At 45.8% G+C, this 122,091-nt stretch overlaps 4 protein-coding genes across 11 annotated transcripts; 2 read left to right on the top strand and 2 right to left on the bottom strand.

Moving 5' to 3' along the window:
- Positions 1 to 21,501: 21,501 nt before the first annotated feature.
- COMMD4 (COMM domain containing 4) lies at positions 21,502 to 31,417 on the top strand. Of its 3 annotated transcripts, none has more exons than XM_080809798.1 (8): positions 21,502 to 21,554; positions 24,979 to 25,050; positions 25,258 to 25,323; positions 25,493 to 25,532; positions 25,821 to 25,940; positions 26,111 to 26,191; positions 26,523 to 26,699; positions 31,211 to 31,417. In XM_080809798.1, the coding sequence occupies exons 1-8, from the start codon at positions 21,552 to 21,554 to the stop codon at positions 31,309 to 31,311; spliced, it is 660 nt and encodes a 219-aa protein (XP_080665924.1). In that variant the 5' UTR covers positions 21,502 to 21,551; the 3' UTR covers positions 31,312 to 31,417. The 3 variants fall into 3 exon arrangements, with proteins under 3 accessions (XP_080665924.1, XP_080665925.1, XP_080665926.1); XM_080809799.1 differs by lacking the exon at positions 31,211 to 31,417 and adding an exon at positions 26,787 to 27,794; XM_080809800.1 differs by lacking the exons at positions 25,258 to 25,323; positions 31,211 to 31,417 and adding an exon at positions 26,787 to 27,062 and having other exon boundaries at positions 21,505 to 21,554.
- NEIL1 (nei like DNA glycosylase 1) lies at positions 31,211 to 38,776 on the top strand. Of its 3 annotated transcripts, XM_080809796.1 has the most exons (11): positions 31,211 to 31,351; positions 31,923 to 32,177; positions 33,633 to 34,088; positions 36,306 to 36,425; positions 36,517 to 36,580; positions 36,814 to 36,913; positions 37,296 to 37,423; positions 37,814 to 37,841; positions 38,025 to 38,086; positions 38,226 to 38,391; positions 38,509 to 38,776. In XM_080809796.1, exons 3-11 carry the CDS (start codon positions 33,655 to 33,657, stop codon positions 38,577 to 38,579), a joined length of 1,173 nt encoding a protein of 390 aa, XP_080665922.1. In that variant the 5' UTR covers positions 31,211 to 31,351; positions 31,923 to 32,177; positions 33,633 to 33,654; the 3' UTR covers positions 38,580 to 38,776. The 3 variants fall into 3 exon arrangements, with proteins under 3 accessions (XP_080665922.1, XP_080665923.1, XP_080665921.1); XM_080809797.1 differs by lacking the exons at positions 31,211 to 31,351; positions 31,923 to 32,177 and adding an exon at positions 32,423 to 32,606; XM_080809795.1 differs by lacking the exons at positions 31,211 to 31,351; positions 31,923 to 32,177 and adding an exon at positions 32,575 to 32,909.
- Positions 38,777 to 39,275: 499 nt separating this feature from the next.
- On the bottom strand, positions 39,276 to 50,338 carry MAN2C1 (mannosidase alpha class 2C member 1). 2 transcript variants are annotated; one of them, XM_080809294.1, is made up of 26 exons: positions 50,206 to 50,338; positions 49,805 to 49,930; positions 49,267 to 49,390; positions 48,177 to 48,247; positions 46,925 to 47,102; positions 46,432 to 46,621; positions 45,012 to 45,118; positions 44,709 to 44,819; positions 44,256 to 44,348; positions 44,030 to 44,146; positions 43,749 to 43,844; positions 43,493 to 43,638; positions 43,002 to 43,125; positions 42,553 to 42,674; positions 42,364 to 42,449; positions 42,082 to 42,237; positions 41,811 to 41,908; positions 41,550 to 41,644; positions 41,205 to 41,309; positions 40,966 to 41,122; positions 40,714 to 40,857; positions 40,242 to 40,351; positions 40,053 to 40,132; positions 39,795 to 39,943; positions 39,593 to 39,702; positions 39,276 to 39,519 (listed from the first exon to the last, which is right to left on the bottom strand). In XM_080809294.1, the coding sequence occupies exons 1-26, from the start codon at positions 50,304 to 50,306 to the stop codon at positions 39,393 to 39,395; spliced, it is 3,123 nt and encodes a 1,040-aa protein (XP_080665420.1). In that variant the 5' UTR covers positions 50,307 to 50,338; the 3' UTR covers positions 39,276 to 39,392. The 2 variants fall into 2 exon arrangements, with proteins under 2 accessions (XP_080665420.1, XP_080665421.1); XM_080809295.1 differs by having other exon boundaries at positions 41,550 to 41,682; positions 41,811 to 41,921; positions 50,206 to 50,329.
- Positions 50,339 to 52,207: 1,869 nt separating this feature from the next.
- Positions 52,208 to 120,096, bottom strand: SIN3A (SIN3 transcription regulator family member A). 3 transcript variants are annotated; one of them, XM_080808735.1, is made up of 21 exons: positions 119,973 to 120,096; positions 102,772 to 102,993; positions 98,858 to 99,034; positions 92,311 to 92,417; positions 91,307 to 91,589; positions 90,007 to 90,258; positions 89,167 to 89,319; positions 88,868 to 89,026; positions 86,808 to 86,897; positions 83,959 to 84,077; positions 83,192 to 83,402; positions 82,770 to 82,886; positions 80,215 to 80,453; positions 78,220 to 78,403; positions 76,686 to 77,259; positions 74,185 to 74,354; positions 69,528 to 69,701; positions 64,119 to 64,211; positions 63,123 to 63,217; positions 55,899 to 56,106; positions 52,208 to 53,734 (listed from the first exon to the last, which is right to left on the bottom strand). In XM_080808735.1, the coding sequence occupies exons 2-21, from the start codon at positions 102,958 to 102,960 to the stop codon at positions 53,504 to 53,506; spliced, it is 3,825 nt and encodes a 1,274-aa protein (XP_080664861.1). In that variant the 5' UTR covers positions 102,961 to 102,993; positions 119,973 to 120,096; the 3' UTR covers positions 52,208 to 53,503. The 3 variants fall into 3 exon arrangements, with proteins under 3 accessions (XP_080664861.1, XP_080664863.1, XP_080664862.1); XM_080808737.1 differs by having other exon boundaries at positions 86,808 to 86,894; XM_080808736.1 differs by lacking the exon at positions 119,973 to 120,096 and adding an exon at positions 113,583 to 113,595.
- Positions 120,097 to 122,091: the final 1,995 nt, after the last annotated feature.

The following is a 122,091-nucleotide window of genomic DNA, read 5'->3' as shown; positions in this document are numbered from 1 at the left end:
GCAAGGGAAACAAAGGCAAAAATAAACAACTGGGACTAAAAAAGATTGCACAGTGAAGAAAACCATTAACAAAATAAAAAGGAAACCTACAGAATGGGAGGATGTATTTGTGAATGATATATCTAAAAAGAGTTAATATCTAAAATATATAAGGAACTTCTACAAATCAAATCAAAACAAAACAAAACCAGTTCAATTTAAAAATGGGCAGAGGAACCAAATAGACATTTTTCCAAAGAAGACATACAGATAGCAACAGGCATGTGAAAAAATATTCAACGTCTCTAATCATTAGCGAAGTGCAAATCAAACCCACAACGAGATGTCACCTCACACCAGTTAGAATGGCTAGTACCAAAAAAAAAACACAAACAAACAAACAAACCAACAAGAAATATCAAGTGTCGGTGAGGATATGGAAAAAAAGGAACCCTCGTGCACTGTTGGTGGGAATGCAAACTGGAGCAGCCTCTGTGGAAAACAGTATGGCGGTTCCTCAAAAATTTAAAACTAAAATTATCGGGACACCTGGGTGGCTCAGTGGGTTAAGCCTCTGCCTTTGGCTCCTGTCATGGTATCAGGGTCCTGGGACCTAGCCCTGCATTGGGCTCTGCTTCCCCCTCTTTCTCTGCCTGCCTCTCTGTGTACTTGTGATCTCTCTCTCTCTCTGTCAAATAAATAAATGAAATCTTAAAAAAAAAGAAATATCATATGATCCCATAATTCCACTACTGGGTATTTACCCAAAGAAAATGAAAACATGGGTACCTGGGTGGCTCAGTCGGTTAAGTATCTGTCTTCAGCCCAGGTCATGATCCCAGGGTCCTGGGATCAAGTCCCGAGTTGAGCTCCCTGATCAGCCCGGAGTCTAGTCCTCCCTCTCCCTCTACCCCTCCCCCCTACTCATGCTCTCTCTCACACACACACACATTCTCTCTCAAATCTTTTAAAAAAGACAATGAAAACCCTAATTTGAAAAGATACACGCTCCCCTATGTTTATTGCAACACTATTTACAATAGCCAAGTTTTGGAAGCAGCCTGAGTGTCCACTGGTAAGTGAATGGATAAAGATGTGGTATATATAGGACACAATGGAATATTACTCAACCATGAAAAGAATAAGATCGTGCCATTTGCAACAATATTGATGAGACTAGAGGGCATTATACTAAGCAAAATAAGTCAGAGAAAGAAAAAACCAGGCCAGTGAAATCTAAAAAACAGAGAAAGCAGAAACAGACTCATAAATACAGAGAACAAACTGGTAATTGCCAGATGGGTTGGGGGGGAATAGCCAAAATTGATGCAGGAGAGGGGAGATACAGGCTTCCAGTGGTGGGATATGTAAGTCATAGGGGTGAAAGGTGCAGCATAACAAATAGAGCCAGTGATACTGTAACAGTGTATGGTGACAGATGGTAGCTAAATTTGCTATGGGAATAGAACAACACCGTGGTTGAATCACTATGTCATACACCTGAATCTAATGTAATATTGTGTGTCAACTCCCATTTTTTTTGAAAAATTTTTTCATTTATTTGACAGAGAGAGACAAAGCAGGAGAAGAGACACAAGCAGGGGGAGTGGGAGAGAGAGAAGCAGGCTTCCCATTGAGCTGGGAGTCCGATGCGAGGCTCGATCCCAGGACCCTGGGATCATGACCTGAGCGGAAGGCAGACGCTTAATGACTGAGGCTCCCAGGCCCCCTCAACTGTCTTTCTTTTCTTTTAAAGGTTCTATGAATGTGGTCGCTCTGTCTCTCAAAATATCATATTATATTTTACTCACCCTTCTTGTGAAGATGTGAGATGATAAAATGCCTATATAATGACATGAAATGAGGTGAACGTCTTGGACACTGTGAGGTAGCATTAAGCTACTAGTGACTGACATATGGTATGATCATCTGCTTCCAGTTTATGCTTGACTACAGGTCAAACCACAGAAAGTGAAAGACACACACATACACACACACAATGAAACTGCAGATGGTGAGGGAGAACTGTATGCAGCACATACGTACCCATCTAAATGAGTATTTATACTTTTTTAACTTTTCTTTTTATGGAAATGTTCTATCTATACAGAGATAGAGAAAATAATGATACCATCACTCATTTTCAATCATTACCAAATACAAATAATCTTGCTCCCTCTATACTCTCCATACACAGCTTCTACTGAATTATCTGAAGCAAATCCCAAGCTTCATATAACATTGTCTATAAATTCTTCAGTATGTGTATCTTCAAGATAATGATTATTTATTTTTTTAAGATTTTATTTATTTGTTTGACAGAGAGAGAGCACAAGCAGGGGGAGCAGCAGGCAGAGGGAGGGAAGAAGCAGGCTCCCCACTGAGCAGAGAGCCCGATGCAGGACTTGATCCCAGGACCCTGAGATCATGACCTGAGCCAAAGGCAGATGCTTAACCAACTGAGATGATCAGGTGCCCCGGTAATGATTCTTTTTAAACAAAATAAACAAAAGTATATGACTATTATTAGACCTAAAAGGTGAAATTAACAATTCCTTAAAATTATCAAATGTCCAGTAAGTCTATCATGCGAAGTTCCTAATTTTTGTCTCTTTTTACCCCAGATGAATATTCAAATCAAGATTCTTTTTTTTTTTAAGATTTTATTTATTTATTTGACAGGCAGGGATCACAAGTAGGCAGAGAAGCAGGCAGAGAGAGGAGGAAGCAGGCTCTCTGCTGAGCAGAGAGCCCGATGTGGGGCTCAATTCCAGGACCCTGAGATCATGACCTGAGCCAAAGGCAGAGGCTTTAACCCACTGAGCCACCCAGGCACCCCTCAAATCAAGATTCTTAAAATATCCTTTTATTATATAAATATATACAGTGGAATATTACTCAGCCTATCCTTTTATTGTATAAAAGGATATTTTAAGAATCTTGATTTGCAACTGTACTTTTTGTTTTCTACCCACTTTGAGAGACTCTTACATTTACGAAAAAAAAGATGCAATTGTTAGTGTAAAAGCTAGTATGCTATAACTTTGGGTGGCTGACTGAGCCACCCAAGGTCCACTAAACAATACACTTTTAAACAACCAATAGATCAAGGACAAAATCATAATGGAAATTAGAAGATACTTAGAAGTGAATGAAACTGAATACCCAAACTTACTGGATGAGGCAGAAGTGGAGCTAAAGGGGAATTTGTAGCTATAAATACTTACACTAAACAACAAGAAAGATCTCAAATCAACAACCTAATAACAAACAAATGATCTAAGCCCACAACTAGTACAAGGGAGAAAGAATGAAGACTAGAGCTAAGAAAAATGAAACAGAGACTGGAAAACAGAAAAATTAATGAAACCAAAAGGTGGTTCTTCATAAAAATCAAGAAAGTTGAGGGACTCCTGGGTTGCACAGTTGGTTATGCATCCAACTCTTGATTTTGGCTCAGGTTGTGATATCAGGGTTGCAAGATCAAGTCCTGCATTTGGCTCCATGCTCAGCAGCGAGTCTGCTTCTCTCCCTCTCCACCCACCACTCACATGCGTGTGCATGCTCTCTTTCTCAAATAAATAAATAGATCTCTTTTAAAAAGTTGACAAACTTTGGGGCACCTGCGTGGCTCAGTCAGTTAAGTGGCTGCCTTCGGCTCAGGTCATGATTCCAGGCTCCTAGGATCGAGCCCCGAATCAGGATCCCTGCTTGGAGGAGAGCCTGCTTCTCCCTCTCCCTCTGCCTGCTGCTCTGCCTACTTGTGCGCTCGCTCTCTCTCTCTCTCTCTCTCTGTCAAATAAATAAATAAAATCTTTAAAAAAAAAAGACACTTCTCTTTAAAAAAAAAAAGTTGACAAACTTTAACTAGATGGACTAAGAAAAAAAGAAATAAGACTCAAATTTCCTTTTTTTTATTTTTTATTTTTTTAAATATTTATTTATTTTAGTAAACATATAATGTATTTTTATCCCCAGGATTACAGGTCTGTGAATCGCCAGGTTTACACATTTCACAGCACTCATCATAGCACATACCCTCCCCAATGTCCGTATCCCCACCACCCTCTCCCATCCCCCCACCCCCCAGCAACCCTCAGTCTGTTTCCTGAGATTGAGTCTTTTATGGTTTGTCTCCCTCCCCATCCCATCTTCTTTCATTTTTTTTCTTTTCTTACCCCCCCCAACCCCCCCCAACATCACATATCCACTTCCTCATATCAGGGAGATCATATGATAGTTGTCTTTCTCCGATTGACTTATTTCTCTAAGCATAATACCCTCCAGGTCCATCCACATCGTCGCAAATGGCAAGATTTCATTTCTTTTGATGGCTGCATAGTATTCCATTGTGTATATATACCACATCTTCTTTATCCATTCATCTGTTAATGGACATCTAGGTTCTTTCCATAGTTTGGCTATTGTGGACATTGCTGCTATAAACATTCGAGTGCACGTGCCCCTTCGGAGCACCACGTTTGTATCTTTAGGATATATACCCAGTAGTGCAATCGCTGGGTCATAGGGTAGCTCTATTTTCAGTTTTTTGAGGAACCTCCACACTGTTTTCCAGAGTGGTTGCACCAGCTTGCATTCCCACCAGCAGTGTAGGAGGGTTCCCCTCTCTCCGCATCCTCACCAGCATCTGTCATTTCTTGACTTGTTAATTTTAGCCATTCTGACTGGTGTGAGGTGATATCTCATTGTGGTTTTGATTTGTATTTCCCTGATGCCGAGTGATGTGGAGCACTTTTTCATGTGTCTGTTGGCCATCTGGATGTCTTCTTTGCAGAAATGTCTGTTCATGTCCTCTGCCCATTTCTTGATTGGATTATTTGTTCTTTGGGTGTTGAGATTGCTAAGCTCTCTATGGATTTTGGATACTAGCCCTTTATCTGATATGTCGTTTGCAAATATCTTCTCCCATTCTGTCAGTTGTCTTTTGGTTTTGTTAACTGTTTCCTTTGCTGTGCAAAAGCTTTTGATCTTGATGAAATCCCAATAGTTCATTTTTGCCCTTGCTTCTGTTGTCTTTGGCGATGTTCCTAGGAAGAAGTTGCTGTGGTTGAGGTCAAAGAGGTTGCTGCCTGTGTTCTCCTCAAGGATTTTGGTGGATTCCTTTCTCACATTGAGGTCCTTCATCCATTTTGAGTCTATTTTCATGTGTGGTGTAAGGAAATAATCCAATTTCATTTTTCTGCATGTGGCTGTCCAATTTTCCCAGCACCATTTGCTGAAGAGGCTGTCTTTTTTCCATTGGACATTCCTTCCTGCTTTGTCAAAGATTAGTTGACCATAGAGTTGAGGGTCTATTTCTGGGCTCTCTATTCTGTTCCATGGATCTATGTGTCTGTTTTTGTGCCAGTACCATACTGTCTTGATGATGACAGCTTTGTAATAGAGCTTGAAGTCCGGAATTGTGATGCCACCAGCTTTGGCTTTCTTTTTCAACATTCCTTTGGCTATTCGAGGTCTTTTCTGGTTCCATATAAATTTTAGGATTATTTGTTCTATTTCTTTGAAAAAAATGGGTGGTATTTTGATAGGGATTGCATTAAATGTGTAGATTGCTTTAGGTAGCATAGACATTTTCACAATATTTGTTCTTCCAATCCATGAGCATGGAACATTTTTCCATTTCTTTGTGTCTTCCTCAATTTCTTTCATGAGTACTTTATAGTTTTCTGAGTACAGATTCTTTGCCTCTTTGGTTAGGTTTATTCCTAGGTATCTTATGGTTTTGGGTGCAATTGTAAATGGGATTGACTCCTTAATTTCTCTTTCTTCTGTCTTGTTGTTAGTGTAAAGAAATGTAACTGATTTCTGTGCATTGACTTTATATCCTGACACTTTACTGAATACCTGTACAAGTTCTAGCAGATTTGGAGTGGAGCCTTTTGGGTTTTCCACATATAGTATCATATCATCTGCAAAGAGTGATAGTTTGACTTCTTCTTTGCCAATTTGGATGCCTTTAATTTCTTTTTGTTGTCTGATTGCTGAGGCTAGGACTTCTAGTACTATGTTGAACAGCAGTGGTGATCACGGACATCCTTGCCGTGTTCCTGACCTTAGCAGAAAAGCTTTCAGTTTTTCTCCATTGAGAATGATATTTGCAGTGGGTTTTTCATAAATGGCTTTGATAATATTGAGGTATGTGCCCTCTATCCCTACACTTTGAAGAGTTTTAATCAGGAAGGGATGCTGCACTTGGTCAAATGCTTTTTCAGCATCTATTGAGAGTATCATATGGTTCTTATTCTTTCTTTTGTTAATGTATTGTATCACATTGATTGATTTGCGGATGTTGAACCAGCCTTGCAGTCCTGGAATAAATCCCACTTGGTCGTGGTGAATAATCCTTTTAATGTATGTTGGATCCTATTGGCCAGTATTTTAGTGAGAATTGTTGCATCTGTGTTCAAGGATATTGGTCTGTAATTCTCTTTTTTGATGGGATCCTCGTCTGGTTTTGGGATCAAGGTGATGCTGGCCTCATAAAATGAGTTTGGAAGTTTTCCTTCCATTTCTATTTTTTGGAAGAGTTTCAGGAGAATAGGAATTAATTCTGCTTTAAATGTTTGGTAGAATTCCCCTGGGAAGCCGTCTGGTCCTGGACTTTTGTTTGTTTGGAGATTTTTTGATGACTGTTTCAATCTCCTTACTGGTTATGGGTCTGTTCAGGCTTCTATGTCTTCCTAGTTCAGTTGTGGTAGTTTATATGTCTCTAGGAATGCATCCATTTCTTCCAGATTGTCAAGTTTGCTGGCGTATAGTTGCTCATAATATGTTCTTGTAATTGTTTGTATTTCTTTGGTGTTGGTTGTGATCTCTCCTCTTTCATTCATGATTTTATTTATTTGGGTCCTTTCTCTTTTCTTTTTGATAAGTCTGGCCAGGGGTTTGTCAATCTTATTAATTCTTTCAAAGAACCAGCTCCTAGTTTCGTTGATTTGTTCTATTGTTTTTTTAGTTTCTATTTCATTGATTTCTGCTCTGATCTTTATGATTCCTCTTCTCCTGCTGGGTTTAGGCTTTCTTTGTTATTCTTTCTCCAGCTCCTTTAGGAGTAGGGTTAGGTTATGTATTTGAGACCTTTCTTATTTTTTGAGAAAGGCTTGTATTGCTATATATTTTCCTCTCAGGACTGCCTTTGTTGTGTCCGACAGATTTTGAACCATTGTGTTTTCATTATCATTTGTTTCCATGAATTTTTTAAATTCTTCTTTAATTTCCTTGTTGACCCATTCATTTTTTAGAAGGGTGCTGTTTAGTCTCCATGTATTTGGGTTCTTTCCGAATTTCCTCTTATGATTGAGTTCTAGCTTCAGAGCATTGTGGTCTGAAAATATGCAGGGAATGATCCCAATCTTTTGATACCGGTTGAGACCTGATTTATGACCCAGGATGTGGTCTCTTCTGGAGAATGTTCCATGTGCACTAGAGAAGAATGTATATTCTGTTGCTTTGGGATGGAATATTCTGAAGATATCTGTGATGTCCATCTGGTCCAGTGTGTCATTTAAGGCCTTTATTTCCTTATTGATCTTTTGCTTAGATGATCTGTCCATTTCAGTGAGGGGAGTGTTAAAGTCCCCTACTATTATTGTATTACTGTCGATGTATTTCTTTGATTTTGTTATTAATTGGTTTATATAGTTGGCTGCTCCCATGTTAGGGGCATAGATATTTAAAATTGTTAGGTCTTCTTGTTGGACAGACCCTTTGAGTATGATATAGTGTCCTTCCTCATCTCTTATTATAGTCTTTGGCTTAAAATCTAATTGATCTGATATAAGGATTGCCACCCCAGCTTTCTTCTGATGTCCATTAGCATGGTACATTGTTTTCCACCCCCTCACTTTAAATCTGGAGGTGTCTTTGGGTCTAAAATGAGTTTCTTGTAGGCAGCATATTGATGGGTTTTTTTTTTTATCCATTCTGTTACCCTGTGTCTTTTGATTGGGGCATTTAGCCCATTAACATTCAGGGTAACTATTGAGAGATATGAATTTAGCGCCATTGTATTGCCTGTAAGGTGACTGTTACTGTATATTGTCTCTGTTTCTTTCTGATCTACTACTTTTAGGGTCTCTTTTTGCTTAGAGGACCCCTTTCAATATTTCCTGTAGAGCTGGTTTGGTGTTTGCAAATTCTTTCAGCTTTTGTTTGTCCTGGAAGCTTTTTATCTCTCCTTCTATTTTCAATGATAGCCTAGCTGGATATAGTATTCTTGGCTGCATGTTTTTCTCGTTTAGTGCTCTGAATATATCCTGCCAGTCCTTTCTGGCCTGCCAGGTCTCTGTGGATAGGTCTGCTGCCAATCAAATGTTTTTACCCTTGTATGTTTCAGACTTCTTTTCCCGGGCTGCTTTCAGGATTTTCTCTTTGTCGCTAAGACTTGTAAATTTTACTATTAGGTGATGGGGTGTGGACCTATTGATTTTGAGGGGGGTTCTCTGTATCTCCTGGATTTTGATGCTTGTTCCCTTTGCCATATTAGGGAAATTCTCTCCAATAATTCTCTCCAATATGCCTTCTGCTCCCCTCTCTCTTTCTTCTTCTTCTGGAGTCCCAGTTATTCTAATGTTGTTTTGTCTTATGCTGTCACTTATCTCTCGAATTCTCTCCTTGTGGTCCAGTATTTGTTTGTCTCTCTTTTGCTCAGCTTCTTTATTCTCCATCATTTGGTCTTCTATATCATTAATTCTCTCTTCTGTCTCATTTATCCTAGCAGTAAGAGCCTCCATTTTTGATTGCACCTCATTAATAGCTTTTTTGATTTCAACTTGGTTAGATTTTAGTTCTTTTATTTCTCTAGAAAGGGCTTTTATCTCTCCGGAGAGGGTTTCTCTAATATCTTCTATGCCTTTTTCGAGCCTGGCTAGAACCTTGAGAATCGTCATTCTGAACTCTAGATCTGTCATATTACCAATGTCCATATTGATTAGGTCCCCAGCCTTCGGTACTGCCTCTTGTTCTTTTTTTTGTGGTGAGTTTTTCCGCCTTGTCATTTTGTCCAGATAAGATTTGCTTTCTCCTGCTGTGGAATTCCGCTGTTCTTGGTGAGTAAAGTTGGTTTTGGATGGGTTTCTTGTTGATCTTCTGGGGGAGGGTCCTGTTGTAGTGATTCTCAAGTGTCTTTGCTGCAGGCGGAATTGCACTGCCCTTGCCAGGGGCCGGGCTAAGTAATCTGCTCGGGTTTGCTTTCGGGAGCTTTTGTTCCCTGAGCGCTTTCCGTAGAGTTCCGGAGGACAGGAATGAAGATGGCGGCCTCCCAATCTCCGGCCCGGAGGAGCTGGGAGCTCGGGTCCCGCTCCTCAGTGCTCCCTCAGAGAAAGGCGCCCAACCGCCCCCATCTCCCTGGCCTCTGGTTGTGCTTGGAGGAAAGAGCTCATTCGCTCGCACTTGGAGAAAAGCGCCCAGTCGCTTCCATATCCGTCGTCTCTGGCCACACTCCAAGCTCACCCAGCCTGCGACCGGTTCAAGGTAACCCCGGGCTGAGAGCTCACTCCTCAGCTCTGTCTCTGTAGCCAGCTTCCCCGCTCTAATACCTGCGAACTCTGCGACACTCAGACACCTCTGGTCCTTCTGTGACCCTGTGGGACCTGGGGTTATGCTGACCCCGGGTGGGCTTCCCCCTGGTTTAGCCTCCGGAGCGATGTCCCTCCATGGAGCAGACTTTTAAAAGTCCTCAAGACTCAAATTTCTAAAATCAGAAATGTAAATGGTGAGGGGAATGCCTGGGTGGCTCAGTCTGTTAAGCATCTGCCTTTGGCTCTGGTCATGATCTCAAGGTCCTGGGATCCAGCCCCATGGATCCAATTTGGATGCCTTTTAGTTCTTTTTCTTGGCTGATTGCTGTGGCTAGGACTTTCCAGTAATATATCGGGTAGAAGTGGTGAAAGTGGAAATACACATCTTGTTCCTGATCTTAGAGGAAAAGCTGTTTGTCTCTCACCATTGAGTATTATATTTGTTGTGTGTTTTTAATATGTTGCTTTTATTATATAGAGGTAATTTCCTTTCATTCCTATTTTGTTGAGTGTTTTTTATAATGAAAAGGTGTTGAATTTTCTCAAATGCTTTTTCTGAATCAATTGAAATAATCAAATGTTTCCCCCTTCATTTTGTTGATGTGGTATATTGATCAGTTTTCATGTATTGAACCATCCTTGCATCCAGGAATAAATCCCACTTGGTCTTGGGGATATATCCTTTTAATACGCTTGCTGACTTCTGCTTGTTAGCATTTTGCTGAAGATTTTTGGATCAATGTTTGTGAGGGATTTTGGTCTGTGGTTTTATTACAGTGTCTTTTTCTGGCTTTAGTGCCAAGGTATGCTGGCTTCAGAGAATGTGTTAGGAAGCGTCTCTCTTGTTCCATTTTTTGGGAAATGTTTGAAGTATTGATATTAGTTCTTATTTAAGGTTTTGGTTGAATTCAGCAGTGAAGCCGTCAAGTCTGGGACTTTTCTTTGATGAGAGATTTTTGACTCCTGATTCAGTGTCTTTACTATTTATAGGCCTATTCAGATTTTCTATTTCTTCATTAATTAGTCTTGGTAGGTTTTGTGTTTCTAGGAATTCTTCCATTTCATCAAGGTTGTCCAATTTGTTAACATACAATTATTCACCATACTCTTACAAACCTCTTTATTTCTGTAGAATTGGTAGTAATGTCCCTATTTACATTTCTTTTTTTAAGTTTATTTATCTATTTATTTATTTATTTGAGAGAGAGAAAGTGAGAGAGAGCATGAGCAGGAAGAGGAACAAGGGGAGAGGGAGAAGCAGACTTCCTGCTGAGCAGGGAGCCCGACATGGATAGACAAACTGGATTCATGAAAATTAAGAGATTTTATGCTTCGAAAGACTACTATCCACAGAGTAAAAATTCAACCCACAGAATGGAGAAAAGATTTGCAAATCATACATCTGACAAGGATTAATATCTAAAATACACATTCTAAACTCCTAAAAGTTTAGGAACTCCTAAAACTCAACAAAAAAACAACCTGATTCAGAAGTGGGCAAATGACCTGAATAGACATTTCTCCAAAGAAAACATACAAGTGGCCTATAAATACATGAAAAGATACCCAATATCACTTACCATTAGGGAAAATGCAACTCTAATCTACAATGAGGTATCACTTCATACTTATTAGGATGGCTACTATAGAAAAACAACCAACCAACCAGAAAACAAGCGTTAGCAAAGATGTGAAGAAATTAGAGCCCTTGTGAACTGTTGGTGGGAATGTAAAGTGGTACCACTGGTGTGGAAACAGTATGAAGATTCTCAAAAAATTGAAAAGAGAATTGCTATATGATCCAGCAGTTCCACTTCTGGGTATATATTCAAAAGAATTCAAAGCAGGATCTTGAAGAGATATTTGTACTCCCATGTTACAAACAAGTAGCATTATGCCCAATTGCTAAAACGTGGAAGCAACTCAAGTGTCCGTAGACAGATGAATGGGTAAGCAAAATGCAGTATATACATACAATGGAATACACAGCCTTAAAAAGGAATGAAATTCTGCAATATACTATACCATGTGCGGACCTTAAGGGCATGATTCTAAGTGACATTAAGTGACATTAAACCAATCATAAACAGTAAATATTGTATAATTCCACTTCTGTAAGGTACTTATAGTAATCAAAATCATAAAGACAGAAAGCAGAATGGCAGCTGCCAGGGGTGGGGAGAGGGGAGAATGGGGAGTTATTGTTTAATGGGTACAGACTTTCAGTTTTACAAGACAGAAAGTTGTGGAAATGGTGGTGATGGCTGCAGAACAGTGTGAATATATTTAATACCACTCAACTGTACATATAAAAATGGGTAGGTTGGTAAATTTTATGTGTATTTCATCACAATAAAAAAGAAATAATTTTCCCTCATCCACTCTCCTATTTGGTAATGCTAAAGTATAATTTATATGAGAGGCAGGAAAAAAATACTTGATTCTTTCCATTTTGTTTACCAGTTTTTACAATAAAAGTTGGTACACTAGAATACCCCAAAGTCAACCAACTCACTTTTTTCTAAATAAATAGAATGGCAGACTTAGTTAACTATCAATTCAGAGCAGTCATAGATTCTTGACATATTTTATGTGTTTCAATTCATTGAAGTTATTTTTAATGCTTGAAATAGTTTTTCTTTTAGGACGCCTGGGTGGCTCAGTCAGTTAAGTGTCTGCCTTCAGCTCAGGTCATGATCCCAGGGTCCTGGGATTGAGTCCTGCATCAGGCTCCTTGCTTGGTGGGGAGATTGCATCTCCCTCTGCCTGCTGATCCCCCTGCTTGTGGTCCCTCTCTCTCTTTCTCTGACAAATAAGTAAGTAAATAAATAAATAAAAGAAATATTCTCTCTTTTGCTAGTGAGAGGCCATTCATAGCCAAAGACAGGATTTATTCATTATTTTTTTAAGACTTTACCTATTTATTTGAGAGAGAGAGAGAGAGGAAGCCAAGGGAGAGTGACACCGAGATGCAGACTCTCTGGTGAGCAGGGAGCCCCACACAGGGCTCAATCCCAGAACCCTGAGATCACCACCTGAGCCAAAGGCATACACTTAACTGACTGAGCCACCCAGGTGCCCCCTAAGACAGGATTTAAAGAAACTCTCTTCTCCTGCCCCTGGAGAGTAGAATGGGCAGGAAATTAGGCACAGAAATGAATCATAAGTATGGCAGAACTGCAACAGAAACTGAATGATCAACTGTAATGGGTCTCCTATCCTTAATTCATTTTGGATACCTTCTATTTAAGTTCACTGCCTTCAGGTTCACTGATCTTTTTTTCCTGCAATGACTAATCTGTTAATCCCACACATTTGTTCACCTTTTCTTGTCTCTAGAAATGCCTTTTTAAAATATCTTCTATTTCTCTCTTCTCATCATGTTCAGATTTTTCCCCACCTTCTTGAACACATGGAACACATTTATAACCACTGTTTTTAAATGTCCCTATCTGCTAATTACATCACCTCTATCATTTCAGGCTCTATTTCCTCGGATTGATTTTTCCCCTTGTTATGGCTCCTATTATCTTCCTTCTTTGCATTCCTGGTAATTTTTGACTAGGTGGTAGACACTGTGATTCTGATTTTGTGGAAACTGAATTTAGTCATTTTCTTTCAAATAGTTTTGAACTTTGTTCCCACATCATTTAAGTTACTTTAAAAAAATTAGATCTATTCAAGGCTTGATTTCAAGCTTTGTTAGGACAGTTTCAGACCAGCCTTTATCCCACTGCTATTTGAGCACCCCTGTTAAGACAAAACTTTTTTAAGGATTCTGTTCAATGTCCTGTTTGTTAGGAGGTGTTCCTATTCTGGCTAGAGAAAATAGGAATTATTTCTAGTCTCTTGTAAGTTCTGGGAATTGTTTGGTCTTCTGCTTTCCAGTTTTCCCCTCCATAATTGTTTTCTTTCACATGTGTATATGTCAGTACTGAGCCAAATACTTCAGGCATCTTCTGTATTTTTCCAGAATGTGCTCACTTGTGCTCTCTCTCTCTGAAGTGTCCTCCTCTCTGGTATTCTGCCTCAGATTCTATCTGCCTTGATCTTCCTAAACTCCAGTCTCCCATCCCAACTCAGCAAGAGAGCTGGGCTTTATTTGGATTCCCCTTCCCTGGGTTGCAGGCTGTTAGTTGCTTATAGCAGTAAAATGAAGAAGCTGTAAGTTTCACCTTCTTTTAGAAATCATAATTCTGCTCTATCTACTTTCTAATGTCTGAGAGCTGTTGTTTTATGTATTTTGTCCAGTTTTTCTAGTTGTTCAAGGGGAGATGTAAATCTAGTCCCTATTACTCCATAATGGCCATAAGTAGAAGTTTCTCCATTTAGTCTTTTTTTTAAAAGATTTTATTTATTTATTTGACAGACAGAGATCACAAGTGAACTTTTATATGTCTCTCCCATTTTCCTTAGAATTGTTGGTCTTTATTTTCTTTTTTAAAATGGAATGAATAACAGCACTTCTGACTGTGACCATGATAGAATATTGATTATAGCCTCCCATGATAAGACTAAAAAGCTGAACAACATGTATAAAGACGTGCTCTTCGGGCATTGGGCAATAGACAGTGCAAGGTTACAATCTCTGAGAGAAGGTAATAATATGAAGTAGGTTTCACATCTTTCTGCCTGGAAGACATTTTCAAGCCCCAAATGATGGCATAAGAAGGTGGAGTTCAGGTAGACAGCATCAGTCCTGCTTGGTAGAAGAAATAGAGATATTTCTGGAGTTCAGGGCTGCCAAAATGTGTATGGTAGAGTGCCAGAAAGGAGTTACAAAGAAGGAGCCCCAGAAATCTTACAGGGATTCTCCTCAGCTCCTTGGTCAAATTCTAAGCAGTGAATATGTGAATTGAGACTCTGTGAGGCTTAGCAGAAAACAGTTCCCAGGGAGCTGAGAGTGAAACAGGATCCCGTTCACAGAGAGTGAAACAGGATCCTGGGGAGACACTGGAATTCTGACCCAGCTGGAGTGGAGAGGTCTTGGTGAACATCCCAGACATTCACATGAGGGTCTAGAAGGCTATGCTTTTGGAGTAAGGAAGATTCCCTAGGAATAAGGGCAAAATGGAAAAAGACACACTCTAACAAACCTAAAACCAAGCCTTGATATACATGATCAAGTTAATCCATCAGTAATTTAATTGCCTTCCAAAACAAAATTCAACACTATTTAGAGTAAGATAACATAATCTAAATTTCTACAATGTATAGTCACAATGTTCAACATATTAAGAAATATTTACTAGACATGTGAAGAAGAAAATGTATCCAAAAATTAAGAGAAAAACTAGTCAACACAAGCAGACCCATAAAATAGCTGAGTGTCCTACCATTAATTAAATTCTGACACTGTATACCGAGTTAGCATCAGAACCCATAGGTTAAGGTCTCAGTCCCAAAGACTGCCCCCACTTCAGACAGCAGTTGAAGTAGTGGGTTCCTTGGTTACCTGCATTCCTGTCTGGTTGGCTACAAATCAAGGTTTCCACAATCCCCTCAAGTGAATTTGCCACAACAGATGACAGACATTAGGGCAAACATGCTCACCGGTTTGCTATATAATAAAGGGTGTAAGTTAACAGCCCCATGAAGAGATACACAGGGCAAGATCTGGAAGGGTCCCAAAAGCAGGAACTTCTGTCTCCATTGAGTTGAGATAAGCTACCACCCAGCACCTGGAAGCTCTCTGTGGTTCAGATATTTTTATGGAAGCTTTGTCATGAAGGCACTACCAATCATTAACTCAGTCTCTAGCCCCTTTTCAAGCTTCTCATTATGGTTTGGTATTCGTGACTAGTCCCCATCACAAAACTATCCAGGAACCCACTAAGAATCACCTCATTAGAACAAAAGAGGCTCCTATTACCTAGGAAACTTCAAGGGATTTAGTTGTTCTCTGTCAGGAACTGAGAGCAGAGACCAAATATATATTTCTTATTATGTCATAGTTGCATGTGCATGGGGGAAAAAAACCAGAAAGTGTTGTTAGAGCAGGTATTTGGGGAGAGAAGAAGTTTACTAATTTTTTGTTTGTTTATTTAACTTTTCTATATTTTGTGACTTCTTAAAAAGATTTTATTTATTTCCAGAGAGAGACAGAGTGAGAGAAGGAACACAAGCAGGAGAAATGGGAGAGGGAGAAGCAGGCTTCCTGCCAAGCAGGGAGCCCAGTGTGGGACTTGATCCCAGGTCCCTGGGATCATGACCTGAACCAAAGGCAGCCATTTAAGGACTGAGCCACCCAGGCACCCCTATTTTGTGATTTTTAATGACTTTTTATTTCAAAATGAAAAATTTCTTAGGTTTTTATTTTATTTATTTATTTTTTAAAATTTATTTATTTATTTATTTATTTGACACAGAGAGAGAGAGAGAGAGATCACAAGTAGGCAGAGAGAGAGAGGGAAGCAGGCTCCCTGCTGAGCAGAGAGCCCAATTCGGGGCTCAATCCCAGGACCCTGAGATCATGACCTGAGCTGAAGGCAGAGGCTTAACCCACTGAGCCACCCAGGCGCCCCTAGGTTTTTATTTTAGTCACCCACTGCTCATCACAACAAATGCACTCCTTAATCCCCATTACCTTTTTTACCCAGACCCCAACTTCCCCTCTGGTAACTATCATTTGTTCTCTATAGTTAAGAGTCTGTTTCTTGATTTGTCTCTCTTTTTCTCCCTTTGCTTACTTGTTTTGTTTCTTAAATTCCACGTATGAATGAAATCATATGGTATTTTTCTTCCTCTGACTAACTTATTGCACTTAACATTATACTCTCTAGCTCTGTCTGTGTCATTGCAAATAGCAAGATTCATTCTTTTTTTATTGCTAAGTAATATTCCATTATATATTATATATTCCATTATATATATATATATATATACACATCTTTTTTTAAGATTTTATTTTTAAGTAATCTCTACATCCAAAGTGGAGCTTGAACTCATAACCCAAGATCAAGAGTCATTCTTCACTGACTGAGCCAGCCAGGCACCCCTCCTCATCTTCTTTATCCATTCATTAATTGATGGACGTCTTATCAATTTGGCTATTATAAATAATGCTGCTATAAACATAGGGGTGCATATATCTCTTTGAATTAGTGCTTTTGTATTCTTTGCATAAATACCCAGTAGTGCAATTACTGGATCATAGGATAGTTTCATTTTTTTTTTCTTGAAGATTTTATTTATTTATCTGACAGAGAGACAGCGAGAGAGGGAACACAAGCAGGGGGAGAGGGAGAGGGAGACGCAAGCTTCCTGCTGAGCAGGAAGCCCGACACGGGGCTGGATCCCAGGACACGGGGATCATGACTTGAGTGGAAGGCAGAAGCTTAATGACTGAGCCACCTCGGTGCCCTGATAATTCTATTTTTAACTTTTAAAAAAACCTCCACACTGTTTACACCATGATTGCACCAGTTTGCATTCCCACCAACAGTGCAAGAGGGATGCTTTTTCCATCTTCACCAACACTTGATTTTCTGGTGTTTTTTATTTTAACCATTCTGACAGGTATAAGGTGATATCTCACTGTGCTTTTGATTTGCATTTCCCTGATGATGAGTATGAGATGATGATCTGTATGCCTTCAATGGAGAAATGTCTGTTTATGTCTTCTACCCATTTTATTTATTTATTTATTTATTTATTTATTTATTTTTAAAGATTTTATTTATTTATTTGACAGAGAGACAGGGATCACAAGTAGGCAGAGAGGCCAGCAAAGGGAGAGGAAGGGAAGCAGGCTCTTTGCTGAGCAGAGAGCCCGATGTGGGGCTTGATCCCAGGACCCTGGGATCATGACCTGAGCCAAAGGCAGAGGCTTTAACCCACTGAGCCACCCAGGCGCCCCTTCTACCCATTTTTAATTGGATTATTTGTTTTTTGGGTGTTGAGTTGTGTAAGTGCTTTACATATTTTTGATACTAAGCCTCTGCTGGTTATGTCATTTGCAGATATCTTCTCCCATACTCTGGGTTGCCTTTTAGTTGTATTTTGTGATTTTTATTATGATATTCATGTTTAGTTATATAATTTTATTTTTATTTCATTTTAAATATTTTATTTTTAAGTAATCTCTACACCCAATGTGGGGCTTGAACTCCCAACCCCGAAACTGAGTCACATGCTCTACTAAGCCAGCCAGGCACCCCTAGATATGTAATTCTAATGTAGTAAATATCATTTTTAAGAAACGTGAAGCCTTTCCTTGTGATCTAGCCAAGACTGACTATAGTTGGCAGAATCAGGAAGTCTTCCACACACAAGCTGGGCTCTCTGCCTGGACACCCTCACCCTAAGTTTGCTCCCACTACCCCTTCCACATTCACACACACCATCATCACCTCCTATGAGTGAGGCCCCCCCACTTTCCCCCAGCCCTGGGTGCCCACCGGAAGACATCATGGTCGCAGAGAGGGGAACTCCTCAGGACAGAGGCTCTGGTTGACCTATCACCCCAGAGCCTGGCATTGAGAAGTGATCAGTGTGTATGTGGTGAGTGAGTGAGTGAGTGAAGGAAGGAAGGAAGGGCTAATCCTGAAGGAGGTGACTTCCTATGACCTTTCCCCAACAGATGGAACCAGTTCCCCTTTCAGCAGCCCCCTGGGGAGGGAACCCAGGGTAAGAGTTGGAGTGGATACAAAGTTCAGTGTTTTCTGCAGTGGGTCTGGGGGTGGTCCTGCTGCTGTGCGTGCCACAGGGAGGTGGAAGTCTCAGGAAGTGCTCATCCCTGAAATCCCCCCAGGACCCCCCAGGACCCTAGAGTACCCTTGCCCCCAGGCATGGCTCTGTGGTCCAGGAGGGCCCAGCTGATGGTGAAGGTGCACTGGGGCTTGTTTGTGACTGGCCATCTGGTCCAGCCCAAGGAGCTGACCTGGCGCCTGTGCTCCCAGTCCCCCGGAGCTAAGGGAGACACTCACCATTGATGTGGGGGTGCTTAACTGTGGAAGCCAGCTGAGATAAAAGGGGAAGGTAAGGTGGGCTTGGAATTAGAAGCCAAAAACTCATCCTGGCCAGAGGCTGGAATGGCTTCCGACTGCCATCTGTGAACCAAATGAATAGGGTCTTCAGCTAGTCGCAGGGTTCCTGGGTTCCGGTTGGAGTTCTCCCCTCATGGGCTCACTGGTTTGGACTGACCCTGCCCCTCCTCCAGCCTCACCTCCATAGGAGAAACCAGGACTGGGCCAGGGCTCTCAAGACCTTAGAGTTGGACCTCTGGCTTTCTCGCAGGCTGATAGGAAGTCAGACAGATGTGGCCTGGGCTCCCCTGCTTGCCTCTAGCTCTCCACCTGTGAGGTGGATGGGGGTAGGACAAGTGAGTGTTTACCTGTGGGTTTCTGACTCTTCTCTGCCCCAGGTAGGCCTGGAGAGCCTCACACAATGCTCCACCTCACACTGCCCCCCCCTGCCCCCTATCCTCCCCCCGCCCCCACCACCCCTGCCATCCCAACTCCCCCCACCCCGGGCAACTGGCATTCTGTGACTTCTAGTTTTTCTTCAGGTGCTTCTTTTGATTTTTCAGATAGACTGTCATCTGCAAATATGAGTTTTTTTCTTTTCCAACATTTATGCTAGTGGTTTTCCCATGTTTTATTTATCTAGAATAGAGTTTCTTAACACCAGCACTATTGACATTTTTGGCTAGATAATTCTTCATTATGGGGGACTGTCCTGAGCCGTGTAGAATGTTTAGGAGGATCTCTGGCCTCTGTCTTCTGGATCCCAGCAGCACTCCCTAGTGGTAACAACGAAAAATATCGCCAGACATTACCAAATACCCCTGAGAGGCAAAATCACCCCCAGCTGAGAACCACTGGCCTAAGCATCTAGAATAATGTTGGATCACAGTCATGCCGGCACATGACTGCTCCAGACTTTAATGGGTCTCGTCTAGTATTGAAGTATACGAGTATTTCCTGTTCAGAGCTAGTAAACTTTCTCAAAGTTTAATCTGCAAAAAGTAAAAAGCATGACTGTCATACAAATAATGAAAGAATGAGAGTTGAATATTTAATCAATGAAGGACTCAGGGGGGAACCTGGGTGGCTCAGTGGGTTAAGCCTCTGCCTTCAGCTCAGGTCATGGTCTCAGGGTCCTGGGATGGAGCCCCGCATCAAACTCTGTTCAGCAGGGAGCCTGCTTCCCCCACCCTCCTGCCTGCGTCTCTGCCTGCTTGTGATCTCTCTCTGTCAAATAAATAAATAAAAATCTTTAAATAATTTAAAAAAAAAGGACTCAGTAAGATGGTAAAGCAAGTGCAAGTAACATTTTGAGAAGCATTTCTAGTGTGCCCAATTAGAAAATTTGTTGATATCTTACAGGGCGATAAAACTGTACTCTTTGGGATTATCTTTTCTCCTAGACAAAAATTTATAAATTATCACATAACTTTTCAGGTACGTTTTCTTACTTTAGTGGTTTTCAAAGTATAGTCCTCAAAGTGGAAGCATCAGCATCATGTGGGAACTTGTGGAAATCACACGTTTTCGTTTCCTATCCCAGGCTTATTTAATTAGAAACGTTGAGGGTGGGACACACCTCGGTCCCCCCAAGCCCTGCGGGTGATTCTGATACACTGAAAAGTCTGAGAACCACTGCTCTAAGTAGTCAATCTCTATTTGTGAAACAACTCTGTGAGACAATGTTTCAGTATGACATTAAAAGGACACCCTTTTGCCTGGTTTCCAGATTTAAATACTTTGATGTTAAGTCTCATGTTTGCTGTTTCATTTTTCAAATAGTCTATCAACTTAAGGCAGTTTCCACCTATTCCCAATTTTTCTTTTTACTCCTTTTGAATCAAAACTGGTTTTCCAAGTCTTATCAACTGTGTTCTTCTTTAACCTATTAGTATAATGAAACAGAAGTTGAGCCGGTCTTATAATTCTTAAGATGAAGTTTTTCTTTGACATAGTGTAGTATTTTAACACATTGTTGACTTCAACATGCTGACATTTATGATTTTTAAAAAGCTCTTTATAAATGAGATGATTTTAGCATGAATTGGGAAGCTTTCCATCTTTTTTCTATTTATGGAGCAGTTTAATTGCGATGGGTTCTGTCCTTTGAAAGCTTGAAAGGCTGCAACAATAAAACCATCTGGGTCTGGCTTATGGGGGGGTGGGATGTGTAATCGAAAAGAGATCTCAAATTGTTCAATTTCTTCTTTGGTTCTTTAGTCTATTCTCTAGGGTATTTTTGGTGCTGTTGCTTTTTTTTTTTTTTTTTTAACCTCTTTAAGTGAATATTGGAAACTTAGTTTTCCTAGTCCATCTTCTGTTCAAACTCACCAGTAAGCAGGCGAATGCAACTTAAAACAACCTATTTTTCTCCTATTCCATTGAGAAAAACTAAGATAAAGATCTAATGTTGGTGAAGCCACAGGGAGAGTTCTGGGCATGTCAATTGTTACAGCCAACTGTAACTAAGGCAACTAAGGGGAATTCATCAAAATGAAATAAAATACTCAGGCACTCGAAGGAGCTATGCGGCTTACTGGCAATGTTTCCTTATATGGGGGCTGGAGATGTGGACTGTACAGTTTATGAAAATTCATTTAAGCTTTATACTTACAATACGTCCAATTTTCTGTATGTGTATCATATTTCAGGAAAATTTTTAAAACGCCTTTTGCCACAGCCCATAGGTATGGATAAGGGCACGGCTTAGGGGCGGGGAACAGGGACCGACCTGAATCCCCCTTCACAAGGGAATCATTCCAAGTGCTCCGCGGTCCGGACTCCTGCTCCCTTAAGTCGAACCCATTCAATGACTCCCACGCCCTCTTTTCTAACTAAACCGGGTCGGGGAAGGGGATTGACGCCGGTCACCGCCGGGAAGCGGTTCTGGGGAGACAGTGAGCTCATCAGCCTTCCCGGGAAGCTCCAGCCGCGGCCACCCGCGCTCGCCCCGGCCCCGCCCCCGGACCGGCTCGCCCCCAGCCCGAAGGCCCCGCCCACACCACGTGACCGCCGCGTCGGCTGTGCGCGCGCGTCGGAGAAGAGCGCCGGTCGGCTTGCTGGCGCGATGGTGAGGGCCGTGGGGTGACGGACGGCGGGGAGGCGGGGCGCCGGGGCGGGCTGGGAGGGCCCCGACTCTCGCCTTTGCTGCCACGGGAGACTGAGCGCCGGGACGGGGAGGTGGAGGCAGTCCCGGCCCCTCGGCAGACACCTGGGTGCGGTCGTTGAGGGCCGAGCTTCCGGCTGGCAGGACGGGCGGGCTGGGGGGCCGCGGGCTTGGAGTCCCGGTGCTTCCTCGGCGGGAAGGAAGGGCCCGCACCCCCCAGGGCTGGAAGTGGATGCTGCCTGAAATGGGAGAGCTTCCAGGCCTTCCTCGCCCCCGGACGACCTCCCAGAGGTGCCTTCTTCCCGGCCCTCCTGTGCGACCTGGAGAACAACTTGCATAGAATTAGGCTCAGTCTTACGCCCTGTTCGGAAGTCTTTCCATCTTTCCCAGAGCCAGAAAGGAGTAGACGTGGGGTTGGGACTTCTCAACAGCTCCATCCATTTATTCCTTCAACAGACTTTGAGTGCCTACTCTGCACCATCCAGCGTGCCAGGCACTGGGGCTTAAGCTGCAGAAAGCTTGACTTGGCAGGCATAATTAAGACTTGAGGGGAGGGGACCTAACTGTGCCTTGTGTGTAGCGTTAGGAAGGCTTCCTGAGGGTGACAGCAACCGGAGGGCGTGGGGGCAGGGAAGAAAACTGGCCGGCTGCAGTGCAGTTTGTGTACCAGGGGTTAGGAGGCTTGGGGAGGGGGCCTCTATCTACAGAGAACAGCATTCAGGTGAGAGAGAGCATGGCTCGCTAGGATGCACGTAACCTAGCTGGAACGGTATCACCTGGAGGTTAGTGAAACATGAGGCTCAACAGGTAACAAAGACCAAATCCTGCTGGGTCTTGAGAACACTGAAAGGAGTTTAGACTTTAAGAAGAGGGCCCTGGGAAGCTAGGAAAATCCTCTTGGCTGACTTGTGGAGGGAGCAGGAGGGGAGCAGACCTCCAGGGGATGGTGGTTACCTGAGTTAGGGCGGAGAGAGTGAAGATAGAAATGGAGAAACGCATGAGGGAAAAGGGAGAGCGGGGTGACTGGGGTTGGCTCCTGGGTGGTGGTGCTCAGTGGGGTGGGAAACATAGGAAGGGGAGCAGGTTTCAGTGCGAAGACCAAAAATTAACTTTGATGGGCGGCGCTGTGTGAGGTTTCTGCTAGCCATCAGGTGCAGCTGGCTAGAAGACAGTCTAGGGTCTAAGGCTCAGAAGAGAAGCTACAATGCAGTTATAAATTGGGGAGTCAGCACAAAGATGATCCTTTATAAGCCTAAAAACATGTGACATCTCAGTGGTGTGAATTGGGAACAGAGGACCTAGCGCAGAACCTAGAGAAATGCCAGCATTTTAAGAAATTACACAAGGAACACATTCTTGTAAAAAATGTAAATAATGCAGAGATGGTAGATGACTTCTGTGAGTAGAAGTCGGGGCCCATGAACTTAGGAAAAATCTCACATCTTAATTTTCACTAACTTCAAACTGAAATTTAGCATTTCCTTCCATTATGAATGTTGGCAGCCAACCCCAGTTATTCATAGCACTTCTGACTTTGTCACCAATAGAAATTAGTTATTTTCATATCATATTACAGCTGGTGACATTTTTCACATATTTATGCAGATCGTTTTTAAGTTACGGGTATTAGACTTGAAACATCACATCACCAATTTGACTGTCTTGATAACTTAGTTTCGTAGTGCAATCCTATGTATTTTATGCATTTAAAAATATGGTTTTGAGAAAGGCCTATAGGCTCCACCAGATGCCAGATGAGGCTATGGTAGAAAAAGGTGAAAAACTCCTGAAATAGAGACAGAAGTGCAAGACTATCCTTAATGCCCTGTCACCTCATCAGTTGTCCCAGGCCCCTGTCCCAGAGAAATGATGCAGGCAGTGTGCGGAGATCACCATTTGAGGGCTGGGGGAAGGAGGGTGAGCCAGCAAATGAGACCAAGGCCAGGACAGGGAACAATACTCTCCTATATGTTGCTTCACCAGGGAGGACAGGTTCATGTGGGATGCTGCTGAGGAGTTGGGAAGAGGAAGGCCAGATTTAGTGACAGTCATTTGGGACCACAGCTAGAGGACTTCATGGGAAGCCCACATAGAAGCACCAGTGCTGGGGGTTCAGGCGAAAAACTGCAAGAGAGTTGGTGGTTGAAGGATCGTCGAGCAGGTCTGACGTGACCGAGAAGGTGACTGGTTGGGGAAAGTAGGGGACATGGTGTTGCCAGGCTGCACTGAGGGCCCAGCAGAACCAGGAGAATGTGGGTATGAGGTGTTCTTGGTTTGCGGGGTTTTGTTCCCAGCATCTGTAAGCAGCCCGCATGTAAGAGATGTGGAAAGGTGGCCATGTATGTGGCTGTGCTCTGGAGCTTTGCCGGGCAGACAGGCCGAAGGACAGTTGATCCAGGGAATGGAGAATATTGGCAAGATGTGGCCAACAGGATGGGTTTGCATTCTAACAGGAGACAGATCTTGAGGAAATAATAAATGTGATGTCTTCTGTGGAGATCAAGAAAGAAGGTTAGGGACTAGAGCATGATGGAGAAGACCTATTTTATTTTTGAACAGCTTTACTGAGATAAAATCGATAATAACACACATATATAAATGTACAGTTCAATAAGTTCTGAAATGTATATGTTCCCACGATCAAGATAATGAACATACCCACTGGCCTCTGAAACTCCTTTGTACAAGGGGCTGTTTCAGAAAGTATGGGCAGGGGTGCTTGGTGGCTCGGTTGGTTAAGGGTCCAACTCTTGGTTTCAGCTGAGGTCATGATCTTCAGGGTCCTGGGACCGAGCCCTGGGTCAGGCTCTGCGCTCAGTGCGGAGTCCACTTGAGATTCTCTCTCCCTCTCCTCTGCCCCTCCTATTCGTGTTCTCGTGCTGTCTCAAATAAATAAGTAAATCTTAAGAAAAGAATGAAAAGAAGGAAGGTTAGAGAAAGCCCATTTGAGCGGAGACCAGAAGGAGGTGAGAGAGCAGGGCGTGCAGAAGGGCAGCAAGAACAGGGTGGGAGTGCCTGGTGTAGCAGGAATAGCAGGGAGGCCAGTGTGGCTGGAGCTGGGCGGGGAGGTGGTAGGTCATTGACGTCATGACAAGGACATTGTTCAGTTCTGTACTCCCAGTGCTTAGAGTGGGGTCTGCCACAGAGAAGTTTGCCACAGTCAGTGTTTCCTGAGCACATGAATGCCTAGGATAGGCAACAGAGCAAGGTTTGATGGCAGGGGGGTCCATGAGGGGGTTCTCTAAACAGCCTGGTAATAGGAGAGAACAAATGGCCAGAGGGCATCCATCTTGGACAGGAAGCAGGGATCCCTGAAGAGCAGTAATGTGGGAGACCCCTGGCCACACTTGAGCCCTGAATCCTGACTGCCTGCCTCACTCCTGTGCAGAGGTTCCGGTTCTGTGGTGATCTGGACTGTCCTGACTGGGTCCTGGCGGAGATCAGCACGCTGGCCAAGATTGTTGAGTGCACAGGGTCTTCTAGGGTGGGAGGCGGGGATTGAGGGTAGGGGCTTTGGGGAGGGAGGGTGGTGAGGTCCCTCTGAGGTTGGGGCCTCAGTGCCCTCAGCTTGTCCTAGCCTGCTGTGTGACTCTAATCATGTGGCCAGCCCCCCAGCATGGAGGGGTGGGGTGGGCCAGTTTGGCTCATGCAAGGCCTTCCCCTCCAGTCCTCCGTGAAGCTGAGGTTGCTGTGTAGCCAGGTGCTGAAGGAGCTTCTGGGACAGGGGATTGACGTGAGTGCAGGGCCCAGCACCCCACTGTCCCATGATCCTCTGATCCCTACTGCCCTGAAAGTGCACCAGAACTGGGGGCGGGGGGGGGTGGCAATCAGGATGCAGACTGGGGTGCAGGCGGCTGGTGAGCAGGGGCCTGGCACCCCCTGAAGGCCTCCTTTCCCCATAGTACGAGAAGATCCTGAAGCTCACCGCTGATGCCAGGTTTGGTGAGTACCCGCTCAGTCCGCAGACCTTTGGGCCGCAGTGGATGCTCAGCGGGGCTTAGCACAGAGGCCCCTCCTCCCAGCAGCCTGTCCTGCCACACTTGCCTCAGCAGAGGAGCCCCAGGGAAGGAGCTGTGTTGCCAGTCCTGCCCTCTGCCTGTTCCTGGGGAGGCGGTAGCTCTGCTCGTGGCTCAAGGAGGCCCGGGCGCTGGGAGCTGAAGATAGTGGGGCAACAAGAAGGTGGCCAAGGCCACAGTGACACCTTCCTACCCCACCCACGGGTCCCCCCAGAGTCGGGCGATGTCAAGGCCACGGTGGCAGTGCTGAGTTTCATCCTCTCCAGTGCGGCCAAGCATAGCGTGGATGGCGAGTCCTTGTCTAGTGAACTGCAGCAGCTGGGGCTCCCCAAAGGTACGAGTATGCAGGCAGGCGGGCGGGGGACCTGTGTGCCTGGGGTGCTGGGCTGCAGGCCAGGCCGAGTGGCTTTGAGATGTGCCCTGCCCTCCGGGAGCCTGACACCCGCCCTGTGAGCAGTCTGAGCCCCCACCGGCTACATCAAGGGGCCTCCATTCTGTCCCCAGAGCATGCAGCCAGCCTGTGTCGCTGTTATGAGGAGAAGCAAAGCCCCCTACAGGAGCATCTGCGGGCCTGCAGCCTGCGTGGTGAGTGTGGCAGGGGCCGGGGTGGAGTTTGGGCTCCGTTCTAGAAGATGCATGCTGCGTGGGAGGTGCTGGTCCCCAGAAAGGAGACTTAACCCTGGTCACATGTCAGGCAGTCACGGAGCCAGGCTTCCTGACTCCAGCCCAGATTTCTTTCCTCTGAGACCTGCTGTGGATAATCTCGCTACTGATTATTGAGTCCCTTCCCTGCGTTAGAGGGAGGAGAGGTTCTCAAAGGCCACAAGGCCTTGAAGGGTTGAGAGCAGAGCCGGGTGTGGGCTGAGGGCTGTGTGGCTCAGCAGCCTGTGATCCTGACAGCCACCCCGTTTCACAGTGAACAGGCTGGCAGGTGTGGGCTGGCGGGTGGACTACACCCTGAGCTCCAGCTTGCTTCGGGCTGTGGCAGAGCCCATGGTGCACCTGAAGCTGGAGGTGGCAGCTGCCTCGGGCGCCGCAGCCCAGCCTGTGGCCATGTCCCTCTCAGCTGACAAGTTCCAGGTCCTCCTTGCAGGTGAGACTCAGCTGTCCCTGGAAGGGGAAGGGGCCCTCTCAGATCCCACCGGACTGCCACCCACCTGCTCACCTCTTCCCTCTGCAGAACTGAAGCAGGCTCAGACCCTGATGAGCTCCCTGGGCTGAGGAGAGGGGTGTTTGGGGCCCGTGTTGCGTCGCTGCCCTCCACACTCCTCTTCGTGGGTGGCCGCAACTCCAGGACCCTGGAGGCCTGGCCTCCCAGATCTCTGGCTTGCTAGGTTCCCACATGAGAATTCAGCATAAGGATTCTGAGGACTTCTCGAGCATTGCCTTCCCTGCCCCGCGAAGGGCACTTGTCAGCAGTTCTGACGAGCAGGAAGAATAAACTGAAGTGTAAAGGAGTGCGTGCGCAGGTTTCTTTTTGGCTCAGATGAAAGGTTTTTGTGAGAGGAACCAAATGACATCCAGACCGCCCTGGCCCATGACTCGCCTTCTCTTTTCAGCTGCTGGTTGAGGCAGGTCAGGGGTGAGGCAGAACGAGGACTGAAATGAAACAGCTTGTCTGAAGATCGGAAAATCAGGGTTCTAGCTCCCAGTCCTGCAGTGTCTGTGGCTCTGCCTCCTGTGCTGGCCGTGTCTGCAGGCTGGGAGCAAGCTCACGGCCCCAGTGCCAGATGCCCCGAGTAGAGTAGGAGAGAGCCTCGCTCTTCGCCATCTTCGTTTGGAAGAGAGGAGGGCCTGTGCCTGAACCACTCATTGGCAAGAAGAGTGGGGTTAGGGGCTGCATGTGTGTGTCCACCCCTATTCCTTGTTGAAGCCCTAACCCTTCAGTGAGATGGTTTTAGGAGATGGGGTTTGGGACAGTAATTAGTTTTAACCCACTGAGCCACCCAGGTGCCCCGGACAGTAATTAGTTTTAGATGAAGTCATGAGAGTGGGACCTTCATGAAGGGATTAGTGCCCTTAGAAGAAGAGAAAGGCTCTCTCCACAATTGTGTACCAAGAAAAGGCCACATGAGAACAGCAAAGCAGGAGAAGGCCCTCACTGAGAACCAAATCTGCCAGCTCCTTGATCTTGGACTTCCCAGCCTCTGGAACTATGAGAAATAAATGTCTGCTGTTTAAGCCACCCAATCTGTGGGGTTTTGTGACAGTACCCTGAGCTAAGACAAGTGGCCTGAGAATATCTTGGGATGCAGGGAAGCTACCAAACAACATTGAAAGCCGTCAGGAGGAGCCAGCTCGTTCCACTGGCCAAAGATGTGACAGTTTTAAGCATCAAAAAGCTAAGAACTGACTCCAGTCCTGACCTCTGCTTCTGGAAAAATGGGGCAGATGCTCTTTCCCCTATTCCTCCCACTAAGTACAGCTGAAAACCTTGGACAGAAGACTCTACAAGGTGAAGAGAAGGCAGATTCTCTGAGATCCTCGGGAACCGGAGAACAGCAGAGCAGAGCCGTCCTTAGGTTTTCTTTTTGCTCCATGTGTCCTGGGCTGGGTGCTAGAGACTGGCAACCCAAGAAACCCCAGCACACCGAAAGCCCCAACCACAGCGTGCACCCTTGCGCCAGGGGATCAGGAAAGGGGCCATCTGATGAGATGGCAGCTGCTGTCCTCCATTCACACCACAGAGAAACTGCTGCCCCTCTTCCACCCCCCCTGGCATGCATGCATATATATTATATATATGTATATACATATACAAAATATAAAATACGTATATAATTTTTTGCATGCAAGCAGGGGAGGGGAAGAGAGAGAGAATCTTAAGCAGATATGAGCACGATCTCACGACCCTGAGATCATGACCTGGGTTGAAATGAAGACTCGGATGTTTAACCAATTGAACCCCCCAAGTGCTCCAAGAAGATTTAAGTAAGATACAGAGTCTCAATACCCCAAATGTCCAGGATTCAAAAAAACAAACAAACCGAGAACTAAGATCTCAACTTGAATGAGAAAACAACAGATGCCAACACTAAGATAACTCCCGACTTGTATGACAGGGATTTTAAAGTAGCCGTCAAAAAAATGCCTCAGGTCTTAACAAGGAAATAGAAGATACAAAGAATGAGAAGTTTTAGAAAAATCTGCAATCAAAGTAAAAAAAGCTGGACTGAACAACAGAAGAAAGAATCCATAAATTTGAAGATAATCATAGAAATTACCCAATCCTGGGACACCTGAGTGGCTCAGTGGGTTGAAGCCTCTGCCTTTGGCTCAGGTCGTGATCCCAGGGTCCTGGGATCGAGTCCCGCATCGGGCTCTCTGCTCAGTGGGGAGCCTGCTTCCTCCTTTCTCTCTGCCTGCCTCTCTGCTTACTTGTGATCTCTGCCTGTCAAATAAATAAATAAATCTTAAAAAAAAAAAAAAGAAATTACCCAATCCGAACAACAGAAATCAGTCTGGGAAATAAACACACAAAACAATCAAACAGAGCCTCGGAGCCTGCAGGCTGTAACATCAGATCTAATACTCACGTCATCAGAGTCCCAGAAGGTGAGGAGAAAGAGGGCAGAACAGAAAAAGCATGCACAGAAATCATGGCTGCAAATTTCCCCCATATGGCAGAAGACCCAAGCCTACAGAATCAAGAAGCTGAATGAATCCCATACGGGATAAACCCAAAGAAATCCATGCCGAGGTACAACATTACAATGAACTTCTGAAAACTAAAGAAAGCAATCTTGAAAGCAGCAAGAGCGAAATGACATGTTACCTTATGGGGGGAAAACACATGAGTGGATTTCTTGCCAGAAACCATAGAGGCCAAAAGGGAGAAGCACATTTTTCAGGTCTGAAAGAAAAGTGTCAGCTGAAAATTCTGTATTCCACAAAAACTACCTCAAGAGTAAAAGGGGAAAATCAGGATATTCTCAGATAAAGGATAACTAATATGATTTGTCACCAGCAGACCTAACCTAAAAATAAAAAGGCAAAAGGAGGATTTCTGAACAGAAAGGAAATGATAAGGAATCTGGGAACATCAGGAAGGAGGAACGATGGAAGGTATGAAGCTGTGGATACAGTTAGACTTTCCTTGAGCATTTCAAGTTATGTTCAGCAGCTGGAGCAAAACATAAAACATTGTTGGATGTGGTTCTCAAGGTATGTAGAGGAAACATGCAAGGTTATTATAAACAGGAAAGGGGGAAAGGGGGTGAGATTCCTACATTTAGAATGTCAACACCAGTGAACTGTGGCAAGTATGTGTGTACAATATCTAGAACAGCTACTTCAAAGGCCGTGCAGTGTATTGCACTCGAAACCCATACTGATAAGTCAAACTGGAGTTCTAAAAATTCAGGTCACCCACAGGAGGGCAGGAGGAAGACCAAAGAGAAGTGGAATAAACAAAAAGCAGCAGGCGGAAGTCACAGGAAATTCTGTTTCCTCAACTGTTTCACATTTGTTTGATTTTCCCAGGTTGCATTCCCTCTTCTGTGCTGTCACAGAATCCCACAGGTGCATCTCTCACTGCTGTTGTAATACGGCATTGTCATTTTGTATTTACTCATTTGCCTCTTTCACCCTTCTGAATTTCTTAAGGATGGGAATTATGTTCCTGTGTGTGTATAGTTCTGGTGCCTGATAAGTACTCCATTAAATGGGGGAGAAGATAAAGATGGCAATGGATTTACTTGTGTTGAATGTGAAAAAAAAAATTCCGTGAACCTCGATAATAGGAAAGAGTCTATAAAAGACAAAGTCCCCCACCACCACCACCAAAAAACCCCAAATGAGTCCTAATTTGTCACCATTGGATGTTAGTGCACCAGATTCTTAGTCTGAAAATTGATCATTAAAGGGAAGGAATGCAGAATTTATCCTGTCTTTCTAACATTTCAGGACAAGCAAATGGCCTTAGTCAAAGAGGTAAAGCTCTTCTTTACAGAAGATTTCCCACTAAGGTACAAGGAGTGAGAGAAAACCACCATTTTGTAATTCCTGCTTGAGGCAGGGATCCTTGGGGATGATAGAGCCATTAGGTGAAAAGTTTATGTGATGTGAAACGGTATTTGCGGGGTGCTAAGGAATGCTTTCACGTAGTCCAGCACCCCTCAGCTGGAAACTGGATAAACACCGGATAAACACGGAATACTACTCCAAAGTGGAAAGAAAACGGCTAATGAGCATAACATGGATGGTCTCAACGCATCATGCTGAGAAGCCAGACTCAGAAGGCTACGTACTGACGATTCCATTCATGTGGTAGCATGGAGAAGGCCAAAACCATAGGGACAGAAAGCAGATCAGGGGTTGGCAGCAGGTGGGGTGGAAGTGGTGGCTGCAGGGTGCGTGGGCAAACTGCCAGGTTGGCGGGGGGTGAGGGGAATGTATTCTTTTGATTGTGGCCATAGTTATGTGAGTGTATATATTTGTCAAAACTCACTCTACACACGGTGAATTTTACCTTAATTTAAACAAAACAACAAAATACCAACCAGCAGAGAAATCGCCCCATTGATTACTTAGTAGTCACGAGGTGTGAAACATCTTTACAAAGCGGAGATGGGCTGTCACAACCTCACCCGTGATTGGTTTCAGCCTCACTGATGTGGGACAGCCAGATGTTGGGTGTCTCCTACCGCGATGCAGCTTGGAGTGCAGTACATCTGAGTAAACATTCAGACAAATCCAGAGTGTGAGGGGGCCTCTCAGAAAAGAACTGGGTTGGACTCCAGAAAGGTCAGTATCATGAAGACCAAAAAGGAGGGGTGGGGTGAGTGGGAGATGGACAGGGTGGTTCCATCTAAATAAAAAAAAAAAAAAATGATTGAAGAGACCTGTAACCCTTGGCTGAACTCTGAACAGACCAGCCATAAAAGACATTTTGGGGACAATTAAGGAAATTTGAATGTGGACTAGGTATTAGATGGTATTAATTTTATTTGGTATGATAAATGTGACTTCGTAGGATACCGCTTTTTAGAGATGCATGTTGAAGTATTAGGGATGAAATGTGGTAGTTTGTTGTAGTTTGCCTAGTTTACTTCAGAATACTTCGGCCGCAAGAAATGAGGAAGCATAAGTAGTATGAAGGGGCAGATCCGAGCTATGGGTCAGGCAGGCACCTGTGTCGACCGCACTTAGGACGGAATGCAAGCTCCTTACAGAGGCCCCTTTAGACCAGAACTGACCATCTGAAGTCTGTTCTGCTTCTCCGCCCACTTTTTGTTGCTTGGCTGCACTTGCCACCCTGCAGGTGGTGATGGTGCTTCTGTGTATGTGTTACGACTGACTGTGCCTGGATGTTTAGGGGCCACCACCAGGTCCCCAGGGCCTGCGTTTTTCACGCACCTGCGCGTCCTGCGCACAGGTGCAGGCGCCTAGGCGTCTGGACCTTGCCGCTGTTTCCTGCTGGGAGTGCCGACCCTGTCTGGGACTAGGCTGGTGACACCCCCCACACAACCGCGCCACCGAGACAGCTGCAACCCCGGGACCTCAGACCTGACCCCAATCCCGGTGGCGCCGAGCAGCAGGAAGCCAGGTTCCTCCGCCACCTCCCGGACAGGTGATTGCCCCCAAAGCCTTTTCCACACCTGGGGCCCTCAGCCCATCCTAGCCAAGCACGGCCACCTGCCCCAGAAACTACACTTCCCGGCAGGCGCCAGAGCAGCGACCTCCACTCCCAGCATGCTCTTAGGCACAGCCCGGCCCCCACGTTAACCCCTCAGTGGCTGTAGGCTGGCGGGGAGCTGCGTGGGGAGCAGGTTATTGGAGGGGAGAAATCGGCAGAGCTGAGGAGAGGATGGGGTTCGGGGACCTTGGGGAGGAAGGGACCTGGGATTAGCCAAGGATGGGCAGCAGGGCAGGGTGGTGAAGGGGAGGAGAGCAATGGGGTGCCCGCCCTGCGGAAGTTAAGAATCTGGACTTTCACTCTTTACCGGAAAACAAACTCTTTTGTTGCCAGGCCCCAGACGGCGCTGAAGAGGGGGACGGGGTAAGGGAGTCTGCCCTCCCTGGCTAAATGCCCCCCTCTGCCCCACACAAAACCTGGCCTTGATCTGGGCAGGTCCCGGAGGAGAGTAGAAACTCCTCCCCGGCCAGGTGTCGGGGGTGGAGTTTGATTCCCACGGCCTGGCGCCTGGCGCTGATGCGGGCATTTCCTTTACCCCCCTGGACCTTGGCCTGGAGCTCGGGAGCCCTTCCTGTCACCCCTGTCCTCCTCCCTCAAGAGTCGTGGGCACCTGGTTCCAGCGAATATGCACCTGGAGACACCTGCCTTCCCTCCCCCTTGTCCCAGGTCTGGTCCTGAGCAGTGGGTGGTGACAGGCTGGTCCTTGCTTCGGGCAGAGTCTCTGGCAGAGTAGCATGGTTCCCCGAGTTCTCATTCCCCAGGTGGGGTCAGGGTCGCTCCATCAGTTGTTCCGGACCAGGTGCAGGCGGGGTCCTAAGAAGTGGAGTCATGAGCAAGCAGAGCTTGCCCTCTGGGGTGGGAGTGGAGGTAGAGGCAGACAACAAACAAGAGGATTTCAGATTCTGGGGATGCCATGAAGAAAACTCAGTGGTGGTGGGGGGATGCTGCCTCAGAGAGGGTGGTCAGGGAAGGCCTCTCTCCAGTGTCACAGACTGAAGGGACAGCAGGGACAAAGATGTGGGGATGGGGAGACTGTGCTTGGAGCCAGTGAGTGAGGGGGAGTGTGGGAGGAAATGAGAGGACCCTGTGGGCCCAGGAGGGATCTGGGCTTCATTCTGAAAGCAGTAGGGGCTCCTGAAAGCCCCGTGGAGGGTGTTAAATAAGGCAGAGTCTTGCTTCCCCACCTGAGCCCCATAGCGCCCTGGGCTTTCTGAGCACCGTCAGCTGGGGACCAGGGCCTGTGGCCAGGCCGGCTGACTTGTCCGCCCATTGCAGCTAGTAGTGGCCCCCTGCAACCCTCAGGGTTCTTCTTTATAAAATGGGGTGATAATTCTACGTCACAAGGTGACGCTTGGCCCCACCTGCTGTCATCCTGCCCCCCCCCCACAGGCCCAGCTGCCCCTTGCCCAGGATGCCTGAGGGCCCCGAGCTGCATCTGGCCAGTCTCTATGTGAACGAGGCGTGCAGGGGGCTGGTGTTTGCCGGGTGCGTGGAGAAGTCACCCGTCAGCCGCAACCCCGAGGTGCCGTTTGAGAGCAGCGCGTATCGCATCTCCTCCTTGGCCCGTGGCAAGGAGCTGCGCCTGACTCTGAGCCCCCTGCCTGGGGCCCAGCCCCCACAGGAGCCACTGGCCCTGGTCTTCCGCTTTGGCATGTCTGGCTCCTTCCAGCTGGCCCCTCGGGACGCACTGCCGGCCCACGCCCACCTGCGTTTTTACACAGCTCCCCCTGGCCCCCCACTCGCCCTCTGCTTCGTGGACATCCGCCGCTTCGGCCACTGGGACCTCGGGGGCGAGTGGCAGCCCGGCCGCGGGCCTTGTGTCTTGCTGGAGTACGAGCAGTTCAGGTAGGCCCGGTACCAGGCGTGATGAGCACAGTCTTGGGCTCCCCTCCTGGCTCTGTTAGTGCCTCGTTAGCCAGTGAGGAGCAAGTCTAGTCCCCTCTGGTCTTCAGTCCCTTCATGTGTTAACAAAAAGTGTCCTTTCCCGGGGAGCTAATGGATGTGGAGCCCCAAAACAACTGATGTGGGGGGGCAAGAGGAGGATGGGCAGGCCTGCCCCGAGGACACATGGCCAGCTCGTGTCAGAGCTGGGGATCAGCATTCCACTGTGCTTCTCGGAGGCTAAGAAAGGTGACAGGGCTTTAACAACCTGGCAAGCAGCGTTCCCGCTCAGAGGAATTGCTTCGAGGTGGTGGGCTGCCTCATGCCATAGTTTCTGAAACGAGTTTGCAGTCTCCCACTTTCTGCCTGCCCACTGGTCTGTGACCATCTGTCTCATGTCTCCGCCGGAGGGGTCACCGCCCCACCTGGGATGTGATGTGTGTCGCGGATGATGGCATGGTGCCAGCCACTTCCCTTCCCGGAAAGATGAAACGTGTGTGGGTTTCTTTTTCGTGCCAAGCCCTCTTCCAGGTGTTGGGCGGGTACTGCAGTGAGCAAGATGGATGTGGTCCCTCTCCCACAGGCTGAAGTTCAGGTAGGGCAGGGGGAACAAGGAAACAAAGTAGGTGACTTCAAATAGAAGAAAAATCCAAGAAGTAGATGACTCTTGGCTGGGGGACTGGGGGTGGGGGATTAGGAAAAGACCACTCCAGGTGATTTGAGCCAAGGCCCACGTGATAAAAAGGACCCAGCCTTTGCAAAGCCCTAGAGGGAAAGCACTGTAGGGACAGAATCACAGACTCAAGGCCTGCAGTGGACTTGGCGAGTCGTCCTTTGGGGCTGGCATGCTTTCCATTGGGCCTTAGACTCGGTGGCCCGTCAGGGTTGGTCAGGGTGTCTTGAGCATGACAGAAGCCACTTGATTCCTGGCCTTCCCAGGCACAACTCTGAGTTCATCCCAGGGTCCTGGATTCCTCCCACCTTAACCTTCCTGGGAAGTCATTACATGTCAGCTGGCTCTGAAGTTTCTCTCACGTGAAAAGCTTGACTGTTTTTTTGGTCCCACTGCTGGGGAGAATGCAGGGGTCTACCCCCTAGTGCTCTGACCACCTAGGCTAATGTTCCCCACTTGGCCCCAAACTGTGTCTTCCGGCCCCTACTTCATATGCTCCTTGTGCCTGTTACTGAGTCAGTCTCTCCAGGATCCTTTCCCACAAAGAAACAAGGTGCATTTCCTCTTCATGGGGGTGAAGAGGGATCTGGGACCCTGGAGGTGGTGTGGGGGCTGCTGGGACACTCTCTAACCACGACTTGTCAGCACACATCTGCTGCACAGAGCCAGCTCCGGCTTCCTTGAAGATCTTCAGGGTCTTCAGAAAAGTTGATCCCACCAGTGTCAGACCCGCATTCTAACCCATCAGAAGTTCCAGACAGGGCGCTTGGGTTCTTGGGACACCACGTGAGCTCTTGGGATCACCTTGTTCTCCAAAAGGTCTTGAAGTCTTGAATCTGAGGGTCTTTGGTGATAGACACACAATGTCTGTGGACTCGTGTGTTTCCTTGAACACATTGCCTTTTTAAAAAGATTTTGAGAGACAGTGAGCACAGCAGTGGGAGGGGCAAAGGGAGAGGGAGAAGCACGCTCCCTGCTGAGCAGGGAGCCCGACCACTCAGGGCTCAATCCCAGGACCCCAGGATCATGACCTGAGCCAAAGACAAAGAAACCCAGGTGCCCCGAACACATTGCTTTTGATTGGTATCTTTCACCATTCATAATGAATTCAAATCCCATATTGGTGTTCCCAATTAACAGGAAAATGGAGGGGCCCCTGAGGAGCTCAGATGGTTAAGCATCTGCCTTTGGCTTAGGTCATGGTCCTGGGGTCCTGGGATGGAGCCCCACACCTGGCTCCCAGCTCAGCGGGGAGTCTGCTTCTCCCTCTGCCTCTCCTCTGTCTCTCTGAAATGAATGAGCAAAATATTGGAAAAAAAAGGAAAATGGAGGTTTTCACTGCCAATATAGCACCGAGGCTGGGAAATGGGAACAGGGACTCCCACATTCCTTCCCCTTGCATCCAGGTACAGGTACCGCTAGCCCCTCTCCCCTATCGTGTGTCAAGCCTTCAGGAGTGGGGGCAGAGAAGGGGGTCTCACGTGCCGGGGCTGGCTGTGTTCCTCCAGGGAGAACGTGTTACGAAACCTAGCAGACAAAGTCTTTGACCAGCCCATCTGCGAGGCCCTCTTGGACCAGAGGTTCTTCAATGGCATTGGCAACTATCTGCGGGCAGAGATCCTGTACCGGTCAGCAGGCGGACCGGGAGGACTAGGAAGGGCTGGGTGTGCCCACATTCTCCACTGCTTAGCATCGCTCCCTCTCTCCACCCCACTGCAGGCTGAGGATACCCCCTTTTGAGAAGGCCCGTAAGGTTCTGGAGGAGCTGCAGCAGCGCAGGCCGGTGAGGGTGCAGGGAGCATTGCGGACAGACAGCAGGCCAACAACTAGGGCTGGGTTAGGTGTCTCTAGCTTTGGGCCCATTTCCCTTTCTCTGCAGTGTCCGGGTTGGGGGCAGATGGATTGTCTCTCGAGTCCTGCTAAGCTCTTGGGGTTCTGCACCCCGGGGACTCAGCTGCCTTCTGAGTGGCCCTGCCACATGCTGCCAGCCAGTTCCTGCCTCTGCCCCTTCTCCAGAGCCCGGAGCTGACCCTGAGCCAGAAGATCAGGGCTAAGCTGCAGAACCCAGACCTGCTGGAACTGTGTCACTCCGTGCCCAAGGAAGTGGTCCAGCTGGGTAAGCCCTGGGAGCCAAAGACGGCTCTGCCTCTGCTGTGGAACCCCAGGGCTGTTCCTGCCCTGCTTGGGGTGTGGATGTCTATAGACTTAGTTGTTGCTACCTGGATCAAGCCTCCTCACTTGTTAGGTATCTATGTCCTCTGTGCGGCCCAGGAGGCAGGCAGGACAAGGGTTAATCACCCCACCCCAAGATGGGAAAGCCATGGCCCAGAGCCAGGGAGCCCCCAGCCTGAGGGCACACAGCTGGGGGAGGGAGAGCCTTGGCCCCCTGACGCAGCCCCTCAGCTGTGTGGCTGAGGTCCGGGCCAGGTCGACCAGGCTCCCCCTCCTCATAGCCCGAGTCTGCCTTCTGACTCTGGCCCGGTTCCTCTGTCCCATAGGAGGCAAAGGCTATGGGCCGGAGCACGGGGAGGAGGACTTTGCTGCCTTCCGAGCATGGCTGCAGTGCTATGGTGTGCCTGGCATGAGCTCCCTGCGGGACCGGCGTGGCCGGACCATCTGGTTCCAGGTTTGAGCCCAAACCTCACGTAGGCAAATGGAAATCCTGAGGAAGCTAGTGGGGTGGAATAGACCTGGGCTCACAGTAGGGCAGGAGCTGGGGTCTCCTAGGAGCAGATGTCGAGGGCCTGTGGACACCCTCCGGGGTCACACTGTTTCCAATGGTCTAGGCCTTCCCCATGCTTTACTCCTCCTCTCCTCAGCCCCAGGGTCCCAGCCAGTGGAGCAGCCCAAGGCAGGGTGGCCCTGATGTGGGCTCCCTGGGGAGAATGGGGCTATCCGAGAGACCTCTTAGGGGAGAAGCCCCACTGATTTGGAAGGATAGTTGTGAACTCTGCTTCTCCAAGGAAACTACCCCTGCTCTAGCCAGGTTGACTCCTGAGTTCTCATTCCATTTTAGGGGGATCCTGGACCCCTGGCACCGAAAGGTAAGCCACTCTCAATGTAATAAGCTAGGAGAGCAGGAAGGACTAAGGTGCTTGCAAGAGCTACATCGCCCTTCTCCATCCCAGTCCCCACTCCACCCCTGGGAGTCACCCCAGAGCGGGAGTCTGCGGGAAGGGGGCTGAGGGCACAGGATCCTCCCCCCACCCAATGTCAGTGTCCTGCAGGAGGCAAGTCCCGCAAGAAGAAAGCCAAAGGAGCACAGCAGGGGCCTGAGCACAGAATGGAGGTATGTCTCCTCCCTTCATTCTCTCCTGCTCCAGCCGCACCCCCCAGGAGCCCTCCCTTGACAATGGGGGGCAACGATGGGTCCTCACCAACCTCTGAACTGCTCACAGAGCCCCTTGGGGACTATCTCCTCTACTCAGGACCCTCTTGTTCCAAGCACAGCCCCTTCCAGGACACGTGGGACACGCAGAGGCCCTCCTGGTCAAAGTACAGCCCAGCAGCCAGAGGGGACCAGCCTCCAGCAGGACCCAGAGGTCCCGCCAATCCCTGGGAAGGGAAAAAGGAGGAGGCGACCAGCAACCTCAGGTGGGCCTTGCTAGAAGGCTCTGTAGGAGGAAGCGGTAGTGCGGGCGGGAAGGCTGCGGACAGAGGTGGAGGGGAGGCCATCAGGGCAGTCCTGAGCCTCACCTGTCCTCCTCCCAGGCCACCGCAGACCCCGAAGGATCAAAGCTGACACCCCATCCTTGGATAATGAGGGGACGGCAGCCTCTTAGCAGGAGGGCCTCCTTGCTCTGCCGAGCCCTGCGGGGCCTGGGTGGCTCAGCTGAAGCAGGCTGGAGCTGCTGGGGGCCGGGTGCCCCTGGCTCTGTGGCTATTCCCTACACAACTATGATGTTTTAATTGTACCCCATTCCCCATTTTTTAAACCCACATGAAAAATGCTATCATTTCTAATAAACGAACACACTTGAATTTCTTGGCACTTCTTGGGCTGGCTGCAGAAGGCCTGGGAAGCCCAAGTTGGGAGAAGCTGTTGCCTGACCTTGGAAACAGGAGAGCCACCCAGGCAAGGCTGACTGAGCCCCTCCAGCCGTCTTCCAGGCCCTGGCTCTCAGAGGACTGCCTGCCTCTGCAGGTACAGCCGCTCCGCTCGAGGTGGTGTAGAGAGCCAGGCCCCAGGCCCCAGGGGGCCCCCACAGTTCCTCCAGTCCAGAATTCCCAGCACTGCCACTCCTGCCACTCGCCCGTGCTTCCTCTTGCTCCTCTTCTAGAGGGCAGCCAGCTGGAATCCACCCTCCTGGCTTCCTCTCCATGGGAGGAGCTTCTTATGCCCTGTCTCTTAGCCAGGTTGTGGTCCCTGATATCCCAAATCCCAGGGGGCGCAGCAACCCAGCCCCTGCACAAATGCCTGGGGAAAAGTCTTCCTCCTTGAGGCTAGGCCCCGAGGGGAGTGAGCAGGGACTACTGCTAGCAGGGTTCCTGAGTTGAGGGTTTATTGTTCAATAGGTGAGGGACTCTTGCTTCAGGCTGGGGAGGCAGAAGTGAGGAGGGAAGCCTTCCACACAGAAAGCCCCACCATCAGGGGCTCAGTTGGGAGGGGGCTGCAGCACCAGCAACAGGGACCGAACTTGGAAGGGGGAAAAGGTGAGCTTCAGGCGGGAGTCCTGAAGGGGCAGGTGGCCGGCAGGGTCGCGCTGCTCCAGGAGGTTGCAGCTGGAGAACAGGGGGGGTCATGAGGGCCCTGTGAGGGCAGGACTCCCGCCCCCCCTCTATGCCCCCCACTCACAGGACGGCCTCCTGAATCGGCAGCGACGTGTGCAGCCAGCAGTCGACGTGGCTGCCGTGGGCCTCGTACAACCGGAGCACCAGCGTGCGGCCCTGGAGGCTGGCCTCTGCCTGCGGAGGGAGGCGGGTGGTGGGCGGGGCAGGGGCGGGGGCCATCTGAGGCCCCGCCCCCGCCCCGCCCCCGCCCCGCCCCCGCCCCTTGCCTGCTTGACGGTCTCCAACACAACTGCGGGCGAGGACACGGAGAAGGCGCTCCAGGACGCCGCGGGCGCTGGGCCCGGGGCAGGCAGTGCCAACAGGGGGAAGTTGAGGCTGTAGGCAGCGCGGATAACGCCAGCTTCCTGGAAGGAGCCTGGAAATGGGGGTGGGAGCGTGGGCGCGCTGGCGTTTTCCCCGTCGGCCACTGGGAGAAACTGAGGCTCAGAGCAGGGCAGAGAGGCGTGCCGGGCCGCCGCACTCACCCTTGTGCGGCATCAGCGCGTAGGTGAACTCGTGGCGACCCATGTCAGCAGTGGCGTCGGGGGCCTTCGGTGCCCGCAAGCTGGGGTGGGAAGGGCGGGAATGGGCCGGACTGGAACTGCGGGGGCTCCGGCCCGGGAGATCGTGCGCCCCCATGCCAGCCCTCGCGGCCTGGCGGGCCCTCCACTCACAGAGAGAGGCTGAGGACGTTGCCGCGGACCGACGCGCCGTACTTGCAGTCGTTGAGCACAGCCAGCCCAAAGCCATGCTCTGACAGGTCCATCCAGCGGTGGGCCCACACCTGGAGGGCGGATGCCAGACCCGCTTGGTGGCCCCGCCCCCTCCCCGCCCCGGAGCTCCCGCCACTACTGGGAGGCCCTGCTCTGGGACTACGGGATGGAGCTCCAGCTCTCACCACAGGAGGCGCTGGGTAAACCATCCAACCTGTCTAGGCCTCAGCTCCTCATCTGTGAAATGGGGACAACAGAATTCACCCCACCAAACGGGCATGCGGGTCAAAGTAAACACAGCATTTAGCTCAAGGTCCAGCCCACACGTCCATCATGGTGATCATAGTGATCACCATCCTCCTCCTGACCCCACACCACATGGGTCTCTTCCCGGCCCTGCAGGCTGCAAACCCCACCCCACCCCATGTCAGACCTCAAATCGAGCCCAGTCCCAAGAGGTGTTGTGGTGCGTGGGCCGCTGCACATGTCCGAACTGGACCTCGTAGGTGGCTTGGGGGCTCCGCACACGGGTGGGGAACTCCACCTTCAGGAACTTGTGGGCCTCATGCCAGTGCACCTACGATGGAAGGACACACACACACACACACACACACACACACAGGCCTGGGCGCTCCTTCCTCCCCAGCCGCCCAGGGAGGATGCCCACCACCCTGCTGCCTGCTACCTCAGTGTGGAAGCGGACATAGGGGCAGCCAACATCCAGCACCACCTCCTGGCTGAGCCGACTATTGGGGCTGATCTGCAGCAGGAACCAGGCGCTGCCCCGCATGCCGCCTTCAGTGCCCACTGCCAAGGTTCCTGCCTGGCCCAGCACTGGCTTCCTGTGGGGTGGGGTGGCCGACCTGAGCCAGGGAAAGCTGACAGAGGGGGCCCACCACCATCCTGGGCCTGTCCACACTGTACCGTGTCTCCAAATGGTAGTCCATGACATCCCATGCATCCCAATACAGAGGAATATCATCGAACAACACAAACTGGTTCCCCACCATGCCCTCAGCAATGGCCTCCCTAGAAGGATTAGAACTTTATGACCTTGGTCTCTCCAGCTGCCTGAGGTGGCGTGGGGGCCAGGAGAACAGGCCCACGGGACAAGGGGACTCCTTCCTAGCCCAGCCTGCCCTGCCTGCCCTGTGTGGGTCCAGAGCCCCTGATGGGCTGCCATGGGCAGTGCTGGGGCCAGGGGACAGAGGGAATGGGCTCTGGGAGCCACCTGCCAGGCAATGGAAGAGGGCAATGAGGAGTTGGCACCTGCCAGAGGCCACGAGCACCAGGGACGTCAGGCAGCCAGTTGGGTCCAGCCTCACCCGGATGATGCCATTGTCCAGAGTCACAGAACCGTCGGTCTTGGTGGGAAGTATCCTTGAAGCTGAGTCTGCAGGGACTTCCCACCACCAATGGCACCCCCAGCCCAGCCCCCCACCACTTGCTCCAGCTGGACAGCTTAGAATCCCCACATTGTTAGGGATGGCCCAGGAGAGGCCCCGCACACCCGCTTGTGCCAACACTCACCTCTTGCACCACAAACACAGGCTGCTGGGTCTGCAGGGGCTGCAGTGAGGTGGGGGTGGGGGCAGGAGCATAGCCCATGCTGGGCACGGTCACCAGGGCTGGGGATGAGGCCTGGGCATCAGTGTGGCCTCCCTGACCTTCCGGGAGCCTCACCCGAGGGTTGGGTGGCTGCTTCTACTGCCCCCCAGCTGGGGGTACCCCAGGGCAGCACCCACTCCCCCGGGGCAATGTCCCTCCCACTGCAGTAGCAGCCTCTCCCTGCAGCTCCTACCGAGGCTGTGGGCCCCACCAGGCCTGGGCAGAGCCAACACTTCAGTTCGTTTCCACGGCAGCGTGTTGACAATGAGGAGGCCCTCGGGGCCCGGTTCCCCGGCACACAGAGCGGCCACCGCAGCACTCAGAAGTGTGTTGCCATGGGAACGGATGTCTGAGAAGAGACGGGCTGGTCATGGGTGGGCGGTGGGTTTGGGAGGACCCCTGAGTAGCCCACAGGCCACTCTCCGGGCTCCGCCCTGGGCGTCGGGGACAGCAGCAGGCAGGCCATCCAGCTCACCTTCATAGTGGCACATGGCCTCTTCCGCCACCAGCTGGATACAGCTTCCAGTCAGCACGTCATGGAACTGGTTCAGGAGCAGCAGCCTGCAGGAGCCCGGAGCAGGGATGGAAAAGGCTGGAGGGGCAGCCGCAGAGCTGGCCGGGGGAGGCCGGGACGGTGGCAGAGCGGGGCAGAAGCAGGCCTGACCTCCAGAGGTCCTGCAGCTGGGCTGCCGGGTACAGGAACTGGGTGCTGCGGGCCACGGCCAGGCTGCTGAGCAGCTCCACGTCGTGCAGGATCCGCTCACACTCCCGGTTCCCCTTCTTGAGCTGGGCACAGTTGTTGGGGTGGGGGGGGGGATCTGTTCCAGGCCACCCTCCAAAGCCCTCCGTGCTCAGAACCCGAGGCTCCCCAGGGCCTCCCAGATAAAGCCTCTGGTGGCTGACCTGTCCCTTCCCTCCCCAGCCCGCAGCCCACCTTCTTCAGGAATACTCAGCTCTGCCTCCTCCAGGTCCCTGGCCCACCAGGCTCTGGTACTTCTCTCCCCTAGGTGCCTCCCTGGAACACAAGCCTCTTTCCCCCAGGTCTGGACTAGACTCTGCCCCTGCAGACCCAAGGCACACACTCCCTGCTGGGCTCAGGGACCAGTGCCTGACCTGGGCCTGCGTGGTGTAGGTGCCATTGTGTAGCTCCAGGAAGAGCTCCCCGACCCACGTGCACAGCTGCCCTGAGTGGCTCTCCAGTGCGGAGAAGAGTTGCCCCGGAGAAGACAGCTGCACCCTGAGGGAGACATAGCCTGGGTCACCCAGCCTTGGGGGTACTGTGTGGCTCACCCTTCCCCCATGCCAGAGCGGATGAGAGATCCAGACAGAAAGGAGCATCCCCACCGCCCATGTCCAGAATGCTCCCTGTCCACGCAAAGCCAGTTCCAGACACACGGGGAGGGTTCTGTCTCCAGCAGATTTAAGCCCCTTCCCACCCGCAGCTTTTGCCCCGCCCCCAAGGTAGAAGCTGGGAAGAGCCGAGGGTCAGGGACTGGAAAGGGACAAGGTCCAGTGGAGGAGCTAGACGGAATGTCTGAAGAGAAAGCAGGGCTGCAGGCCAGGTCAAAGGGAGCTCCGAGGGCTGCTGGAGGGCCAGGGCGCACCTGGGCAGCCCGTCTGTGTTGTGCAGCCGCTTCAGGCGGTCCAGCATGGTCTGGGTGGGGCCCCCGCCCCCATCCCCAAAGCCGAAGAGGAAGGCACTGTGGTTGGTCCGCCCCTTGTCCCGGTTGTTGACCACAGTCTTCAGCACCTGGATAGGCAGGGCAAGGCAACCCGAGTGAGCCTAGGACAGGACACCCAGCCCTCTCCGGCCCTCTCCAGCCCACTCCCCACCATCTCAGCTACTGGGTGCCCCCTCACCTCCTCCACACTGCCCTGCATCCCGTATGAGTCTCCAGGTGGGAAGTGGGCCAGCACACGGGAGCCATCCAGCCCCTCCCAGAAAAAAGTATGGTGCTGCGGGCAGGGAGACAGGAGAGGGGCCAGAGCCAGGCCTGAGGCCTGTTGTGTAACCCTGGGCTTGGGGTCAGGGGGAAGAGACTCTCTGGGTGGAGTTGGGTGGTTGGTTCAGCACCGCTGAGCAAGCCAGGTGGGAGCTGAAACGGGCCAGGTGGGGACCCTAGCCCCCCGCTTCTGCTCACCGGGAAGGAGTTCACCAAGTTCCAACTCAGTTTTTGGGTCAGGAAGCGCCTGATGCCGCAGCTGCGCATGATCTGGGGCAACTGGGCTGAGTAGCCAAACGTGTCTGGGAGCCAGAACTGTGGGGAAAGGGGCTCCTGGTGAAGCAGCCCCAGCCTCTCAGCCTCCCCTGGCTCAAGGTCAAGCTCCAGCCCCACGTGCCCACAGGCACAGCGGCTTCCAGCCTACCTCCGAGCACATTTTCCCAAACTCCTGCAGGAAGAAGTTCTGGCCCTGCAGGAACTGCCTCACCATGGCCTCTCCGCTGGGAAGGTTCCCGTCCTGGCAGCAGTGAGGACGGAGGCAGCCAGCATCAGCATCCTTGGGGACTGGGGGGGAGCTCGAGCCACCTCCACCCCGCACAGGAGTAGCCAGGGCTCTGATGGAGAGGGCTCACGCCCAGTGCCCAGAGGTGTCCCTCTCTTGGCTTCGCTCTGCTGTCTACCAGGGGAAAGGGAGGCTCGCAGGGCAGGGTCAGGCCTGCAGCCTCCCACCCTGCTTGAGATCCTCCTCCCACTGGGGGTCCCGGGCCTTGGGAGTCCAGGACCCCACAGGAGGGGCATGAAGGTCCTGCAGAAAGCCACCTACCCGCAAAGCCAAGGAGGGAAGGCCTGAGGCTGAGGGGCTGCAGATGGCACTTACCATTTCCACCCAGGTGCCCCCCACAGGCACAAACTGCCCTCGGCAGGCGAACTCCTGGAGCCGGGCATGCAGGCCGGGGTAGTGGTTCTTTACCCACTCAAACTGCTGCGCCTGTGGGGTAATGGGACCTGTGTTGGGGCAGGAGTGACAGGGATCCCCTATCCCTGCCCCCTGGCCTGAGCACCTGGGGCCAGTGGGCAGCTGAGGGTGGGGAAAAGCCCTCCTCCTCAGGTGTGAGAAGGCCCTGGACCTCATCCGCAGACCTGTTGGGCACCAGGTGCCCCACACGGCTGTCCCTCTGACCTGGGAGCAGGCAAAGATGAAGTCTGGGTTCTGTTCCATGAGCTGCACGGCTGTCGCCCAGCTCCGGGCACATTTTCGAACAGTCTCCTTGAAGGGCCAAAGCCAGGCTGGACGGAAGGGGGTCAGAGGTGGAGGGAGAGCAGCAAGGTGTCCGGATCCCCACAGATCTCCAGCCTCACCCCTGCCCCCCAGCACCCTGGGCCTCCAGAGGGCTGTCCTCCTCCCATCCTAGGCCCCTTTCCCTGTAAGGCCCTCCGGCATCCCCCCTGAGCTTTCACTTCAAGACACTGTCTCGAAGTGGGAGTAGGGGGTTGGAAAAGGAGGCTGTCAGCTTCACGAGTCAGGAAGTGGAGGCCCTGTGCCCTGGAACAACCTCACTCTGAGGCTGTGGCCCCCAACCCCTGAAAGGACCCTATAGAAGGTGGCAGGGGTTAACACATCGGTGGGTGCCGCAGAAGAGGGGGCGCGGCATCCCGACATGGATCTGCCTGGGCCAGCCCCCCTGTGTGACGCACTACAGTCTCTCCTGCCCTCTAGGCCCGGTTCCTTGCTTGCCAGTCAAGAGCTCTCACACTCCACCGCGAACCACGACACAGCATAGAAAGCCTTGTTCTGTGCTTCTGAAACATTAGCTGCTTCAGAATCAGTACCTCGGGAGCTTGTTAAAAATGCAGATTTCCCGGGGCGCCTGGGTGGCTCAGTCAGTTAAGCGTCTCCCTTTGATTTGGGCCATGATCCCAGGGTCCCGGGATCCAGCCGTGTGGGGCTCCCTGCTCAGAGAGGGGTCTGCTTCTTCCTCTCCCTCTGCCCCTCCTCCCGCTGGCCCGCGCGCACGCGCACGCTCTCAAACAATAAAATAATCTTTAAAAAAATTGCAGATTTCCCATAAGCCTCACAGACACTGCAGACTCATCAAGTTCAAAGCTGAACTCATGACCCCCCTGCCCTATCCCTCACCCCCTCTACCCACCCCCCCCACCGGCCCCAAACCTGCCCCTGTGCCTGAGTCCCTATCTCCATTACTTCTACATCACTCCTCCCTGAGGACTGGGACACCCTTGTCAAACTCTTACTTGGTCTCACTTGGTTCAAAGGTCACCTCCTCTAGGAAGCCTCTCTGAGCTCCTGACCCATCAGGGTTAAGTGCCTCCATCGTGGCACCAACCCTGTCTGCCTACTTTACAGCCATCATTCTCTAGGAACCCACCTCCCCACATCTAACAAGGGCCACATGGGGCCTCAGGTTTTGTCGAGAGAATAAACAAAGCCACGCCTAGCAAAGCCCATTTTACAAATGGGGAAAACTGAAGCCATGGAGGGCCAAGAGCTTACTGGGGACGACACAGTGTTTCTGGGGCACAGCCAGGGCTTCAAGGGCACCCCTGCCTTGCCCAGCCAACCCGGCCAGCTGCCGCCCTACCTGTATCAATGTGGCAATGACCCATTGCGTGGATGGTATGCTGACTTTCTCCTCCATGTTGGCCAAAGAACCTGGAGGCCAGGGCCTGGGCCACCGGGAAAGTCTGTGGCTGGGCAGGGTCACACACGTTCACCATCTGGTTGGCTGTGTACAGGGCTTGGAAGCTGCGCTGGTTGTCTTCCCCAAGGCCCTGCAGCAGAGTTCTGCCCCTTAATTCCCATCCGGAGTAAGGGGGGTCTCCAGAACTCGGCCCCAGCTGACCTCTCAATGATTCTTAGCAGAGCTCCTCCCTACCTCCAACCCTTTGCTCCTTCTGGTTCCCCCTGCTTAGTACTGCCTCCCTCCTCCCCCTTATAGAGGGAAATCCTTTCAATACTCAAGCAGACAAAAACACTCTCCCTCTTTGGATTCCCAGACTCCCAACTCTCCAAACCAAGACACAACCGCTGGGAAGGTCCCTAGAGCAAGCAGCTGGGGTAGGGGCGTCGCTTACCTTGGCTATGCCCAGCAGCAGCTCCAGATCCACCAAGAGTCTGTGGACATCCCGGCAGAACACAGCCAGCTCAGCCCGGCTCACCTGGAACATCTTCTCTGGGTCAGGCGCTGCGATCATGCTTCCCTTCCCGGCCCCCAGGAGCCCATTGCAGGCTACTTCCACATAGACGGTCAGGCTACAAATGTGGGGAGGCAGCCTCAGGCCAAGAGACTGGCAGAAGATGCTGGGGGCTGGGGGAGGGAGGACCAAGGAGGCAGCCACTGCCCGGTCCCTGTTTGCCTCGAGGGTCCACCCCCCGGAAGATCCCACAGTAGGTCAGGGGTCTGTGCGAGAGGGTCCCGTTCTGCTGATGAGCGTTCCACCCCGGGCAGGGGCAGCAAGCAGCCAAGTTGGGAACTGTGTGAATTACACTGCTGCTCAGCCTTTTATTCCCATTTCCACAACTGACTTTACAAAGCACTGCCTTGGTCTCCGAACCCTTTCTGCATATTAAAACCGTGTTTGGATCCCCCAGGTCCAATCTTTCAGAGCAAAGATCCAGCAGCCAGCATAGGGCGGGCTGTTCTCTAGAGTGGCACGGTAGCCTGTGAGGCTGTTCTGCTGTCTTCGGAGAGCAAATGGGACTTTGGTGGAGAAGCCTTCCCTGACCCTCCTGCCACCCCTCTCCGAAGTCTGGGACCGCCCTCCATACTGAGCTCCTGGTGTTTGCTCTCAGAGCCCCCACTGGTTTTGTAATTATGTAAGTGTCCCTGAGTCCCCCTTGCTGTCAAGGACCATACTACTCACTATCACAGTGCTAGGATCTGGAAGCATCAGCTACAGTGCTCAATAAATATTAGAAAATACAGTAATACTATGTCTGAGTTCTGAACGTGTCATAAAATGTCCATGTTATAATAAGGGACAAAAAAATATCAGGATGCAAATCATCAAAGAAATACAACCTTAGCCAGGAGGAACTACACCTGAATGAGTTCCTGAGCTGAGTGAAGAAATGTTAATAATGGTCATCTCCAGGTGGCGGGATAATGGGAGTCACTGACTTCTTTGTGCTTTCCTGTATTTACCACAAGAAGGCAGACAGTATCTTTCTAGCCAGGGGGGAAAAAACAAAACAATCCCCCCCCCCTTTAAAAAGAAACTGTGAGATCTGAGGATGCCAGTGTTGGAGGTGGGCGATTGGGGTCACTCTGAGCCTTGGCTCCTCCTTACCCCTGGGGCCCCTCCCAGGGCATGGGGACTACCTCACCTCCGGGGGTCTCCTTCTTCCAGCCTGTTGGTCAGGACATAGCTGGTCTTCTCCCCCTCTGTGGTCAAACCCTGGTGGGGAGTGGAATGAGAGAGACAGGGCCAGAGGCTTTTCCACAGTTCAGGGGAAATGTAAGCTGAGGGAGGCCAGGCCCCTCCACTTAGCCCCCAGCTGTGGCTCCTCTCGCCTACACAAAGCCAACATTGGCAAATCAGGGAGCCCTGGTGGCCGGTGCCCAACACCCATGGGAGCCCGAGTGCCCTGATCACCAAATGGCTACTGTTTAGTCTAGCTGGAATGGAAGCTGAGCAAGTGAACTGACCACTGTATATTTTAGTTTCTTTATCTGTAAATAGGCATAAAGACCCACCACAAGCAATCATAAAAATTAAATCTGATACGGACGCTTAATTGTTGTTCATTCTGGGGAACTGGGGATGCTGTGATAGGGAGAGATCCATTACTTCAGGGGAAGAGGACTTGAATTTTTACTTTATGCCATCCAGAACTGCTTCCCCCCATGTTTCCCCCCATAAGTATAGGCTACATATAATAAAAACTGGGGTATTAAAACTAAAACTATGGGTGTCTGGGGGGCCCAGTCAGTTAAGCGACTGACTCTTAACTCTTCTCAGGTCATGATCTCAGAGTTCTGAGATCCCACGTTGGCCTCAACGCTCAGCACGGATTCTGCTCGAGATTCTTTCTCTCCCTCTTCCCCTCCCCCCCTCTAAAAAACAAAACAGAACACTGAAAACCACTAAAAATAAAAAGTGATATGGTCTGCAAAGCCACTAGTCTGGCACCCAGCACCCAGTAGAGGGTTAATAAATGAATCTGCTGTACTGTTATTATTGTACTTGATTAGCAATTATTTTCAGGCCAGAATGAGAAAATGGCCAGTCAGTGGCAGGGCTGGCTCATCCATTCAACGTCCCAGTGTGAGAGGGACCGACCACACTAGGGCATAAATGGCAACTTCCCCAGTCCTGCAATTCTTATACCCACAGGCACAGCCGCTAAGCAGCGCCTTCTTCACAGACCTGGGCTGAAATGGGGCCCAACCTACCCCCAGGGCAGGGCTGCTCACCTGGACAGGTTCTCCGTCCCGCCACAGCAGGCCTTCGCCATCACTTTCCCACCGCAGGTGAACTTCTTGACCCACCCATGCCTCTGGGATGGTGAGCTCTACCCGAAACCAGCAGGTCCACCACCTGCAAGACAGCCAGCGGCATGGGCCGAGGGGTCCGCGCCCTTGTCCTTCTGCCAGATTCCCTTGGACGAAGGGTCAGAGGGGACTTGAGACTTTTCTCCAAGCCTCCGCGGCATCACAAGCTATTCAGCTTGGAGCCACAAGAAAGGAGCAACACGGTGTGCGGCGAGGGGAGGGGAAAAGGCGGGCAAGTCAGGGGTCCGTGATCCGTCCTAGAGGGTCTTCCTGAGAGGGGGCGAGGTCCTGGGAGAAGGCGGGGGCGGGGGATGAAAACTCGCAGGAAAACGGAGGCAGCTTCCAGCAGAGGGTGCTGCTCCGCCCCGAGAGGCTGTCTAGGAGCCGGGGCGGCCGCGGAGGTGTGGCCCTTCGAGCCGCCGCGCGAGGTGGGGGCCCGCCCCCTCCGGGCGTTACGCACGTGGGTCCAAAGCTGTCCCCGATCTGCGCGGGGCGGAACTCCCGCTGCACCGCCTGCTGGTAGGAAAGCCTCTCGGGCGTCTGGAAGCTGGAGAGCGTGGTCACCGGGCAGCTGTCTCCGAAGAGCCTGGGCGGGAGGAGCCGGTGGGCGCGCGCTCGAGGCTGCTCCCGTTCGGCCCGCGGGCTAGTCGGCGGGTGGGGCCGCGAATTCCCTCGACCCTCCGCCGAGAAGGCTGCCCCCCAGCACAGCTTCTCCCGAGACCTCCTCCCGGGCCCCTGCCCTGTCCGCGGCGGGCACTTCGTCCCTCGGCCCGGGTGGCCGCGGCTTGGGTTTCCCCCCGGAACGGAAGGCTGGGGCGCGCGGACGCGGCCGGCCGGCGCCCGGGGCGACGGGGCCCCCACCTGCCGCGGAGGTTACAGTCCGTGAAGTAGAGCGGCGACACGAATTTCTCTACCCGCTCCAGAGTAGTGCGCCAGTGCTTCAGGGCCGGCGCCGCCGCCATCGCCGCGCGCTCGCTGCTCTCCCCGGAAGGCCTCTGCCACTGCCGGCGCGGCCCACGGCCGGGAACCAAAGGTTCCGGCGTCCGAAGGGCGCCTTTCGGCCCCGGGCAGCTTTTCGTGGAACACTGGCGGCTCTCGGAAGCCCCGCCGCGCAGAACTCAGAGCGAGCCGCTGAGCCGAGAGCGCGGCTTCCGAGGCTCTCCACCCGCTCTTCCGAACCCGCGGGCCACTGGGCAAATCCCTAAGTAGAACGGCAGCTTTGACGCTTAGAGTCTCCGAAAGTCCCGACACCGAACCGGGGACTGTAGGCGCGACGGGCGGGAGCCCCCGCTGGTGCAGACGCGGGTCACCCGGGCTTAGAAGCCACACGCGGCAACCGGCTATTTCTCCCGGCCCAGCCAGACCTCTGGTGCTCGCTAGCCGGAAAACCTACTTAAGGTGGGAAGAGCCAGGCGCCGGGCCCGTGCTTTGAAGCTGATCGGCAGACCTGTGTTAAATAGGGAGAGCTTTGCGCCGCGATAACCGGAGCTTCCTCCAACATATTCTGTGTATATAGCCGTCACTTATCCCCAGAAACCCTGGATATATTTTGATGTGATGGCAGATCAGTCATAGCATTCAAGATCCCACTGGAATAACGTTATTTCACCACACAGGGCTGGAGAGTTCAGAAAAGCCACAATGCCAGAAACCTCTCCAATTTCATCCTTATCCTAGTAGTCCATCGGCAGTTTCTTTTTTCCCCCTTCTAGGATTGCCAACCAGTGCGCTTGTCTATAAAATCATTACTAAGAAAAATATATACACGTTAGCCCTGATACTTTAATGGAAATACTGACCAAGTTCACATTTCAAGTGCAAATCACAGGGAAAGGGGACTAGTGCAGAACACCAAACATGATTTAAACTAAAGAGAACTCACCACTATAGCACAGACTGGGTTTAGAACTTGGGAGTTCAGTTTTCAGAAGGCAAGAGGGCTAAAGATGGTGCTTGTAAAAACACTGGCTGTAGGTGAAGCTCCCAGTTCTTTGGGTTGCCCTGATGGGTTGCATTTTCTCCTCAACTTGGCCCTGAAACCAGATCCTGACCTGCAGGGAGGTAAGTCTGGACATAACAGTGCTACCACAGTCAACAGGTGAGGTGCCCCTGGTCAGACCCCATCAGTTTCCCCCATAATTCCAAGTCAGCCTGCCCTTTCTTGAGCAGAGGGGGATAGGTGGGGAAACCTGAAGATCTTTCCCCTCAATCAATAACGTATCACTGTACCTCCAAGTCAGGCACTGCCCTAGCTTCACCCTATCTCCTCCCACAAGGCTCTATTACCACCCCCTACACTTTGGGGCTCAGAGTCTCCTGATCCCCCTGCAACAACAAAAGTCTAAAATAGAAGAAGTCTATACCATGTGTTTTTAAAGTTCAGAAACCCCCAAACTTGTAGTCTTTGGTGGTGGTGTTGGGGGTTTTTAAGCAAACAAAAACCACACAAAACACTACTGCTTACTTAACGACTGAGACTAGGGTAATGGTTGATGGAGAATAAATCTACCAGAGTACTGGGAGGGGTTCAGTTGGTCTTTGTTCAGAAACTCCAGGCTGAAGACCTATAAAACTCCTACTCACTCAGTTTAAATGTCTGGTCTACCAGTCTAAATTTATGTAATTAAAAAAAAATATATATTCCATTTGCAGTTGCTAATAACGTAGCAAATCTCTCTCCCAACCCCATTTATACCACATGCCTTGTACGCATTTCCTTCAAATACTGCTTTGGTATTTAAGTCGTTCACCCCCATTTCCAATTAAGGATAAGAAAAACAACACAGAAATGCAAACTAAATAGCCAGACAACTGCCCAAATAGAAAATATTTCCAAACAGTTGAAATAAGGAGAAAAACATGTACCAAAAGAATGAAGTATTCTATTTTAAAAATTTGGAGTATTTTGATTTGAGACAAGTGCAATGAACTGCTAACTATTTAAAGCAAATTCTCGTTTGTGCTGAGGGTAAGGAACTGAAGCCCAAATCCCTGTTCCACAGTAGTTCTCTGGTGAGGACAAGGGACTTGGGTTGAGAGTTCATTCCTTAAGTAAGAACCAAGCTTTATTTATTTACAAAAAAAAAGAAGAAGAAAGAAAAGAAAAAAAGAAAAAAATGAAAGGGAAAAAAAAAAAGTTGGGGCAAGGGGGAGACAAGTTTTACACAAAAGTACTACAACGGTAACTCCCTTTGGTAAAAAGTGTAATAAATGTCTTGTACATCTGTTCACAGGTACTAAATCTGAGCCACATAGAACTATGGTACACAAGAAGCTAGAGCAGTTATGCTAGCACATCAAAGCATATTTCTTTTAATAAAAAATCGACAGTATGTACATTATTTACAAAAAAAAGAAAAAGAAAAACCAAGTTAAAATTGTGTGTGTGTGTGTGTGTGTGTATGTGTGTGTGTCAGAGAGTAAAGCTGGTGGATGGCACTAGGGTAGACTAGTAAAGAAGCAGGTACAAAACAGTTCCACGGGAGCTAAAAAGGACGACGGATTTGAACTTGCTGAGGTTGAGAACCAGAGGAGAGTGTAAAGGGTGGGCAGCGAGGGATTCGTCAGGAAAAACCCACAAGATGATCAATCCCAAAGCCAAACTGCAGGTCCCAGATAAAATCTAATGGGTGATCTAGATGTGCTCGAGTGACCAGGAAGAAAAAGAAAAAGAAAAAAAAAATCAAATCCAGTTTTTTTTCCTTTTGGGGGGAGGAGAGGAGCAGTGACCATCAGAGTTACAATCCATCTGAGCGGTGAGTCCTTCCCCAGTCTGTCAGTGCACGCCCATCCAGTCAAGGTGTGAACAGCGTCTGGCTCCTTCATCGAAGGTCAGGCCCCAGGAGACTCCAGTCTTAGCTCTGCTGGTGTGTGCAAGCGAGCTGCGCGTCTCTGTGCTTGCACGGATTTCCTTCCCCTCCAGGGCAGGCTAACACCCCAAACCCCTTGGGAAAAGTTCCAGCTCCGGCTTCGTATGGTATCCACGTTCCTTCTATGCAGCCCACTTGGTGCCAGGTTGCACCAGCCACACACTGATCAGGTGGCCATGTCCCAGAGAGGCCCAGTGAGGCTTGAAAGGCATCTTCCTTGTTTCTTCAGTGTGCGTGAGTGCGTGCGCTCCCCACACACACCCCCTCAGTTACCTGCTCCGGCTCTGTGGTTATGGGGCTTTGAACGCTGCGCCGTATTTGACACGGTACTTATTTATGCTTACAAAGTGCAGGGTCTCTGTGTCACAGGTGGTGGTACAGGGCACCAGGCCCTCCAGCCCCTCACCCATGAGCCACTTGCTGGTCTCTGCTGCCATCTCACGGGGCACGTGCTCCTTGGTCCATTTGTCCACCCAGGCCTGGAACCTCTGATGTAGCCGCTTGCTTACACGCTCATGGGACTGCGAAAGAGAACAAGAAAAAAACCGTGAACTAAGACAAAAAACAAACAAACAAACAAATAAATAAAACAAAAAAAAAAACCCTCTTCAAATACAAAGCCTAATTTTCTCCTAAAGTAGCAGGGGAAAAGATGTGCGGTCAAGCCTTTGATACTACTGGTTAGTTAGGAGTCTCTGTTTAAAGAAGAAAATTGAAAAGAGACTAAGAACACAGAGCAGGTGCAGAGTTGGAGCCCATAAAGCCCCTAAAGAAATGTCGACAGAGGGTCTTAGCAGAACGAGCTCAGTAGTTCTCATTTTTAGCATTCATTAGTATCAACTAGGGAACCTGATAAAAATACAGATTTCCTCGTTTTCATCAATCTGAATTTTTAAACTAGCAGCCCAGATGCCTCTAATGTACCTGAATGAGACACAATGAGTTGCAGCTATGAGGTCCTTCTGTCAGCATGACAATCCACTTCTAAGTAAGACGGCGTAAGGCAAAGGGCTTAAAACCTGCTTTCCCTTCACAGTATTACCCTGCCCTGCCCAGCAGGGAATGGGGCACAGCAGATCTCCAGGGGAGGTATATGTTCCTACCTACCCAGCCACCAAATATTTACCGATGCCTATGTGTGAGGCAGAGTAGGGATTCCAAGATGAATTCGGTGCTACCCAGCTCCTGGAATAATCTGCACCAGACCCACAACACACAGCGTCATGAGGGAAATCTATTAAAACACCCATCCAACTTCTCCCACTTGAATGACCTCTAGTCCTTTCATACCTCACCAGTCCAAAACACAGTGCTTGATGTGCCCCCAACTCCCTTCCTATCAACAGATTATGCCCCTAAACTGCCCATTTTCTCAAGCAGAAACAAACAAAACCAAAAACAAAACAAGACCAGGCATCATCTTTGATGTTCTCCTTTCTCTTACCCACTCACATCTATCTGATCATTACCACATCCTGACAACTCTATACCCAAATTGTACCTCTGATCTTATTCTTACAATTCCACTGCCACCCTGCTAGCCCGGGTCACCGTCACATCTCACTTGGACAAGAGCAGTCTTTTGAGCATTCTCTGCCTTTCCAACTTCATGCCCCAAATCATCCCCACTGGGATGAACAGCAGTGCAAGCCATCCTGTCAACAACGTCCCCATGTACTGCAAACAAAATCCAAACCATGGTCTACGAGACTAGTGATGATGTCTCTGCCCACCCTCCCTCTGGCTCAAGCCACGCTGATGCTTCTAGTTTCTCACACATGCCGAGTCCTTTCCTCCCTTCCGGCATTGCATTTGCTGGTTTCCTTCATCTAGAAAGCACTAACCCTCAACTCCTCACCAAGCTGCATCCTGGTCCCTGTTCCAACCTCAAGGGTCACCTCCTAAGGGAAGTCTGCCCCCACACAAACGGGGCCTGCATGCCAGCTACCCACAATCGCCTCACTTAGTTTCTCTCCTTTATTGTGCGTATCACACCATTTCATATGCTCTACTTCATGGCTGTGCCCCAGGGCCCGGCACAATCCTGCTCCAAAACTATACCAGAAAGCTTTCACAATTGGGACAGCATGCAAGAACAGACAGAATTCATAAGCAATACCACGTGAAATGCCAAAGCTGGGAGGAGCTTTGCTGAGGTGCCACTGGCTGCTGTGGGTTGAACTGTGTCCCCTGCAAATCACTGTGTTGAAGTCCTCCTGTCAGTCCCTCAGATTGTGACCTAACTTAGAAATAAAGTTGTTGCAGATGTAATCAGTTAAGATGCAGTCAGATGACAGGAAGGTGGACCTAGAGTCCAGTATGACCAGGCCCTGAAAGGGGGACACTGGACATAGGCACACAGGGAAACAATGCTGTGTGAAGCAGATGAGGGCATGGGAAAGAGTCTCCCTCCCAGCCCTGGTTTGAACCAACTCTGCCACACGTCAATTTTTGACTTTTAGCCTCCAGAACTGTAGGACAATAAATTTCTGTTGTTTGAGGCACACGGTCTGCGGACCTTCACTCTGACATCCTTAACAGACTGATACACCTGCTTACTCAACAACTCACCACTCACAACAAGCGGTGGTTCTCAGAAAGGGAGAGAAACAACCAGGACCCTGCGGTAGCCCTGGGCCCAGCTGGGGAGGAACGGCGAGGAGACAGTCCACGACTGGTTCTTACCTGATGAGCCCGGAGCAAGGCTGTTCTCCGATACATGTAGTCCTCTGACTTGATCACGTACACCATCTTGTAGGAGTTCAGCTTGAATCTACACTCCAGTTTATCCAGGCTATCCACATTCTCCATGGTCTTCTTGCTGTTTCCTTCCTTCCCTTCCTTTTCCTGCTGTTCTCGACCACGCTGACATTTCCGGATTCGCCTCAGATTCCTACGGAGCAAAGAAGTCCTACAGGATCAGAGCTCGCCCAGATGCAACTTCCCATGAGTCCCCTCAAAGGGGTCCTCCTTGTCTTACGCCTTTATAGCACTTGTCATAATTTTAGTTACATAACCAGATATATACATACATATATATATACACACACACATATATATACACACACTATTTAGTTACATATACTTTTATATTTTTAAAAATATATATACTTTATATATACTTTTAGTGTGTATACACACACACACACTCTAAACTTAGTTATATATATTAACTCTACCTCTCTCTCTCCAATGGTTTCATTGTTTAAATAAAAAAAAAGTTTCAAATGCAGAGATACACAGAATAAAAGGCAGAAATCTTCAACCTCTCCTACCCCAGATTCTCTGAATCCCACATGCCCCAGGAGAGGTAGGCACTGAGAGCAGTTTTGATTTTAAACCTCCTAAGCCTCTCGGAATTCACATACATAATCACTCACTATAGTTCTGCTTTGGGATGTTTTTGAAGACTAAAGATCATACTATATATTTTATTATTCTCCGTTTTTCACTTAATGCGAAGATTTCTTTCATTTCACCAAAGATTCGTCACTTCTCTTGAACTGCTGCCTTAACTGAACCATCCCTTTATAGGAACCAGTAAGGGCTCCTCACCTGAACCACGGAGCAAAGATGATTATTCGAATGCCTATTTTTTCAATTCCCCCCAAAGATGGTACCTAACTCCTGTATCTTATATATACAGTTAAGAGGACAATTCACATGAATGGATGCCCTGGAAGGTATTTAAAGCTGAATTCTCTCCAAAAGCAAGCAGAAGAAAGCTTGTCAGCCAGACAGTTACACTGTTGCTAACACTTTGCTATGGCAACAAACATTGCTTCAGTGAGTATCTGGTATACATGTATTTCTGTAGGCCTGCAGTTCTTTGGTCCAAGGACCCTTGGGGGCCCCCAAAACCCTTTTCAGGAGATCTACTATTTTCATAATAATACTAAAACATAAAAATACTGAAACATATATAAAAAACTTTTTTTCCTATATTAACATTTACACTGGCAGGGCAAAAGTAATGGTGAATAAAAATGCTGGTGGCACCAAAATGTCCTTAGAAACCTTTATATTCTTCTCAGGCCGTGTTCTGGCAATTAAAAAAAGCTGAGGGCGCCTGTGTGGCTCAGTCAGTTAAGCATCTGCCCTTGGCTAACGTCATGATCGCAGGGTCCTGGTGATTGAGCCCCCAGTTGGGCTCCCTGCTCAGCGAGGAGTCTGCTTCTCCCCTGCTCCTTGCCCTGCTCATGCTCTCCCTCTCTCTCTAAATAAATAAACCTTTAAAATATGTTACCTGATAAAATCCACATTAAAAACTTTCCGGAATATTCATTCTCTAAGAAAATCTTTAAAAAAAAATGAGGAAAGCTGGTTTCACTTAAGAATGTACATGATGGGGGCGCCTGGGTGGCTCAGTGGGTTAAAGCCTCTGCCTTCGGCTCAGGTCATGATCTCAGGGCCCTGGGATCGAGCCCCGCATCGGGCTGTCTGCTCAGTGGGGAGCCTGGTTTCCCCTCTCTCTCTGCCTGCCTCTCTGCCTACTTGTGATCTCTCTGTCAAATAAATAAATAAAATCTTTAAAAAAAAAAAAAAAGAATGTGCATCATGTGGATGCCTGGGTGGCTCAGTCAGTTAAGTGTTCAACTCTTGGTTTCAGCTCAGGTCATGATCTCAGGGTGAATCAGTAGAGTCTGTTTAAGTTTCTCTCTCCCTCTGCTTCAGCTCCTCCCCGCTGCTCTCTCTCTCAAATAAAAAAATCTTTTTTTTTTTTTAAAGACTTTATTTACTTATTTGCCAGAGAGAGAGAGCACAAGCAGGGGGAGCAGCAGGCAGAGGGAGAAGCAGGCCCCTTGCTGAGCAGGGAGCCTGATGCGGGACTCGATCCCACGACCCTGAGTGGAAGGCAGACGTGTAACCAACTGAGCAACCTAGGTATGCCTAAAAAATAAATCTAAAGCTTTAAAAAAAAAAAAATCCTTGATGAAGCAGTAAACATATTTTGTCAAATCCTAGCCCCTTAGTATACATCCTTTTAATATGCTGTGTGGTAAAATGGGATCTATACATACGGCACCCTCGTGTGCCAAAGCACTGCCCAAATGGGAAATGGGTCACTATTTTTACCTGAAGGAACAACGGACTAACCACCCTGGAGTACTGGCAGCTATTTTTTAAAAAAAAGAACAATGAAGGGGCACCTGAGTGGCTCAGTCGGTTGAGTGTGGGACTACTTGGTTTTGGCTCAGGTCATGACTAAGGGTCATGGGATGGAGCCGGGAGACCAGGGCTGGGGCTCCATACTCAGCGGGGAGTCTGCTTGAGAGTCTCTTCCTCTCCCTATTCCCCCCCCCCCGTTCATGCACTCCCCCTTCCTGTAAATAATTAAATCTTCAAAAAAAGTGTTACCTGATATAACCTACATAAACAAAATCTTTTTGAAATATTCAGTCTCTAAAAATGTAAGGGATCTCAAGGCCAAAAAGACTGAGAACCTCAGTTCCAATAGCTGTAGGCAAATTATTAGAAACCAAAGTTATAAGGTAAAGTTCCCATACATTTTTATTGCCCTGGCCCCAGAATGATGGTATCAATTTATATTTTCCCCACAAAATATGAAAGTGCTTTCCTAGCCCACACCCTCTACAGCACAGGTTATAAATCTTTTAAAAACTTGGCCAATGTGGTGAGAAACACACGGTATGCTTATTGTACTACTCCATAACTCTAGAGACTAAGCCTGTTTGAAGAGAGGCCTGGCACAGAACAGCTGCTCCACGTGTGCCGAATGAATCAAGGAATGAAGAGGCTGGCAGGACCCTTTTGGCTCACACCCCCCTTTTCCATGTTCTGATTAGAACTCAGTCTAATAATAATAACAACACAGATCCTCCTTGACTTAGGGGTTACAGCCCGATGAGAAGTTGAAAATATTTTAAGTCAAAAGTGCATTTTATCCCTCACCTACTGAATGAGCATCACAGCCTAGGCTAGCCCACTTCAAAGTGCTCAGAACACACTTTAGCCTACTACTGGTCAACATCCTCTACCACAAAGCCTATTTTATAATAAAGTGCTGCATATGTCACGTAATTTATTGACTACTGCCTGGAATATGCAAATAAAGTGGCTGTATGGGCAGAGCACGGTGCTAAGCATGTCAGTTCTTGCCCCTCGTGCTCCTGAGGCTGATTGGGAGCTGCAGCCCCTGCCCAGCATCGCAAGAGGACTGCACCACAGATCGCTAGCCTGGGAAAAGACCCAATTCCAAATTCAAAATGGCTTCTAGTGAGTGTGTCTTGCTTTTGTATCATTGTAAAGTCCAAAAATCATTTAAGTCCAACTATCCTAAGTGGGGGACCATCTGTATTGGGATAATACCTTTCTGGAAACCTAAGACCTGGGATTTCAATTCTGAGCTTCTGGGAAGGAAGAAAGCTACTCTACTATAGCACAACCTTTTTTCTACTTCTGCAACTCCATTTTCATCCTCACAGGACCAACAATACACTGCCCATAAATAGGGAGGACGTTTTTAAAATTCTGTGAAGTGAATATAGCAGACCTAAGACTGCTATCTTTTATGGGTTCTTTCTACTATCTTCAAAAGAAAGCTCTACTTCATTATTTTTTAAAAATGTAATTCTAGTATAGTTAACTACACAGTGTTGTATTAGTCGCAAGTATACAATATAGTGATTCAACACTTCCAGACATCACCCAGTGCTCATCGTGACAAGTGCCCTCCTTAATCCCCATCACTATGTCACAACCCCCCCACCTCTGGTGACCATCAGTTTGTTCTCTATAGTTAAACGAATCTGTTTCTTGGCTTGTCTCTTCCTTTCCCTGTGTCTGGTTTCTTCAATTCCATGTATGAGTGATATCATATGGTACTTATTTTTCTCTGACTTACTTCACTTGGCATAAAACTCTAGAATACTCTCTACTTACACCCATGTTGTTGCAAATGCCAAGATTTCATTGCTTCTTATGGCTGAGTAATATTCCATTGTATATTACACCCCATCTTCTTTATCCATTCATCTATCGATGGACACTTAGGCTACTTCTGTATCTTGATTATTAGAGACAATGCTGCTCTAAACATAAGGGTGCATGTAGCCCTCTGACCTTTTTGGATAATATGGGGTAAATTCCCAGGAGTGCAACTGCTGAATCATAGGGTAGTTCTATTTTTAACTTTCTGAGGAATCTCCATACTGTCTTCCACAGTGGCTGCACCAGTTTGCATTCCCACCAACAGTGCAGGAGGGTTCCTTTTTCTCCACATCCTTGCCAGCATGATGTTTCTTGTGTTTTTGATGTTAGCCATTCTGACAGGTGTTAAGGCAATGTCTTATTGTAGTTCGGATTTGCATTTCCCTGATGATCAGTGATGTTAAGCACCTTTTCGTGTTACCTGTCGGCAACCTACAGGTCTTCTCTGGAGCAATGTCTGTTCATGTCTTCTGCCTATCTTTTTTTTTTTTTTTTTTTTAAGATTTGAGAGAGAGAGGAAGACCGAGCAAGCCAGTGCACCCATGTGTCGTGGTAGGGGGAGGGCAGAAGGAGAGAAAATCTCAAAGGAGACTCCCTGCTAAGTGTGGAGCCAGACACAGGGCTTGATCTCATGACCCTATGATCATGACCTGAGCCGAAATCAAGAGTCAGACGCTTTACGTACTGAGCCATCCAGGTGCCTCCTGCCCATTTTTAATTGGATTATTTGGTTTTGGGGGGTGTTGAGTTGTGTAAGTACTTTACATATTTTGGATACTAACTCTTTATCAGATACATCATTTGCAAATATCTTCTCCCAAAACAGCATGGAGGTTCCTCAAAAAGTTGAAAATAGAGCTACCCTACGACCCAGCAATTGCACTACTAGGTATTTACCCCAAAGACACAAATGTAGTGATCCGAAGGGGCAAGTGCACCCGAATGTTTATAGCAGCAATGTCCAAAATAGTCAAACTATGGAAAGAACCTAGATATCCATCAACAGATGAATGCATAAAGAAGATGTGGTATATATATACAATGGAATACTATGCAGCCATCAAAAGAAATGAAATTTTGCCATTTGCGACGACGGGGATGGAACTAGAGGATATCATGCTTAGCGAAATAAGTCAATCAGAGAAAGACAACTATCATATGATCTCTCTGATATAGGAATTTGAGAGGCAGGGCGGGGGGTTATAGGGGGTAGGGAAGGAAAAATGAAACAAGATGGGATCGGGAGGGAGAAATCCATAAGAGACTCTTAATCTCACGAAACAAACTGAGGGTTGCTGGGGGGAGGGGGTAGGGAGAGGGTGGTTGGGTTATGGACATTGGGGAGGATATGTGCTATGGTGAGTGCTGTGAAGTATGTAAGCCTGACAATTCACAGACCCGTACCCCTGGGGCTAATAACATACTAATAATACATTATATGTTAATAAAAAAAATTTAAAAATAAAAATCTTCTCCCATTCTGTAGGTTGCCTTTTAGCTTTGTTGATTATTTCCTTTGCTGTGCAGAGCTTTTTATTTTGATATAGTCCCAAGAATTTATGTTTCCCTTACCTCAGGAAACTTATCTAGAAAAATGTTGCTACAGCCGATGCCAAAGAAATTACTGCCTATGCTCTAGGATTTTTATGGTTCCAGGTCTCACCATGTAGGTCTTTAAAACCCATTTTGAATTTATTTTTGTATATGGTATACAAGTGGTCCAGTTTCATTCTTTTGCATATAGCTGACCAGTTTTCCCAACACCATTTGTTGAAGAGACTGTCTTATTCCCATTGGATAATCTTTCTTGTTTTGTCAAAGATTAACTGACCACATAAATCGTGGTCAGTTTTCTATTCTGTTCTATTGATCTACGTGTCTACTTTTGTGCCAGTACCATACTGTTTTGATTACTACAGCTTTATAACATAACAAGTCCAGAGTTATGATGCCTCCAGCTTTGCTTTTCTTTTTCAAGATTTGGCTATTCAGGGTCTTCTGTGGTTCCATACAAATTTTAGGATTATTTGCTCTAGCTTTGTAAAGAATCCTGGTGGTTTATTGGTAGGTATTGCGTCACTGCACTGGGTAGCGTAAACATTACAATATTTCTGCTTCCAATCCATGAGCATGGAATATATTTCCATTTCTTTGTCTTCTTTAATTTTTATCATCAGTGTTTTATAGTTTCCAGAGTACAGGTCTTTCACCTCTTCAGTTACATTTATTCCTCACTATCTTATTATTTTTGGTAAGACCGCTGTCAAGGTTGTCACTTAGCTGGGTTCTGGAATCTTGGATTTTGCGAGTTTCCACCATTCCCTAAGCATTAAAAGAGGCTCAATGTACCTAAACTGTTCACAGAAATATGTGGTTTCATCTGAAAAACTGCTTTCTGGGAGTCTGGAATTTTGGTATATGCTAGGCAGACAGTGCCTACATGACTATCACCCAATAAAAAACCCGGCACTGAATCTCCTAATGAGCTTCCCTGGTAGACAGAGTTTTGAACATACTGTCATTTGTTGCGTCCCGTGCGGCTGCAATGGAAGACAGCTCCTGGAAGCTTGCACCCGGTTTCCTCCGACTTTGTCACACACACCTTTCCCCCATGCTGATTTAGCTCTTTCGCTGTAACAAGTCATCACTGTGAGTACAACTACATGCTGAGTCCTGTGAGGATTCCTCATGAATCATCAAGATTTGGAGACCGACACACACTCCTATCCAACCCAGGAAAGTTACCACTGATTCTCGAAAGCTCTCACTTCTCTGATGCCTTGGGGCACATGCTGCAGGTAAGCTCACGCATGAACAGCCATAGAAGGCTTGAATTAGTGTCCTCAGTGTCCTTGCTGATCAGCAGACAGAACAACGAACTGAGTAAGCGAAAACCAAGGATCTGAAAGTCATTTAACTTTGTGTTCCTCATCCCTGTGCAAGTCTCAGTTCACTCACCTTGGGAGAAATACTGGTTTCCGTGCCAGGTGCTCACGAAGCTCAGGAGAGGTAGTATCAGAATTCATGTATCGCTCCACATAGTCTGACCAGCGCTAGGGTTATAAACACAAGATGGGGGTGGAGAGAGAGTACAAACACCAGACTCCATCCTCCTCAGGTAGTCTAGCAAATTCTAGGACTAAATTGTCAGAAACCCTTAAATTTTAACATCAAAAAGATCTTTCCATAATGACATGCCGTTACTTGGTATTGACAGCCAGCTTTAAATTCCTGTTATGGAACAAAACCCAAAGTTTGTCCGAGATACTTTAAAAGTTACCAGAAGTTGTAAATGGGTAGAAACTGGCTCACTGACAAATTTTATTTCCCCACAGACGGTTTTGTTAAAGAATAAAACATACAGTGGCAAATGTCTGAAAATCAGTATCTTTCACATTAAAATCTGGATTTCTGGCATCTCAAAAAAATTTTTTTTTAAAGATCTGGCAACCAGGAGCCAATATTCCCACAGAACAACAACCTCCCTTCCATGGCCCCTCAACATCACACACAGGGCTTGCGTCTCTCGTTAACTTTACCTGCTAGGCCAGGCTATGGTAACCACTCTGTGGGGCCGAGAAATCTTGGCTTCATCAATCCCAATGAAGAGTAAACATGACACAAAATCAACATGATACTGGCCAACGACCTCATCTGTTGTTTCTTATACTTTACAAGAAAAACAGGAAAGGTGCCAACCATGAGATGTCCTGAGAGATGGCTTTACTGATGGTTAAGAGAGATGGCCATCAACCCTAAGTACCTACCACTAGGCAGCCCTTCCCTTCCGCTGAATACATACATGGCTGTAATGGCCTGTACTTGAAGCATCAGGTTCTGACCTGTAACAGGCCTGACTGAGGCTGTCCTGACCCTCTAAAAGACCATCACGAGGCAGTCTCGGGATAGGATGGCTCTCTAAGCACACAGTTTCTGCAATATACTTGTCCATACCTCTGCTTCTACAGGGTCATCCGAGTTCTCCTCTTCTGTGTCCAGGAGCTCAATGGTCAGCTGAACCTGGCCCTGGCTCTGAATAAACATAAGCTGCAAATAAGAAACCAGGATGTAAACAAAAGACCATCTCCTCCAAAACTATAACCTAGCTACGAAGGGTTGGGAGGTTGGGAGGCAATAAAGCTATAAAGCTTCACTCTAATTGAAGAGATGAGGCATGCACTTCGAAGTTTAGGAAGCAGGTGATAAAAAAGGCCAAAGTCCAATCTTGCTACCAGCGCAATGAAAGGCTAGAGCAAAAAGTACGATTTCATGTCTCACACCTCCTGTATTAACTGAGCAATAATCAATGTAAGAGTGTTTCAAACTTAACTTTGTTCAGTGGAAAGAAATATGACATAAAGCCAGGACCATAAAATGTCAACGCCATTTTACCAGATACCCTCATTTCTGGAACTTAATACAAAAAAATGTTAAGCCAATAGTATGAAAGAAAAAAGAGAAGGGAAGGAAAGGAAAGGAGGAAGGAAAGAGAAACTTTTTTTTTTTTTTTAAAGATTTTATTTATTTATCTGACAGACAGAGATCACAAATAGGCAGAGAGGCAGGCAGAGAGAGGGGGGAAGCAAGCTCCCTGCTGAGCAGAGAGCCTGATGCGGGGCTCGATCCCAGGACCCTGGGACCATGACCTGAGCCGAAGGCCGAGGCCCCAACCCACTAGCCACCCAGGTGCTCCAAAAGAGAAACTTCTTAAACTAAAGTGAAGTGGAAAACATCAAACCCAACAGAGAGCAGCAATCAATTCTACTGCCATAAAGATTACTACCCAAGGGGGCTGGCTCAGTTGTAGAGCATGTGACAGTCGATCTCTGGACTTCAAGTTTGAGCCCCACATTAGATGCACAGATTATTTAAAAATAAAATAAAATAAAAAGACTACCCAAGCCATCATACACACTGTGGCCTAAGGAACACAAAGCATCAACATATTAACAAAGTTATCTGCTGTAACGGTTATCAATCATATTAAAAGTTCTTAAAATTCTGAGTTCTAACATTTGTATGATTTTTAAAAAAAATTTGTATTTAAAAGCAACACACCGGGGCACCTCGGTGGCTCAGTGGGTTGAGCCTCTGCCTTCAGCTCAGGTCATGGTCTCAGGGTCCTGGGGATGGAGCCCCGCATTGGAGGGGCGGTCTAAGCTCAGCGGGGAGCCTGCTTCCCCCACCCCCGCCTGCCTCTCTGCCAACTTGTGATCTTTGTCTGTCAAATAAATAAATAAAATCTTCAAAAAAAAAAAAAAAAAGGCAGTACACTGATTAGAGGCAAAAACAAGTCATGCTTTGCATAAAAGAACTATCAAATGGTGGTGGCACATGGGACTACCCCTGTCAGAATCCCAAGATTTTCAATGCCCTTATCCTAACAGCTTACTGCAGATAAGACCACTGTCCGAATCACATGGAGATCAAAGCTTACAAGAAGGCTTGAGAATCATCTATTTCAACCTTCTGCATTTTACACAGGAAAAAATTTAGAGTTCTCACTTCTCAAGGCCACACAGTCAATAAGTAAATAGGACCAGAAGCCAGTTCTGGTTCCCAGTATTCTTCCAGGGAAGCTTTAAAAATTCCTACCTGCTAGTAAAATGTAAAACATGACAAGAACGTAATACATGCAACATAAATACAAATACAGTTACTTTCAAAACTGTCCCTAGGAGTTTGCTTTTCCCCACCCAATCCAGGATGACCTAGAGTGTCAAGATGTATCCTACTGCTTAAGAAAATAAAAATTAAGGAAATCAAATTAAAGTGATACTGAGAAGACGGTCTCCTCTCTACTTAAAATTGAACTTAACTGCATCCCCAAGAGCTTAGAGCCTGATGCAGGGCTCAATCCCAGGACCCTGGGATCATGACCTGAGCCGAAGGCAGAGGCTTTTAATCCACTGAGCCACCCAGGCGCCCCAGAGAAAACCCTATTTTTAAAAGTACATAAAAAGAACCAAACACCCTTCCCAAACACAGGGTGAAGGATATGAATAAGCAATATACAGAAAAGGAAGCAGAAATGGGCAGTGGCAGAGAACAGGGAAATCCGAATCAGAATAATGTAATTTTCTAGCTACCCAAATGGCCAAAATAAAGAAGTTTGATAACCCAGTGTTAACCAAAGATGGGGAAATGAATGCTCTTACGGAAGTACACCCTAGGGGAGCCTAGGTGGCTCAGTCAGTTGAGCATCGGGCTCCGGATTTCGCTCAGGTCATGATCTCAGGGTCGTGAAATCAAGCCCTCCACTGGGCTCGGGCTGAGCATGGAGCCTGCTTAAGAATTTCTCTCCATGGGGCACCTGGGTGGCTCAGTGGGTTAAAGCCTCTGCCTTCGGCTCAGGTCATGATCCCAGGGTCTTAGGATCCAGCCCCGAATCAGGCTCTCTGCTCAGCAGGGAGCCTGCTTCCTCCTCTCTCTCTGCCTGCTTCTCTGCCTTGCTTGTGATCTCCGTCTGTCAAATAAATAAATAAAATCTTAAAAAAAAAAAATAAGTTTCTCTTCAGGATGCTTGGGTGGCTCGGTTGGTTGGGCATCTGCCTTCGGGTCAGGTCATGATCTCAGGGTCCTGGGATCGAGTCCCACACCGGGCTCCCTGCTTGGCGGGGAGTCTGCTTCTCCCTTTCCTCCTCACCTCTGCTTATGCACACTTGCTCTCTCTCTCTCTCTCTCTCTCTGACAAATAAATAAATCTTAAAAAAAAAAAAAAGACTCTCTCTCTCTCCCTCTGCCCTTGCCACCACTCATGTGCTCTCTCAAAATACATACATACATACATACATAAAATCTTTAAGAAAAGATAAGACGGGTACGCTAGTATATATAGTCTGTGGCTGGAGAGAGTGAAATGGCATTCTCCATTAAAATGTAACATTCAGGGATGCCTGGGTTGCTCAGTCGTTAAGCATCTGCCCTCAGCTCAGGTCATGATCCCAGGGCCCTGGGATTGAGCCTCACACTGGGCTCCCTGCTAAGCAGGAAGCCTGCTTCTCCCTCTCCTGCTTCCCCTCCTTGTATACCCTCTCTCTTTTTCTCTCTCTGTCAAATGAATAAATAAAATCTTTTAAAAATAAAATAAAATAATATAACATTCAGGGATACTTGGCCGGCTCAGTTGGTGGAGTGTGCAACTTGTGATCTCAGGGTCCTGAGTTCATGCCCCACATTGGGTGTGGAGCCTACTTAAAAAAAAAACTGAAAGAATATATATATATATTTAGTTAGTTATTTAAAATGTAAAATACGCACATCCTTTGACCCAGTGATTTCATTTCTTGGTCTCTACCTCAAATTCTAACATATGTGCACCAGGATAAAAAGCAGTAGGATATAGCACTATATGAGAACGTAAAAAATGGAAATTGTTTCAATGTTCACCCTGAAGGGAATAATTTTTTTTTTTTAAGATTTTATTTATCTGAGAGACAGAGAAAAAGGGTGAGCATAGGGAAGGCAGAGGGAGAGAGAGAATCTCAAGCAGACTCCGCACTGAGTCTGAGACAGATATGGGACTCAATCTCACAACCCCAAGATCATGACCTGAGCTGAAATCAAGAGTCAGGTCCTTAATCAACTGAGCCATCCAGGTGTCCCAAGAATGACTGTTTTTAAACCTATGGTACATTTTTAAATTATGGTACATTTTTACTCTTAAGTACAACAAAGCAGTTTAAAAAATGAGCTCGGTCTATATAAACCAAAACAGAGAAATTCTAAGCCATACTAAGTGAAAAAACCACAATGTAGAATATATAGCCTAATGTCATTTATTTCATATATATACACGTATGTATGTAAAGGCACAGAACAGGGTCTGAATGGATACAGAGAGCCAAACGTGGCTGAGTTCTTAAAAAGCAGTGTACAATGTACAGAGAAACAAAATGGAGAGGAGGCTGGGGCTCAGGGTTGGGCAGGGGATCTGAAGGGCTGCTTATGCTTAATGTTAATCATATCAAATTTTATTCTCCACATGAACATTTTAAAGGATCGCTGACATAATTTTTTTGGTACTAAGCCTTTGTTTCTGCTATTCCATCTGCTACTCTGAAAACTATTCTTATCCATAGGGTGAGTCTATCCATTCCTTCACAGGCATTCACCGCACAATGTAATCCATTGTTAAGTCACTGTGCTTGGGGATGGTAATTCTGCTCCCCACGAAACAACACACACTGAACTTCTAACAAACATTTATAGGTTTAAAACTCTGAGTAAGAAAAAAAAAACAACCCTGAAAAGCTTAGGAAATGTCCTCTGTCCTGCGAAGAGTACAGGTGATGGATTAGAAACTTCAGAAACAGCTGAAAGTAGAAGCAGACAACAAGTGGACGATCTGGGGTCGGATCAGTCAAGGAACACACCCAGTAAGGAGATGTTAACTCTCTCTGCTCCGCCAACTACAAACCTTATTCTGGGCCCCTGGAACGTGCCCTTCTTATGTAAATACATAAAAGTTTTGTTCATTACATCTCTGTAGTCACAGTACACATAGTTTTATTTCCTTTCACCTGATGCAGTATTTTTATAATTTTATATAAATCTAATATATATAATTATATATAATATATATATAATTTTTTGTAACGTATGATTAACTATTTATTATCTAGCAACAACAGTGCGATAACGGTGGAAAACGGAAACAACCTAAATGCCCAGCAAGATAGTCATAATCCTCCATAAAACAGTCAGGAAAAGATGAAGACCGAGGTGTTGCTAAGTGAGCAAAATTAGTTGCAGATCATCCGGCCCAGTATACTCTCTTTCAAATCCAATAGAAGCACAGAAAAGTCTACAAATGTCATCAGTAATTATTTCTGCGAAACACTACAGGTGATGATTTCCCCTTTTCTCTGCATTTCCTATCTTTTCTACAAGGATCATGGATTATGTGTATTAGCATATTTATTTATTTAATTTTTTTTGGTGGTCTCTACTCCTAATGTGGGGCTCGAACTCATGACCCTGAGATCAAAAGTTATACGCTCTTCCAAATGCACCAGCCAGGTGCCCTTCTGTACTAACATTTTTAAACAAAGCATTATAATATTTACAAAGCATTATACTACTAAAAATATTCAGAGAGAAAAGGACAGAATACAAAATTGTAAAAATCATATATAACAACTTTTTAAAAGATAGGAAAGTAACAGATCGTCCATGGGAGAATTTACTTCCACTTCTCCATGTTTTTCATTCCCTCCAGTGAGCTCAGAGGAACTCTAATAAGTTCCAGGAGTGCCATCACTGCATCAAAGCATCCTGATATGGCTTTGATTTCTGATGGAGATCGTTTCAACAACTTATACAGTCACCAGCACGGTCCTGGGGTACATGAGTAACTCTCACCTTAAAGCAATTCTCATCTGACATGAGTTGCTCAGCCTTCCGCTGGTATGTTGACTCCAAAAGACTCCTGGACGTCTGCGTGTTCAGCTGGCCTCCTGTGGCCCCATTATTGTTTTCTGCCAGGTAAAGGTCAGTCACCTGCACACAGATTTCATCACTCACGATGTGCTGCAGCTGGAATCAAGCAAAGGCAAGTCATCAGTGAACCAAGAAAATATTTCTCCCTTTCATACAGTCAATCTTCCTTTGACAGTTCATCACTCAGCTCAGAAAGTTTTTTTGGTTGGTTACTTTAGGAAATTAAACACACAAAACCTGTATTTCATATTCTTGGAGAATAACTAAGCCTAAATCTTCAACAGTATCACTGGTCCTTGAGTAAAGCTTTCCTATCTATTTAAACGCAAAACTGGGGCACCTAGGTAGCTCAGTCGCTTTCGTGTCTATGTTAGGTTCAGGTCATGATCCCAGGGTCCTAGGATCAAGTCCCATGTGGAGTTCCCTGCTCAGTGGGGAGCCTGCTTTTCCCTCTCCCTCCGCTTGTGCTCTGTCAAATAAATAAAATCTTTGCCAAAAAAAAAAAAAAAAAAAAAAGGCAAAAGCATAAGCAGCTCATATTACTGTGCTGCTTATTTCAAGTTCTAAGGAACTGTAAAACAATTTCACATGAAAGAAAATTCTCATGGATTCCTGTTTTTATGGTGGTTCTTCACCATTTACAATTTGCTTTCACTCTCATTCTCATTTGATCTACACAACTACCCTAGGAAAGAGGCTGAAGGGGGTGCCCTATTACCCAGGAGACAAATTTCCATTTTAGATGAGAACACTCACTGTGTGCCAAGGTGAGGACAGGGGCTGTGGAGAACCATGAAAGCAAGATCCCTCTCTATATTCTCAGCCTGAGTACAAAGTCTGACACTCACTAGGTATTCAAGAATCAGTTGCTGAATCACTTACCCAGGGGTTCTCAGCTGAAGGAACAGAGTTAGGACTAATTTCAAGCTTCCTGACCCCTAGGCCAATATTCTTTCTAATACATTACTTATTTTTCTACATCAAATAAAAAATATAGTACTTAAATTATAAATGTTAATTGACTCAATTTCAACAAAGGTCAATCACTACTGACTGTTGGTAATTATTGAGAATATGTTGTTCTTTTTTTTTTTCCTAAAGATTTTATTTGTCAGAGGGAGAGAGTGAGCACAAGCAGGGGGTGCAGCAGGCAGAGGGAGAAGCAGGCTCTCTGCCAAACAAGGAGCCCGATGTGGGACTCGATCCCAGGAACCTGAGATCACGACCTGAGCCGAAGGCAGACGCTTAAGCAACTGAGCCACCCAGGCGCCCCATGACTCTGTTCTTAAACTATCTGATGATTAGAATGTTTAACCGTTTAGAGTTTCCATTTTCACAGGTCATGACTATATATATATACATATACATATATATATATATATATTTTTTTTTTAAAGATAGTATTTATTTATTTGACAGAGGTCACAAGTAGGCAGAGAGGCAGGCAGAGAGAGAGGAAGGAAGCAGGCTCCCTGCTGAGCACAGAGCCCAATGTGGGGCTCGATCCCAGAACCCTGGGATCATGACCTGAGCCGAAGGCAGAGGCTTTAACCCACTGAGCCACTCAGGCGCCGCCCATGACTGTATTTCTATTGTGGAATAAAAATTCCCTCAAATGAAACTTCACTCATAAAAAAATGCCAGAGAATGTGAAAAAACATATACAAGAAGAAAGCAAAATGTTAACTGCAATATCAATTTGTCTATTTTACTTTAAAATTCTCAAAAACCACTAAGCCATTCTATTTTTAGGAAGATACATCCTTTTTGAAGTGCTAGTAACTATGACAACTACTTATTTTTAACATTTAAAAAAGTCTTAAATGACAAGTATGTGTATTTGTAGATAAATGGACACAGTACAAGGTCAGAAGGGTGACTGATCTGACAGTGGTAGAAAGGCCACCAACTAGAAATGGTTACATTATAATTAGTCCACACAATAGGCTCTCAGGTGGCCAATAAAATAATGCCTATGATAACCTGATAACATAGGAAGTAGCTTAAGATACACTGTTGGGGGGTAGGCAGTGTAAAAAAAAAAAGTATATCTAAAGCATGGTCCATACCTCGTAGACACTTCTGGTTAAGACCTTCTTGCTGAAAAAGACCATGTCACTGACTCCCCATCCACACCCTCTTCTTGGCTATCTGGCCCCTCCTAGAATCTTTGAAAAGGGCAGGCCTATAAAATCAGGGACAAATGGAGAGCTCACACTCCCAAGCTAGGCTGCTGAGATTCTCCCTCTTTGTAATTTGAAATGACACCATGAATGTGTTTGGTAGACTTTTTACAGACGAGCATCTAGATGGAAAGGTCAAGCAATGCTGGGGCCAGAGGCACCGCCATGGCAAGTCAAAGCCCCAGGGGGCTGGAGAAGCCTTGAGTACATGGCCAAATGTCCATCTGCAGAGAGAAGCATGAGAATGAAGCAGATTTCCAGAAAGAAGGCATGCAGAAGAAAAAAACCCAAAAGCAAAAAAAAAAAAACACCCCAAAACCCAAAAAACTTCCCAGTACAATCCCTACATTGGCCATTTTCTGAGTTCTGTACTAGGTATCTGTGAGACCACCTACTGTGTTCTTAAGATAAATCTCTATTGAACTACAGCTGATCCCTGAACAACGTGAGGGGTGGGACACCAACCCTCCACACAACTGAAAATCTGCATATAACTTTTGAACCTGCCTCAAACCTAACTAGTCACATACTGTGGCCGATAAGCCTCACTGATAGCAAAAACAGTCAATGAACAAATATTTTGTATGTTATATGTATCATATACCATATTTACAATAAAGCTAGAAAATATTAGGAAAATCCTAAGAGAAAATGCATTTATAGTGCTATGCTGTACTCATTGAGAAGAATCCAAGTGTTAGTGGACCAGCGCAGTTCAAAGGCCTGCTGTTCAAGCAGCAGCTGTACTCTGGAAAAGGTAAACGTATAGCTTAACCTTGAAATATATGTTCTACCTCTGGTCAGCAATGAACTCTGGGGGAACATCAAACAGGATAACGAGAATGAGAGGAAATATGCCTCCAACTGAGGAGTAAGGTGAGAAGCATGAACATATGTTTTAAAAACACTGGATTTGGGGGTGCCTGGGTGGCTCAGTCAGTTAAACATTTGACTCTTGATTTTGGTTCAGGCTGTGATCGCACGGTTGTGGGCCTGAGCCCCACACGTCAGGCTCTGTACTCAGCGTGGAGTCTGCTTGAGATTCTCTCCCTCTGCCCCTCCCCACCCCGCCCCCTGCCGCGCACACGCGTGTGTGTGTACACATGCACGTGCGCTCTCTCTCTCTCAAATAAAACCATAAAAAACAACAACACTGTATTTGGGGTTCTGGACAAAACCTATTTCTTATTAAAAAGATTAGACATTATGCATTACTGACTCAAAATCATAACCAGGTGCTTCTAATAAATGGATAATTATATCTATTGTTTCAGAAACCAATCTCAAGCTTATGGAAGTTAATTCTACTGGATTTTTAAAGTTGCTGTGCTGCCAGTGTGAGAGACATACTTCCACACTGGGATGCAGAAGCACACGATAACTGGAGTCTTTGTTGCACATATATCCAGATTTTCCATATATTTAGATTTGTTTGTACCCATATAATGATTTCCATCAGGAAGGCCTCTTAACGTCTTCGACTTCCAGGAAAGAAACTGAATACCTGACAACCTTCATGAAGATGCCAAGATTCAGTTATGTGAAGTGTTTCTGAGCAGATCCTGCGAAAGGGCGCAGAGCCATGCGTCCTTCCAAAATCAAGGCAAAAAAAAAAAAAAGCCTGGGTACTTTGCAAAGAATTCCATATTCTACTCCAAGAAAACACTGAGCAACAAGTTTTTACTCCCCATAGTGGCAGTGAGGACTCTAGAACTTTCTTTGTCAAGTTTTCACTTTAAAAAAAGTGACGCACCAACAACATATTCTGATCCCTTCGGAAATTCAGAAGTCAAGGCAAAAGTGGAAACCTGACTATGTGCTATAAATTATCACAGCTGTAAAGAACATATTCACAAGCTCCACAGGAACACACCACAAAACCAACCACGAATCTAAGTCAAGCGGAACCTCAGAGAGGGAGGTAGGCATAGTATTACAGAAGATGTAGGGAACCATTCCTGCAGAAGAACTTCAAATGTCAAATGAGCAAAGAACACAGAATCACCAACACCTCAGACATGCAAGTGCTCCCCGCTGAGAGCTCCCCACTGGGCGATCAGGTAAGAGCTGGGCCAGGACCAGGGCTCGCGCTACAGGTAGGCAGCAGGAGAGGGGCAGCACACCCGGGCAGTGCTAGGCTCTTTCAACTGTGAGGGGCATACTGAGCGGAGCCAAGGACTCCATTTAGCGGCTGAAGCACTCCCGCTCTGTTAACACGGGCGATCCAACATCACGTTAACCTCCCCCTTTCTGCTAGAGAGCCATACGTCCATAAACATCGCTTGAGCAAACTGCCCTTTTTTCTCCAAGAGAAATCTTGCCTTTTCTCTTTGCCTCATCCATCTTTAGGTAAGGACCCCTTCCCTCACCAAACCTAGCCTCCACCATGCCCTCACCTGTCTGACAATGCTCTGGATTAGTTTGTCCATGGTGAAGGCAATGTAGGCGTGAATGGTGAACATCTCTCTCAACGAATCTTCATATTGTGACGAGTCTATGTTGCCATCGAGCAGGCTCCGCACCATGTCCAGGAAAGCTGGGTAATAATCTTCCACGTCAACATCCACTGTGGGAGAGATGGGAGAGGTAAGGCCTTACCCTGCTATGAAGAGGTCAGGAGAGACGTCAGGGTCAAACCCCGAGCTGGCCTAAAGCGCCTCTGATGGAAGAAGCCTGGGTAGTCAAACATACACACCGCGTCAGCGGTAGGCAGAAGTGCAATTTGACAGGCGCTACAATGGCCAGTGCTGTCTATCAGAAGACAGTGACACTGCAACTTTAACGGGGGCTCTAACACTCTATCCACGCCAGAGAAACACTCCATTATAGTACAGCGCACTCTGCCTGATAGGAGAGCAGAATGTCCCAGGGAAGAAGTTTCTTCAAAAAGTTGCTGGCTCTCCTGCAGAGAAGAACCTGCCCTCCCAGCCTGCAGAGAGCATTCCTCACACAGGTCACTTGCTCATAAAGCTATTTCAATGAAGCATGAAGTGCAGATGAGAAAAGGCAGACAGCACCACACTCAAGCCCTGGGAAACCCCTCAGAAACAGAAAAATCGGAGCGCAAATTAAATCCCATATGAATAATGAGGTAACCTGCATTTGTCAAAGTCCTTCTGTTTAAAAATGGATTCCCAACGTTGTACTTCACAAATTACATTAAATGATCTGTGCTCGCTGTGCATGAATCACTTCAACCAGCAGCTAGAATCTTATCAGTTGTTACAGAGACATTCACCTGGCAACTCACAGAGTGCAAAAAGAAGCATAAAAGGACTGTGCCTTTAACTTATACAAGACTGATTTACTGATCTCTGGAGCTGGCAATCAAGACGGTGGTATGAGGGGGTCACTGGGGTGTTGGTTATACTGGTTCTTGATCCAGAGGCTGGTTACACAGGTGTGTTCACTTTGTAAAAATTCACTGAGGTACACAATTTGGATTTGTATCTTTTTCTATTTGTACGTTGCACCTTGATAAAAAGCTCACTAAACTGAAAAAAAAAAAAAAATTACAAGAACTCTTTTGTCCCTGACATCTGGTTACCCACTTTTAAAGTCTATACAGAGAAAACAGGTGGGGAGCAAAAGCTAAGTCCATCTCCGTTTATCTGAAGTGTGATGGGCTCATCAAAGACATGCAAAACAGAGCATACGGTTTAAAAGAAACTGGCTTAACTTTCACCACAGCACTTCACCTTGTTCGGACCCAAAGCACAGGCACGGGCTGTGCTACTGAGGCAGATGCTTTCACGCCAGAATAATGCTGGGAGCACAAGCCAGACTTGTGCCCATGAGCTATGATTGGTGCGAGGCTTGCTGTTACCACTCAAGACACAACAACATAAGCCTCAAACCAGGTTAAGTCAGTGGTCAACCCAGGATTAGACTATTTGCTCTCTGATTTCTACCCAAGCAGATGGAATCACCACTCCTGAGATCCAAAAGTTGTCTCTCTCAAGCTAGGACTGCCGAGAGAAAGGGTTCTAACATTAATATCCAGGGTCATTAGCTCTTCAACAGATAGAAAATTAGGACCACAGGTGGGCTTCTTACAGTATCAACAGTTTAGAAAATTTTTAAAAAGATAATTCACTCCACAGATTGGCTATTTCTTCAAGGGTACAGAAGAAAGGCCCCACGGAAAAAGTTTTTGGCTCACAGCTCAAAAACCTCATTTATGAAAGGAATAGTTCTCTAGAAGCCAGCAACAGAGAATCACATAAAGCACATGACGGCTTCCTCAGCCCGCATTTATTTTTCCCTTCTCCTGTGTTCTCTATCTTCATTCTTGTTCTGTCTGGTCCACTGTCTCACACCGTCTCTTGACTTCCAATCTCCTTTCCATAAACTATTTCTATTTATTAAAGAATGAGCCATGAACCTCACTGGCCAAGAAGCCCTGCCCACACATATCTGAGAAAATTCACATCTGCCTGAGGCATGAATAACTTGGAATTTGTATTCCATCATGGAGCAGAATGGACTGTGACATTCTAGCCCCACTCTGTCCTTTAACACGCTCTGCAATACCCCAGGGATCTGCCATTTGGGAAACTGACGGTGAGTGACACCCGCTCCCCAGGTGGCCACAGCAGCAGCTACTGAATGGTCACAATCCTAGCACCACACAGGGAGCTTCCCTACTCACCCCAAGCCTCCCAACAATCCTACAAGGTATTAAGGAGCACCACCATTTCGCAGGTACATAGCTTTGGGGAGCTGAAGGAAGGTCACACAACCAGTCAACTGCAGAGCTAGGATCTGTACGCCGGTCAGGCCCTAAGGCCTGCCCACCTGTGCTTGATGTGTGAAAGGCGGCAGTCTCGCATCTAATTCAGCTCTGAGGCCCCCCAACCCCTCACATCGTCCAGAAACCAACAGTCTAAGCACTCACTAGGTTCTTTGAGACGTAGCTGGATGGCAGGGCTGTCGCTCTTGTCTCGTTTTATGCCCAGCACTTCCCGTTCCCACTCTCTCTCTCGGTTTTCTTCTTCAATCTGCCGTTCAGCCTGGGAGCAAATCCGCAGTAGGCGCGAGCAGAGGATCTGGTGCAGCCGCATGAAGATATACCAGTTGTTATTAACATAGAAGAGGTTGTACACTTCATCCATCCCCCTTAGCTTCTGAGCTGCTGTGTTACTAAACAGTAGCTTGGACTTAGGGGGACTGCCCCCAACACCATTGTGCTTCTTAGCTGCCCCTGTGGCTTCATCTACATCCATCTCTTCTTCTTCCTCTTCCTCCACATCCGAAAGATCACCTCTCTGAGCAAAGAGCAGATCTGGAATGAAATGATGCATGATTTGCTTGATTTTGTACTTGTCCTCCTTCTGAATGCCTGTCTGCCTCTTCACGTGGTGGATAATCAAAGCAGCGGCATCTTCCAGGATCTGTTTGTCTTCGTAGGCAAGGGAGAGGTGTGGGCCAACAGGTACACCAGCATTGTCTTCTGTAGCCTGCTCTTGCCTCTAACAGGAGAGAGACGCAAAGTATTACGTGACATGTGTCCAGCAACAACAAACAGACCTACGAGACCACGCCAGCAGTCCATGCCACTACTAACCACAGTGGCAACCATCTTCCAACCCGCAACTTGCAGAAACAGATACAGATAATGCGGGAGGTGGTCTGACACCAAGATACTGGTATTTTCTAGACTGTGAAGACTTACTGGGGACAATGGGACAAAACTGGGACCATCTTTGAAAATTCTGTGTTAGTGTTTATGGAGAGTACTACAGGAGGTCCAGGATTTGAGGTTTCCAATCTGGGGTGGGGGTGCGGAAGGTGACAAATCTAACAAAACTGGCAGAACAGGGATACTTACTGAAGGCTACTTAAGAGCTCATTCTACCACTCTCTTCCCCGCTTCCATCTATGTTTGACATTATCATGATACAACACTTAAAGATCCAAGATCATGTAACTTTTAGGAATTCTCAATCATATTGTATTTATATCTCTATCCATACCCCATGACTGTGAGCCCCAAGAGAGCAGGATTAATTTCTTAATCATCACTATATCCTGCCTCCCAGTACTATATACACTCCTGGTAAGTATGCCAAATGAAGATTAGAAAGTATCTGGGGATTAATGATGAGTGTTTCAGTTGTGGGAAGCTGACAGGGCTACGTGAATGAAGACGAGGTATGGTTTTGAGGGAAACAGACAGGACAGTGGTAGAGGGAGGCAGCAGGCACAGACAAAGCCAGGATGGTAAACCAGGAAACCAGTGTAGCAGCTCGGGAGTAAAGGTGAGGTTTACAGTGACAGAATCAGGAAGAGAAGTCTGGGACAAGTCTGAAGCAAGAATCGACATGTCTCAGAGGGTCTTGCTTTCGTATGCCAAAGGTAATTTCCAGGAGTCCAAGCCACACTGAGCATAAAGACTGGGTCCTCTCACGGATATAAAACGTCCAGCTCACCTCATCATAGATGCTCTCAATCTCGTTAAGCAAGCTCTTGGACCTCAGGACCTTGGTGTCATTCTGTTTAAAGTTGATGCCCTGGTGGTCCAGTGACTTCAGGTAGTATTTCTCATTTTGCTCTCTCCAGACCTTGTTAAAGCCTCTCTGGGCTTCTCGCCATTCTTCCTCTTTCATCTTCAACCTGGGGGGGGGGGGCGGGGGGAGGTAGAAACAACAAGACGTGGGAATCCAGATGTGGGAATTTTAAGGGAGAGAGTTAAAGTCCTTGGATTTGAATCCTCACTCTGCCATACTAGACTGTTTCCTTATCGAGGAAATAGGGATAACAGTACCTACTCTCTAAGGGTTTGTTTTTTATTTTATTTTTTAAAAATACTTTATTTGAGAGAGATGGAAAGTGAGTGGAGACAAAGCACCAGCAGGGAGCAGGGAGAGGCAGAAGGAAACTCCCAGCTGAGCAGAGAGCCCAAGGAGGGCTCGAACCCAGAGCCCCGGGATCTTGACCTGAGCTGAAGGCAGATGCTTAACCAACTGACCCACCCAGGTGCCCGTCTAAGGGTTCAGAAGTGAGAAATGTGTCAGACTTACTTTATTTCAAAAGTCAAAAGATACAATAGGTCAAAATTGTTGGCAACTTGGGATACTGTTATTCAAATTGTTATATTGTTATTCAACCCAGGCTTGAACTCTGTTACCTGAGGAACTGACTCATCCAGGACTTATTTTGGGGAGGTAATTTGTCCCAAAGTCAGAAATTTTCCCTAGAATGTTATTTCTCAACAGCATTTCACAGAATACACTTGAAAAGGGGGCTCACTTCCTTGGCCAGCTGAAACAAGCACATCTCTTTGCAGCAGGACTTCTAAGAACATTCACTACGCTAATGTAAATGCAAAAGTCCAAGAGCAGAGAACTTGCACAGTAACGCTCCTTTGCACAGTTTGGGAATTTCTGATGGCAACAAATGATCTTAACACTCCAAAAGTGAGGAGAGTAAAATCAAAACCAGCACTGGAACTGCAGAGTATCCTACATCTCAAAGCCAAAAGTTAAGTGCTGCTGGCACGGCAGGAAGAGGAACAGCCTGCGCCAGCTCTTGAGCGGGAGACTAGGGAGGGACAATAAAAGCCAGGCTGCTGCGAGCCACATAGCACATAAGAATCCCGTCATCACTGTTGCAGGTGATATTGAGAGATGGTCCAGCTGTTGGCTGGCATTCACAGTGTAGTCCAAAGCGCCATGGCCTTGAAGGAGCCTGTGGCTCATCGGCTCTAGCTCTGGCCTCCTTGATCTTAGGTGGGTACAGGTACAAGAGCCCCTCTACACTTCAGGCTGAAGCCTTGACAGGAGGAAAAAGGAAGACGTTCTCGGTACAAATGGCAAGCTAGACTTTTTAAATAAAACATCAATTTTACAGAGACGAAAGAGTGATTTTCCTTATTAAAAAACAAAGATGTTAACAAAGGTTAGTATTGAGTGGCAGGAATGTGGGAGGTTGTATTCTACTTTGTTCTTTTCTGTATTTTAAAGTATTCCCTTAAACACACAGCTTTCACTATGGACTTTCAAGGTATGTTCTCTACTGCTGGTTACATAGAACCCCATCAAGAAGCTCCATTATCCCATGGTGCACCTAATTTCCAACAACCAGTGCTGGGGCAAAATGGAAGTCTCATGGGATAGCAACCAGGTTGAAAATGAGGGCCTTGGGATGCCTGGGTGGCTCAGTCGTTGAGTGTCTGCCTTCAGCTCAGGTCATGATCCCAGGGTCCTGGATCGAGCCCCGCATCAGGCTCCCTGCTCAGCAGGAAGCCTGCTTCTCCCTCTCCCACTCCTCCTGCTTGTGTTCCCTCTCTTGCTGGGTCTCCTTCTGTCAAATAAATAAAAAAAACTTAAAAATTAAAAAAAAGAGAAAATGGGGGCCTTATCTATTGGGACACCGAATCGGTCATGAAGCACACTAAAGCTTGAAAGGCACATTCAGTTAGTTACCTTTTAAGGACAATTGGGACAGCAATGGAAGGGTTCTTCCTCAGACCATCAATGATGTCAGCTGCTTTATCAGCATATATCCTCTGGAGTGCTTTTCGATGAATAACTTCCGATGTGCCTCCGAGGGTGTTGTCCAAGCGAAATTTGGCTTGTTCCTCAGCAGACAAGCGAGAAAGCTTCTTCTGTATTGCTTCCAGAACCCGGATCGTTGCCAGATTGGTCTCTAAAACTACATCAAGCTAAAGCAAAAGACAGAGTGTGCTCAGGACCCACACCAGAATGGAACAGCAGTCAAAAGTATGAAGTAGGGAGCCAAATTCCTTGGATTTGAATCCCACCTCTGCCATAGTAGCCACACAAGATTCTATTTCCTTATCAATAAAATAGGGATAACCTCACGTACTCTCATAGGCTGTTTTCTAGATTAGATGATATAATCCTAATAAAGGGTTTAGTGCAAGGCCTGGCACAAAACACCCAATTAATGATAGATAAGTGGTAGTTGTTACTACTAACACCACCAGTGTGCTTTGCTTAGTACTACTGACCCCAAACCACAGGGACCTCACATCAGGCAACCTTACTGATACTTTCCCCTGAACTTTCCTGGATTGCTGAAATCTGTTAGGAATGATAAAATGAAACAAAACAAACACACAACAATCAGAAGACCATTCAAAGATGATAAATCAGTCTTATATGTGAGGTTTTTCAGGTTAACTTGAAATATTTAAATATTTAAAAGCCTTGTTCTACATCCAGTAATAGTAAGAGCAGTGACTACCATTCCTTGAGGACTTCAATGTCCTACCTGTGGGTAATCATTTAAATTCTAATAGAACTCCTGCCACTTACTTTCTGGCAAGGGCCTAGCCAGACCTGGTGAAGGACAGGACTGGCAACCTTTGAGTAACTCTTTTGCTAGGCTCCATACAACATTCTCTATACAAGAAACAGAAAACGAAGTAAACAAGAAGTCTCAGGGTCCCGTGACCAAATGTCTGTGGAGGAGTTCCCAGGGTGGCAGCGTCGGCTGAGCGTCCGACTCTTGGTTTTGGCTCAGGTCAGGATCTCAGGGTCCTGAGATGGAGCCCCTCGGGGGGCTCAGCGCAGAGTCCGCTTGATATTTCTCTCTCTCTCTCCCCCTGCCCCTCCCCTGCTCAGGCACATGTGCATGCACATGTACTCTCTCAAGCAAATAAATTAAAAAAAAAAAAAAAAAAAAAAGGAAGGAAGTGTCCCAAAGTAATTCTGATGAGCAGGACCCCCTACTGACCATCAATGCACAGGTAGTGTGATCAAGAAATAAATGTTTTTATTCAAGCCACTGAAATTTGGGGGTTGTCTGCACTGCAGGATCACTAACCTATCCTGATATATAAAGGAATGCTCCTTCAAACTAGCCCATCCTACCCAATCCTAAGCACATGCACACACATCTTCATCATCATGCCTGTAACTGCAGATGGAAAATGCAGATGCTGCCTTTTACAGGCACACCAGTTGAGATTAGGAACATCCTGTCAGAAAAAGATGCCAATCTTTGCTTTCTAACTTCTCATCTAACCTTACTAAACGTAGGTAACAGGGAAATGCTTTCTTCACCCTGATACAACTTTCCATGGAAGTTAGCATCTGTCATGATCTTGTTTTGTGCAAATGGTGGAAACTCCTCATGAACACTGCGGCCAGTCACCTGCGAGTGGCCAAGCAACATGCGGCCCTTCATTCAAGACATATCAGAAACAGCTGAATCATGTGGGAAAGGGGAACGGCTGGCAGAGCCTAATCCGCATGGGTTTAAAAAAAGAGCAAGTTCTCACCCATCTATATGAATAAACAGGGCCAGTCACTTTCATATAATAAATACTTTAAATAGGATGCAAATCATTTTACCTCTTCCAACACACTGAACATTCCCTTTTTGTTGATGAGATCCGTGAGCTAGACGTTTTAACACACCGGGGATTCTGAGCCCACTCTCCGTACTCCTACTCTGGGTATGGGGTTCTACCAGCTCACTTATTTACTCCAGCTCTTCCTTTCCCAACCGCTTCAAAATAAAACCCAAATTTCACTTTCTTTCACAAGGAGCCAAGTTAACAAATCTGGAGAGAAGAATTCCAGTTCTCACAGGAGAGCTGGTTTGCTAACCACGTCAAGATACCAGCTAAGAGTAACATTACACACTTTAAATAATTAAACCTCTTTAAGAAAGCCCAGTCAGCCTTGAGATACTTTTTTGTATACCCTATAAAACACAATAACCTTTAAAATGCTGTTAAAAATTCAAGGAATTATTATTCAGCCATCAATGGATAACTTCAAAAGGGTTCAAGTGGCCTAGATAGGTCACACTTGCCCTAAAATATTATTAATGTATTTGACTAACTCAAAAAGCATTCTAAGTAGGACAATAAGCATTTACCAGTGAAGAACATGAGACTTTGGCTCTCCAGTCTTAAAAAGCCAAGCCTCACAGACAGATATTTAAAATATTTTAGCATTTAGTGCCTCCCATTTCCACAACCTCCAAATGATAAAGGAGCTTGTACCTCAAAGCGTTCATCTTCACAACGATAGATGTGTTCTTCATACTGGGTTTTCTTGGAACTAACAAAGGTGGAGTCCTCAGACCAGGAAGGGAAGGAAACCCAAGTATCATTTAGAACCTTTGGGTAAAAGAAGATAAACTGAAGCTAAAGTGTAACAAAGCTTTCTGGTAATCAAGCATTCTTAGTAAAAAGACAGACACAACTCTAGGGGATGAGAGAAAGCACCAACATTACAGCTTTCACCTTTAACATGTTTGCAAAGATCGGAAAGGTTCTGGACAAAAAAATAAAACATTTTCTTCTGAGAAAAGACAGAGAAGGGTCTTGATGTCCTTATTCACATAGATTCTCGATCCCTGGTGTCACTCCCTTCTGGAGGAAGGAGAAGACTCAGAGCTGACCCTTTCTAGGGAAGGCCTTACCTCTTTACAGAGAGGGGTCCGTCCTGTACACTTGGGCTGCTGGTAACTCTTCGGTAGGGCTCGGTAGCTGGAGCCCAACCGTTTACAAGAGGCATAATCTATCTCCATGGCAATGCCCTCTGTGGCTCGTTCCTTTGGAAAGGTTTCCAGATGTACAGACTCCTTATAGCCCAGAAAGTTTTTAAACCAATTAAACAATTCAGGGAATTTCCTGAAGAATCAAACCAAAAACTGGTGAGCAATCAGAAGCATGATGCAGTTATCCTGAGGTATAGCTACTACTATTTGGTGTTGGGTCAGAACTTAACTACCAGGGACAAATTCCAATAACAATTATTATTTCCTGCCTAAGAAGTTCTGCTTCTGAGCATCTGGGTTCCCCTTTTCTTGTAGAGCACTCCAAGACTGGTTAGGGTACTGATGGAAGAGTTACACTGAAACTAAGCAATAACCAGCTGTTCTAGTCAAGAAGACTGCTTGAATGCTCAGATCATTCTTAGGTTGTCAAATACAGTCAAGATTCTAGAACCCCAGAGGAGACTGGTCTCTATAAACATCCAACACTGGTCAGCACACTGGGAAACCATTAGTCTTGGCCAATGCCCTCTCTGCCTACTTTTTCATCTGTAGTTAAACTAGAATAATTCCCAGAGGACTCCTATGACACTGACATTTTATGAGTCAACCAACTGACCCACCATGATCAAATTATGGTTGCCCATCACATACCCTCCACCCATCAGCCCTGAGCCCCTCACTCCACTTACCCCAGGAAAGGAGAGACTAGCTGCACAAGTTCAGCCCGAGAGATCACCTCCTGGTTAAAGATAACAAGACAGCGCAGGAAATTCTCATAGGCCTCTGCACTCCGCAGAGCCTTTCGGACCTTATGGAGACAACCAGAAGAGAAACAGTTAGATGGGAAATCAAGAGATCCTGGATTGCTTTTAAAAGATTGGGGAAATTTAAACAGTTATTTGATGATATTAAAGGAGCTGATGTTAGTTTTTTTATTTTTTTTTTTTATTTTTTTTTTTAAATTTTTTTTTTTTTTTTTTTTTTTTAATTTATTTATTTGTTAGAGAGAGAGCGAGCGAGCACAGGCAGACAGAGTGGTAGGCAGAGGCAGAGGGAGAAGCAGGCTCCCTGCGGAGCAAGGAGCCCGATGTGGGACTCGATCCCATGACGCTGGGATCATGACCTGAGCCGAAGGCAGCTGCTTAACCAACTGAGCCACCCAGGCGTCCCGTGATGTTAGTTTTTTTAGATGTGATAATGACTATGTTTGAGAAAAGTGTCACTTTAAAAGGAAACTTAGTACTTATGGATGAAATAATAAAATATCTGGAATTGGTCTCCAAATAAGCCAGGGTGGGTAAGAGTTCATATGAAACAAGAACAATGGCTAGTAGGAGGGAACCTCCAGCAGAGGCTGGAGGATGGGTACATGAGGAGTCATTCCACTCGGCTCATCATTTCACATATGTTTAAAATGTTTCACAATAAAAAAAATTTAAACAAGATCCTAGAGTAAATATTACATTTACCTTCTTATATGCTTGATTTTCCAACCATATCAGAGTTCCCCTAGTTTTTGTTGCTTCTCCTAACAGATGTTTACAGCAAGAATCTTTTGTCAACACTGTTTTTAAACTCTGGTAATCCTGAATAATTTTTAAGTAAGACACTTCTGTCCTCTAAGCTGATCCTTTTCCTTCCTCCACTTATAATACTGAACACTTCTAACATCCAAAAACCTAAAAATGTTCAATGGCATAAGCAAGGTAAAACCAGCCTGGCTAGATGAGCAATCTGGAATTTTAATTTTAAAAGTAAATTTTTAGGAGTGCCTGGGTGGCTCAGTCATTAAGCATCTGCCTTCGGCTCAGGTCATGATCCCGTGGTCCTGGGTGAGTGCTAGGGATGAGTCCCCGCTGAGCAGGAAGCCTGCTTCTCCCTCTGCCTGCTGCTCCCCCTACTTGTGCTCTCTCTCTCTCTCTGACCAATAAGTAAATAAAATCTTTTTAAAAAGTAAATATTTAGCATTATGGTCCTTTAGTGAAGACTATAGACAGATCCTCACCAAACCAAGCAGTTAAGACAACCCCTTCTCCAGGCTCCTGTATACTTTTATAACTATCAGTCAGTAGATGTTACATGGACTATGTATTTTCAAAGCCAAAGATGAAAGAGAACTGTACTTTTTGTACTATACATAGTATCGACTGACTTTTAATTTTTTATTAGCCTTTAAACATGCACAAAAGTAGACCGAATAGTCTAATGAACCCCATGTACTTGCCCAGCCTCAATGATCAATATACAGTAAATTCTATTTCATCTAAAACCATGTCCTCCACCAATGAATTTTAAAGTAAATTTCAGGCATTTCAGCTATACAGCTGACCTTTGAACAACATGGGTTTGAACTGTGTCCACTTACACGTGGATTTTGATACATACAGCACTGTAAGTATATGTTCTCTTCCTTATGATTTTAATAACATTTTCTTTTCTCTAGCTTATTTATTATACAGTATACCATACACATAACATACAAAACATGTGTTACTTGACTATTAAGTATTATTGGTAAAGCTTCTGGTCAACAGTAAGTTTTGGGGAGTCACAAGTTCTACTCAGATTTTCAATCCCCATTGTTCAAGGGTCAACTATGTACCAGTATGTGTCTCTAAGAAATAAGTACTCCAAAGACAAACAAAAAAATACCATCACTCCTACAAAATTAACTTATTCACACCCCACCCCTCCACTCTCTCATCGTCATTTGTTGGTTGTGAGCATTTCCACATTTCCCTTAAAGGCACCAAATGCCCAGGCAGCCCTCACGAGTGGTTCAAGCCAGAGCGAGACTCAACCGTTCAGCAGGACAGCGCACACAGGCAGAGCAGGCTAGAGAGAGATCAGGAGGCACCAATCACAGGAATGCTAAAACACCTGCCCTTTTGCAAAAACCCGAAGGTGCAAGACAGGGTAAATCTGCACCAGATCATCCCAGGCTGGTTCCTGCCGGTGAGAAGTCTGACAGTTACCAATTACCCTGATGAAAGCAGTCTGCTAATCATCAAGTCGACTCCAAGGAGGAAGTCAGACATAGGAGGAGAGTTAAACCAATATACAACACAACCCTGTTTACACCAGTAATCGCAACTCTGGCTACGTATCAGGATCACCCAGGGAACTTTGAAAACATACAGTTAAATGAGAACTCCCACAAACCCTATATTCGATACCACATTTAAGTACCACGAGCAATCAAGATTACAAGTCATCTCAAGTCCTCAACAACTGGTGCACACCTGGATATCTACAATGAGAAGCTCCAAATATCTCTCAAGAGTAACATCACACATTTTTTAAAAGCGGTCTTCCACCATTGGAAATGCTGTAAACTACTTCACAAAACCAAAACAGACAATGCTACTGCTTCCCTAGCTGTGCTAATGGTTCCGATAGCCTGAAAGGACCAATAACTTAGAAACTATGTTAAGAGGCAGAAAGTCCTAATCAACTAAAACAAAATCCTCTTGGGGATAGGGGGATTTTTTTTTTTTCTTTTGGCATTAATAATAAATCTAATTCAATCACTACTCACCTTATCAAAAAATAATGATTCAGTTCCTACACCATGCTTGCTGGCATCTGCCATGGAAGAATCCTTTAGGCTGAGCAGTTTAGGTTTCTTCTGCAAAAGAAGTAAAAATACAAACACATAAGATCCAAGGAGGAGAGTTCTTGGGAGTTTTATTTTCATCTGTGTTCGATGGGTCCGTCACCGACCACTGCTGTCAATAATCTGCAACGAATGAGAGAATTCTCATTTACGTTAACTCATTAACTTTTACACCCTGAAAGATTTCCAACCATCTTCTCCATTTCAGTTTGCCCCCACCCTGAGGTTCACAGATCATTCTACTTCCTGAATATTTTCTCACCTCATTACTGCGGTAACAGAATATCCTCACTTTTTCCATTAGCCAAAAGTAACTTAACTTGAACCTAGTGTCACCACCTCATCCTCTTAGAGATGGAGGCAAAGAGTTGAAGCACACTACCAGGAGAGGGTAGAAATCAACCTTCAACCTTTTAGTTATAATTCAATTTAAAAATTCATGAAAAGCAGCGCCTGGGTGGCTCAGTTGGTTAGGCGACTGCCTTCGGCTCAGGTCACGATCCTGGAGTCCCAGGATTGAGTCCCGCATCAGGCTCCCTGCTCGGCAGGGAGTCTGCTTCTCCCGCGGACCTCTCTCCTCTCATTCTCTCTCTCTCAAATAAATAAATAAATCTTTAAAAAAAATTTTTAAAAATAAAAAAATAATTCATGAAAAAAAGCAGTTTATTTTCCTAAGAGAAGGAATGACTCTTGTCAGCAATATCTACTCAGATCAATTTAAGATTACGTTTTCAAAGGGAATGAATACGCCACGACATAACTGTCAGGAAAGAATTCCCTTTTATAAGGTCATCTCTTCAACCACCTGTAAAGAAATGCACAAACTCTGAGGGAAGCAGCACATTTACCTTCACCGCCTCAGAGTGCACGCTCTCAAGAGCCAAAGCCTCTGCTGCTTAGGCTGCCTGAGGAGGAAAGGAGGTGGGGATTCTAATCCCCCTTTCTAGTGTTTCCACCTGAGGGTAATCAAGTGTGGGAGTGGACCTGAAGCAAGAGCAGAGCTGAACTGCCAAGCTGATTCTTGCTACCCAAAGAACTCTTTACTAAAGTGAAGAAACAGAAAGTATTTCTACGTTCAGTTTGCTTTCAAAAGGAAAGGCCATTAGACACTAAAAAAGTCTTTCAAGTGTGAGCAACACCTAACGTGACAGTAGTTATCTGCTTGTTCACCAGTCACCACCTACTGTTAGAAATTCCACTAACTCTCATGACTCATTAATTAGATTCTGCAGACACGTCCCATCTTTTCCACATTACATACTGCTCTAGAATTCACTAAAGCAACATTCAGCACATATACTTAGCTCTCTCCCCGGCACAGCTGCATGACAGGCTTGGCCTTCTGCAAGCAGACCGTCACGTGCTTACTCTAACGAGAAGCATCGTGCGATAGGTCACTAACAAACTGAAGATCCCCCTCTGCTACAGCCCAACGGTCTGGCCTTAAAGAGGACAATGATACAAATGAGACCTGGCAGCCGAACAAAGAAACCTGGGCAGGATAGGCCTCTAGACCAAAGAGATCTCACAAAGTAGAGACACATTACTCACAGGAGGACCTTAGAGGCCACTGACTATATTTCTGAAACAATTAACTCAATAATCTTCCTTCTTATTATCACAAGGCAGGTTGAAGGCATCAAGTAAGTCAGAGGAAGGGAAAAATCAGTTAAGTCTCAGAAACCTCTGGCACCAAACAAAAAAAGATATGACGGCTAATAGCAAAGAAGAGAGAAAATATAGAGAAAACAATACAAACTCAAAAAGTAATTTGTGTAATCAGTGATAGTCTAACATTCTTTTGCAAGCCAGATAAGAAGCTTTGTATTGAGTTTCTGTGACATACACCAACTCACTCTGAGTATCGTATCCATGATCCAACTTTTAACACTCTTGGATAAGAGCACGTGAACAACCCTGGAGTACTTGTCCGTGAGGACTGCTCCCTAAAGTCAAACTGCGCAGGTGCCAGCCATCCTCACCTTTACTGGAGGGGTAGTTCCTGTTCCCGAGTGCCTACGGATCTGGCAGCCATTCTGGTTAGGCCTCTGTGGCTTGTTGTTCAGCTGGGGCTTCTTCACAGTGCCTCCATGGTCATTTCTCACGGAATCAACCTTCTCAGCCGTTGTTTTGCTTAAAAGCTAAGTAAGACAAGGATAGAGATTAATTCTCTTACCAAGTAGGCATATCATTCATATCAAACAGAAAAGATTCTGTTTCCAGCTTCCTAACTTTAAGATAATAATTCTAAATAGTATAGCTCTTTCTAAATAAAACTTACCACAGAGCTGTTGGCATCTGGTAGGAACTGTCCAAACTCTGACAACAGATCTTCCTGATTTTTAAAAAGACGAGCCACCTGGGCATACACTTCCTGCTCAGTCAATGCTGGAGTGTAGTTTCCTCCAGCTTCCTTGGCATTTCGTTGCTCTTTCTGACAGGAAATTGCAAATGGGAAGGTATCATATAAAAGGGCCACTGCTCTGAATGACTGACTCCCTTTTGCACACTTTCTGGGATGTTATCTACTTGGGCTGTACCTAAGAATTAAAGTCTATGTTCTTAGCACTTGTTTTAACTGCAAGCTTTTAAGGTGAGAAATGAGTGGAAGATGGTGGCTGACAATTTTTTTAAAACTAGGACGGGGCACCTGGCTGATTCAGTTGGAAGAGTGTGTGACTCTTGATCTTGGGGTCATGAGTTCAAGCCCCATGCTGGGAACAGAGGTCAAATAAATAAATAAAATAACCTTAAAAAATAATAATAAATAAAAGAGAGTATATGTGAATGCTCAGGGGACCACTACCAACCAATAAAACACAAGATATTAAAGAAATATCTCCTCCTTCTACTGTAGATGAACTACACTACACAAATCATCCTCTAAACCCCCCAGATAATAAGCATCTGCTTCACAGGGCAGTAACTTCAAGGTCCTATTGTTATAAGGCAATTAAAGTCAGGCAAATCAAACTAGCTTTATAATACACATCACAGTTTCTAACCTGTTGACTTCCGGTAACAATTAGAGACCACAATAACGGTTATTCAAGTCCTTCTCTGGTCAGATGCCCTCAGCGTGTGACCTGGCTAAGGCAGGCTAAAAGAGCGGATCTCTTACCTGGTATGTGTGCAAAATCTCCAGGAAAGCTTTATAGATGTCTGGTTGACCCTGGAACCTGTTCTTGATTTTATTAACATAGTTGATGGCATGATTAAACTCCACAGGCTGATTGTTCTGCAAGGATGGGGCCGTTCCCAACGAGATTGTCACTGGTGTATGAGGCTGGACAGGTGGAGAGCGCGGGGATGCATATGGTGGGAGAGGGGGAGTCTGCTGACTGGCTGGAGTATGTGCTTGTAGTTGGGAAGGCTAAAAAGAAAAAAGTCATAGTCTCCTCAGGAACACAGATGGTCTGACATAGGAAAAAAAGGTCAAACTAAAGAGAAACAAGATGTCTGATCAACAAACGTCCTCAATTCACTCTGGCCAGGCCATTTTAGGCCAACTCAAATCATACTGGGCAGGGGTGGGGAGTGCAAAGGACTCACACATTCTAATACAGATTAATTTTAGTCTCAAATTTTCTAAATACAACCTGAAAAGTGGCTACATCTCCAATTACAGGGAAGAATTTTTCTAATGCAATTTTTAAGCTCACTCAACAGGTGCAAACAGAAGAGGGAGAAAAAAAACCCACAACCCTCACTCTCCATAGATCTTTAATGTCAAAAAACACTTGTTGCAGAAATCCACATAAAAATCTTCTAAACTACCTCTGTCCAATAGAACTGAGGTGACAGCAATGTTCTTTCACACTGCACTGTCCTACAGAATACAGCCACTAACCGACCCAGGGTTACTGAGCACTTGAAACATAGCCATTACAACTGGGAAACGCAATTTATTTTAATTAGTTTAAATTTAAACTCAGCCATATGTGGCTAGTGGCTACAGTATCAGACAGTGCAGTTCTAGAACAAGAACATTCCACCACCATCATCACCACCATCAGTAGGGTCTTCTGCTCAGCTTAATATGACCTCATCTGGTAAATAGAGTAGCTTTTTTAAGATGACCCCATGGGCAACAGCATAATCTGATCATGAGATGACCGTTTCTGCCATGCTGTCAAAGTACTACTACTCAAGTCAAGTGGCCATCTGTTGGGATGTTCATGGTTCACTAGGGCAGGAGGTGGGGACAAAAACAAGTCCTCATAAGTTACTGATGTGTTGATTTAAACAGACATCAAAATACGTGGGAGGTAAATGTAAACCATCTTACAGGGAAGTGACTATGGATCTTTGAGGAAATCACTACAACTGATGTCTCTAAGTCTTATATAAAGGGGACATGTCAAAGGAGGGTGCTCTCTAAGGATGCATTTTACATGATGCAAAGTATTCCAAGTGCTCACCTTGCTGACTTTGGCAGGTGGGGGCTGAGGAGCTGGCTGGGCAGGAGCTGGGGCTGACTGGGCTGAAGGCTGGGAAGGATGTTGGGGTGGTGGCTGAGGCTGGGGCTGGATGCCATGGGTGGGGATCTGATGAACCTGGCCAGGAGTTGTCACGTTCACCATGTCATTGGTTTGCACCTCAATCTTGTAGCCAGGGGGCAAGAAGGTATTGAAGCCCATAATCAGGTCAGGGTGGCCTTTGAACAGCTGGGACACACGACTAATCACTCCTGGGGTGTCAATGCTGATTAAAACAAAAAACAAAACACATACACACACACACACACACACACACACACACACACACACACACACACAACAAACCACAAAAATTAAAGTGGCAAGCTTGACCAACAGCCTAGTAAGAAAAAAAATAACACATTCCACTAGGTTCTTTGAACAGGAAAATGTAAAAATCAACCTGCATATTATAAAATCAACAAAACAGAAAGAATTCTGAAATTCCAAAGCAATTTTAGCATCATATTCATAGAGGTTTGGTCACAATTTTGAACAGAATCTACGTTCATGATAACAGTCCTAACAAGCAGATACTCTGATCAGTAAATCTAAAGCAGCAATTCTCATGCAAGACCCACCCTCTGACACACCAGCATTAATCATTATGTGTCTACATTTTTTACGAATTACTCTAACAGTGAACCATGCCAGAATATAAGCGTATCTTAAATCAACTCAAAGAGCAGGTAACCTAATCATTTCCAGTTTACTTCCCTGATTGAGGTGAAGTAGTAAGAAAAATTAACCAACGGAGAATACAAAGGTCTAGGGCCTGTAATTTTCACCAGTAAGCCATACATAAACTACAAGCATGACCCTAAAAATTAAACCCCCCAAAAAGAGGCACCCTTTATCTCTCGACATATGAGAACGAGCCATATCCTCCCCCTCCAAAATCAACATTTCAAGCACAAAGCTTGAATACAACCACACAGATCTTTTACCTCTGAGATTTAAATTCCTTCATGATGTCAAGGAAATCATTGTAGACCTGAGGCTGACTACCAAACTGCAGCTTCACCTGGTCAAGATAGGACAGCGCGTCCTCCACCTGAGGCAGGGATAAATCTCAAGGTTATAAAAAGAACGTAAACCAAGATTCTTATTAAAAAACAAATGATCATGCCTAAATAAAATTAATGTAATAAACAAAATTAAAACATACAGTAAAGATACACGAGAGTATTAAAATAGTAGTATGGCGGCGCCTTGGTGGCTCAGTGGGTTAAACCCTGAGCCGAAGGCAGAGGATCGAGCCCCACATTGGGCTCTCTGCTCAGCGGGGAGTCTGCTTCCCCCCCACCCCTCTGCCTGCCTCTCTGCTTGTGATCTCTGTCAAATACATAAATAAAAATTTAAAAAAATAAATAAATAAAATAGGGGCACCTGGGTGGCTCAGTGGGTTAAGCCTCTGCCTTCAGCTCAGGTCATGATCTCAGGGTCTTGGGATCGAGCCCCGCATCGGGCTCTCTGCTCGGCAGGGAGCCTGCTTCCCCCCTCTCTCTCTGCCTGCCTCTCTGCCTACTTGTGATCTCTGTTAAATAAATAAACAAAATCTTTAAATAAATAAATAAATAAATAAATAAATAAAATAGTAGTATGGATGCCAATAATAAGACTCAAGCTTAAAATAAAAATCAACTCATAAAATTTGTAGCCTTGCCTTGGATAATTTTCCGGAGAACTATGAGTGAAAAATCATCACATTAACGTACTATTCACTTATTCATTCATTCATCCATTTCACAAATATCTACTAAGCTACAACATACCACACCAGGCCCAACATGAGGTACTAAGGAGTCAAACAAATACGCCACAGTCTCTGCTCTACAGAAGTTCATTCACATCTCATTGGGTGCTCTAATACAGTGGGGTAAATGGGGAATCATCGAATGCCCAGAGAGCACATTGGAAGGGCACTTCTGTACTAAGAAAAACCCATGGGCACATAAGGGAGGGCTTCCCCAAGAAGTGATTTCTAAACTGAGTCCTAAGGATGAGTACAAGTTAGTGAAAGTGAAGAGAGACCTACAAAGAAAGTCAGAGGAAGCAGCATGAGCAAAATCCCAGACAGGACACCATCTGGTACACTGGGAAAACTGCAAACACTTTAGCTCGGCTGAAGGAGCTGTGGTGAAAAGGAGGAAGAGTGGCAGGAAGAGTGACAAGAGAGAAGACAGGAGAGGAAGCAGGACCTAGAATCCCAAAAAGCCTTGTAAATCTTATTAAAAAGCAGTTTAGGGGTGGGGTGGGTGGGTAGTTCAGTCAATTAAATGTCTGATCCTGGCTCAGGTCACAATCTCAGGGTCCTAGGATCCAGCCTCTAGTCTGGCTCTACACTCACCTGGGAGTCTGCTTGTCCCTCTGCCCCTCTCCTCACTCGTGCTCCCTCCCTCCCCCCCCATAAATAAAATATTTAAAAACAAAACAAAGACCAAAAAAAGCAGTTTAGAGGCGCCTAGGTGGCTCAGTAAGTTAAGCGTCCAACTCTTGATCTTGGCTCAAGTCATGATCCAGCGTGGTGAGATCAAGCCCTGCATTGGGCCCTGGAAAGGGCCTGCTTAAGATTCTCTCTCCCGTCTCCCTTTCCCCATTCTTGCACTCCCACGCTTGCTTGCTCTCTCAAAAAAAAAAAAAAAAAAAAAAAAGCAGCAGTTTAGATTTTTAGTATCTACATTTCAGTGTACTCAATTTGCCTACAGTGTTGATAACAAATCGGTACGAAGGATAGACTGAAAGGAGACAGGAAACCAATTATGCTATAAGGCTAAACTCAACGTGAGAATAAAAGTGGCTTGAACTGTAGTACCAAAGGAAAAGAGAGAACAGTATAGACTGAAAAGCTTTACAGAAGGTAGAAGTAATAGAGTTTCAGGACTGACAGGATATGGGAGATAAAGGAGAGGGAATAGTCACTAAATTATATAAATTATGTGACCATTAACAAAGGAACAAGACTGAAGGTCCACAAAGTTATGAGTCTGATTTAGGAAAACTTAATTTTTTTAGTTACTCAGGAAAAATCCAAGGGAATTACCTACTAGGTGTTTCCTACATACTCTGGGATTATTTTAAATCATACAAAATATCAACTATAGGGAAGTTTCAGAAATAAACATATGATTTGACAAGCTTGTGATATATTGTGATACAGAACATTAATGTTCAAATAAACCACGAAATTATATTTCAAAGAGTTGCCCAAACTTCTCTTATGGGAAGCTCCACTGTTGGAACCATAAAACTCACTAAGTTTGCAGAAGAAACAAAGACTTTGGAAGATATTTAAGAATAGCACTCACAACCACATGACAAAGGAGGAATTGTCAAAAAAAAAAAAAGCCACAAAATTGGGGCACCTGGGTGGCTCAGTCGTTAAGCATCTGCCTTCCGCTCGGGTCATAATCCCAGGGTCCTGGGATCCAGTTCAACATTGACATCGGGCTCCCTGCTCAGCAGGGAGTCTGCTTCTCCCCCTCCCATTCCCCCTGCTGGTGTTCCCTCTCTTGCTGTGTCTCTCTCTGTCAAATAAATAAATAAAAATCTTTTTTAAAAAATTAAAAAAATAGGGACGCCTGGGTGGCTCAGTTGGTTAAGCGGCTGCCTTCAGCTCAGGTCATGATCCCAGCGTCCTGGGATCGAGTCCCACATCGGGCTCCTTGCTCGGCGGGGAGCCTGCTTCTCCCTCTGCCTCTGCCTACCACTCTGTCTGCCTGTGCTCGCTCGCTCTCTCTCTCTAACAAATAAATAAATAAAAATTTAAAAAAAAAATTAAAAAAATAGGGGCGCCTGGGTGGCTCAGTGGAATAAGCCTCTGCCTTTGGCTCAGGTCATGATCTCAGGGTCCTGGGATCGAGTCCCTTGTCAGGCTCTCTGCTCTGCAGGGAGCCTGCTTCCTCCCACCCCCAACCTGCCTCTCTGCCTACTTGTGATCTCTCTCTCTCTCTGTCAAATAAATAAATAAAATCTTTTTAAAAAATTTAAAAAATTTTAAAATTTAAAATTTTTTAAAAAAAGGGGGCCAAAATTTTTTGAACAAAAAAGTAAGCATGCTACGGTATAATAATAATTACTACTGAGAGAAAAAATGCAGATGCCTGAGACAAAGAAATTATGTGATGTATTTAAGTCTAGAGAAAAAAAGGTACTGGTCACGGTGAACTGCTACTTCAATTAGTTATAAAATAATACTATGCTTAAAAAACACCCAGCATGACAACCACATTATAAATGAACTATCTGGGGGCCTGGGTGGCTCAGCCTGACTCTTGATTTTGGTTCAGGCCATGATCTCAGGATTGTGAGATCGAGCCCCATGTCAGACTCTGTGCTGGGCGTGGAGCCTGCTTAAGAGTCTCTCTCCCAGGCACCTGGCTGGCTCAGTGGGTTAAGCCTCTGCCTTTAGCTCAGGTCATGATCTCAGGGTCCCAGGATCGAGCCCTGCATTGGGCTCTCTGCTCAGCAAGGAGCCTGCTTCCCCCCCACCTCTCTCTGCCTCTCTGCCTACTTGTGATTTCTCTGTCAAATAAATAAATCTTTAAAAAAAAAAAAAAGATTCTCCCTCTGCCCCTCTACTCCAATAAACAAACAAACATACTATTTGTATGTAAACATAGTGAAGAAATTCTTTCATTACCTAAAGTATAGCTCAACTCTTTATAAAAGCATGTATGCAGCTCTAAGAACCACAACTTAGAAGAAAACAACTTGGAGCTGGTCCTTCTGAGCTGGTCTAGGGAAACACTTGGGGAGGTCCTGAGGCTGCTGATGTATTTTCTTGGTTCACTTCAACAGGCATTTATTATTGAGGTCCCTAACCTCTTAGGGTTCACAATCTTGTTGGGGAAACAAACACGAACAACTGTACAGAGAACTTGCTAAAGAGTGCCAAATATCTATGCTGCTAGCATTCAACAAGTAGCTAGATCACACCAAACACCGAAATTATCCAAATTTCCTTGTCATCAATCTGCCAAAGACAAAAAAGAAAGTATAGACAATGCTGATTCTTGAAATAACCTACGTATTTTCACTGAACACTTCCTTATTATAGAATATAAATGGTTTATTGAAGTTGATTCCAATGCTTGTAAAGCATTCTAAGACTGATCCAAAAATGGCAGGCAGTGTGGGAAAACTGAAGTTACGATGGAGGCAAAAGAAAGCATTTTACCCCGCCTCATCAGAACAGGAATTCAACACGTCACCACATCCAGGAATCATATACAAGAGTGAGAAGAGAAGGAACAGAGCAACTGACTTCACCTGTGACTCACTCTATAACCCCAACTCCAGAACCTTTTCTTGCTTCCTTGACAGTTTCTGTAAAACAGTCAAAGGACAACTGTATACTTATACCTAAGTGAAGGGGAGGAGCAGGTGCTGTGCTTTGATAGGACTGGCTGAAAAAGCCTATAGAAATATACATTTTTGTTAGTTTAACAGCAAGTTTAGAAGCTCTTCGGCATCATTAAGGTATTAATTAACTGCTGAATACAGTATTAATATGAATTAAGTCATACTAAAACAACTTAAAAAAGTATTTTCAGGACTTTGTGAAGTGCTAAGTTCATGGCACTGATACAGTTTGGTACACAGCCACCACTCTGTGAACAGACAGGCAAAATGTTTTGAGAAAAAAATCAAGATAGCTTACACAAATTTTCCCAAAGACAGAGCCCAGAGTGAAGTTTCACGGCCAAATAATTTCTATTCTCTTTAAACACTATGCTTACTTATAGTCAATTTTTTTTTAAGTATAGGCAACTCTTAATTACTAACATAGACAAAATAAATTTTACAAAATCCCTCTATAAAGCTTAGCATTGGTATGCTTTATATTTATGTAGCATTTAGTTTCCTTAGGCCAAAATTAAACAAGTTCCTGAGAACCCAAACCAATATGGGCAGGGATCAGGGAGAACTAGATTAAGCATCAAGGAAAACAGAAGGTCGAAACGTTTGCTACACATGGATTTGTCCTTCAAAGGTATACTGTTGGGGCGCCTGGGTGGCTCAGTGGGTTAAAGCCTCTGCCTTCAGCTCAGGTCATGATCCCAGAGTCCTGGGATCGAGCCCCACATCGGGCTCTCTGCTCAGCAGGGAGCCTGCTTCCTCCTCTCTCTCTGCCTGCCTCTCTGCCTACTTGTGATCTCTGTCTATCAAATAAATAAATAAATAAATCTTTAAAAAAAAAAAAAAAAAAAAAAGGTATACTGTTTGCTCCTACCTGGAAACTATTTAATTAGGCTGACAGGACCAAATTAAGACCCAACATCCCATTTCTTTACGGTTCTTTATTTATTTATTTATTTTTAAAGATTTTATTTATTTATTTGCCAGAGTGAGAGAGTGAGCACAGGCAGGCAGAGTGGCAGCAGAGGCAGAGGGAGAAGCAGGCTCCCTGCCGAGCAAGGAGCCGGATGTGGGACTCGATCCCAGGACGCCGGGATCATGACCCGAGCCGAAGGCAGCCGCCTAACCAACTGAGCCCACCCAGGCGTCCCTCTTTACGGTTCTTTAATTTATATTTCTTGCCTTTGATTTGAAATTTTATATAAATGTAAAATTCAAAAACCTGAAATCTGGAACACTTACTGCAATAATCACTTATTTTGAAAAGTAACACTCAAGTAAGCAGAGAGAGGGTTAGCTGGGAACACAAGCTCTACTTCTCCACAGATGCCTCATGAATTTCAAAAGCACTGAAAACCTACAGCACATACTCAGCAGAACAGATGAAAACACTGACACTTCATTCACAATTATAGTCTTCCCCAATCTTTATAAAGGTTCCCAAAAAAGGAGCATGTGTTTTACTAAGGATGGACTTGAAGATGCCAGCCCATTCAGCCATTTATAAGCAGGGATAAAAAGATTAAATCGTAAGGTAATACTGGACCCAGTTACTGTACAGGACCGTAGCCAACCATGTGGACGTTCAAAAAAACCTTCTGCCATGCTAAGAACTGAGAGTTCAAAAGGAGGTATCCCCCAAAAATGGACTTTTTATTTCGTATGAAAACAGTCCCTGTATCCTGACACATTTGAGTACCATGCATTTATACATTCCAAAAACATTTCTTAAATGTAATTCTCTGGATAAGGCACTGATGGTAAGATGGGAAATCTAAGTAGGTTTCAAAACAAAAACAAAGTAAAACTCCTTGTGATTCAATCCCTAGTCTAGCTAGCATGTTAAAAGTTATAATGCCAGGGAGCCTGGGTGGCTCAGTCGTTGGGCGTCTGCCTTCGACTTGGGTCATGATCCCTGGGTCCTGGGATTGAGCCCCGCCTCGGGCTCCCTGCTCGGCGGAAGCCTGCTTCTCCCTCTCCCATTCCCCCTCCTTGTGTTCTCTCTCTCTCTGTCAAATAAATAAATAAAATTTAAAAAAAAAAATAAGTTATAATGCCACTAATAATAGGCTGAAGCCGATGCTTCCTGCTGAGAGAAAACTTTTTAATGGAAGAAGAGGTGCTGAAGATCACCTTAAGCCTCTGAAATTGCTGTTGTCCCTGTACTGGTGCAACTGGTGGGGTGGGATGAGCATGACCCTGGACCACCTGGCCTCCATGGGGCTGCACAGCGGCTGGGTGATGATGACTGCTATGAACCGCCGCGATGGTGGGCCCGTGACTGCCAGAGCTCTGCGGTACTGCTGAAACCTGCGGAGGACAAAATTCAGACAAGAAACTTCAAGGCTTTTGCATTCTTCCCCAGATGTATGTAAAAGACGTGCATGCGTATCTTTGCACACACACAGAGAATTACAGATCTTCCTTGGCTTACAACGGTGTTACATCCCAATAAACCGATTTTAGGCTAAAAATATCCGATGTCGAAAACGCATTTAATACAGCTACCCTATTGAAAATCATAGCTCAGCCTAGCCTACCTTAACTGTGCTTAGTATACTTACAGTAGCCACAGCTGGGCAAAATCATCTCGTACAAAGCCTATTTTATATGAAAGTGCTGAATATCTCATAGAATGTGTCGACTAGTATACTGAGAGAAAAACTGGAATGGCATAAGGGTATCAGTTATTTACTCTCATGATCGCGTGCGGGACCAGGAGCTGAGGCCGCCACCGCCCAGCACCAGGAGATTACAGTACTTCGTATTACTAGCCTAAGAAAACGTCCAGATTCAAAATTCCAAGTATGGTTTCTACTGTGTATCACTTTCACATTATCATAAAGGTGAAAAATTGGAAGTCAAGCTATCCTAAGTCAGGAACTGTCTGTCAGTAATTAAAGCCCAAATTTCCCATAAAAGGGAACTGGTGAAATGAAATCACCCATATTACAACAGAATTCTCTGCCACTATTAAAATTATATGGCTCAATACTTCTCAAACTATGTATGGCAAAGGACCTGTTTTTTCTTTTCTCTTAAATTCCAATCCATCATGGGCCACTACTTTTATAAAATACAATAAAAATGAATTACTACAGAAGTGAAATGAAAAATACGTAAGCCCATAATTTCCATTCCCACATTTTACAGATATATTACAAAATTACTATGTCCAAATCGCTGTATCTAAATATTCTCAATTTCTATATACATGTCATTATAGACTAATAAGAAAATGTATACATCAGCCATCTGTGGACTACACTTAGAAGAGCACTGATATAGATACATATCTTAACATTATAAAATGTTCATAATCTGTAAACTGAATGTATTCATGTGTTGCATACAGATTTAAACTTTTAAATATTTCTTTAGAAAAGCACATTATAAAGCAGTATCTATAAATCAATAAAAAGATTTTAAACCTTGGATGACAATGTTAGCCTTTTATCTTGTGGTAATGGGATTAGAGAAGATTTTTATTTTGCTTTGTTTATGTTGCTTATCCTTATTTTCTACTTCTATCCCCATTTGTTTATTTTGCTTATCCTTATCTGCTAAACAAAACTTTCTTCCAAACTGTTAGTGGTTTGGTCTCAGACATAATTATTTTCTACCCTTTCTCCCATCCTCTTAAAAGCTTAGAGTGAAATAAAGCACAAGCTCCTTTCCTTCCGTTTCTATTGCAAAAATGCTACGTAAAATTTCCAAAGCTTTTTTTATTTCCTATTTCAGAATTGTTAATCACCACAGAAGACAACTAAGGACAATATCCTTGATTTGCACTCTCCAAAATAAGGAGACTAAACAACATGAAACTTAATCTAAACAATGGAAGTTGTATACTACAATGTAAGACAGGATTAATTTTTTTTCAAGTCCCCACAAATTTATAAAGATTCCCCTGGACAGAGGAGAGAATGGGAAATAGACAACTACTTACAAATCCACACAAAGTATAGTGACACATTAGGAGTAAAAAGAAACTATTTAGATAATTCTGAAAGCTATAATATATCTCTACCAAGAAGGGTTATTATTCTGAGCTTCTATATTCCAACATGTATGTTTTGAACAGTTTTTTAAAAGGCTTAATTGGAGCTTACACATACTTGAGATGACTGGTTTTATGTGAGCACATCATAGTTTCTAGTATATAACAGATGCAACTATCCCAAGTATAGGAAACAGTCATCGATCTGTTCAGACACAAGTAATGACCCAAGGAAAACAGCCTTTCTTTCTTCCAAGATCTAACTTAAAGATTCACACTGCAACAGTCCTCTGACTGCAGCCCTCAGTCCCAAAGGAGGGCATGGTATTATTTCAAGGGGGATCCCTGAGAAAGAATGACACCTAAGGAATTACCATTTCCTACTTCACGTGGATTTCCCTCTTTGTTTTTCTTATAATAAATTCTGAGAAATTTATGGAGTTACGGAACTACTAGATCAAAAAGTAATTAAAAAATCTGCCACAAGTGTCAAATTGCTCTCAAGAAAGGTTACACTAGGGGCGCCTGAGTGGCTCAGTGGGTTAGGCCTCTGCCTTTGGCTCAGGTCATGATCCCGGGGTTCTGGGAGCCCGCATGGGGCTCTATGCTCCGCGGGGAGCTTGCTTCCCCCTCTCTCTGCCTGCCTCTCTGCCTACTTGTGATCTCCGTCAAATAAATAAATAAAATATATTTTAAAAAAAAGAAAGGTTACACTAATTTACGTTTCCAGTAACAGCCAGAACTTTTTAAAAGTCACTAATGAGTTAGGTTGAAGAAGGTCTCTCCAGACCAGGTAAATAAATTATAATTCAGACTGACCTAGATTGGAATATTAAAAATGTAGTTATTTCTTAAAAATTACCTAGATCTATACATATGTATTCAAGTGCAAAGCTGTCCACTATATCTTAAATGAAAAGAGCAAAGAGCAGAACAGTATATACTGTATCATTCATATTACATAAAAAGAGAAGTGTAGGTAGGCAGGTGAATACAGGTAACCTAAGAAATCATGAATGGGTTGAAGTCTGAAGGGTCAGAGAAAGAAGTCATCTTGGATCATTTAAAAAAAAAAACAACATGGTGATATTTACTTTCACAATTAAAAAGGGCAAAAAACAAATTTCCATTTCTACAAAACAGTAAACAGATAAGAGATGAAAGATCAGCACTGGTCAGGATGTGGAATGATAAATCATGTGCCCTCAAACCTGTTGAGTGGTCTGCAATAAGATAAGGAGTTTACACCTGGATGTAAACCAATTGCTTCACTTACTAATAAGCACACTATTTAATTTAGCTGCCTTTGTTTCCCCATGGCCAGACTTTTTTAAATTAAAAAAAAGTTATACATTGCTTTAAATTTTGGTGCAAGCTTATCTTGTCACGGATGGCCACTGTGAGCACCACTGCACTAGGAGAGACAGTCACAAAGCATCTTTACAACAGTAAAAATCTGGTAACAGCCTGAGAGTCCAACAAAAGAAAAATGGGTAAGTAGATAGGATATGGTCATGTAATTCACTAAAGAGTGAAAAATGACTCAAATATTTACACACAAAAATATGGGTAAGTCTTGGGAACCGCACTGAATGAAAAAAAGTGAGTTAAAGAAAAAAATATAAGGGTGCCTGCCTGGCTCAGTGGGCAGAGCATGTGACTCTTGATCTCAGGGCTGAAAGTTTGAGTCCCAAGTTGGGTGTGGAGATTACTTAAATAAAATCTTTAAGGGGCACCTGGCTAGCTCAGTCGATGGAGTATGCAACTCTTGATCTTGGGGTTGTCAGTCTGAGTCCCACACAGGGTGTAGAGATTACTTAAAAACATTTAAAAAAATAGAAATAACTAAAAAATAATAAAAAATTAAAAACCTGGGTGGTGAGTACCCAAGTATACACTGTTTTTGTTATTTGCTGTATCTTACTTACAGATATCCCATAGATGTAATTTTGTATCTAACTGGATGCTTAATCCAATATTTTTTTCACTGGACGAAATCACCAATGCTCCTCCCTTACACTAAGTCCCCCACTGCGCTCCAGCTCACCTGATAGCTGGGTGTCACGGAGTACTGAATTCCCGTGGCTGACTGCATGGTCTCGGACACTGCTTCATACACAGGAGGGGCAGGGGCAAGCACCCGGTGCTGGTGAGGAAAAGCCTCTGTGCTACCAGGGATCCGACGCTGCTGGGCCGCATACACCGGTGACTCCTGGTCATCCAAACGTCGCTTCATTCTGCGCTCATGCTCAGGGATGCACCACAAAACCTGCAGAAACCAAAAGTACCGACATGCAAACCAGTTCACACACCAATGTGATGTGTACAACAGAGGACTAGGCACCCAAATTTATTAAAAGCTCAACTCCCAAAACCAACTATTGACTTCATCCTGGAGATGATCACTGGCTAGTTTAGGTGCATGCTTGCACACACAGCTCCCACAGTGGACGGCGCTATCACAACTCAAAGACAGAAGTTTAAATAATAACACATTCTGAATTAACTTGGGACTACAGAGTCAAAAAATAACCTCCAATTTAAAAACATGAAAATATACCTTATTCTCTAGTTTTCTCCTCAAATGCCATCACTCCTAACATCAATGACATATTCACACGCTACAAAAACATTCAAGTGCTTCTTTCTAACTCCTCTCAAAACCTAGTACTATAACTGTGGTCTAATTTTTAAAATATCAATAGTTTCAACAATTAAATACAATCATGAAAGAGCAGTAGGCCAAGAGTAAGAGGACAATGGTTCTAGACTTGCCAATTTAAAGAGCTATGTACATTTCAACAACTTCCTCATTCCATGAGTTTGTTTCTCCAACTATAAAATGACAGGGTTGGAAAAGATCATCTTTAGGTTACTTCCGACTCTAACATTCCTTAACACTAAGGAGATTCCAGAATCCCTTCTTAATAATATTCCTCTGTGGAGGCAGGATGCAAAAAGTCTAGTAATATTCTGGCTAGGAATCCAGTCTGGACTTTTCGGGGCTTTTCCAACAGCCAAAGCTTCTTCAAGGTAGGGTTCTCTACAACTTTGCATTCCCTACAGTCCTACCACTTCACACACTCAAATACTGACCACGCAGAAGGGAAAGAATAAGAGTAATCGTTACTATAATAATAATTAGCATATGATGAATCCTAAACACCATTCTACACAATTTATAAATATTACTATAATCCCCACAACAACCCTATAAGCAAGGTGCTGTTATTCTCTATTTTATAAGTGAGGAAACAAACATAATGACTAAGTAAACTGCCCAAGGCTGCACAGCTAACAGGTGAATTTTATTTAGTGAACAGGTGAATCTGGTGAATTGATATTCCAGTTTTGGCTGCAGAGCTAACAGGTAAAGCTGGAATATAAATTCACCAAATCTACCTCCAGAGCCTGAATTCTTTTTTTTTTTAAGATTTTATTTATTTATTTGACAGAGAGAGAGATCACAAGTAGGCAGAGAGGCAAGCAGAGAGAGAGGAGGAGGCAGGCTCCCCGCCAAGCAGAGAGCCCGATTCGGGGCTTGATCCCAGGGCACTGGGATCATGACCTGAGCCGAAGGCAGAGGCTTTAACCCACTGTGCCACCCAGGAGCCGCTCCATTAAATTTTTAAAGTTAAAATGGTCATACCCTTTCACATAGCAATTCCACTTCCAGGTGTCTATCCTATTCATCTTACAAGTATATTTACTGCAACAAAGTATGAAAAATCTAAATGTCTACCCATAACTGAATGAACTTAATACATCCATATTGGGTAAACTATGTAGCAATTAGAAAGACTGGGGTCCCTCTATAAAGAAAGCCCTCCAAAACATACGATTAAGTGAAAAGAACAAGCTATAGAACATATACAGTGTGAGTTCAACACTCACACAGAATGTGTTCTTTAGCTTTGCGCTTCTCATTGTAAATTTTGCATCATCAGAAGGAAAAAGCTATAAACAAATATTGAACTCTAGATAAGGATACGCATGCTCAAGTACTTAAGTGAAAGTGTACTAATGTTTGAAATTTACTTTGGAATACACTGAGAAATTAGTCTGAATTAATAGATGGAAGAACAGATATATAACAAAGCAAGTACTATAAAATGGTAATGTAAAATCTAGTGTGCATATGGGTATTCACTGTAAAATTCTACCAACTTTGCTGTGTATCTGAAATTGTTTTTTTTCTTTTTTTTAAGATTTTATTTATTTATTTGACAGAGATCACAAGTAGGCAGAGAGGCAGGCAGAGAGAGAGAGGGGGAAGCGGGCTCCCCACTGAGCAGAGAGCCCGATGTGGGGCTCAATCCCAGGACCCTGGGATCATGACCCAAGCTGAAGGCAGAGGCTTTAACCCACTGAGCTAACCAGGCACCCCTGAAATTGTTCTTAATAAAATGTTGGGAGGAAAGGCTAACAATACAAACCAGCTCATGAGCGGTACAAGTAAGTACTATAAATTTGGTAAGGAGTAGAAATGTGTATACTGGAAAAAACTCTACAGAGAAGGTAAATGTTTGGTTATATCCTGAAAATCAGAAATGAATTAGGGCATGGAGGTACACAGGATGAGATTAAAATATTACAGTAACTTTGGACGTACAGGTGATAACAAGCCATTTACAGCCTTTGCCAATTCATTTACTCCACAAATAATTCCCAAGAATCTACACATGCCAGACACTGTGCTTTATGCGGGGGACCAGTACTGAACAGGACAGATTTCCTGCCCCACAACTAAGTCTTCCAAAAATGACTGCTGTTAAGTCAATGTGCTCCTCCCAAAAGTTCTGTCAGATGGGCACACCCAGAACTTTTATTTAGAGGGAAAGGGATACTCAAAAGAAATTAAGTGACTTGTTCAAGGTCACATGGCAAGGAGCTAGACTCTTTCTCCTTGGAATGCATGACCAATCTGGAGTAGAAATACTGGACAGACAATAGTATCCTTGCTTGTAGAGAGGTCAGTGAAATTCCAGACTATCAGTATTCGAATGCCAAATAATGGAGCCACAAGAGTCAGACACAAAGCTATTTTCAAGCCCTGCTTCAGCTGACAGATTTTCATCCGCCACTATACTATGGCCTCCAACTGTTTCAGATTTGGAGCTTACACTATTATCAGAATTTTAGTCTATGAAGATAGAATTTAAACAAGGAAACAAGGAGAAAAAAAGCACTTTGAGAGACAGAAATTAGTGAAGAAGGACTAACGTGAACAAACAATGGCAGTGGAACACTTAAAAAGTCATCTGGCCATATGTTATAATAAAAAGTGGGAATAGCTCCAAATCATCATGCAAAGAAATCATAATTCCCAAATAAAGCAAGCAGAGCAGGATAATTCTGATATTGCAGGTTAGTCTTCTGGAATAGGACAGAACCACTGGTAAGCCACTGTGTCACATTTCAGACAAATTTTAGAAGGGCAGAAGTAAAAGCTAACCCTTTCAGAACAATAAATATAAAAACCAATTTTCTAGTTCTACACCTAAAATGTCTTTCATTATAGTAAAAATTTGGCCTCTTAGAAATCCAGACAGTTCTCCATGATATTAAAATCAAAATGGAAAATCCAATTTTCAAGAACCTTATCTTTTCATTTAGATTAAATTTTACAAATTAGGGGCAGCACCTGGGTGGCTCAATAGGTTAAGCATCCGACACTTGATCTCAGCTCAGGTCCTGATCTCAGGGTTGTGAGATCAAGCCCTGCTTTATTTGTTTATAAAAGTAAGGAATAAGTAACAAATAAATTCCATAAACTAGCTTAAATAGAGATAACAGAATTAAGAAAGTAAGAGAGTGTACGAACAAACTAAATTGCTCTATTATGGAGGCTTTTAAGAATACAACTTTCTTTTTGAAATGCATTTAATTTATGGTTGACCCTTTATAGTGCCTCTTAATTTTGTACTGTTATTCTAAATTAGACACATTTTTAAGTTCCTTTATTTATGTAATTTAAAAAATCCTCCGAAATTGTTCTCTTATTTGTGGTCAGATCACATAAAATCATATTAAAATGTGTCCTGGTCAGTTTACATCAATAAATACTGTGGAAAGATGGAAAGTTTCTCTTCAAAAGCAAATAAATTCTTATCAAAGCATATACTGAAATGTAATCATGTACTTCAATCCAGTGCAACTGCCCACCAGTCAATCTCAAAACCTGTCCGAAAAACCACTTTTGGAGGGGGGGCACCAGGGTGGTGCAGTCAGTTAAGCATTTAATTCTTGGTTTCAGCTCAGGTCCTGATCTCAGAGTTGTGAGGTCAAGCCCTGCATCAGGCTCTGCACTCAGCACAGAGTCTGCTTAAGACCCCCTCTCCCTCTGCCCTGCCCCTGTGTGCCCTCACACACTCTCCCTCTCAAATAAAAATCTTAAAAAAAAAAAAAAAAAAAAAAAATCCACTTCTGGATTTAAATCTGCTAGAAAAGGAAAAGTATCCCAAAATAAATGAAAAATGCAATCTATTTAATTTTCCATTTTATACAAAATAATAGCTCCACAAAATAAACAACCCGTTCTTCTTAAAACACAAGATCTAATAATACCCAAGCACCCTGCATCAGTTTTACATTCTTCTAATGAAGTGGGCCTTAACCAGGAGAGTTTGCCAGCCCCCCACCCACCTCTCCCACCCTCCACCAGCACATCTGTCAATGTCAGAAGCCATTTTTGGTTGTCACAGTTAGGGAAGAAGAGTACAATTGACATCTCATGAATTCCCAAACATCCTAAAATGCACAGGATAATCCCCCACAACAAATAATTATTTGGCCAAAACCTAATATAATGCTAACCCCATTTGGTACAAACCTTTTGTGAGCTTTGGTGGGATTATGTCATACTGTGGTATGACAACAATTTTTGCCAAAGTAGCTCAGAACAGTCATCTTGGTTGTTCAAAATATATCACTGCCTTTTTTTTCTTTAGGTTTTATTTATTTATTTGACACAGAGACAGAGAGAGAGAGAGAGATCACAAGTAGGCAGAGAGGCAGGAAGAGAGACAGGGGGAAGCAGGCTTCCTGCTGAGCTGAGAGCCCGATATGGGGCTTAATCCCAGGACCCTGAGATCATGACCTGAGTGGAGGGCAGAGGCTTAACCCAATGAGTCACCCAGGTACCCCATCACTGCTTTTTTAATGACATGTGATTTACCTTGAACCCTTGCTGTATCAGAAAAACTTATTTAGCATTTGGGTGAAAAACAACTTTATTAGAAACTTTAGTAAGAATTTAAATAGCACGGGGGCCTAGGTGCATCCAGGTGGCTCAGTCGGTTGGCCATTGGACTCCGGATTTCTGATACTCTCCTTCTGCCCCTTCTGACTAATCCCCCCCCCACCCCACTCACACAAGCGCCTGTGCACACACGCTCTCTCTAAATTAAATAAATAAATCTAAAAAAAAAAAGCGTGCCTGGGTGGTTCAGTCGGTTAAGCGTCTGACTTTTGATTTCAACTGGGGCCATGATCTTAGGGTTGTGAGATCAAGCCCCAGGTTGACCTCCACACTCAGCAGGGAATCTGCTTGAGATTCTCTCTCTCCCCCTGTCCATCTATCCCTCCCCCATCTCTAAAATAAAAATAAATACATTTTCTTAAAAAGAATTTACATAGGGGTACCTGAGTGGCTCAGTTGGTTAGTGTCTGCCTTTGGCTCAGGTCATAATCCCAGGGTCCTGGGATCAAGTCCCACACTGAGCTCCCTTCTTAGCAGGGAGCCTACTTCTTCCTCTCCCGTTCCCCCTGCTGTGCTCTCTGTCAAATAAATAAATAAAATCTTAAAGAAAAAAAAAGAACTTAAATATCAAATCCTAATTTTTATTTCCTACTTCCCTGGTTTTGAATATATAAATACCCAAAACAGTTAGTATCCTTTAAAATGCAACTGACTGGGGTGCCTGGGTGGCTCAGTGGGTTAAAGCCTTTGCCTTTGGCTCAGGTCATGATCCCAGGGTCCTGGGATCAAGCCCCACATTGGGCTCTCTGCTCAGCAGGGAATCTGCTTCTCCCTCTTCCTCTGCTCCTCTCCCTGCTCATGCTCTCTTCCCAAATAAATCAATACAATCTTTAAAAAAAAATGAATCAGCAGTAGCTTGTAATGAATAAAGCTACGTCTGTTGCAAAAATATCCGTAAGAAGAAGAAATGACAAGGACAGAAAACTTCAACTGAGCGGCACCTGGGTGACTCAGTGGGTTAAGCCTCTCCTTAGGCTAAGGTCATGATCCCAGGGTCCTGGGATTGCATGCAGCTCTCTGCTCAGCAGGGAGCCTGCTTCCCCCCCTCTCTCTGCCGGCCTCTCTGCCTACTTGTGATCTCTGTCAAATAAATAAATAAAACCTTTAAAAATAAAAAAAATAAAATGCAACTGACAAGTCACCAAGTATCACACATGAGGTTGGAACATAGCCATTCTGTAAATTCTGATTTCAGATACGTCTCTAGTAAAGTTCTAGCTTATCACCACTTTGGGATTTTTTTTCTTTTTTTGTACCACCATACACAATACTTTGAAAATTTAATTCTTAATTTTATTGGCAAGGACAATCATCTTCTTTGCTCCACAGCTGCAAGCATTCTCAGTTTTAGGATAATAAACACCAATTAGAATGATCTATCCAATGTTGTTTTTTCATTTCTATATCCTGTTTCCTTCCAATCACTTCTGTACACCTGCCTTTAGCAAATGTCCACTCACAGGTCAGTTTCAGTGCATAAACATTCTAGAAGATGAAAGAACGCAATCATATACCCTTTTAGCAAATTGAAATGGTTTTGATTCACGTTAAAACACTTCATTCTGAAGTCCTTCCTGCTGAACGAATACCTGGATGATATCATTATTTCTTACCCACCCCTCAAAAATACATGGTGTATGTGTTACGTTCTTCATTCTGAGAAAATTCATCATATTGTCACCTAAAGACTACACAGTCTGCAAAGAGGTGCAGTCACTTTTACCACCATCACCCCAGTCTAGCCGGCTGCTGTCTGCTGGACTGTGTCCGTCTACTAGCTCCTCTGATACCTGTGAAGGGTCTTCCTCTGTTTTTATTTCTCTTTGCCATTACAGGAGGCAAAAAAATGAAAGATTACCAAATACGTTCCCTGAAAGCTTAAAAAAGTTGTAAAAAATAGTATAAAAAATGGTCATATACCTTTCACTCAGATTCCCCAGATGCTAATGTCTTACAGACTGTTTAAGATGGTATCTCCCAACTTTCTGTACACCATGTTGGAAGATGCTGTAATGCTTCAGGCAAAGCAGGAAGAAAACTGAAGTGTATAGTGATGACTTATTTTACCACTGCATTATCCTTCTAGGCAATGCCATCATTCTTCCCTTTTCTTATTATTTTAGTCCTTTTTAGCATAATAGGGAATAACTGATGAGCAATGATGAAATAATTCCTAGGATGATGAAATACCAAAATGTTTCAAGCTATAGGAAAACAAGATCATTAAGATCCCATAATATAGGGACGTCTGGGTGGCTTAGTCAGTTAAGAGTCTGTCTTTGGGGGCGCCTGAGTGGCTCAGTGGGTTGAAGCCTCTGCCTTCAGCTCAGGTCATGATCCCAGGGTCCTGGGATTGAGCCCCGCATCGGGCTCTCTGCTCGGCGGGGAGCCTGCTTCCCTTCCTCTCTCTGCCTGCCTCTCTACCTACTTGTGATCTATCTGTCAAATAAATACATGAAATCTAAAAAAAAAAAAAAAGAAGAAAAGAGTCTGTCTTCAGCTTGGGTAGTGATCCCGAGGTCCTGGGATCAAGTCCCATGTTGGGATTCCTGCTCAGTGGGGAGCCTGCTTCTCCCTCTGCTGCTCCCCCTGCTTGTGCTCTCTCTGGCAAATAAATCAATAAAATTTTTAAAAATCCCATAATATAGTTCAGATGTATAAATGGTAATAGCTAAAATGAGTTTATCTCATTAAAATGAAAATAAGTAAATTCTCTCTTTGGTATAAAACAGACTGAACATAAATAACAGAAGATAAGCTAGCTACAGCTATGAAGAAAGCATTGTAATTATGACCTGAGGAGTGCTTGGGTGGCTCAGTCAGTTAAGCATCCAATTCCTAATTTTGGCTTAGGTCATGATCGCAGGATCATGAGATCAAGCCCCCACTTTGAGCCCCATGCTAAGTGTGGAACCTGCTTACAATTCTCTCTCTTGCCCTCTCCCTATACCCCTCCCCACCTCACACTCTCTTGCTCTCTCTTGAAAAAGAATAGGACTTGAGACAGTTAACAGGACAGGTAGATGTGTCACTTAACCTCATCCTGTATTTACTCTATTAGCTATTTGCCCCCACACAGGCCTGGGCACATATACCTTTACCAGCTTTGTATTCTCCCCTGTGCATAGCATACAGTCTTGCCTATGGCAAAATTCAAATCACTCACTCATTCATACATGCACCCTCTAATATTTATTGAGCACATAGTACGTCCCAGGCATTCTTCCTGGAGCTAGGGAAATAGCAGTAAACCAAAAAGTCTCCTCCTTCATGAAGTTTACATGAAGAGGGAGAAAAAGACAGTACACAAGGTGTTCAGAACACTAGACAGGGACAAGCACTAAGAAGAAAAAGAGAAGGGTTTTTGAAATTTTACATAAGAGTGACCAAAGAATACCTCACTGATACAGTAACTTTTGGGTAAAAGAAGTGGAGAGCTAACCATGTGGAAATCAGTGAGGAAGAATTACAGGCAGAAGGAAAAGGAAATGCAAAGACCCTGATGCATATATGCGCTTAATATTTTCCAAGAATAGCAAAAAGGCTGTATAACTGAAACAGAATGAAGGAAAAAACAGACAGATAGAAAATGTAGTCAGAGAGGTAATGGGGTTGGGGACAGTGGGTAAGGAGCATACTGTGTTTGTTCTCAGAAGTCATAATGAGGATTCAAGCTTAATCACCAGACTGACCTGGGAAGCCACTGGTGGGTTTCAAGCAGAAAAGTGACATGGTCTGAGTTACATTTTAAAACACTCACTTGGACTGTTGTGCTAAGAACAGCCCAAGTGGGGCTGAATAACAAAGCAGAGGGAACAGTTAAGGTAACTGAAACAATCCAAGCTAGAGATGTACTTACATTCACTGCTATAGTTGGGAGTAGGGTGGTGGTAGTGGTATTTAGTGATCAAATTCTGGGTAGTATTTTGAATATAGAGCAAAAAGGATTTACTGAAGATCAAATACAAATAAGACAGAAAAAAAGAGGTCAAAATGCCTATTAAATATCCAAGAGGAAATATGAAGTGGGCCACAGGTTATGCTCATCTATAGTACAGGGGAGAGGTTCGCAATTAGAGAAAGCTGGGAGTTATCAGCATTGTTTGGATTTTAGAAAGGTGAGAGTATACAAGGTAACTCTCCTTAACTAAGCACATTCCCATCTCTGCACCATGTGAGATAGCCTAGACCGGGCTGGTGGTCCTTAATCAGTTGTGGAACCAAACTTACGAAACAAACATAAAAATTCTTATGCTTCAGAACTGCAGATAGGGATTATAGACATATATGTATCTTTCATTAGCCCACCAGTCTGCGAGGATATCATATCAGCAGGACTGAGGAAGTGCCCACAGCCATGATGCTCTTAAGTACAAATAACATGCAGACACACAAGACAGAAAGGTGGTGAGTAGTACAAAAACAAAAGAAGGGGGGCGCCTGGGTGGCTCAGACGGTTGGGCCTCTGCCTTTGGCTTGGGTCATGGTCTCAGGGTCCTGGGATCGAGCCCCGCATCGGGCTCTCTGCTCAGCGGAGAGCCTGCTTCCCCTTCTCTCTCTGCCTACTTGCGATCTCTCTCTCTGTGACAAATAAATAAATAAAGTCTTTAAAAAGAAAACACACACACAAAAGAAGGGAAGGGCAAAAAAAGAGATGTATGCCTTCGAAACTGCTACTAATAACTGCTTAACTTTGAAGCCATTTGCAACTAAAGAGATGTAGTTAACAAACTTTAAAACGCAATTTGAGTTCAGTTTGTATACTTTTTTATCACCTATTATGTGCCAATATCATCCTAGGCACAGAGGCTATCACGAAAATTAAGTTCCAGCCTAGATGGGCTAAGTTAGTGGTGCAGCTCTTGCTGAAGAAAACCAGTTGCCCCACAAATGTATAGGGGCAAAAACCTCTATACGTTTGATTATATTTGACAACAAATCTCACAAGGCATGTCTTCTGAAGAAAGAGACCCCAAAATAAAATTACATAATTAAAGGAAGCCAAGGTCTTCTGGTATTTTTAATATATTGTTAAAAGACAATTAAGACAGATTACTGTCTAAATATAATTAGAATTTACACTTAGGGGTGCCTGGGTGGCTCAGCTGGTTACACACCGGACTCTGGATTTTGACTCAGGTCATGATCTCAGGATCATGGGATCAAGCCCCACATTGGGCTCTGTGCTGAGCCGAGTCTCCTTGTCCCTCTCCCTCTTCTCCTCCCTCGCCCACCCCTGCTCTTTCTCTCTCAAATAAATAAAATCTTAAAACAAAAAAAGTGGCAGGAGACACCTGGGTGGCTCAGTCAGTTAAACATCCAACTCTTGATCACAGCTCAGGTCTTGATCTCCAGGTTGTGAGTTCACACCCCACATCGGAGGGAACCTACCTTTAAAAAAAAAAAAAAAAAAGTGGCACAAACCCAAAATTCTTTGAAATGTTTGTAAACAAGATAAAGCAATAATGGCAGAATACACTATCCTGCTGGGTACGCTGCTGAATAACCTTAACCTTAACAAGAAAGAATCCAGAATTATTACTTGAGCTGTAACTAGAAAAAGATAAAAATCCCAAGATATTACTTCTACTACTCACTTACTGAGGTAGAACTAGGAAGGCACGTGAAGGAAAGGAAGTATTAGGAAACAATAGCTGGCCATATTAACATATCTTGAGCTTCACATGGTAGCAGTAACATATGTGCCAAGTCCATAATTTCTTCACTATGATTCTTATTCTTAAACACCTTCCAAAGCAGTAGAAGCAATCAGGTCTGTAAACTGAAGAGAACAGGATTCACAAACTCTAGAAGAGACTACAATTCATGTGTGAATTTCAACATAATGCTACTCTTTCTTTTCTGGGGGTACTCGGAGATGTCTAAGTTCATCCATTCAACGACCTGCTTCAACTGGATCTATGATTTCAAGCTTCATCCTCCTGCTGCTCATTCAGTGTCGTCTCCTCCTCCACCCCAAAAGTAGGGTCTCCCTCCTCTGAATTCCTTTCAGCTCTCTATAGTTGACTCTTATGGCACTCAATCTCCACTGATGTGTAATAAAATCATCATGTGAATATCTGCCTTTCTTTGTAAGAACGTAAACTTTTCTGGGACAAAGACCATTCCTGTGTCAGCCCAGGGCTACTTAAGAAGGTGGTCAAGAAATGGGTGTTGACCCAGTTCCCCTTTAGAATCAGAGTTCCAATCTTTTCCCTCAGGGCTGCTTTCAAAAGCACAATGCTGGGTCCTCAAAAAATTAAACACAGAATTATCATTTGATCCAGCAATTCCACTTCTGAGTATATACCCAAAAGAATTCAAAGCACGTACTTGAAGAGGTATTTATACATCCACGTTCTTCGCAGCATTATTCACAATAGCCAAGAGGTGGAAACAAGCCAAATGCCCACCGATATGTGAATCACCAAAAGGTGATATACATATAATGGAATATTATTCACCGTTAAAAAGGAAGGTAATTCTGACATGTGCTACAAGAGGGATAAACCCTTGAGGACATTATTCTAAGTGAAATAAGCCAGACACAAAAGGAAAATTACTATAGGACTCCACTTAAATATCAAGAACCTAGAGTAGTCAAATTCACACAAACATAAAGTAGAATAGTTGTTGCTAGGGGCTGGGGAGAGATTTAAAGGGCCTGTTGTTGGGGTGCCTGGGTGGTTCAGTGGATTAAGTGACCAACTTTTGATTTCAGTTCAGGTCATGATCTCAGGGTCCTGAGATCGATCCCCACAAAGGGCTCTGCACTCAGTCGGGAATCTGTCTCTCTCTTTCCCTTCCTCTCCCTCTGCCCCCCCACCTCATGCACATACTCATGAGCTAAAATTATAAAATGCTTATAGATAGATAGATAGATAAAGGAGCTGTTGTTTGGTGGGTACAGAGTTTCAGTTTGGAAAGATGAAAAAGTTCTGGATGGATAGTTGTAATGGTTGCACAACAAAGTGAGTGTACTTAATGCCACTGAACTGTACACTTAAAAATAGCTGAAATGGTAAATTTTGTTACATATGTTTTACCTCATATATTTACATATGTTTTACCTCAATTGTTTTTAAAAGCACACTGCTCCTTCACTGTTTACTATCCTTAGACCAGATACAAATGAAGTGTAGAATTAAGAGCAGGGACTCTGGAACCAGAACACCAGGGTTCACACCTATCATGGCCACTTACCACAGTTCTAACCTCTCTGTATCACTGTTTCTTCATCTTTAAAACATGGACTTCATCGTACCCACTAGACAAGGTTATCATGAAGATTAAATGGATTAATAAATGTACAGTGCCTAACTCAGTGCCTGGGACATAATGGCTCAATAAATGGAAGTTCTTACTGGGGTGTGTGGGTAGCATAGTCGCTTAAGACTCCCACTCTTGGGGTGCCTGGGTGGCTCAGTCGTTGACTGTCTGCCTTTGGCTCGGGTCAAGATCCCGGGATCCTGGATCAAGCCCCGCATCGGGCTCCCGGCTCAGAGGGAAGCCTGCTTCTCCCTCTCCCACTCCCACTGCTTGTGTTCCCTCTCTCGCCGTGTCTCTCTCTCTCTCTCTCTCTCTCTGTCAAATAAATAAATAAATAAATCTTAAAAAAAAAAAAAAAAAAGCCTCCCACTCTTGGTTTGGGCTCAGGTCCTGATCTCAATCTGAGCTGGTGCACAGTCTGCTTGAGATTCTCTCTCCCTCCCTGTCTGCCCCGCCAGTTCGTGTGCGCGTGCTATCTCTTTCTAGGATAAATAAATAAATCTTTATTTTTTAAATTTTTTTAAAAATAAGTCTTTAGGGGTACCTGGGTGGCTCAGTGCATTAAGCCTCTGCCTTTGGCTCAGGTCATGATCTCAGGGTCCTGGGATCGAGCCCCGCATCAGGCTCTCTGCTCAGCGGGGAGCCTGCTTCCCTCTTTCTCTCTGCCTGCCTCTCTGCCTACTTGTGATCTCTCTCTGTCAAATAAATAAATAAAATCTTTAAAAAATAATAAAAACAGGGACGCCTGGGTGGCTCAGTGGGTTAAGCCTCTGCCTTCGGCTCAGGTCATGATCTCAGGGTCCTGGGATCGAGCCCCGCATCGGGCTCTCTGCTCAGCAGGGAGCCTGCTTCCTCCTCTCTCTCTCTCTGTCTGCCTCTCTGCCTGCTTGTGATCTCTGTCAAAAAAATAAATAAAATCTTAAAAAAAAAAAAAAATAATAATAATAAAAACAAATCTTTAGAAAAAAATGAAAGTCAGGGCGCCTGGGTGGCTCAGTTGGTTGAGTGACTGCCTTCAGCTCAGGTCATGATCCCAGACTTCCAGGATCGAGTCCCGCATCGGGCTCCCAGCTCTTTGGGGAGTCTGCTTCTCCCTCTGATCTCCTCCTCTCTCATGCTCTCTCTCACTCATTCTCTCTCAAATAAAGAAATAAAATTAAAAAAAAAAAAAAAAAAAAAGAAGGCAACATCTTAAAAAAAAAAAAAGAAAGTCATTTTTCAAGCAGAGGGTACAGTTTTAAAAAGCATGTTAATAGGGCGCCTGGGTGGCTCAGTTGGTTAACCGGCTGGCTCTTGACTGCAGCTCAGGTCATGATCTCAGGGTCCTGGGATGGAGCCCCAGCAATAGGTTCTGTGCTCAGGGGGGAGTCTGCTTTAGGATTCTCTCTCTCCCTCTATGCCTGCCCCCACTGCACTGCCCCACCCACCTTGCGCATGTACATTCTCTCAAATAAATCTCTTTTTAAAATATAAAAAGCGGGGCGCCTGGGTGGCTCAGTGGGTTAAGCCTCTGCCTTTGGCTCAGGTCATGATCTCAGGGTCCTGGGATTGAGCCCCGCATCCGACTCTCTGCTCAGCAGGGAGCCTGCTTCCCCCTTCTCTGCCTGCCTCTCTGCCTACTTGTGATCTGCCAAATAAATAAATAAATAAATAAATCTTTAAAAATTTGTTTTAAATTAAAAAAAATAAAAAGCATGTTAACTATCATTTTTAGGAGAATCTACAGAAAAGTAAACCTTAACAACTCTTAGTAGTATTACTCAGAAGAGGGAGAAAGCCTTTTAATTTTTTTAAAGACTTTATTTGTCAGAGAGAGTGAGCAAGAGCAAGAGAGGGCAAGCAGCAGGCAGAGGGAAAGGCAGGCTCCCTGCCCAGGAAGAAGCCCGATGCCAGACTCGATCCCATGACCCTAGATCATGACCTGAGCCAAAAACAGACCCCCAACTGAGCTACGCAGGCAGCCCCAGAAAGCCTTTTAAAGCACTTCACTAGGGGGACCCAGGTGGCTCAGTTTTGCTCAGGTCATGATCCCAGGGTTCTCGCTGAACCACGCATAGGGCTCCCTGCTCAGCCAGAACCCTGCTTCTCCCTCTCCCACTTCCTCTGCTTGTGTTCCCTCTCTTGCTGTCAAATAAATAAATAAAATCTTTTAAAAAATAAATAAATAAAGCACTTAACTAGATTACTGAATGACAGGGACATAATCTTTTAATTCGACTAAAATTCGCAGCCATTAACATCCACCTTGAAAAGATCTCCAGTTATCTTGTCTGTATTTCAGATGTAAACAGACTAAGCTTTGCCAATAATCTTATCAAATTACTACACACCTCTTTCCTTAACAAATAAGAAAACAATCTTACTCCACGGGTAAAACCGTCTTAATTACAAAATGCCAATCTAGGATCTTAACTCTGACAAAACTATAGTATATATCATACTGATATTTGGAGAGGTAAAAATCATTTATAAAAACTTTCCTAATATAGTATATTCAGGTTCTTACTTGAATCCTTAAAGCATATCTGGGACTTCTGACCCTGGTGCCCCAAGAGACAACATACTAAGGGCATGATTTAGGTCTTCCGTGTTTCCCAGCAGACAGCACTGCAAATGGTGGGAACAACTATGTGTTGACCAAATCTTCCTCAGTGGTAGACTGTACTATCATCACTATCTTTGGCAATCTATAACATCAGAAAAAACACCCAGGCTTTCTGTCTCCACACCAATTCTACCACAGTCACAACTGCTCAAATGAAAAAGCTAACTGTGCCATTGCTACTTCCTTAACTGAGATGGGACTTACTCTCTTCTCATGAATATGGGCCAGGACATCAAGCTCTCAGTCCCAACTGAACAAAGCACAAATCCAGAATTTAACTTTAGTTCAGGTATCAGCCAGAGGGCTTGCTCAGATATTATTCTATAAATATATTCCTCCGCATTTATTTTCTCGTGTAAAAATATAAAAAACACGTAATTTCTCTTAAGAAAAAAGAATATCAATTCAAAGCAAAAAACTCACTTAAAATCATTCATTATGGGGCACCTGGCTGGCTCAGCCAGAAGACCATGCGACTCTTGTCTCCTGAGCTCAAGCCCCATGCTGGGTGTAGAGATTACTTTAAAAAAAAAATTTTTTTTTAAATTAAATAGTTCATTAAACATGAAACGTCCTAAGGCAACTCCCCAATACAGGTCGGAGGGCAATGCTAAGAAAGTCACATCACAAAACTGCATTAGTCCTCGACTTCACCCTCTGTTAACAAAACGGCAAGAACTCTGTTTTACAGAATATAAACAGAAATAGTCTTGATGTTCTAACAGAATTATACAAAACCAGAAGAGGAGGTTTTTCAAGAATACCTAGTTACCTAAATTGCAACTTATTTCTTTGTGAAATTAAGCTCACATAGCACAACCACCTGTATGTACAATGGAAGCATTCAAAAATGTAATAGCTGAAGAAATCAGAGTATTTTATTCAGAATTTTTTTTAAATCACCATCTTTTATGAACACATCGTTTTAAATAGTAAAATGTAAATCCAACCCTTCCTTTCCTATATCTCAGCCTAGTTAAAGACTTTTTCTGGCTAACTGGATTTGAAGTCCTAAGGCACCTAATAGTGGCCAAGTCCAACTACCCACTACCCTATTGGCTCAAAGGAAACCCCGCCCCGAACAGCCACAGTAACTGAACATCAAGGGAACTCCAAGAAAGGTTGTCCCCGGCCACATTTCTAGTCTCTGATGACTCTCCGCCCCTCCCCCCAACAATCACCGCTGCGGAAGCATGGTCACAGCACTAGCAGCCACTCCACCGCAAGACTCCAACGAAAGGACCTTGAGCACCTCGCCCCAATAATTACAATTCGGGGAGGGGGGAGTGGCAGTGACCATGCTCCCAATCTCCAAGGCTGAGCGGTGCCATCGACGCTGCGTGGAGCTAAGCAGAGACAACAGCTCTGGCACCCAGCTCGCCTGCCCCAGGCAAAAGGCATGGCCGAGCCACAGGAGTAAGTCCTGACACCTCCGCAGCTCAGAGTCGGCGGGAGCCCCTCCCACCCCACGGAGACGTAGGGCGGGGCAGATCTGGGCGCCGCGACTCCAAGCCAGACCGGACAGCGGGCTTTCCCGAACCCCGCCTCACTTGCCAAGGAGGCGGAAACCGGGGGGAAGGGGAGGACGGCCTGGGGGAGTGGCATCGCCGCTCCGTACAGCCCCTCCGGCCAACCGGATCCCGAGAAGGCGGAGGAAAGCCGACTTCACGCCCCCTCCCAGCCGCGCCCCGAAGCCACACGCGGGAGACCCCTTGCCCGTCCCCCAACCCCAGCACGCCAGGGCGCGACGGCCCAGCCGAGGCCCCGCCCACCTCGGGAAGACAGGAGGGGTGGTCGACCGCAAACAGCACTTAGCCAGGGCCGCCCCGCCCCTTTCTCCACAATCGCACGCGCGCGCCGGCCCCGCCCCTGAACGGCGGCGCGAGAGCCCGCCCCCTCCGCGCGCACCGGGACTACGCTCTCCTCCCCCTCCCGCACGAAGAGCTACCCCGCTCCGCCCCCCACCCCCCTCACACATCCACACACCTCCCGCCCGCCTGCTCTACGGGAAGCCGCGGAGGTCAGCCCCCCCCCCCCCAAAATACACACCCTCGAGTGCAGCGTTACCCGCCACCAGGCTCCCCGCCCCGACCCTGGCCCGGCGTGCTCTCACCGCAAAGCTGCTCCGGCCGCTCCTCTCTGCGTGTCCCTCTCGGCGTGAGCCTTGGGCTCAGCAGGGAGGCCCCGAGAACGGCGCAGGCACAGGCCCGCCGAAGCGGACTGGCAGCCTCCTCTCCGCTAACGAAACGGTCACAGGCCCCGGTGCCCAGACTGGGAAGGAGGGAGGGAGGGAGGGAGGGAAACTCCGAGGGGGGAAGGGGAGGGGGGGAAAGATGGAGAAACCGTCTCCGCCGCCTCTACCGCCGCGGCCGCTTCTCTGTTACCCGGGAAATCCCGCCCACTCCCCCGGCCCGCCCCGCAGAGGGAAGACTCAACTTCGCTCCACCACAGGCCGCATTATCCGCCCGTCAAAGGTTTAACCAATCGCTGTGCCCTGCCTGCCGGCTGCCCGCCCCTTCCCCCTCGGCTGGGAGGGGAGGGGGAGCCGCTCACCTTCTCCACGCCCCTATTGGCGGGGAGCTTCCCTAACTCAACCCCGCCTATTGGAGACGAATTGCAGAATCCCACCCCCACGCCTCAACACTATTGGAGGAAGCAGGGGAGCTCTTCACATCTCATTGGAGGACTCCACATATCCCGCCCCGTGCGGTCTCAGCCACAGGCCCAACAAGTCGGCTCCCGCCCTCGCCGGTCATCGCATTGGAAGGTAAGTAACCGATGTGGGGTAAAATGTCCGTAAGTGAGACAGACCCCGCCTCCAACCACCCGATTGGAGATCTCGGCGCCGGTAGCACCCTCCATTGGCCAGGACGCCCGTCTAGAAAGGACCTGACTCCGCCCCGTGCGAGGAGGCTGAACCTTAGCAGTCCTTTTGTGGAATGTTTACACTAGAGACTGAAGTGCAGAGAGTTCCAGGGCCCGAAACAGGAGGGGGCGCGGAGCTCAGCAGCTGAGATCGAAGCCCTGGGATTTGAAAGGGAGAGGCACCAGCACTACCACCGTGGAGGACCCCTTACAAGAAAAAAAAAAAAAAAAAAAGAAAGAAAGAAAAGAAAAAGAACTTCATTCTACCCAGTTCTCTCTACAATTTATATTTCCGCACTCTGCCTCCTCGTAAACACAAATATCCGGAGCAACCGGATCCGTACAGCTCCTATCAGTACGTACAGAATTAAGAGCTGGAGACCAAAGCCGAAAAATAGCCCCAGTGGTTGCCAGCGCGCTGCTAGGGGTGGCTGCACACTTTTAACACCGACAATCCCTAAACTTGAGTATGCAGTCCTAAGAGGGCGGAGATAACCAAAAAGAAGGCAGGGCCTTAGCAGCCACCGCCCTGGCAAGCCTCCGGAAGGCGGAGCATGAGGTGTAAGGCGTTTGCGATCTCCCGGGTAGATCTAGAGGCATACTCGAACTGAATCAGAAGACCAAAGAGGCCACAGTATAAGTGAAACTTCACCCCACGCTTCATACAAAGAATAAAAATTCCACAGTTGATGACAAAAGATAAGAATGGCTGTTCACCTACTCCTTTGGCCAACAAGAGTTAATGGCAGTCCCTAGGCCTTCTCTGTGTAGGTTATAGTGCTTCAACCGCACAGAGACAAAGTACTTGCAATGCCTAGGTTGCTTTTATTTATTCACCAAATGAGGCGGAGAACGGAAGCTGGCCCTGCTTTGGGGGGCGCTCAAGGAGCGCCAGGAAAGGAGGGGGCGGGACTAGAATTTTCCCGCTCTCCGGCAAAAAGGCTACTCCCCCGAGAGCCCTGTCAGTCCCCAAGTGGCAGGCCCCAGGGAACCCGCTCCCAGGTCCTATCTTGTCCTCCCTCCGCAATCCACCGGAGACCGCAACGAAACCAGCGCTGGCAACAGGTGGGCCTGACTCCAAGGATGGCTTCCAGCTGCAAGGACAAGGCACTGAACTGTGAACTCCATGAGTAGCTAACAGATGAAAGACAAGCCCTGCCCAAAGACGGAGCTCTAAAAATAAGTCACACCAACGAAAGCGACGCTCGAGTCAAACCTCTCCGAGGTTAGGAAGAAGCGACACTTATACAGAACTTATGGAGGGTACCTTTCACTCTGGGCCGTCCCCTGCTCCCTGGACTGGGTACCACACGACGCTCCACGCGGACGTCAAGAACCACTTCGAATCTAAGCAGGATTGGGCCGCC

This window comes from Martes martes (assembly GCF_963455335.1).
Source record: "Martes martes genome assembly, chromosome: 7".
NCBI lineage: Eukaryota > Metazoa > Chordata > Mammalia > Carnivora > Mustelidae > Martes > Martes martes.
The sequence above is the reverse complement of the archived record's forward strand: the minus strand, read 5'-3'. Positions and strand labels throughout refer to the sequence as shown.

Excerpts from the sequence above, each read along its gene's own strand:
- COMMD4 (XM_080809798.1), top strand. Across the intron at positions 25,324-25,492 it reads TTCTGGGACAGGGGATTGAC|TACGAGAAGATCCTGAAGCT; the intron begins GTGAGTGCAGGG and ends CTTTCCCCATAG. Across the intron at positions 26,192-26,522 it reads GCGGGCCTGCAGCCTGCGTG|TGAACAGGCTGGCAGGTGTG; the intron begins GTGAGTGTGGCA and ends CCCGTTTCACAG.
- NEIL1 (XM_080809795.1), top strand. The coding sequence starts at position 32,869 with ATGCACCTGGAGACACCTGCCTTCCCTCCCCCTTGTCCCAG. Across the intron at positions 36,914-37,295 it reads CAAGGAAGTGGTCCAGCTGG|GAGGCAAAGGCTATGGGCCG; the intron begins GTAAGCCCTGGG and ends TCTGTCCCATAG. Across the intron at positions 38,392-38,508 it reads GAGGCGACCAGCAACCTCAG|GCCACCGCAGACCCCGAAGG; the intron begins GTGGGCCTTGCT and ends TCCTCCTCCCAG.
- MAN2C1 (XM_080809295.1), bottom strand. The coding sequence starts at position 50,306 with ATGGCGGCGGCGCCGGCCCTGAAGCACTGGCGCACTACTCTGGAGCGG. Across the intron at positions 49,391-49,804 it reads GGGGACAGCTTTGGACCCAC|GTGGTGGACCTGCTGGTTTC; the intron begins GTGCGTAACGCC and ends GCTGTCTTGCAG. Across the intron at positions 40,352-40,713 it reads GGGACTGGGCTCGATTTGAG|GTGTGGGCCCACCGCTGGAT; the intron begins GTCTGACATGGG and ends TCCGCCCTCCAG.
- SIN3A (XM_080808735.1), bottom strand. The coding sequence starts at position 102,960 with ATGAAGCGACGTTTGGATGACCAGGAGTCACCGGTGTATGCGGCCCAG. Across the intron at positions 89,320-90,006 it reads AGATTTTGCACACATACCAG|AAAGAGCAACGAAATGCCAA; the intron begins GTAAGAGATCCG and ends ATTTCCTGTCAG. Across the intron at positions 53,735-55,898 it reads CCTTGCTCCGGGCTCATCAG|TCCCATGAGCGTGTAAGCAA; the intron begins GTAAGAACCAGT and ends TCTCTTTCGCAG.